Source organism: Lacerta agilis, chromosome 15 (assembly GCF_009819535.1).
Source record: "Lacerta agilis isolate rLacAgi1 chromosome 15, rLacAgi1.pri, whole genome shotgun sequence".
NCBI lineage: Eukaryota > Metazoa > Chordata > Lepidosauria > Squamata > Lacertidae > Lacerta > Lacerta agilis.
In genome coordinates this window covers 17,764,743-17,908,921 of record NC_046326.1, presented here as the reverse complement: position 1 = coordinate 17,908,921, position 144,179 = coordinate 17,764,743, and the positions used below count along the sequence as shown (strand labels likewise).

At 44.1% G+C, this 144,179-nt stretch overlaps 2 protein-coding genes across 4 annotated transcripts; one reads left to right on the top strand and one right to left on the bottom strand.

Annotated features, from left to right (window-relative positions):
• The first annotated feature begins 5,316 nt into the window (after positions 1-5,316).
• On the top strand, positions 5,317-20,950 carry ANKK1 (ankyrin repeat and kinase domain containing 1). Of its 2 annotated transcripts, none has more exons than XM_033172468.1 (8): positions 5,317-5,572; positions 12,218-12,512; positions 13,388-13,539; positions 14,378-14,427; positions 15,831-15,986; positions 16,758-16,876; positions 17,368-17,416; positions 18,576-20,950. In XM_033172468.1, exons 1-8 carry the CDS (start codon positions 5,397-5,399, stop codon positions 19,859-19,861), a joined length of 2,283 nt encoding a protein of 760 aa, XP_033028359.1. In that variant the 5' UTR covers positions 5,317-5,396; the 3' UTR covers positions 19,862-20,950. The 2 variants fall into 2 exon arrangements, with proteins under 2 accessions (XP_033028359.1, XP_033028358.1); XM_033172467.1 differs by having other exon boundaries at positions 18,573-20,950.
• A 37,032-nt stretch (positions 20,951-57,982) lies between these two features.
• DRD2 (dopamine receptor D2) lies at positions 57,983-129,562 on the bottom strand. Of its 2 annotated transcripts, XM_033172395.1 has the most exons (8): positions 128,710-129,562; positions 70,944-71,242; positions 66,738-66,847; positions 66,404-66,540; positions 64,586-64,785; positions 62,614-62,700; positions 60,399-60,732; positions 57,983-58,889 (listed from the first exon to the last, which is right to left on the bottom strand). In XM_033172395.1, the coding sequence occupies exons 2-8, from the start codon at positions 71,214-71,216 to the stop codon at positions 58,696-58,698; spliced, it is 1,335 nt and encodes a 444-aa protein (XP_033028286.1). In that variant the 5' UTR covers positions 71,217-71,242; positions 128,710-129,562; the 3' UTR covers positions 57,983-58,695. The 2 variants fall into 2 exon arrangements, with proteins under 2 accessions (XP_033028286.1, XP_033028287.1); XM_033172396.1 differs by lacking the exon at positions 62,614-62,700.
• Positions 129,563-144,179: the final 14,617 nt, after the last annotated feature.

The following is a 144,179-nucleotide window of genomic DNA, read 5'->3' as shown; positions in this document are numbered from 1 at the left end:
TGGGTCCCCACAAAATTTTATTCAAGTTGGCACCCCTGCTGCAGGGGAAGTCACAACTATTACGTATTTAGAATGGAGTTTGAGAGGTGGGGTGTGTGTGTATGCTGAATTATGGCATTGCACAGGGCACTGCTGAAATATGAGGCCCCAAGAGGTTCCCCCACTGCGCTCTGAGCCTTAATGGTGGTTCTTTCCCCTTTCTAATTTGTGTGGGTGTTTAATGTTGTGCTTTCAATGGATAAATAATGTGATAATAATAAACTGAGCTGCAGCCTCCACATTGAATAATCCTTCCATTTCCTTCCCAGAGCTGCTTAAGTACCGTCTCCAAGCCAAGCAGTAGGGACAGTTACCAAACTCTCCACAACATAATCTCCTTTGGACCGGTTCCAAAGACCCAGGTAGAGTTTACACCTGGACCAGTTACAGGTGTGTGTGTGTGTGTGTGTGTGTGTGTTCTTCATTCTTCCCCTTGCCTCGAGGTTTCCAGGTAGCAACTAGATAGCCGCACAAGTCTAGCAGCTAGAGCCTTCTGCTGCCAAGGTGTTTTGGACCACAACTTCCATCAGCCCTAGTCAGCACATCCCTTTGCTGCTGGGACACATCATAGAATTACAGAGTTGGAAGGGACCACGAGGATCATTTAGTCCAACCCTCTGCAATGCAGGAATCTTTTGCCCAACGTGGGGCTTGAACCCACAACCCTGAGATTGTGAGTCTTATGCTCTACCGACTGAGCTATCCAACTGGTGGTCTGATGGGAGTTGCAGTCCAACATATCTGGTGAGCACCAAGTTGAGGAAGGCTGAAATTGCTCGTTGGATCTAGGTAATGGATTTAAGTCTAACTTCTGCCATGAATTTGGTGGATAACTTTGGGCAAATAATTCTCCCGCAGCTGTCTACCTGTGAAACTCTTGCAGGATTGCTGGGATGTGCAGAGAGATGTGCAATGCATTGTGAAGCATTCTTGAAGCAGGAGAGAGAAAAGACATTCCCTATAAATGATAAATATGAGCAGTATACTAGCTGCTGGCTTTTCCTAGAGTTGCCACAAGGTCATCAGAAAAGGAGTGCTTGAAGGGACATCATCACAGATTGAGAAGCAGGGATTAAAATTAGGTTTGCTTATCCAGCTAATCCCCTCACCTTTGCACCCCTGCTGTGGGTGAGAGCAAAGGACACGGCTGGGTTCTTTTGTTCCAGCTTCACATTTCTTATGGCTTGATCCCATGCATATTTCAGCAAAAGTGAGCCCTGCAGGATTTGATTTCTAGTATCTTAGGGATGATGGGCCTGATTTCTAAACATGACCTTCTCTTCTGCCACCATTCAAGGATTGGCACGCACACAAATGAGTGAATGTCATGGGTTTGGGGGTGTGTGGAGGACATGCATTCACAAACACATACACACAAACCCCACACACTATGGGGTGGCTCGTGCCCATTAGGAGTGGTGGGGTAGAGATCAATGTAGCCCTCTTGACCCTTTCCTGCTGCAGAATATTTTTTACAATGCACCACAATTTCTGAGTGGCGAGAGACTCCAAGGGTTCCAAGCACTGACTCAGAGTTTGGTTTCCTTGGAATGAAGGTCAGCAGAGAATATGGTGTCTTTGGGATACAGTTGTACCCCAGAAGTTGAACGGAATCCATTCTGGAAGTCTGTTTGACTGCCAAAATGTTCAGAAACCAAGGCACGGCTTCCGATTGGCTGCAGGAAGCTCCCGCAGCCAATTGGAAGTCGCGGAAGCCACGTCGGACTTCGGCTTCCAAAAGAACATTCACAAACCGGAATGCTCACTTTTGGGTTTGCGGCATTCGGGAGCCAAAACGTTCAAGTCACAAGGTGTTTGTCAACCAAGGTATGGCTGTATATGGTTTGATTTACATATGCCACCTGAGCATAGGATGGAGGTGCTCACAGCAACAACACCCCAACAGATCTTGCTTGCCCCCAGGTTCCCAGGGGAGCCCCTGCACAGAGCAAAACATGCCTCAGTGTCTCCAGCTTCCAACCTGCTCACACTCATGAACTCTGTTGTTTTCCTATGTTGCAGCTCAGTGAGGGCGGTGGGGGAAAGCCAACCCATTAGGCTGGAGAGCACCATTGCTATTGTTGCAGCTATTGCAACATCTTTGAGATGCTGATGAGGGCAAAATGGCCATTGCCTTAACACAGGGACTGATTGGGCAGGTTCTGCAGCCTCTTCAGCTAGATTCTACCTCTTACTGGATGCAGGATTGCAGGCCTGGAATGTATTCAAAGATCTCATCCAGGCTCACCCCACAAAACCCATAACAGCACCTGTCTCCTTATGCTGGCCAAGTGTTCAGGATTTCAGCTTCTTCATCGCATGGGCTCCTGGATTGCCGCTGCCAGTCCTGCATCTTGGGTTGGACCTTTGCGCAGTGCCGGTTGCATTTTGTTCTCACCTGCAGGGAATTTTAAATTTACATGTCTGCAATACTGGGGACACCTAGGAAAGAATTACTACCACGTTGCAACATTGGCCAATCCCACCCGGTGCTTGCCCCAACTCTCGTTCCATTTATCGTTCCAGGATCTGAGGTGACCATGATGCTCCCTGCTCTTCTAGGCTTATTGACCGGCATTGTTGTCTTAACGTCTGTCGTCGTACTTCTCTGGTTATATCGGAAGCGCCAAATCAAAATGGCAGCAGCCTTGGAGCCCCAAAGAATGGAAGCCCCTTGAAGCCCTCGGAGCCAGCTGCTGCCAGTAGCTATGCCATGATTCGATGCTGCTGCTGCTGCCAGTGTAAATTGGGAACACACTGCTGCTTGCTTTTTAAGTCTCTGCTTCTCTCTCTCCCTTCCTTCTTCATGAGAGAACCTAAGAACTGCAGAGGTGTCACTGGAGTGGGCGGCACATTCGGAAAGAGAGGAAAGGCTTGGCTTGAAAGGGTTTTGATGGGCTAATGGAGATTGGAGGCTTAGAAGGCAAGGATGCAAAGAAAGAGGGGCTCTTCTTTAGAGGCTAGTTGGCAGCATTGATCCTAAATAATTTAGGAGTAGAAATTCCCAGAGTTGACATGGGTCAGGAATCTTCCTCCTGAAAGGAGATTGTTAGGTTTCACGGTTACCATCTCCTGGGATTTAGCTGCCGTATCCCTGTTATTTCCATGCTCCACTGTGTTAGCAATATTTGCTGCAGCATTACAACTACTGGCTTACGTTCAGACGATACTGGTCAGGCACCTTGGCTTGTATTCGTCAGGAAGGAATTTGTCCAAGTCAAGAAAGAGGTCACAGGTCTGAAGGGAGGGGGAGGGAAATGAAAGGATAAGCAAACAGGTCCTTTACGATCCATGGAAGTTGGAAGAGCTGAACTGAAACTTCTCCCTGGATAGTTCCCTGTTTATCAGCAGTGGTGCTGTCTAGACAGGACTTGGGGGGCAGTAGTCCAGGGCTGGTGGGTCCCCCAACTGCAGCTGGACTGACGTGCCTAATTTTAAAGGAAGTAAAGTATTGCATATCGACCAGGGGCAGGCATAAGACCACTCAAGTTCAGAGTTTAAAGTGTCTTAACTACACCTCTGCTGTTTATTCCTTAGAAATCCTTTAGCTGCTGTAAAAATTACTAGTGCATCTCCTTGCATCTCTCCCGCTACCCTGCCTCCCCAGTCATTTGCTTTCTGAATGTGATTAATCATAGTGCCTTGATAGCTTGTGCATTGATTTTTAGGTTCCGTTTGTCCTTTGCCTCATCCACTTAGCCAGGCTGCTTAATCTGTTGACATAGAGAAAACTATGATTCCCAACTGATTTGGAGATTAGTGCTCCTTTGGCACTGACATTACAATGCCTGTTGATTCATTTTCCAGTTTGGTAATTCTGCTCTCTAACATCATTTTGGGCTTTTTCTCTGCCTCGAAGGTGCAAGGAGTATGATATTGTGAAGTGGGATTTGGGGCCAAGTTTGGGCAGATGGTTACTTCAAGCTGAAGTTCTAGTCACTAGACTTGACTGACTTGATTCATAGAAACTGCTTTCTGTACTAGGCCCTGGAAACATGTGAAATAATAAAGGATGCCTCTGTTCTTGTGCACAGTTCTCTTCCTTGCCGACAAAAAACTTTTTAAACTTACCTACAACTGGGGGTGGGGAGGAATTTTCAGGACAAAAAATAAAATTCCAGATGTTGGAATTTGGCAGCTCAGTTCTGCAATTAAGCTCTGTGTCTGGTAGATCATCATGAGAGAGAAGGGGGTGGGAAGTGTGCAATTAAGTGAAATCAATTCCCTTTCTCACTGCTGGTCAGATTATGAAGCAACTTGAGCCACTGACCAGCAGGACTCATAAAAGTTTAATTACTTGTTGGGGTGCTTCTGCAGGGTTGAGCTGTTTGGGATGGGTTGGGGATTTCCCCTTCTTATGTAACTTCATAAACCACAGCATTCCATTCCTGAGTGAAGGAGCTAAGCAGGAGACATTTGAGAATCAGAAGTGTGCCATGTGATCACCCCGGGGACTTCCGAGACACTGCACACACTAGTAGTGGCATCGGTTTCTATGCATTTGTGGAGTTTCTGCCTAACAAAGCTCCCTCAGGCAAGGTTTCCTCCTGAGAAAATGTGCACCAGATGATCATACCCTTTCGTAGTTATTTGCATATATGTAACACATTACCACCCAGCTCTTCTACAAAGCAGGCAAACACAAGGCATCAAAATCAGTAACATCGCTATTAAAGCACACATAACAACACATACAGTGTATTCATTCGTTTATTTAAAAACTTACAGTGTCAACAGAATGAAACAGTCAGGGACCTACTGAAATAGGATAAATGCAGAAAGAGAAGCCCCCTGCCCCACACTCAACGTTTTATATTTATACGTCGCCATCAAAGTGCCGTACATGAATAAATAAACGGGACAGATCTCTGCCCCAAGAAACATACAATTTAATTTCCGACTGTGAGGCGTAGAACAGGCAAGAGAGGGTGAGAGAAGGATGGGTAAGAAGAGCTTCTTGCAATGGCCTTGAGCACTTGTGGGTCTTCAGATGGGCCAACATAGCTCACTTGAAGGCAGAAAAATCTCCCCACCCAGACAGGATTATCACATTGGAGAGGCCTCTCTGTGTGTATATCTCTCTCTCCTCCTTGCTGTCTTACTTGTATAAGAGCTGGTCTGCTTTGGAGGGTGCTGCTGCTTGCTTGCTGCAAACTGTGGATCTTGTGACTTCATTCAGAGTCATGCCAAACAAATGCAATCAAGAGCAACACGCACACCTCTCTCTGCCCGCCCTTGGCAAGCCAGAACCAGGAAGTCATTCCTCCCTGGGCTTTCCTTGTCTCATCAGATGCAGAGGAGGAAGAGGCGGAGGCTGCTCTCCAGAGGAAGGCTCCTCCTGGCTTGTTCTTCTGGAAATGGACCGGCACTCGGGCAGTTTAACCATGTTCACCAAAGAAGATTTCGAAGACGATTGGCTCAAGGTGGCCAGTGGGGTTTTTGGGGAGGTCTTCTGTGTGAGGCACAAGCGATGGAGAACCACCTTTGCAGTGAAGTGCTCCTCTCGCCTTCCCCAGGATTCCAGACGTGACAGGTAATCTGCTTGGCTGCGCTAGGTGCTTTCTTTGGAGAGGGCTCCCTTGGCAGATTTCTGTTGGAAAGGCTCCATGGATGTGCTTGGCTCACACCTTGGCACTAGACTGATCATTGCGCTTGGCCAAAACAAAAAAAACAGCATTCAGTGGGAGGCAAGTTGAGACTGGCCTGCTTTGCTTCAGGCCCACCTTGTCAAGTGCCTGAAGCTAATTCTCTTGGCAGACTTCAACGTGTGTAGAGCTGCACCAACTGGTCAGGCAAGTTGAAAGATACTCGGAGTCGAGTGTGAATTTCATGCTCTTTATTCAGCTCATAGTAGTGAGGAATGCAGTTCCCCCAAAATGTTTGCTTTATATACACTATTTACACAATGGGCCCCACGTGATTGGCTAATTCCGGGATACTCCTGTATGCCAATCGGAATGCGGATTCACTTCCACCTGGAGCTGGATTGGGTGGCTCCTGCAGACCAATCAGACTGCTGCAATCTCAATCCTATTGTTCTGGGACCAGTCAGACTGCTGCAATCTCAATCCTATTGTTCTGGGACCAGTCAGACTGCTGCAATCTCAATCCTATTGTTCTGGGACCAGTCAGACTGCTGCAATCTCAATCCTATTGTTCTAGGACCAATCAGCCTGCTGCAGTTTGGATCCTATTCAACTCAGTACATAACACCCCTCCCCTCTAAGTTCCAGTAGTGCCTGGGAGGTTGCATCCATAGTCCTCAAGGTACGCTGGCCGCCTACGTGTGCGTTGCGTCCTGGGCTGTTCCCTGGTCAGGGGTTCTGGTTCTGGCTCGTGTTCCGAGGCTGCTGGTTGTGATGGGGCTGTTTGGTCTGGCGCAACCAGCTCGCTCTGTCGTGGCTCTGGTTCCGGTGCCCTTTCGGCCTCGCAGGTCCTCTCAGTATTTACTGATTCTGCCTCCCCTGCCAGCCCCTCCTGCTCTACGGGTCTCAATGCCCCACTGTTCCCTTGGGACTCCTCTGACCTGTTCTCCTCCTGGTTTTCTCCTGGGAATCGTCGCCGTAGCTGGTCGCAGTGGCGGCGCCAGCATTGCCCCCCCTCTGTCAGCACCTCGTATGACACGGGGCCAGTCACCCTGGTGACTGTGGCGGGTACCCATGCCGGGCCTGCCCCAAAATTCTTTGCATACACTGGATCCTGGGCCACAAAGGTCCGGGGGTTCCTGCCTTCACCCACCACTACCTCATCCTGAGCTCTGTCGGGGTGGAGACGGTCCAGTCTGATTGCGAGGCGCCGGCCCATTAGTAGTTCCGCGGGGCTCCGGCCAGTCGTTGAGCTAGGGGTGCTGTGCTGTGCTAGAAGGAATGTGGCAAGGCGGTACTCCCAGTCCCCTTGCGTCATGCGGCGTAGGGTGTCCTTGGTGGTCCGCACCATGCGCTCTGCTTGGCCATTGGTGGCAGGGTGGAATGGTGCTGAGCGGATGTGGCGGATGGCATTCTGCGCTGTGAAGGTCTGGAATTCTTCTGACGTAAATGCGGTTCCATTGTCTGAGACGAGAGTGTCAGGGAGTCCATGGGTTGCAAACAGCCTGCGTAGTACCCGGATGGCTGCAGACGTAGAAGTGGATGGTACTAGTGCGACTTCCAGCCATTTGGTGTAGGAGTCCACCACTATGAAGAATGTTTTCCCCTGGAAGGGGCCCGCGAAGTCCATGTGCAGGCGTGACCATGGTGCTCGGGCAGACTCCCAGGACTGCACTGGGGACCTTGGGGGATCTGGGCGGGATTCTTGGCAGGCCTGGCAGTGTTTGACCCAGGTCTCTATCTCTCCGTCAATTCCTGGCCACCATACATAACTCCTGGCGAGGGCCTTCATTCTCACTACCCCTGGGTGTGTCTCGTGTAGGGCTATAAGGACCCTTTTGCGAAGGGGCTCAGGAACGACGACCCTGCTTCCCCATAACAGGCACCCCTTGTGGGCCGACAGTTCGTGTTTACGGGTTCTGTAGCCAGCAAATTCTGGCCCGGGGCTGCTGCTGGGCCATCCCCTCCACACCCAGTCCAGGACCCGGGAGATGACCCTATCTTTCTTGGAATGGTGTGCAACTTCTTGTGCCTGAATAGGGCGGTCAGGAAGCAGCTCCAGGCTCATAACCTCTTGTGCGGGTGCTGGGTCGGGGCCTGTTTCTGGTAGTGGTAGCCTGCTGAGGGCGTCTGCGTGGCCCATCGCCTTCCCAGGGCGGTGAATCAGTGCATACTGGTAGCCGGCAAGGAAAATTGACCACCTGAGAACGCGAGGAGACAGCACTTGGGGGGTCTGCTTTTCGGGGGCAAACAAACCAAGCAATGGTTTGTGATCAGTCACCACGGTAAAGGGCCGCCCGTACAAGAAATCATGGAATTTTTTTACTCCCTTCACGATTGCCAGGCCTTCCTTGTCGATTTGCGAGTAGTTCCGCTCGGCTGCGGTGAGTGTCTGGGAAAAGTATGCCACTGGCACCTCTCTTCCATCTGGGAGTTGGTGTCCAAGGACAGCGCCGATGCCATAGGGTGAGGCGTCGCATGCTAGCACCACCGGCAGCCTCTCATCGAAGTGTGCCAAGACAGAGTTTGAGACGAGCAAGTCCTTGACTGCCTGGAATGCGGCCTCCTGGCGCTGGCCCCACACCCAAGGGGCCCGCTTGTCTAGGAGTCTGTGTAGGGGCTCTGCTACTGCTGCCTTATGGGGAAGGAAGGCATGGTAAAAGTTCAATAGCCCCAAGAAGGCCTGAAGTTCAGTCTTGCCCTTGGGCACTGGGGCATCACAAATGGCCCGTACCTTGTCCCCAGTTGGGTGGACCCCTTCTGCATCCACCATAAATCCCACCTTCGTCGCCAGTGAAAGATACTCGGAGTCGAGTGTGAATTTCATGCTCTTTATTCAGCTCATAGTAGTGAGGAATGCAGTTCCCCCAAAATGTTTGCTTTATATACACTATTTACACAATGGGCCCCACGTGATTGGCTAATTCCGGGATACTCCTGTATGCCAATCGGAATGCGGATTCACTTCCACCTGGAGCTGGATTGGGTGGCTCCTGCAGACCAATCAGACTGCTGCAATCTCAATCCTATTGTTCTGGGACCAGTCAGACTGCTGCAATCTCAATCCTATTGTTCTGGGACCAGTCAGACTGCTGCAATCTCAATCCTATTGTTCTGGGACCAGTCAGACTGCTGCAATCTCAATCCTATTGTTCTAGGACCAATCAGCCTGCTGCAGTTTGGATCCTATTCAACTCAGTACATAACACAAGTTATCAAGCAGAATGTGAAGCCAGCTGAGAAGCAATATATATATATATATAAACTGTTGCATTGCACCCAGGCAAAACAAGACTAGATACTGCAAGGGTTGCCTGTTCTTGTAGGGAACTTCCAAACCAACCAACTGTCTTTCAAATATCCATTATGTAGACGGGCTCTGTCATTCACTGCTGAATTTACCCCAAAGTTTCCATTTAATCCTTGTACGTAATTAAGATTTCTTTTCTTCATTTTTTTTTGGGGGGGGGGGAAGGACCACCCATAAAGCACATCAACTTTTAAAAGGCATTTGAACACCCCTCACTCTTGTGACCCTTTGCACTTTTGAAACCATTACTCAGTCGTACTTTAGCCAGAGATTTTCTGCTCTCTGCTTTCTCCCCTCTTGACACATGGTATACTCTATAGGAGGGTTTCCCAAACTTGGTTCTCCCTTGGCTTTTGGACTACAATTCCCATAATCTCTGACCACTGGTTCTTCTGGTTAGGGATGATGGGAGTTGTAGTCCAAAAACAGCTGGAGACCCAAGTTTGGGAAACTCTGCCCTATAGGAAAAGAAACCTTAAAGGCTAAAAAAAATTAATGAAACAGGTTTTTGTGAACAACGGTCTACTTCATTAAGTGCATGGAGTGTTATTCTGAGGCAGGCATCCCCAAACTTGGCCCTGCAGATGTTTTGGGACTACAACTCCCATCATCCCTAGCTAACAGGACCAGTGGTCAGGGATGATGGGAATTGTAGTCCCAAAACATCTGGAGGGCCGAGTTTGGGGATACCTGTTCTGAGGACAGTTACAGGTAGGTAGCCGTGTTGGTCTGCCATAGTCAAAACAAAAAATAAAAATAAAAAATAAAAAAATACTTCCAGTAGCACCTTAGAGACCAACTAAGTTTGTTCTTGGTATGAGCTTTCATGTGCATGCACACTTCTTCAGATACTGAGGGCTCAACATACTTCCATTGGTCTGTGACTTCTAGGTGGTCCAAGACGTTTTTCTTTTTCCTGCTGCTTTCCTTGGGAAAAACCCGCTGTTTGCTGATGAATTGGAACAAACGCCAGTCTTGTTTTCTCTGGTTTTTTCCGATTCAGAAGCAAACAGTGGGTTTTCCCAGGGAAGGTAGCAGGAAAACAGAGCCCATGTTTAGAAATCACAGAACGAGCGGAAGTGTGGTTGAGCCCTGAGTTGCAGCCATGTATATATGATTGGAGGAACTATAAGCATTGAGGTCAGAAGGAAAGGCAATGCAACTGAACCAAGCACAGCCAGAGGTGCAGTACTGCCTCAGACTGCCTCAAGGCTCTCTAATCATAGCTGTCAACTTTTCCTTTTTTTGCGGGAAATTCCCTTATTCCAGCGCCATTTCCCACTGCAAAAGAAGGGAAGGTTGACGGCTATGGCCGTTTCCCAATGCAAGAAAAAGGAAGGTTGACAGCTATGTCTCTGATGTCACAGAGGGGCTTGCAAGGCCATGGACAGGCAGGTAGTGAACTTGCTTGTAGGAGTACCACTGCTATTCATGTGGTGAACACAATGCATATTGGTCAGGTTCTTAGTGCAGTCCAGGTGTTCTCGCTGCGATGATGACTAAGCTGCGATGCGCTGTTCACACACTTCTAAATCATCTTGATTCTACACTTGAGAAGGGCTGGACATAGATTGCATATGTAACTCCAAACTAGGAATGGAGTTTCTCCAGAATTTCAATGTTGGGTGTATCTACATAGAATTTCAATCTTTTCCATGATGCCAGTTATTTTTTTATTGGTCTTTAAATACCTTGGCCTTATTCTCCAGTCAACAGGGTCATGGGGAGCCCATCAGATATATGCAAAGCAAAAAGCGTCCAAAAAGTGCCAAAATTCTGACGTGCTTTTTCCATACCAAAGGTGCCAATCACATACCCTCAGCCCTTGAAGTGTTTAAAGCTAAACCCCTAGCACAGTTATTATATGGGGCTCAGATTTGGACCTTGGATCTACAGAAGCTGTTCAATCTAAGTTCCTAAGGCATTCCCCCTCCCCATTCCATCCTGTGTTCCAAAAGCTTCATTGTGGTTAGAGGCTAACCTCCCCTCTGTTGAATTATGGATTTGGCGCAGGACATTTAATTATTGGCTTCACCTAAATTTAAAGCCCACTGGTCTACTCCCCTTAGTATTGCAAGATTGTCATGAGAGCTCTTGGACTAAAATTGTTAACCAAAAGCTTTACTTTTCTGGTTTATCTTATCTATAGAATTTCAATCATTTCCATCTCACTCATTGAGCTAGATGAGATGCCAGTTATTTTTTTATTGGTCCTTCTAAAAATATGAACACTTCTCATATATACATTTTTTTTACATATACTATTTTACTCCAGGTTTCCAGGTTTCCAGTGCATAAGCATATACATGCAACAATGCATATAACTGTATAAAATTATAAAAAAAATTAAAAAAATTATAAGTATAAAATTATAAAATAATTATAAAAGCATTATTTTATAATTTTAACTGCTTAACTGTAGTATAGCATGGGACCTGACACACTCTCTCTCTCTCTCTCTCTCTCTCTCTCTCTCTCTCTCTCTCTCTCTCTCTCTCTCTATATATATATATATATATATATATATATATATATATATCAGTCATACCGGTATATTGTGTGCGTATACACACACAATATATGACTTTTGTGCAAATAGTTCTGTATATAATTAGGATTTAAAAAAACAAACAAAAAAACCCCAAACCCAAATCCTGATACAAGAAGAGTCCTGAATCAGGCCAATGGCCAATGGCCCACCTCATCCAACACCTATTCTTCCCATCACCACCTCTTGTGGGAGTGATTTCTAACTGTGTGACGAAGTCCTTTCTTTTGTCTGTCCTGAGCCTTCCAACATTCAGTTTCATTGGATGTCTCCAAGTCCTACTATTATGAGAGAGGAAGAAAATTTTTCCACTCATGAGTATCTTGGACATATGTAGGCACTTGATGCCAGAGGTGATCCAATGAAGGCAAAGCTCAATAGGGTCAGAACCACAAAATTTCATGTATGCATCTCTTTAAACTGGATTCTTCCTCAGTTTCTAATCCAGACTACAGAAATCATTCATTGAAATGCTCACTGGGACACCATCACCATCCTGTCTAGGATTCATCGCTTGGTACCATCTCAGCCGATCTTTTGCACTGACCTGCATCTACCACTGAAGTGAAAGTAGAGTGATGTGTTGTGCTGTTGTTGTAATACTGAAGCAACTGAGCTTGACAACATGGATCTGGCCCAGAAGCAGCCTCACCTTGTGTTCTTATTTGTGTCTTTCACTGTTTTGAGACCAAAACTTAGCAGTAATGCTCCTCATTACCCCCCCCCCCCCCGTAGAAGCAGCACAAAGCATCTCCTTGAAGAGGCAGCCAAGAAAGAGAAAATCAAGTTCCAGCACATTGTGTCCATCTATGGTACCTGTTACAGCCCTTTGGGGATTGTGATGGAATATATGGCCAATGGGTCCCTGGAGAAGATTCTCCCCACCCACCAAATGTCTTGGCAACTCAAGTTCCGGATCATCCATGAGACGAGCTTGGCTGTGAACTTCTTGCACAGCCTCAAGCCTCCTTTGCTTCACCTGAACCTAAAGCCAGGAAACATCCTACTGGATGCCAACATGCATGTGAAGGTGAGGTCAAACTGGGGGGTTCAGGTAAAAATAAAAGGTAAAGGACCCCTGGACGGTTACGTCCAGTCAAAGGTGACTATAGGGTGCAGCGCTCATCTCACTTCAGGCCAAGAGAGCCGGCATTTATCACAGACAGCTTTCCGGGTCATGTGGCCAGCATGACTAAACCGCTTCTGGTGCAATGGGACACTGTGACAGAAACCAGAGTGCACGGAAATGCCATTTACCTTCCCACCGCAGCAGTACCTATTTATCTACTTGCACTGGTGTGCTTTTGAACTGCTAGGTTGGCAGAAGCTGGGACAGAGCAATAGGAGCTCACCCCGCTGCAGGGAATCGAACTGCTGACCTGATTGGCAAGCCCAAGAGGCTCAGTGGTTTAGACCACAGTGCTACCCGTGTCCCTAGGGAGCAGGGTGTGTGTGTGTGTGTGTGTGTGTGTGTGTGTGTGTGTGTGTGTGTAATATATACTGCATGTATGATGCATGTTTGTTTGCATAAAGTCCCAGGTTCTGTCTCTAACATATCCAGTTACAAGTTTCAAGGATGTGAAAGATGCCAAAGGTTGGCATGATTGGGCACCTACTGAGGGCAGTCCAGTGACAAGAGCCCCCAGGACCTGCTTCTCTTATTCACTGCAGCCCTGCTTATTCATATGCCTCTTGTTCTGGCCAGAGGATTTTGAAAAATTGAAATATCCATGAATCTGTGGTTTATAATTAAAGTAAATTCTATATAACACCCATCACTTACACCAACAGACTCTCACACAAGTACAAAAAGGAGCCCATGCCCAGAAATAAGGAGGCAAATGAAGTCACATCAGTGGTAGGCATGGAAGTGAAAAATGTACTTTTATTTCACCTTGACTTCAGATTTCAGATTTTGGACTCTGCAAGTGGATGGAGGAATCAAGCCTAATGGAATACATTGAGAGGTCAGCCCAGAGGGGTAGCTTGAGCTATATCCCCCCTGAGATACTTCTGCAGAGCACCAGCCCACCAGGAACTAAATTTGATGTCTACAGGTGAGGACCAACCTGCTGTCCCTTTGAGTTGCTGGCTATCCATTATCTGGTTGACTTACCTTCTGCCCACTGTTGAGTCTTCCTTCCCACTTCTCGGCTTGCAGTCTGGGCCCAATCCAATCATTAGGCGGAATGAGGAGGAAACTTAAGGTAGTAGGTGCTGAGGCACTTGGAGCAGGAAAAGTTAAGTGTGTTTCCGAGTGCCCCCCTCCCAAGCTAGCCTAATGCCAGGGCCGGCTTGCTCATGAGGCAGCATGAGGCATCTGCCTCGGGTGGCAGAAGTGCAAGAGGCAGTGCCCCTGTGGGCACTCTGCCACCAGCGGAGAAGCAATGCTGGCAGCAGTGTTGGCTTCTGATGAGATCTCACCAAAATGTTGTGGGATCTCCTGAGATTTCGGTGAGGTCTCATTGGAGCCCACTGCCACTTCATGGGTGCCACCACACAACCCAGGTAAGGGAGCTGGTGGCTTGCTGGCATGGCAGTACAGCGGCATGGCACATTTCTGTTTCACCTCAGGCTGTAAAATGGGATGTGCCACCTCTGCCTACTACATTCAGGTATGATGGGATAGTTCCCCTCATTACCTGTGTTGAAGTAACAACATCCAACTGCAGTTTTGTTGGTTTCCATACATGGAAAGGGGGAAGGAGCCATTTTGTCTTTTCTTTCAGGCCGCAAAATACCTCTGGGCCCACCCTGTTGCTCCACATGACCACATTCCATAGTTTTCAAATCCCTGTTTTGTTGAAGCTCCATGTGTAGCTGTTTCCTCCTAATAATGCTTTGTGTTTGTGTTTTTATTTGTTTTCATCTTCATTTCTTTCTTTCTTTTTCAAGCTTTGGGATTGTCATCTGGGAGATTCTTACCCAGAAGAAGGCATATTCAGGTAATTCTGATGGGGTGAGGAGACGGAAATCACCTATTCTCCCAGGGTTCTCCTTTGCAGAATGCAGGTGAGGGATTGGAACAGAAGTTTCAGTACAGGCTTCCAACAACTCCTTCTAGGACAGGGATGGCAAACCTGTGACTCCTTCCATATGTTATTGTCCAGCCATGATGGACAACGGTCAAGGATGATGGGAGCTGGAGTCCCAACAGCATCATGATGGTCACAGGTTTCTCACCTGTGCAAGAACAGTTACATATCCAGAGATCACTTCTTCATAACCCTATGAGCACCACTCCATCAGAGTGAATGGCAAATGTGTTGTTAATGGAGGAAATGCCTTTGCTTTTATTTATTTAGAACAAGTGGGAAAGTGCCCGATGTTGCTCAAGAATTCTAAGAACTACCCCCCCCAAAAAACCAGTGCAGTTTAGAAAGCTTCAGCCTGCCATCTTGATTCAAAATGGCATCCAATTTTATCCAAGCATAGGTGAAAACCTGCTCCTTGATCTCAGGAACCCAAAATTTGATTATATATTAAGGGCTGTGGAAATGCATAGAGAACAAACAACTTTCCAAAACATCTGGTAAATGCCTGGCTTTTTTTATCTGCTGAAATTTATATTGCTCTTGGTTTATTTATTTTAAGCAGTCTATGTTTTTTAAATAACATTGGCGCTGCTTTCATATAAACCGCCTAGCTGCTTCTTTTGAAATCTCCTGTGTTTTTATGACAGGGAAGCCACCCTGTGCGAGTCTTTCCATACATTAACAAAAATTAAAAACAACTAGCTAACTATCTCTTCCATCCCACCCACCCCCAACCCCAGATTTAAAGCCTCCTTTTCAGCTTGGGAAAAGCAAACTCCCAAAGTGAGTAACAACCAAATAAAGAGAAGTTGCACAAAGGGAAATTAAAATGAAAACAATAAAAACAACAGGAAGAAAACCGCAGCAAAGAAGCAGATGTTAAATGAAGTTAACACTTATAAACAGCGGGGTAAAAATCCTTTTGAATCAACCCAGCTTAAGCACCACTCTGTAAAGCCAGTTCAGATGTCTTGGTGGGAGGGCAGGGTATATCTTGACTGGCTCAAGCTGAGGGATTCAACTTGATCTTTCTGGAGAGGATGTTTCTGAAGTGGGCTACCACCAGAAAGGAGGCCCTTTTTGCCACTCACCACAAGAGATGGACAAATCTGCCCGTTTGGGTTTCTCTCAGTTTCTCATTTTTGCCAGCCTTGAATCCAGTGTGTCACAGTGTCACATCAGCTGCTGATTTTTTTAAAGTCCTCACAGAAACCTGTCAGCAATTTAGTGCTCATTTCTCCTAACATACATACACAGTTTTCCCACAGAGGAAAAATATGTGACAGAAGGTGCTCCTTTTTCCTTTTCAACAGGGGTCAAGACAATGGCTGTCATTATCACCGTGGCAACAGGCCAGCGCCCCTCCATGGAGCCCATCCGTAATGACTGGCCAGCGGAATGCCAACAGATGGTTGACTTGATGAAGAGATGTTGGGACCAAGAGCCCCAGAGGAGGCCAAGCTTCACAGGTCTGGTAGCTGAAAAGATTCCTCCTGAGAGCTATTTCACATATGGGATCCAAGTTGGGCTTTTGACCTCATTCAGAGATCGCAGACCATTGATCCATACAGCCCAAGGGTAGGCAACCTGTGGGGCTACTACAACTCCCATCGTTCCTGGCCATTAGTCATGCTGGCTGTTGGGGCTGCTGGGAATTGGAGTCCAAAAATATCTAGAGGACCACAGGGATTCCAAACCTTGAACTGAGAAGAGGTGTTCTATGGTCTCAGGGTGGAATGCCTCACACAGTAGAGAATGCTACTTCTTAGATCAGGGATGGGAACCTGTGGAACTCCAGATGTTGCTGGACTTCAACTTTCATCATCCCTAGCCATTGGCTTTGCTGGCTTCTGGGGCTGCTGAGAGTTGGAGTCCAACAATATACAGAGGGCTACATGCTCCTCATCCCTGAGCTACTCAGATGATGCCCAGTCTGAGAGGCAGCTCCTCCTCAGGGTCTCAGGCAAGGGTCTTTCCCATTACGTCCTACCTGAGATCCTTTGCCTCTTGATGCCAGAGCTTGAACCTGAGACTTTCTGCATGAAAAGCAGGTTTTCTGCCATGCTGCCACAGAGAAGGCCCCATCTACCATATCTCTGGAACATGGACCACAGCCTCCCCAGAACATGTAGGATCTGGTCCCCACAACTAATTGGCATTTCAACATTCTTCAGCTGCATGGGAAATGGAACTGCAAGTCCTTGAAATCAGCTCATTCCCAATCTTTTCCACTTCCTTAGATGTTGTGGTGGAGACGGACATGCTATTGTCCCTAACCCAATGCCCCGTGGTGGACCTGGAGAATGAGCGCTTCTCCAGGAAGATGTCGGTGAAGCCTCCTTTCTCTAGAAGAGAACAGGTAAGGGGAAAGGTTTCCTGCTACCTTATTCATTTTAGGCAGAGCATTTGCCCTAAATAGGAAGGGAATTTTCTGTGGGTTGCATCTTAAGAAGGATACAGAAGTAGGATCTGAAATGATGCAAAACATCTCAAGGTCAGTTGTGGGACTTGCTGTTCTGATGGGCTCTGCATATTTGTAGTTCTCCAGTAGACACGATTCCTGGATAGATAGATAGATGATGGAAAGAAAGAAAGAAAGAAAGAAAGAAAGAAAGAAAGAAGATAGATAGATTTTTTTCCTTTATTTTCAAAAAGGACATACAAGGTGAACAAAGAAAGGAATGCCTTCGTGTAACAAGTGTGTAGCACACAAAGTGAAAATGAATATAAAACACAGCACAATCCAGTAAAGAGGCCTTTTAAAAGAGATATCATGACAGAAAACCACATGGCTCATGTTATTACATTGCTAACTGTCTCCATGCTCTTTCCCATGTCTTCAATACAAAGAGAAAAGGTATAAATGGATCCGGTCCCTTTCAGGAAGCACACAACAGTGGTGAGTACCTGCTTTTGTAGGCTCTGAAACACATTTTGGAGTTCTGCAAAGTCCTACTGCTCAACATGTTCTGTTCCAAGCTGGATAAGGGAATCTGACCTTAGTGCATTGTCCTGAATCTTGAGATAGCATTTGCCCATTATTCCCCACTGCCCTGTTCTTGGTTTTGAGAGGTGTGGTGGCTAGCAGCAACTTTCAAGTCATTTTGAGAGTTCTCGGTCTGAATGGAGGTTGGAAGTTAGGCTTACAAACATAATTAATTGGATCAGTTAAAGAAATTATCTCAATGACCTGTTAGCAACTAGAATGTAAGTAGCTGAAAACCTATTGAAATATACTGAGGTAATGATATAAGAAACAGTTGTGTCTTGAGCAAATCAAGTCCCAATCAATGGGTGTTTGTGTCTAATTCCAGCATCAATTTGGGGTCAGACAGAAAACCACAGTTCACAAACCTATTTGGCGTGAAAGTTCAGGCTGGTGACCCATATGGAAAGGGAATAGAAGTAGGGACAGGGGGTAATCTCAAACTGAGCAGGCAGAATGCATTGCTTCTTGTTGCAACCTGCAGTATAATTTGGGTGGGAGCAGGAAATAAGCTTGGTGTAAGATATGAAGTGACTACTCAGGGCACAAGGAAAACATTACCACCAGTTGTATTGGACTTCTTATTGCTGACCAATCCAGTAGGACAGCTCTGTCTGCTTGAGAATGTAGAGAATGGCACAAGCAAATATTTACAGACCCTAGAATGCAAATTTAGCACCATATATGACAGAGATGGATCATGCAGTATATCAGAGCCAGTGTGGTACATTAATTAATTAGAGTGTTGAACCTGGGAGACCAGGATTCAAATCCCCACTCTGCCATGAAACTCAATCTTGGGTGAACTTGGGCCAGTCACCATCTTTTCAGCCTATCTCACTAGGTTGTTGTGAGGATAAAATGGAGAGAGGAAGAAACATCTATGAAATTTTGAGCTCCTTGGATGAAAGGTGGGATGTAAATTAATTAAATTAATAAATAGCTTGGCCACAGCAGTTGAGAGTAGCACTTCATAGATGGCATTGGGCCACATTTCAGCAGAACCAAAGCACATGATATCACCTGATCTCATTGGTTATGTTCTCAGCACCTTTTACTTTTGTTTCAGCAGAGAATGAGAAGGATCAATCCCACTGTTTCCCTCAGAATGAGGTTGAAAGCTTGGAAGCTCTGATAATTTCAGAAGAAGTTAGCAAGAGCCATGAAGACACCCTTCACCTCATGGTTGCTTCAGGAAACCTGGAGAAGGTGAAATTCCTGCTGAAGCAGGGAGCTGATGTCAACGAGAGGATAGCCTGTGGCTACACACCCCTCATCCTGGCTGTCCAAAAGAGGTCTCTGGAGACCATCGTGCTCCTTATCCAAAATGGTGCAGATGTCAACATGGCCGATGAGGACAACTGGTCACCTCTCCATTTTGTGGCTCAGAATGGAGACGACAGGATTGCACGTCTCCTACTCGATCACAAGGCCAACGTCGATACCCGAGAACTTGATGGGTGGACGCCCCTCCACTTGGCCTCTCAGAACAACTTTGAGAATGTGGTGCGGGTTCTCCTCTCACGCCAGGCTGATCCCAATGCTCAGGAGAATGAGGGACGGACTGCCTTGCACATGGCAGCCTGTTATGGGCACATCAAGCTTGTTAAAATGCTGGCCAGCCAAGGAGCAGACCTGGAAAAGAAGCAGAGAAACCTCCGGACCCCTCTGCACCTTGCTGTGGAGAAAGGCAAATTCAGGGTGGTCCAGTACCTTCTGAAGAATGGCGTTGAAGTCAACAGTCTGGACCAGAATCACTACAGCGCTCTGCATATGGCTGTAGTGAAAGGGAAATACCTTATCTGTGAGAAGCTGATAAAATATGGAGCCATTGTGGACCTGAGGACAGATAAAGGATGGACGCCTTTGCACCTGGCTTCCATCGAAGGCTACGTGGACATTATCCACCTCCTGGTAGACAACCATGGCAAAGTGAATGCCAGAGGAAGCCTGGACTGGACTCCCCTCCACTTGGCAGCACGTTACAGTGAGGCGGGTGCAGTTTCCGAGTTGCTAAGGAGTGGAGCAGACCCCAATGCTGCTGAGAATTTGGGCTGGACTCCACTCCACCTGTCAGTACAGCGGGGGGCTTTTCTCAGCATCCTCAACCTCCTTGAGCACAAGGCAGATGTCAACATCAGGAACAAGGTGGGTTGGACGCCCACGCACCTTGCGGTGCTCAAAGACAATGTGGCCATCGTAAAAACTTTGCTGGATGCTGGGGCACTGCTGGAGCTGGAGGACAATGCAGGGTGCACACCGCTCCAACTCGCCATCAGGAATGAAAAGCAAAGCATTGTGGATTTGTTGCAAGGCGCGGAGTCCTCAAAAGCCAGCCCAAGGAGTCAGGAGGGATGAAGGGAAGGCTTCAAGAAGACATCCAAACAAATCCGAGGTGGAACTGGATTGGCCTCAGAGTTTGGGAGAGGGTCAGTACTAGCATGAGGAATTCAAGTGGGCAATAATTTCTCTGCTTCTGTGTATGTTCCCTCATAGGACATGTTTGAGTTTGTGCCATTGTCCTATTAGGCACTTTCAGGAAAGTTGGTTTGAGATGTGGCAAAAAAATAATGATGAGTCCATTCCATGGGAAATTTATAGGTGGTATCTAACTCCTCTTAAATGTTCACATCTGCCAGGCAGCTCAAAGTGCTGAAGAAGATGGATCATATCCAACCAACTTCTGCTAAGGGTAGACTCGCTGAAATTAATGGACCTAAATTAAATAAACCTATAAATTTCAGTGGGTCTGCGCAGAGTAAGGCTAGAATTGGTACAAGCTAATATAAAGAGTTGGAAACAAAAGGTTCACCCAGACTTCCACTTGCCCACTGCTTTCTCCCAGGAAAACCTGATCTCTACTGCTGAAAGGAGCAAACGTCAACTGGGGTTTTCTGTGGATTGGTGTTTGTTCCGAATCAGCAGTAAAGAGTGAGTTTTCCTGGGGAAAGTAGTGGGACAAATGCAAAACTGCTCAGATCCCTGTTTTCTAGGCACAGGGCAAGCATAAGTGTGGATGAGCCCTAACAGTGAAATCTTAGAAATGGGGTCACCCAACTGTAATTCTATTTACGATCTTGAACAGTCTCCTGCCAGATGTGTGGGTGCTGCAGATGATAAAAACAATGTACTACTTTTGAGAAGGCTCTCTTCACACACATTATTTCAGTGATCCACATAATGAGAATAAGTCATTGTTATCCCCATCTTGCAAAGGAACAGATGTCTCTGCTGTACCCGGAGTCAGATCATTGCTCCCACTAGTCCAGCACTGTACAGACTGAAGATCAATGGCTCTCCAAAGTGGGATTTAATTGGCTCCAGTATGCAGCCAGGAAGATTATGTGCGACGGAAATTTAATTGTAGGTGTTTTGTGTGTGTGTGTGAAGTTAGGCAATATGAAGTTTAATAGGGTGTTCGCTTGCTAACTTAAATAAAATAGAAAATGAAGACAATTAGTTTCCTTTCAGTCTAACTAACTTTATTAATGTGACCTTGTTCAGCCCAAGGACCAAAGCTGGGGATGGGGGGAACGTGCCAGTGGTGGGAGAGGCAAGAAGTGGGCAGAGATACAGAGGGGAAAGTGGACAGAGTAATGGAAAGGACTTTTACCTTTGCACAACAGGCTGAAGTTCAGCCACACAAAGTTCAGAGGTTTCTACAACCACAGACTCACTTGAAGCTGTCCATTCAGACAAGCAAGAGGCATCACCGCAGTACCAGGAAACATTTCTACCAAGGAAAAGCACCAAAGAAGGTGCCAAGTATGATCAATAAGAGGGGTGGCTTGGAAAACTGCAATTGGAAAAATAAAGCCCCAGAAGGATTAAAAGCCTCACTCCCTTCACTCGCCTCAGAGGGAACATGGGCCTCATAAATATTAAAAGAGGAGGAGGGGCCAGGCTGGGAATCAGGCTGCCTCCCAAACTACAGAGCCAATTAAACCTAGTCAAGGCCGCAGGATCTGAACCAATATTGGCCATGGTAGCACCCAAGCGATCCAGCGTTTGCTGAGGAACTGCTGGGTCCAGTGCTGAACATAGTAACTGCGATGGGCCTCTAAACACCCTTTTTGAAGGGAGAGCAGGACTAGGATTCCTTTTAACAGGCATCCTAATCTCCTCTCTTATAAATGGGATACCAAAAGGACACAATTAAAGCACTTAGGCTGTTAAATTGGCGCTCCCGACAAAACAAATAGGCGCTCCTGCCCTCTAAACTGTGCCAAAATGGCTGACTTCCCAGGGAAACCCCACCACCAGCCTTAACACAAAAGGGGGATAGCAAATATTTGCCGAGCTAACATAGAGGGCACTCCCAGTAGCAATCGGCTAGCTAAACAATTAACAATCACTCCAACATTTGCCCCACACAATGCAAAATTTATGCTGCAGCCGCAATTATACCGCTCAAAAGCCTCAGCCCCAAGAGCCCGAGGGGAAGCGGGAAGCTCCGCAACTGAGAGTGCTTGAAGGCACAAGCCCACAGAGCAAAAAAAGCCCCTCTAAGAAAGCAATATAAAAACGCTGGGCTAAGATTTTTTTAAAGCAGCGGCAAACTCCACCGGGAGAGCTCTAGGAGCAACCACCTCGTGAGCAAGGCCCTTTAGGGGACTGGCTTAAGAAGCCGCTGCGCAAAGCCACAAATACAATTTAGCAAGCAATGGGGAGCGAACGCCTTTTTACCAGCTGCTGCCAAAATTACAAAGAAAACCAACAGCAGCGATAAGCTCCAAAACCCTAAGGGGCGCTAAGGGGCTGCAGACCCCGTGGAGCGAAAGCCCCTCTAAATGAAGGGCAGGGAAGGGAAGGGCAAGGTCGGGCAGGGCTCAGTATAATAAAACAAAAGAAGGAAAAAGGTAAAGGAATTTGGGAAAAGAAGGGATAATGGAAAGAAATCACCAGGCGATCTGTCGAAGGTAAGTCGCTCTCTTGGCTGCACAGAGAACATGCTGTTGCTGTTCCAAATGCACGCGCTGAAAGAAGAAGCCCTGGGTCATGTTTGGAATAGAGTAGTTGCTTTGTATTGTATTAAACACAGCTGGAAGTTGGTTTGGTTCAGTAAACCATAGGTAGCATACTAGCCACAAGTTATCCAGGTTTGGACACAAGAAACTATGTTTAGTTGAAAACAGATACGAACCCTTCCAGTCTGCAATTCAGGGAGATGGGAGGGGAAAGCACATGAAGCTCATGCATGGAAGGCTAAACTATGCTACAGCTCAACGTTACAGGAGAACACAACCAGCAGTTTGTCAAGGGCTAACTACAACTTTATGGCAGAGACAAGTTTTGAACTAGTCAAGGACTTCCTGGTTCAGGGTTTGTTCACAACATCTAGAGAGTACCACACTGGGAACCCCGATGCAGACATTATTGAGATAGATGAACCAACCTTCTGATTGGTTGTACAAATGCAAGGTGCCATTTTTTTCAGTGCTCTACTGTACAGTGGACACTCGGGTTGCAAACGCGATCCGTGTGGGAGGCGCATTTGCAACCTGCGCCGCTGTGTCTGCACACGCCGTGATGCAATTTGGCGCTTCTGTGCATGCACAAAGCATGATTTAGTGCTTCTGCGCATGCGCGAGCACCAAAACCCAGAAGTAACCCGTTCCATTACTTCCTGGTTCGGTGCAGTGTGCAACCCAAAATCGCGCAACCTGAAGCGGCCATAACCCGAGGTATGACTGTATGCATCTAACTACTTGGCAAATTGGTTGTAGTAATTGCCCTGCCAAGTAGTGTGTGTAGAATTCCCATTTTCCCAGAAGAGTGATACAATTCTTTTGCCCTCTTGGCGATGATATGGATCACTGTCTTGCCCAGCAAGGCATGACTGTAATTCACAGCTTCTGCATCCCAATTTCAACCGAGGAGGAAAGAGTGAACCTTTCCTCTAATTGTCTTAATTTTCAAACCCAAACTGTTCCAACACTCCTGCTAGGCCTTAAACTGTTTTGATGATGGTTAAGCTTTCAAAATAAAAACATTAAGCGAGGATTTAATTGCCGATAGATAGCCCACTCCCGTTGTGACTTGTGTGTGTGTATCTGCTGGGGATATGAATTTTAAGAGTATTACTCTCGAACCATCCCCTTCCCCGTTAAGCTTCTGCAAGCAAGCAGATGTACATATTTTAAAACCTGCAAGCTGCGCCTCAGATTTAGCCCACAGCTCAATCTGCTGTGATCAGTCCTCTTTCCTTGAGGGGTCTGCATTTCCCACTGGGTGGGGGAATTTGCAGTGCTTTTCTTCTCTTTAATCTCATTGGAACAGAACTCAGGAACTCAGAAAAGCTGGATTAGGATAATTTTCATGTTTTGGCTACAATGGAGGGCTCCAGCACTGATCCATCAGAGCTCCCTGAGGCATGCTTAGTTGGGAACAAGCACCGATGAACCCAGCAAATGTGTGTAGAATTAAGCAGAAGGTGCTTGGATGAAGTTTGTTGTGCAGAAATGCTACAGCTACTTTTTGGAATGGGGAAGGGGGACTGGGCAGTAGCTGGGTGAGAGGGATAAGCTAGGCAAGGCATTCACGAAGGAGAAGTCTTCTGCTGGCTGTTAGTCAAGATGGCTCTATGGAACTTCCACTAGCAGAAGAAGTCTACCATTGAATACCAGTTGCTGGGCTGGAGGCAACAACAGGAGACAGCTCTCATCTGCGTGCCCAACTTGTGGGCCTCTCATAATCATTTGCTGAGCTCTTGTGATGTTCTTAAGTATTATATGAGGACTTAAGTTCTCCTTCTCCTTGTCAGAAAGGGTGCATTCCCAAGTAGAGCCTGGCATTCTTATGCAAGAGAAGACTGTGTGACTCCTGTTGAAGTTGGGGTGCAATTCAGCTTACAGAAAGGGGTTTGCATAGGGTGAAAACATAGAGCAAAGGATCTCCAGATCCCCAGACTAACCCTGTACATTTGATGTTGCAAAGGAGGGCAACCAAGATGATTAAGGGTCTGGAAACTAAGCTTTACGATAAATGTTTGAAGGAGCTGGGTATGTTTACCCTCGAAAATATGGGTATGTACTGAGAGGATCCATTGAAAAGCAACTGTACCAAGAGGAATTATTGTGAAAATAAGAAATATTGGTGGAGGAGGTGATTTCATCCTCGCTCAGGAACCATATTACCAAAGTCCACCCCTGCCCCTTTCCAGAAGTTCTCTGAAGCAGGGGTCTTCAACTGGTCCAGACCCAAGGTGCACCTCTGACCCACTTCCATGTGATTTATGCTGTAATGCTAATGAGGCACATTAGTAATCTTAATATATACCTAGTGTTGCCTGAAGGTTACTACTAAAACAACAACAACAACAACCCAGTTATTTTTACAGTTGTTCTTAGCCAAAAGGCTTAGAAGCTATTAATGACCATTAGTACTTTTTATTAGGAAAAGACTCATGGTTGCAGCTGAGCTAAGCAATGCAGTGGAGACTTCTGCTTTCTAGTCCCCAGCAGAGCAGTTCTGGATGAAGTCTAGAAAGCCAGAGAAACAGACTTGAAAGTGAACAGAGGGTCCCTGCTCCATAGAGAGCTCCCTTAGCCCTCTATCTTCTTTCTTGAGAGAGAGAAAAGGGGCTCCTGCCTTTCTCCAGCCACTCAAGGAAACTGAAGGAACGAGAGTGTCATCAGAAGAATGTGTTTTAGCCCAGAGAAACTGTATCCAACTGTATTCTTTGGTTTGGTGAGCCTTAGCTGCAATCCAACACAGCAGCAATGGCTTTGCTGTGACTCACCATGGCCTTCTAACCCAACATCGGCATCCTGACCCACTGGTTGAACACCTGTGCTCTAAGGCACCCAGCAAGTTGGCCAGGTACCAACCCTGTCCGTGGGAACTGCTGCCTCTTTGGAGACTCCCATCACCTTACAGGTTCTGAAAAAACAGCCAAACATCTCATGTTCTCATTTTTGCCTTCAAGATAACAAGAGCCTTGTCAAGCTCTGGAAGTCTTAACCCGGCTGCTGAAGCGTTTTGCTCTAATCCGCTTCTTACATTCCTTAATTCTCTGATTTGCTGGAATTACCAGCCTTTAATACGGTGCACAATCGTGACTGCATTGTAAGCAGAGTACAGGTGAAGTCTTGCCTCTTTACTGATTGAGAAATTGGATATATGTTAACATACTTTTCAAATATAAGGTCACCTCCCCTGGGGTGGGGGCTGGGGGAGAGACATCCCTCTTTGTAATGCCAGATTTTCATCAGCCTGGATTTTGGTTCCAGTGGAAAAAGTTAGAATTTCATATCACTCTTTGCTGGGCAGGCTTCAGAGGCAACATTTTTATTGTAGAAAATGCAGGTATGAGAAATGATGCTTTGTTTTTTTATAGTATTTCTTTCTGTTAAAGTTCAACACAATGGCTCCATGATATATTTAAAGCAGCAGCATACCATTTTGGATTGTCATGGCTTCCTCCAAAGAACCATGGGAGCTGTAGTTTATTAAGGGTGGTGACAGGTGAGAGCTGCTAGGTAAAGGTAAAGGGACCCCTGACCATCAGGTCCAGACGTGTCCTACTCTGGGGTTGCGGCGCTCATCTTGCTCTATAGGCTGAGGGAGCCGGCATTTGTCCGCAGACAGCTTCCGGCTCATGTGGCCAGGATGACAATGCCGCTTCTGGTGAACCAAAGCAGCACATGGAAACGACGTTTACCTTCCCGCTGGAGCGGTCCCTATTTATCTACTTGCACTTTGACGTGCTTTCGAACTGCTAGGTGGGCAGGAGTTGGGACTGATAAACGGGAGCTCACCCCGTGGCAGGGATTCAAACCGCCGACCTTCTGATCAGCAAGCCCTAGACTCTGTGGTTTAACCCACAGTGCTACCTGGGTCCCTTAAGAGAGCTCAGAGAGCTGCAATTCCCAGAGTGGTTTAACAATCAATCCCTCTTCCTGGGAAACTCTGGGAATTGTAGCTCTGTGAGGAGAATAGGGGTTTCCTAACAACTCTCAGCACACTAAACACTAAAGGCCATCTCTGGCAGAATCATAGAATTGTAGAGTTGGAGGGGACCACGAGGGACATCTAGTCCAACCCCCTGCAATGCAGGAATATTTTGCCCAACATGGGGCTCAAAGCCACGACTTTGAGTTTAAGAGTCTCATGCTCTACCGACCCAGCTGGCTATGTGAAAATCATTTAGTTATCCTAGTCCCAAGCTGCACACCAGAACCAGCACTTTGAATTTTGCCTGGTAGTTTAATGACAACCAGGCCAAGGAAGCTTCCTGCACCCTCGCTCCCATGGGTCCTGGCCACTATTTCCCATTGGTAGAAATGGAACGGGACTTAGTTACGTATGTGAGTAACAGGTGCCCACCTGTTTTCAAACTTGGCATGTGCAACCTGCCCATGTTCTTTCCCCCCTTTCTTTTCTCTCTCCAAAGTAAATCTCCCTTTGCTAACAAGGCTTATTGCTGGTATGAGATGGCAGCCTTCACATGCAATCCTAGCCATGTTTGCTTGGAAAGAAGTCCCACTGCATTCAAAGTACTTGCTCCTGTGTGAGCATCTATCAGATGGCAACTTTGGTCACAAATAACATTTTTCCAATTTTGTGTTCTCGAGGGCTGCTGAGCATTAAAGCCCTGCTAAGTCACACTGAAATCCTTCTGCAGCCTCACACACAGCCAGGGTGTATCCAGGATAACACAGTACCGCGTTTAATTAAAGTCACACAGCATTCTGTTAGATCACAGCCTCCAAAGCTATGACCAGAGAAGGAGAAGTGGTGGGGGTGGGGTCACCGCAAAGCAACAGTGGTGGGTGGCGAAAAAACTTTTAGTTTTGAATCCAGGATTCATGCTGCAAGTTGTCCTTCAGTGCTGGAAGCGGGGATAAATATTGCACTTCAAGAAGTAATGGAGGTCTTTAATTAACAGGGAGATGAAATGCCGGGTCAAAGTGACTTTTGCTGCCACTTGACATCTGAGCGCTGGCAGCAGATTCCTTTGATGGGTGATGCTCAGGAGGATGTGATGGCCTGAGTGGATCAAAGAGAGAGACGGAGACCACTTGTCCAAACTGGAAAAAGGGCACAGTGCTTTCTGCTTTTTTAGATAGTGGTTAGAAATTAAGCTTGTCAAAAGAGCTGCATTCCCCTTAAAAGCACAATTACGGTATATTCTCAGAGATTTGCCTGCTTATGTCTTGCCAAGGTCAAAGGAACTTTTTCACACAGCTTTCTGCGGGGAAATATGGGGAGACCTTGAAAGCTTTTGGTTTCACGCGGCTGAGTCCAGTTCCTATCCTCAAACACTTGAAATGCTACAAGCCTGTCGAAAACAAGAGAAAAGAGGATGGAAGCTTCAACCCCCCCCCCCCCAACCCTTTGGAAATCTTTGATTAAAAAAAAATCTTAAGAAAACAGAAATTGCTGTTAAGAGCAGATTCTTTTTTTCTTTCTTTTTACAGTGCTCTCTGTTGGTTTCATTAGATATTACAAGTATTCCATTCATCTTCAAAACAACATAGAATACAGAAAGTAAAAAGAAAAAAGTCCTGGAAAGTCACCCATACTTAATAAAGATGTTCAACACCTTATGTCTTCGGAGCCTTAAATCATGGTTAAATAATCTTCTATTTTTTGAAAGTGACTTCCGTCTACCTCACTACAGGTCCTTTCTCCCTGCCCACCTTTTTCTTACTGCGTCCTTTATCACCTTCACAATCATCAATATTATACAAAATACATAATCCATCCATCATGCAATTTGCAAAAATTAGTCAAATCCCAATATTTTAATTGGGAACAATGTGTTTTATATATATATATACCCTCTGTAACACTCCCACTCCTTTATAAACTTTTGTTTTGTTAGATTCCTGATTTTTTCCATCATTTTTCCAAGTTCCAAACAGTCAAACAGTTTAATCTGCCATTCCTCTTTCGTTTGAATTTTCTCTACCTTCTGTTAAGAGCAGATCCTTTCTTCCTCTTGGCTTGACTTTGCTTAGGTTGAGTATGGAGTTCAGACTAGATTCAACTGATCCCAGGATTTACTGCACACCAAGAGTCTGAGGCCTCCAACTTAAGGCATACTGCTACAACTGCATCACCATCCCAGGTCTGCTGCAAAGCTGCAGATTTAACTTTCTGGATGCCTTGGAAAGTCATCTGTTTATTCTATAGTTTTTGGGTGCTCCACTCAATGCTACACCAAACAAAATCAGGTGATTGGGACATCGTCCCTATGAGGAGAAGCTGAAGCCTGTGAAGCTTAGGGCAAAAGGTGACTGCATCGCAGAGGGTTATAAAATGGCACATAATGTGGAGAAAGGAGAGAGAGACTCAGAACTGCCTCTCCCATTCTCATAATGCTATAACCTAGTCCTAGACCTAGGGGGTCACCCAACAAGGCCAACTAGCTGCAGATTCAGGAAAGACAAAATGAAGTACTCTTCACACAGCTCATTGTTATGGAAATCCTTGCCATAAGTTGCAGTGGTAGTCATTAGCTTAAAGGGTAAAGGTAAAGGGACTCCTGATCGTTAGGTCCAGCCACGGACAAGTCTGGGGTTGCGGCGCACATCTTGCTTTACTGGCCAAGGGAGCTGGTGTACAGCTTCCAGGTCATGTGGCCAGCATGACTAAGCTGCTTCTGGCGAACCAGAGTAGCACATGGAAACACTGTTTACCTTCCCGCCAGAGTGGTACCTATTTATCTACTTGCACTTTTGACGTGTTTTCGAACTGTAGGTGGGCAGGAGCTGGGACCGAGCAACGGGAGCTCACCCCATCGTGTGGATTCGAACTGCTGACCTGATCGGCAAGCCCTAGGCTCTGTGGTTTAACCCACAGCGCCACCTGCGTCCCATTCATTAGCTTAGATGGCTACAAAAGGGGATTAGGCAAATTCATGGAGAGAGCTGAAGAAGTCTATGAATAGCTGTTAGCCCTCATGATGCCTAAATTGTCTCTCTCCCTGCAGAGGAAGTCTGTGTCTGAAGGGCCAGTTGCTGGGGATCAACACCAGCATGGGCCAATTGCCCGTGTGTCCTGTTTGTGGACTTCCCAGAGGCTAGCCACTTTGAGAAACAAGATTCTAATCCATCTTGGCCCTTTTTATGTTCTTGTATTCTGCAGGAGACCCGCTTTATCCAGCCAGTCTTTCATTTCCACCAAGAGCACACCCACCACACAGCCCTGCTTGTGGGAAGCTTTGTCCCCCAGCCAAACTGACAGGTCGCTTCCTTCACAACAGCAACACTTGTTTGACCAACGTTCAAAACCCGAAGACTTTACTCCTCGGCAATGAAAATGTTCCGTGACAGCAGAGCAAGTCAGCAAAAGATTAGTTACAGTTTATTGATGTTGTTTACCAACTAACACCAGCTTTCCGGAATGCTGGTGGAAAAAGAACTCTGAGGCAGATTTGAACATGAATATGAATTGCTAAGAAGGAAGATAAAGACAGAAAATGGTTGCATTAGCAACCTCTACCTCCCACCCCACTGTCCTCTTTACAAAAAGTGATAGATCATTCCCCAGTTACAGGTGGGTAGCCGTGTTGGTCTGCCATAGTCAAAACAAAATCGAAAATTCTTTCTAGTAGCACCTTAGAGACCAACTGAGTTTGTTCCTGGTATGAGCTTTCGTGTGCATGCACACGAAAGCTCATACCAGGAACAAACTCAGTTGGTCTCTAAGGTGCTACTAGAAAGAATTTTCGAGATCATTCCCCAGTTTTTCTTTGTCCTTCATGACTCTCCAGACACCCATAATCAGGCAGCCTCCTGCAGTTCTATAATTTATCACACACTTGCCTCTTTCACACATGGACTGTGACTGTCCCAGAGATAAAGAGAGCAAGGACTGCAGAGAACTGTAAAACAATGACTTCTTTATAAAGGAAGATTTTCTGGAGCAGCCCATTTAATCAGGCATCAAGAGCTGTTTGCTTTTCTGTCAGCTTCTGCATTTTCTTTTATTTCCGTGGTTCCTGCTTTTGCAAAAGCTTATTCTTAGCTAGAGCACAGACTGGCCTGGCTGACGTAAAAAGGGAGAAGGCTTCTATCTGTGCAGCCTCTGCTTCTGAAAAAATGTTTCTCTGTGTGATGGGGAGGGGGACAAGGAAGATGAAAAGAAGTCAGCAGCAAGGACACACTCCCATCTCCGTTCAAATTCCAACATTGCAAAACATGATATTCTTTCCAGTGCTTTGTCCTGAAGATAGGGATGGATGAATGCACCCATTTTTGGTTCCACCCCATTCCTCATTTTTCCAATCTTCTATTCAGTTCTCCACATTTCCGCATCAGTTAACGAAGTTTCTTTTTTCAAAGAAATTTGTGAAAATTCACTAGCATTTTAGTGCACTCCTAACCTAAACACATATGTATGCCTTTTTGCCAAATAGAATGCACTTTTGCATGTTATGTTCACTAATCACTAATGCACATGTCTTTAAATGTAGACTTTCCCCTAAAATGTGCACTTTTTTGCACATTATTTGGTTTACAGAACCACATCACCACATTCAGAGCAGTGGGAGTTTCAGAGGTTAGTTTCATTTCAGTTGGTATATTGTTTCAGGAAGGGCCAGTTACACCCCTTTACCCTGACCTTTGGCACCTGAGATACATATTTTTTTTTTTTAAGATGGCCCTTTTAACTTTTATTTATAATTTTCATTATTACCATTTCCAAAGTCACATTCACGTTCAAATATAGATTTCCACCGTTGATATATTTCTTTTAATAAAAAACATTCAGTGACTTCCCTTCTTCCCCTTTACTGGTTCCTTGAATTTTCCCACTGCGACGAACCTCCCCTTCACACTCTCCCCTGTTACTAAGTGAATTTCTAATCAGGTGTTCCGGGTCAAATTTCAATCCCCCCACCTCTCTCTCTGAGGTCCGTCTGTGATGTCAATCCCCTTTTATTTATAATCTGGGAATATCTTAGTAACAGGAGTTTTCTTGTCCAGCTGCCGTGACCGGTTATATTCTCTGCTCTGGGCTTCAGGGGTTAAACTCTTCTTTGCCTACAGTTCAGGGTCTCTCTTTCATTAGATCCCTCACTATATCAGTTAGCTAAGCCCTCTTAGCAACTCTGTGGCAATACCAGGTTTCTGCCAGTTTGCCCCTCCTGAGTGAAACTCCAAGACACAAACTATCACCCTGCAGGTCAGTTTTGTCTTTTCCCTGAGTTCACTTCCTCATGAGCATACATAACTTGCTGGACCACATAAACGACGATACCTTCTTAGTGCAACAATAACAAGTCTTTATTTCTTTCAGAACATAACGGTTTCAGTAATTCAATCGTTTATAAGCTTAGTTTCCTAACATTGTAAACTCTTTCTTTCAGCATCATATACACATCTTCAACCTATCCTAACCTACCCACCACTATCCTGGCCCCACACCCTCCTTCTTCCAGTCACCACTCCCTCCCTCCCTCTTCTCCCCTTGACCAACGGCCGCTCCCTCCTTTTAAAGTGCGGAATGTCCCGCCTCCCGCGAGCGAGCTGCCATTCAAACAGAGTGAATGCTAACTCTTAACACACTGGGGTTTCTGAAAATCCACTGACTTAGGGCTGATTCGTTACACTCACCATTTCTGCATATTCTTATATATCCATGAGATGCATATTCTTAGGACCCATCCGGTTCTTTGTGACTGCATTTTTTCATTGTAAGGTTTTTTTTGTATATAATTTTTATTAGATTTTCTGTTTTACAATTTAAAACACTCATTTTTACATCCTTAAAATATCAATGACTTCCCTTCTTCTCTCTCCACGATCCATTTTACCTATCATAAGTCCCTGCATATTTTACAGAAACTATACCATTCAGTATTCCATTATTACATCCATCGCAACTTATTGACACTGTTGAATTTATCTTAATGCTGCCAGTGTTTTCAGCTGTACACAGTTATTTCCCACATATTCATGTCAACATTTTCCAATCTTTTCTAAACGTACCGGTATGTGCTTCTTGTTCTCCTGTTCTATATGTTAAGTCTGCGAGCTGCGCATATTCTGTCAACTTAAGTTGCCATTCTTCTTTGGTTGGGACTTCACTCGTTTTCCATTTTGGGGCTAACAAAACATGGGCCCCAGTAGTGGCATACATAAATAACCTTTTTGAACACCTGGAAATTTCAGTCTGAATTATCCCCAGCAGAAAGGACTCTTGGGAAAAGTACTTTTAAACACCCCCCAGTTCATTATGGATCATTTCCCAATACTCCATTGTGTGTTTAGACCTTTTAACCATTCCCTAGAAATAAATTCACACATGACTCAGATTTTTGGTTTGGTTTTTGGCAGAATTTAGGCCACAACTTTATTGATTACAATCAAGTGAGCATAGGCTCTGGTTCGACTACCTCCCTGCACCCTTGCAGGCAGCGCTGACCCAGAGCTCTATCGTAGGTCAGTCAAGGATGAACACCAGGGACAGCTGAAAGCAGGAGCACCAGTCAGCCACCCTGATGTCCCCTGGACTCGGGCAAGGGCACAACCCCTCTCAGCACTGACCAAACCATTGAGTCCCTGGATTCCTTTACTGGAACACCCTTCGCATAGGGATGGCCAGACCCTTCTGCCACCCCTATCATTTGAACCAGAGCCTATCTGCAACCTTACAAGTTGTGACGATTTGCTATGCGGCAGGCGAGACCCAAGTGGCAACAGCCAATCAGCCAAGTGGGGAAAATTCCTGCAATGCCCCTGTCCCAATGACAGGCGACACATGACGGCATAGCAAGGTCAAGCGCAAACCCTAAATATAGGGAGAGGTGGGTGGGTGTTCCGATACACTAGCCCCAAGAGGAAGCTCAGATGTACATGCATGGGCTTAAATAGGTCCCTCGATCCATTTTGCTAGTGTCCCATTGGTCTGATTACACCCAGCATCGAGGGACCTGCTAATAGGGTGTTGTGGCTATCCAAATGGTCCCACCCACAACACAGGGTCTGGTTTCCAGGTCGCACGACTCACACCGCACGACTCACTCCCTCTGTGAGGGAGGACCCAATTTACCCTTTTACAAGTCCATCACATGTGAATTCATTGAAAGTTTTTTAAACTGTTCAAACTCTTGTGCTTGAGTCCTGCTTGTAGGTTTCTCCCGGCCATCAGTTTGGGCTTTGTGACTAGCAAGCTGCTCTTGTGCATTTTAGGTTGTTGCAACCTATCCTGGAGCCTTAAGGTGAAAGGCAGGTAATAAATTAAGGCAACAACAACAGTAAGAAGAATATGTGAACTGAACTCAATTTCTTCACCAATCTCTGCTTGTAGAGTCCAGTAAGAAAAATTCAGTTGTTTCCCAGCCAAGATGGTCGCAAACTCTTGCAAAGTTCACGAGAGACTAAATTGCTGGAAGGGATTCTCTGTGCAGGCCAGGAACAGTGAGCAACCTTTTGTCTGCCTGTTGTTGTTGTTGTTGTTGTTGTACTACTAGTAGTAATTATTATATTAAATTTAAAACTTCTAAAACAGATTGTAGTCACAGGAATAGGGTAGGTCCGGAAAACACACAAGTGTCAAAGACCAGAGTAAAAATTGAGGGTTTCTCTCTGTCTATTCCCCACCCCCTTTCCCTGTAGGGGCAGATTACTCTTGCCAGGTTTAAAGATATGCCCAGGTGCTGCCTGTTACTTGCAGATTGCTTGCGCAGGAGGTTCCACTGCATTCATTTTAATCTATTATTTAGCTATGTACTGCTTAATTGCACAAATATCCCTAAGCAGTTTACACGAAATGTCGTGAAATATCCATTTGAAAACTCCAATTGAAAACAGACTTTAAAAACAAGTAGGGATAATAAGACCACCACAATATAGATAAAACCAACAGGTTTTTTTCTTCTTCCGATGCACATAATAAAATTACATGCTTATTTAGACATGCCTAAATGGGGGAAAATTTGTTTAGGGAGCATTGAAAACTGTATAATGAATGTGCCCATCTAATAATAATAGGCAGGGAGCTCCAGAGAGTAAGTGTACTAAGAGATCTATTTCTTCAAAAGTGTGAACCAAAAAAAAAAAAAAAAAAAAAAAATCCTTCCAGTAGCACCTTAGAGATGAACTAAGTTTGTTCTTGGTATGAGCTTTCATGTGCATGCACACTTCTTCAGAAGTGTGCATGCACACGAAAGCTCATACCAAGAGCAAACTTAGTTCATCTCTAAAGTGCTACTGGAAGGATTTTTTTTATTTTTTATTTTGTTTTGACTATGGCAGACCAACATGGCTACCTACCTGTAACTTCAAAAGTGTGGTTAGAGCATGGTGCTGATAATGCCGAGGTTGCAGGTTCGATCCCCGTTTGGGACAGCTGCATTGTCTGGCATTGCAAGGGGTGGGACTATTAGATGATGCTCAGGGTCGCTTCCAGCTCTACAATTCTATGTATTTATGTTTTTTATTGCATTTATATCCCACCTTATTTCAAAGGAGCTCAGTGTTGTGTACATGGTTATCTCTGCTCCTCATTTAATTCCTAAAACAACCCTGGGAGGAAGGTTAGGCTGAGAGGCAGTGACTGGCCCAAAGTCACCCAGGGAGCATCATGGCCAAGAAGGCATTTGGACCCTGGTCTACCCATGTCCTGGTCCAACACTTTAACCACACTGGATCTGTCCAGTGTATCCAAATAGCATGATTGACTCTTTATGCTATTTCCCCTTCACTCCCATCCCTATCACTTTCAAGGGAGCGCAGTGTGCATTCTTCAGGTCCCAGGGCAGCTTTGAAGCTCCCTAATTGCCATTTACGGATTTGGGAAAGGCAAGTACAAAGAACCAGAGGCTCCGGTCAGCGTCCCTTCTCTTCTGTGTGTTCTAGCATGAAGGGCAGCCTCCTAAGTACTTCCCCTCTCTCCCATTTTGCCTTCTCTTTTCATCTCTTCCCTCTGATGTAAAATATTCATGATTAGCTTGAAACAGCTGAGATGTGTGGTGGAGAATAACAAGCACAAGGAGGTTCCAAAACAGATTTCTGTGTTTATAGAATCATAGAATCGTAGAGCTGGAAGGGACTGCAAGGGTCATCAAGTCCAACCCCTTGCAATGCAGAAATCTCAACTAAAGCATCTATAACAGATGGCCATCCAACCTCTGCTCAAAAGCCTCCAATGAAGGAGAGTCCATAACCTCCCGTGGGAGACCATTCCACTGTTGAACAGCTCTTACTGTCAGAAAGTTCTTCCTGATGTTCAGTTGGAATCTCTGACTATTCTTCTTGAGATAGATAAACCAAACAGGCAACTAGTTTCCCCAGCCACATTTGCCTGGGCACAATGGTGGCACAGGGCAGCCTCAGCCCAGTATACCTGAAGGAGCATCTCCACCCCCATCATTCTCTCTGGACACTGATGTCCAGCTCCAAGGGCCTTCTGGCGGTTCCCTCACTGCAAGAAGTGGGGTTACAGGCAGAGGGTCTTCTCAGTGGTGGCGCCCGCCCTGTGGAACGCCCTCCTATCAGATGTCAAGGAAATAAACAACTATCTGACTTTTAGAAGACATCTAAAGGCAGCCCTGTTTAGGGAAGTTTTTAATGTTTGACATTTTATCATGTTTTTAATACTCTATTGGGAGTATTAAGAGTGGCTGGGGAGGCCTGGCCAGATGGGCGGGGTATAAATAATAAATTGTTGTTGTTGTTGTTGTTGTTGTTACTGCTAAGGTCCCCTAGAGACCTTAGGGAATTCAAGATAAAGGGAAATCCAGATAAAAAACACTGGAAGAACCCAACTGACTGGTCAGATTAAAGGCCAATTGAATCCATCATCCTGTTCTCACAGTGGCCAACCAGATGCCTCTTCTGGGAAGCCCGCAAGCAGGACTCAAGGACAGCAGCATTATCCCCACTTGCGATTCCTAGCAAAAGGTGCTCAGATGCACACTGCCTTAACAGTGGAGGTAGAATATAGTCATTGTGGCTGGTAGCCATTGATAGCTTTCTCCTCCATGAATTTGTCTGATGCCTTTTTAAAGCTGTTCAAGTTGGTGGCCATCACTGCTTCTTGTGGGAGCAGATTCCATAGTCCAACTATACACAGTGTGAAGTACTTCATTTTTATTTGTCTTGAACCTTCCCACATTCAGTATTATTAGGTTGTCCCAGTGGGTTCTGGTACCATCCTTGAGTCTATCAAGGCTTTGGGTATGGTGGCTGAACCATTTTTGGTCCCAACACCCCTTGGCATTGCAGGTGTGTGTGTGTGTGTGTGTGTGTGTGTGTGTGTGTGTGTGTCTAAAATTATCACTATACTGGGGTGGGGAAACTAAAGGGCTGGCGGAAATTAGAGCAAGCTTTTAGAACCCCAGCTCTGCCCCTTGATGTGAATCGACGCGACACCTTGGCATGCATCTGTGCACTTGCATGGTGTCTGCTTCGTTTTCTGGTCTTTGACAGTAATAAAGATATTTGATATTTGATTTGGTGTCTGCTACGTCCTGGGATAGGTGCAAAGCCATCACCTTGCACTTCTTTGTCTGACCTTCGGGGGTAAAGAAGGACATACGCTTACATTCAGCACAACAACCCCAAATCACACCCCTCAAATGGGGGATTAGGCACTCCTGGGTTAAAGGATCTAAGGCACGAACCCTCCCTCGAGGAGCCACTGCCAATCAGGGTAGACAATATTGGTATCAATGGACCAATGGGCTCATTTGGTTCCTTGGTGATTTAAAACTGTTTCACTGCCCTTTTTGCTTGCCTCACTTCAATGCTGGCTCTCCACACCTAACCCATTTCTTAGAGCGGCAGGAGAGAGCAACTCTTTCCATTTCTCTAGCTAGCAAAGTTCTTCTTAATTGAAAAATAAGCACTTAATTATCACCATATTTTCCTGATTAAAGAGCAAATCTGTGCTGTTGGTGAGCGAATTTTAATCTCACTCTGCTTTTGATTCGTTTTTCCCCTCCTCCCTCTCCCAACGCACTTTCTGAGGTTGAAAAAAATGAAGGGTATTCATTAAATGAATGGTAGTTCATTAGAGCTGCTCGTTAATTACATGATTCATAAAATTGCCTGTGTTAACTAAGATGGATTCCTTGCAGCCTAGTGGAGCGGCATCAGACATCTGTGTCTCAGGTTTGAAATGGGGAAAGTGACACCCAGCCAGGGACCAAAACTGCCTTGAGCAATCTCCCCCACCTTCAATTATGTTTTTTAAAAATGCTACAGAGAGGGAGGCAGAAAACTTCCTGGCAGCATTAGACATGTCACTCAGTTATCTCCATTATCAAAAAGGGTCAGGGGCCAAAATGGAGATACTCCTTGTCTTCACTCGGCAATGAAGGGAAAATGTTGCTGAAGTGCCAACAGAGGTATGGAATATGGCAGTAGGTGGCAGTCAAGTGGGAAAGGCTAGCGATGGGGCTGGCAATGTGGGGGAGGGCTGGCAATGGGGGACTCCAGGTGTTGTTGGACTCCAAGTTCCATCAGCTCCAGCTAGCCTGGCTAATATTTAGGGATAATGGAAATTGTAGTCCAGTAACATTTGGAGGACCGCCAGTTCCTCACTGCTGCTTCATGCCTTCTTTGTGCACTTCTCAGTGGCTTTGGGTTTTCTGCTCTTGGATGTAGGACAGGGGTGGGAACCTCCAGCTCTCTAGCTGTTGCTGGACCTCCACTCCCATCAGATCTGATGACTGGTCATGCTGGCTGGGGCTGATGGAAGTTGGAGCCACAGGGGTCCCCATCTCTGCTATTAGAGGAGGGATTCCATGCTCTACAGAGAGAATGCCTCTTCTAAGTAGAGACACAATTCTTGCATGCAGTGGAGAATGCTACTTCTTAGATCAGGGACAGAGAAACATGCGATCCTCCAGATGTTGCTAGACTCTAAGTCCCATCATACCTGACTATTTGCCATGCTGGCTGGGGCTGAAGGGAGTTGGAGTCCAACAGCATCTGTAGTCTTTGCTGTAGAAGATTATTCATGGAGTGGGCAAAGTGAACAGAGATCAGTTTGAATCCCTCTCTCCTTAAGCTAGAACCCAATGAGGACCACCCAATGAAGCTGAATGTTGGAAGATTCCACATATACAAAAGAAGGGACTTCTTCCCATAGCACATACCATAGGATGCGCTATCACATGTTGTAGTGATGGCCATAAACTTGGAGCGCTTTAAAATGCTGGGGGGGGGCACCAGTGTGGAGAAGAGATGTCCTTCTGGTGGACTTCCAAGAGGCAGCTGGTTAGCCACTGTGGAAGCAGGATGTTGGCTTCACTAGGCCTTTGGCCTGATTCAGCAGGGTTCTTCTGATGTTCTTAGGACCATGACAAAAATGATGTTTCCCCATGGTTTAAAATGTGCTTCCAATCTCCTGTCTGCTGCTTTTGGAAATGGTCCTGGCTATGTGATGCAGGCTTGGGTTTGGCATTTCAGCTGATGAGGATGTTTGTCTTACACCGAGAAGCTTAGGACACAGAGAACTCATTGGAGCTTCATGGTGCATTGCAGTAGCTGGGCCCAGCTGCCTTGCAGATGGTGCTCACCACTCAGGGGCTGGATGTTCTTTCTGTAACTTGGTTAATAAGTCTGTTTTGTGCCCTCTGCAGGCACTGATTTACAGGGAATCTCTTTGATGGGGGCAGGGGTTTCTTAATTTTCCCCAACCCCCTTTTTAGCAACTTGAATTTGGGCACCTTCTGCTTTAAAAAAACATTCCAAGTCACTAACACAGTTTTAAAGTATTGATTAATTGGAAATTCGACGAGTGGAACCTCCAGGTTTACAAGTATTCTATCTCCAGTTTCCAGAAGTTTGGGACTAATTATAGAAAATAAATCTCTTTACTATGTGCTGTTTGCAAGCTTTCTAAAGGCATTTGTTGGAAACCGCTGGAGATAGAGCCCTAGGTTGGACCATCTGTGTATTTCGGAGAACTTTGCACTGTAACTAAAAAAACAACAGCCCCCCTTTTAAAGTGTGCAGTTAAAAATACAAAGAGTGGATGAGACAAGCATTTGTTTGAATAGACCTGTGTGCTGCACAGGAGAACTCACTGAGGTCTTCTGCTGCCAGCAAAATTGTTGTCACATGTTGTGGCAAAATTGCCTTTTCATGGTGTTATGGTGCTTTTTCACAGAGTAGCATTTTCAAGTCTTGACATGGACAGCAATAATACACAGCTAGAATCTGGACTATTGAGTCTTCCGGCGAGGACGCCATCGTGGGCGGTCGTGGGTCGCTTCGGCAGCGAAGCGACTCAGGCCGGCCCGGGGGTAGGAGCCCCGCTACCGCAAAGCGGGGCTCCGCTAAACCGCGGGTCGAGCGTCCCGCGGCATGGGCTCTCCGGTGAGCCCGCTATGGCGCCGAACCCTTCTCCCGTTCCCCCTGTAAAAACCCTTCTCCCGTTCCCCCTGTAAAAATCGTTCTACCTGTCAGAAGGAAAACAGAAGAAGCCCGTTGGCCGTGAGTACGCTAACAACTGGGTCTAATTTTGACATTTGGTGCTTCGGGAGCTACGTTGAAAAGGAAGCCCGTTTTTTTCCCTCCTTTGTGTGAAGAGAAAGTAACTGCCTTGGATGGTGACTGCTGCTGCAGTGGTGGATATAATGTTACTAAATTTGACGAGTGAGACTGGTTTAACCCCCTTCAGGGGAGCGAAATTGATGGAAATATTTCTTCCTGAAGTGGATAGAATGTAATCTTTTCACCCTGGCTCCAGGGAAAATGGCTGCGGAGAGTACTGTGACTAAGATGGAAAAATACTGAAATCTGATACCCTATGCCCACTTCTACCATGTTGGGTTTCGCTTTCAAGCTGGTTTTAGACTCTGGACTGACTCACGAACAAAGGATTGTTTTTTTGAACTTAGAATTGCTAAACCAGAAATTAATTTTGCTGAATCAGGATGCCAAGTTATATCCCACAGGAAAGACTATTCAGAACATTGTTAAAATGGAAGAAAACCTTGGCAGGGAACTTAAGGGAATTATCGAAGTACAAAGTAAAATGCTTCTGCAACTCCGAGAAGATGAAAAATCCTGTTGGGGTGAGAGGCCCAGGATTAGAAGACGACTTATATCCAATTTCTGGGGTGAGAGCCCAGGAATGATGGGGAAAAGATTTGTATATCTACGATTAGAAGATGAACGGAATTTTGAAGCGGAGATGCTGGAAGGCAATGATTTGTGTACCCTGATGCTCCCTGCAAGGACTGTTATAGATTGCGTCTGGAACTGTGGACTTATAAGAAAAGAGGACATTCTGAAAAATGGTTTTGGTGTAAGATGGAGGAATGTCTGGGGGGAGACCCCGAGATGGCGAAAGAAAATGGTTAGAAAAGGGATAGGGTGAAATACTTTAAATATAATTAGGATGGTTTATTATGGTACTCTGAAGCCGGTGTGTTAAGATTTTAAGTTTTTGAACTAGAGAAGGGATATCTGAATTTCTTTATTAGCAGCAGTCTAAGTGAAAGAAGATCTATGATTTGATACAAGAAGTAATATGTTGTGTTATGTAGTTATATTATTAATTATTATGAAGCTATATTTGGAATAGACTTGATTCAAGCTAAGAAGTGATAGATTATTGAAATAAAAATTAGATTTTAAGAAGTATGTTCAGTTTTTATTTTTGAATGATTTAATTTTAGAGATGAGAAGTTATTAAAGTAAAATTAGAATTAGAACCAAAGGAGAGAAAACGGGGGAAGTCACCTGGTAAAGATTCGAACAAGAAAAGTTTTTTTTTGTGTGTAAACAAGAAAAAGAATTATTGGTGTGATTTGTATTTGTTTTTATTATGGTTTGATTGTTGTGATTGTGTTTGTGTTGGTGTATGTTTTTGTTGTTCTTTGTTTTGCAAAAACCAATAAATTCCTTAAAAAAAAAATAGAATCTTGACTATTGAACGACTTGCAGTCTGATTTCAAATGCTCTTAAGACTTAACAATACCTTATGTAGGCAACACAGTCACATAGAATCAACATTTTGGGGGTTTGGGGGTTGGGGAGGGGATCACGCCTGCCAGATTTGCCCTGACTTGGCTGTGTCAAGGCCATGGTAGCAGTACTGCAAAGGCTCGTATTTCTTGGCTCTGAAGTAGGGAAAGTGAAGACAAACCTAGCCAATGGGTAAGTTTATACTTCCTCTATTTTTGAGAAGCGTTGTCTCCTTCTGGCTGTGTTGCAGAGAGAACTTTTAAGTACAATAAAATAAAACAATAATTGGTTGGTATGTTAGTTAGTTAGTTTTAAAAAAATATGGAATAGAAACATAAAGGTAAAGGTAAAGGGACCCCTGACAGTTAACTCCAGTTGCGAATGACTCTGGGGTTGCGGCACTCATCTTGCTTAACTGGCCGAGGGAGCCGCCGTTTGTCCTCAGACAACTTCCGATCGGCAAGCCCTAGGCTCAGTGGTTTAGACCACAGTGCCACCCCGTCCCTTGGCATAGAAACATAGAATAATAGAATTGCCAATTTGGAAATGACCCCAAGGTTCATCTAGTTCATCCCTCTGCAATGCAGATAAAGAAGCCATGACACATGGCTATCAAACCTCTGCTTTAAAAACCTCAAATGAAGGAGTGCCCACAACTTTCCAAAAGAGACTGTTCCAGTGTTGAACAGCTCTTACCACCAGAAAGCTCTTCCTAATGTTTGGTCAGAAGCTTTCTTGCAGTTTCATGAAATCATGGAAGAGTTGGCAGGGACCACAGTGATCATCTTCTTGTCCGATCCCCTGAAAATGCAATAATTTTTTGCTCCACATGGGGCTCAAATCCATGATCCTGAGATTAAGAGTCTCATGCTCTACCAAATGAGCTATCCATTGTCCTACCCTCCAGAGCAGCAGAAGCTTGCTCCATCTTCCATGTGACAACCCTTCAGGTATTTCAAGATGCCTCTCATTTCCCTCTCTCAGTCTTCTCTTCTCCAGGCTAAACATACCCAACTCCCTCAACCCTTCCTTGTAACGCTTGGTTTTCAGACCCTTGCTAATCTTGGTCACCCTTGGTCACCACACGTTCCAACTTGTCAACATCCTTCTTCAACGGTTGTGCCCAGAAGTGGACACAGTACTCCAGGTGGTGTCTGACCAAGGCAAATCAAGTAGGACCCTTACTTCCCTTGATCCCTTGATATGGCACCCATGGAGAAACTTGACTATAAAATTAGATTTATACATAAAACCACAGAAACTGACAATGCTTTTGCTACTTGTCACTGTTTTGCACAATGTACAAATACATCAGTATGTGCAGTAACTCAACTAGGGTCAATTTTAGAAGGATGATCTCAGCTGAAATTTGGAATCTTCCAGTAAAAATATGTAGAATGAGAATTTGTCGAACTGATTTCATCTTATGCTTTTGTAATCTTTAATCCTTTTGTCATTGCCACTGTACGCTTAATGTTATTGTGTTTATAAACTGCATAATAAAGAATAATTAAAAATAAATGATCCTCATAACAAACACAACAGGTTTTTTGTGGGTTTTTTTGCCATCTCTGCACTACAAAATTGAGACATAGAGGCAGTTAGCTTCTTTTCCAATTTGAATGAAATTTATTTAGAATAAATTGAATTAAATGGAAGTTCTTCTCAGTTTACTCAGCTCGAACTGAACAGACCTCCAGCACAAATCAATTCTCTCAACACCCCCTTCTCAGGAGCTGTGAATGCAAGCCTTATGCAGACAAATAGTGAGGTGCTAACCCTTGATTTGTTGCAATAATTAAAAAGCTGTTTCTATTGCGGTAGACTCTGCAGTTCTGCATTAAAAAAAAAAATCCCAGAGTGTTCCCACAAATGAAAACACCCCCAAAACAAGTCTTCTGGTGGGTTGGATAAATTAATTACAGTGTTGTCAGAAATATTTATCATTTGCATGGGGGGGGGGAACCCCCTTGCAAATAAATAATAATAAAATCCAACCCAAAGCTATAAAATGCTTGTAGTATTATTTGTGAGCAGAGTTTTTTTGCTTGGCAAAGGATTCTGTGGCTGAAATATGAGACAGACATCATTCAGAAGGCTGGCCCAGGTATGATTTGTCAGCGGTGAAATGTTTGCTTTGCTGACCTTGGAGATTTGCTGAGTGGCAAAACAACAATTTCTTAATGTTCACTGGGTGCATAAAGCTTTCAGCACAGTGGCGAGCCCACCTCTCCTCTGCTTCCCCATTTGTGATAGGGGCAATTGTCAGCTGTGTTGCAGTTTGGAGCATGAAACGGAATTGAAAAAGGATTCAGAGTAGTATTTCCCAACACGGTGCCCTCCAGCTGAAATCCTGGAGAGTCCAAATGCCTGTTGGTGTGTAGACAGTATAGAGCTAGGTGGACAAATAGTCTGGCTCAGGATAAGGCAAGCTTCCTTTAACACTTCTCCAGCCAGGGGAGGGAAAAACCAAATGTCCCATGGAGAGGCATTTCCGTAACAACAGCCGGGGGCTTGATCATGCTGCCATTTTTTCATATTTTGTAAAAATTGTGCAACAATTTCTTTTTAACGTATTGTTGACACTAACCGGCTGTGGCTCTGCAGGACTACAGGTGCAGGCCATTCCAAATCCTACCTGAAAATGCAAGAGACTGAAGCTCTGAACTTCTACCTGCAAAGCAGGTGCTAAACTATACTGAGCTGTGGTCCTTTTCAGACCAGATCCGTCCTCTTTCTCCAATTTGAGAAAAGGTTTGTTATGTACTGAGTTGAATAGCAGTCTGACTGGTCCCAGAACAATAGGATTGAGATTGCAGCAGTCTGACTGGTCCCAGAACAATAGGATTGAGATTGCAGCAGTCTGACTGGTCCCAGAACAATAGGATTGAGATTGCAGCTGTCTGATTGGTCTGCAGGAGCCACCCAATCCAGCTCCAGGTGGAAGTGAATCCGCATTCCGATTGGCATACAGGAGTATCCCGGAATTAGCCAATCACGTGGGGCCCATTGTGTAAATAGTGTATATAAAGCAAACATTTTGGGGGAACTGCATTCCTCACTACTATGAGCTGAATAAAGAGCATGAAAATCACACTGGACTCCGAGTATCTTTCAAGGTTCTTACGCATATATCTGCAAGAAAAAGAAGGAAGGAAGGCTCCCTCTGTGTGTCAGATCTCCCTCCTCCCCTGTGTGTCAGATCTATGGATGATGGTTTTTTTCTGCACAGCAGTTAGTGTTTGTGAACATTCCATGACATCACAGAAATGCAACTAATAGCAATGAGTGGGGTCAAAGCTTAGGCAATATTGAAGCATTTTTTTTTTAAAGCTAGTAGTCCATATATTTAAATTATGAGCCAGAGTTGAAAATTCTTTTCCCAACAGAAGATTTCTTTAATGTCAGACATTTAAGGGTTGAACTTATTTCCTTCCTATGCTTTTCTCTTTTTAAGAGTTTTTTTTATTTACTTATTTATTTGGCCTTTCATTTACAGCCTTCATTTTTCTGTGTTTAATATTAATATTTAATATTAGGATAGCTTCAAGCTGAGAAGTACTGAGTCTATGCTTTTTCAATAATGCATTGCTTTATTACCAAACCTCTATTTTTTCTAACAGACCACTAATATGATTTTATAATGTTTGCATGCATCAATGATTGCATTGTACACCACTATGATATTTACCATTATAAATAGATTTAAAAAAAACAAAAACAACCCACCACACAGTCTGGCCTTCAATCACATTCTTAGGAACAGAATGGTCTGATTACACACATCTGGCCAGACAAACTGCGTTTTGCAAGCATTCTGTGCCAAAGAGCTTTGTCAGTTGAGATGGAAGGATCTGCCGGTATCGTTTCTCTGATTTTTCATTCTTCCAGTCTTAAAATTTAGTTTGACACATTTTGCAGCTTCTCTTCTTCTTCTTCTTTTGCTTCATGCTCATGAAAATTCACCAGCTTTTTAGGGCAATTTTCTCCCAATCAAAGCATTTTATGTGGATTTTTGACAAACATACATTTTTGCAAGTTATTTCCATTTTTTTATGCTATCTTTGATACTGTCTTCATTTTTGTGAACACTTTCCCTTAATATATGCATTTTTGGAAACATTGGTTAGAGAACCGTATCACAAATTTTTGGATAAATGTGAATTTTGAAGGATGGCTGTATTTTAGTTCTACTCTGAGTAGAATTTAGCGGGCAACAACCCCAAAAGTCCATTACTTTTCTGAAAGTTGATTTGTTGTACAAGGGCAACACATCCCTCTAACTTTATTTGTGCAAAGCTACATTGCACAGTGGGTGGTGCTGTGGGTTAAACCACAGAGCCTAGGGCTTGCTGATCAGAAGGTCGGCGGTTCGAATCCCCACGACGGGGTGAGCTCCCGTTGTTCGGTCCCAGCTCTTGCCAACCTAGCAGTTTGAAAGCACGTCAAAGTGCAAGTAGATAAATAGGTACCGCTCCAGCGGGAAGGTAAATGGTGTTTCCGTGCGCTACTGTGGTTCGCCAGAAGTGGCTTAGTCATTGTCTGCGGACAAATGCTGGCTCCCTTGGCCTATAGAGCGAGATGAGCGCCGCAACCCCAAAGTCGTCTGCGACTGGACCTAACAGTCAGGGGTACCTTTACCTTTGCCTCTACATTGATAATATCTGCTTGGATGTTTTGTGATATGCCAGTTCCCCTGAACTGTCAGAAGGTATAGAAATAAGCTTTTTCCACTTTCCACATGAGATGAGTTTACTATTTTCAGATAGCTTATCAAATATTTCATTAGTTTGTGTTTATGTCTTTTAAATTTGCAAGTGTTTTGCTTATTTGGAGCTACATTCAGAACTGCCAAACTGCTTCCCTTGAATCTGAGTCAAGGCAGTGGCGAACCTTGGAGTCTCAAATTTCAGTGGCACCTTGTGGGATGCAAAAATTCGGCAACCCTCTGCATCTTGCGCTCCATTCTAAACAATAATTGCAACATCTCCTATGGAGCCCCTGAGGCTGCTTGCCCAGTGTGACCGAACTGGTCATGCTCCCCTGGTCCAGCAGCCATCCCTGCTCCCCAAGTAATCATCTCCAGCAAGCAAAATGCTACAGAATCCTTGCGAGAGAACATCATATTGCAGAGCCAAAACGTCTGCTTGCCTTTGAAAAGACAAAGGGCAGAGTTGAGAATCTTATCGCTTAATAATTTAACATCACTTAGCAGTCAGATCGCTTTGCTAACAGCAGTACTGTGAAAGGGTGCACAGCTTTCCCCATGAACTTTAGAAGTTTTTATTGCCTGTGGAACTCCCCTGGGGCCAATTCTGATTTTCTTCCATCACACTTTTTAGAGCATCGATTCCCTCCCCGACACCCGTTTTTGTAATCCAGCCACAGAGGAGAACACTCGGTTTATCGGGTAGGCAGCAATGTATGTGATACCCAGCACTTGTTTTCTTGCCTCTCCAGAGGGTTACACACTCCCTCCCCGGTACAATTAATAGAAGCTGCTTGCAATCAAAGGAATAAAAACAAAAAGCAATTGATTTTAATTCAATGAACTGACATGTTTTGTTCTATGCCTCAGCTCCTTTTGTTTCCAGGCCCAGCGGTTTTCAAAGTTGGTTTTGATGAAGTGCAATGAGCTCACCCAATATTTGTAGAGAGAGAGATGTGTATGAATTGTCTTTTGTTTTCTTTCAAGCAGAATTATATTGAACAACAGCTTCTGGAGTGGTGGAGGATGAATTGATACACCCATACATTACTTGTTTTCTTTTACGTGTCTTTGTTCGGTTTTTAAATAATCATGGTTCCCTACCAAGGAAGGATATATCTGTTTTGGTTCTGTCAGTTTCTCATTTTTTTCCAGTTTTAAATTTTACACCATTTTTGCGCAAAGGTCTCAAATATAGAATAAATATTCATAAATGCACACATATCTAAATATATGACCCATGTGTCTGAAATAGTATGGGAGAGCAATCCTGAAGCCATTTTGACTCTCCTAATGACCTCAAATACTCCTCTGCAGTAAGGGAGGCAAATGGGGAAAGTCTTCCCATTTTCTTTTTGCTTACAAATCCAGTTTTAAGGGTGTATTTGTGTATGAATAGGGTGAGCCCGTGACCTGAATTCAGGAACCAAGTATTAACCATCACAAAAGTATGGCCAGGCTGCCCATGTAATGCTATCAGTGACCATTATCAGGTATCCTGGCAGGCAAGATTTCTGATGTAGACCGCCTCCTTCTATGATGCATGTATGATGTTTTTTTTTTTTGGGGGGGGGGGTGTTCTTGGGCTACAGGGTGGGCAATTTCAAAAGTCTATATAAGGGCTTGCACACAATTATTCAGGGCTATCCTCCCTCCTGTGTGTGGTGAGTGGGGACCCAGTTGCAACAATTTATTTCCATTAATAAAGATCAGGCTTACTAGCCACTTTGCTTCTCATACTCTGGTTGGCCTCTGTTTTCTCCTACTGATAGGGAATCCATTTAATGACTCTATACGGGCTGCAGAATACGCCATAAGAGAAAGGGAGCAGTTTTTCTTATAACACCCCTAATAAACACATTTTTTGTATGCAGCTCTGACTAACGTACACATTTTTGCAAGTAGTTAGGAGACCCCTGCCTGAGTGCTCACTGGAAGGGCAGATCCTGAAGTTGAAGCTCATGAGAAGAGAAGACTCCCTGGAAAAGACCCTGATGTTGGGAAAGATGGAAGGCACAAGGAGAAAGGGACGACAGAGGACGAGATGGTTGGACAGTGTTCTTGAAGCTACTAACATGAGTTTGGCCAAACTGCGGGAGGCAGTGAAAGATAGGGGTGCCTGGCGTGCTCTGGTCCATGGGGTCACGAAGAGTCAGACACGACTGAACGACTGAACAACAACAGGAGACCCCTGCAATTCCCAGAGTTGCCTGGGAAGAGGGACTGCATGTTAAACCACTCAGGGAATTGTGAAGTGAACAGGGGGTCTCCTAACCATTCTCAGCACCTTTAAGAAACTACAGTACCCAGGATTCTTTGCAGGGGAAGCCATGACTGTTTTAAGTGGTATGGTGCTACTTTAAATGTATGCTGTTGTAGTGGCCTTAGATCTTAGCCAGCGAACAACTTCAGTTTTGGACACTCCATTTCCACATGGTGTCTTAAATCTTGGATCAATGCCTGAACTCCCAGGTAGAGTTGGCCATCAGTTTTGAAGATACCAATGTTTGGATTTGACCTGGCTGCATAGAGTTTGGTACTGAAAGGCAGGAAGCAAAGTGTCTGAAAGCCAACTGTGTTGTTCACGTATAGTTCCTACTTTCATCTACGGCCCCCCCCCCCGTTTCTTGCTCATGTTTTGAAATAGACAATGCCTGCCTCTTGAGAAGGTTAGGGCATAATGATCTCTCACTGTGGGCTGCCCTTTCTCCTTTTAGATAAATCTCTTTGTCTGCTAAATTGAACATCAAGGGTGAACTAGACCTCTCCAAGTGGCACACAGGCTTCAGAAAAGAGTTTCTTTTTGTTCCCTTTCGGCTCTGTGATTAAACGAACAATCAACAAGAAGCTCGGAGCATCCCAGCGCTTCAGCTGCTGACACAATCTTGCATTAAATTTTGGGCTATCCACTGATTGGTTTGAGTGTTTACCTGAGATGCACTGATCTCCTTGGAGTCAATATTTGAGAGGCAGCAGCTGCTGCTGGGCTTGTCCTTTCAGTTAAACAGCGAGAGATTTCAAAATGCGCTTTAGTGTTGGGTTTTACTGTGAAAACTCCGGCATTTCCAGCCATCAGCTGCATATTACAGATGCAGGTTGTGTCATGGAAGTGCAAATCACTCGCAAGACGTTATCTCATCCAGTTATCCTTTCTGTTGATATGGATGTCTCCAAATCCAAGAGACCAACTGAGTTTGTTCTTGGTATGAGCTTTCGTGTGCATGCACACTTGTTCAGATACACTGAAACAGAAGAAGTGTGCATGCACACGAAAGCTCATACCGAGAACAAACTCTGTTGGTCTCTAAGGTGCTACTGGAAAGAATTTTCTATTTTGTTTCGACTATGGCAGACCAACACGGCTACCCACCTGTATCCAAATCTAAGTTATGTGGGGAAACAAGAGAGCAAGGAAAAATGAGTGTGCGCATTAAAGCTCTCAGTATTGGCCTACATATATATATGCACATACATGCTTGATTCATTCAAGGTCAGGGAGAAGGAACCCCTTCTGAGAGAAAAGTGAGTGGAACAATGAATGATAATTTTACCTATGAACAATAGGATGTGAAGCAAGGCTGGGTGTGTGTGTGTATGGTAGACAGAGAGGCCTGGAGGACTGCGCTTGATTCCCAGGTCCAAGGTGATGCAGATGAAGTCACAGACCCTCCAAGTGTTCCTATTTTCCAGGGACGTCCCTGATTTAGAGAAGGCGTCTCAGTTTCTGATTTGAACTCGGAATGTCCCACTTTTCCTTAGGATATTTTCATTGGAGAAATGTTGGAGGGTATGGAGTTATCCGAACACCGCACCGTTGCAAGGAAATCCTGTATAGGGAAGGAGTTTAAAAAAAATAAATGTTTCATGTTTTATTATGTTTTTATATATGTTGGAACCTGTCCAGAGTGTCTGGGGCAACCCAGCAAGATGTATGGGGTATAATATCAAAAATATCATTATGGAATGGGACGTCCCCATTATCATCGGAGAAAAGTTGGAGGGTATGAGTCATACAAAAGGCTAGCAAAAACATTGCTATTGGTGATGATCAAGCCTGTGCCCCATCTCCCCCCTGGAATGACACATTTGATGGATTTGATAAGCAGTTTAGGTAAAGGTAAAGGGACCCCGGACCATTAGGTCCAGTCACGGACGACTCTGGGGTTGCAGCGCTCATCTCGCTTTATTGGCCGAGGGAGCCGGCGTACAACTTCCGGGTCATGGGGCCTGCATTACTAAGCCGCTTCTGCCGAACCAGAGCAGCGCACAATAACGCTTTTTTTTTTTTTACCTTCCCGCCAGAATGGTACCTATTTATCTACTTGCACTTTGACATGCTTTCAAACTGCTAGGTTGGCAGGAGCTGGGACTGAACAACGGGAGCTCACCCCATTGCGGGGATTTGAACCACCGACCTTCTGATCAGCAAGCCCTAGGCTCCGTGGTTTAACCCACAGTGCCACCCGCGTCCCTGATAAGCAGTTGATTATAATGCAAAATGCACAATGCAATGGAATGGGATTGTATTGATGCCAATTGCAGTTTAAACTTAGTGTTGCAGTTTTTATAATGGCTGTTTTATCTTTTATTCAACTTGGTTTTATCTTTTGTACTGCTGCTTATACTGTATGCTGTGCTCTGATCTGGAGGCAACTGATAAAATGTGTGAACTAAATTCAAAAAGGTGCAACCATACAAATGTATTCATCATTTAGGCTGTAACTCTAACCCATAGGATTTACTTCTAAGTAGGCATGGTAGGGACGTGGGTGGCACTGTGGGTTAAACCACAGAGCCTAGGGCTTGCCAATCAGAAGGTTGGTGGTTCGAATCCCCACGACGGGGTGAGCTCCCTCGGCCAGTAAAGCAAGATGAGTGCCGCAACCCCAGAGTCGTCTGCGATATGAAAGATTGTGGCCATTTTAATCTCTAAATATCTGGTCTGAAACAGGGTCCATCTTTTCCACTGGTTGTTTTGCCATAGAATTAAGGGATTACTATTTTTTATGTTAAAAAGAAAAAAAACACCCTGGGTAAGAAGTGAGTGTGGCAGGAAGAAAATGAGCACGCATTTGATAGTCTTTTGTACCTTCTGCTGCTTTGAGTCAAGCAGCTTCTGCTAAGAACTGATGAAGGCTCAGTAGCACACCCACAAATTTAGATCCCCCATTCTCCGAGGGAGGAAAATTCAAGCTGTCAGGGCACTCTGACACTGGAGACAATTTGCACGCTAAACATACTGTATTTTTAGCAGCAGCTAGATTTCTCAGAATTTAACAAACCTGAAGACTTAATTATGGACTTTGGGCTTCTCGGGGCATCTGAAGCGTAGTTCTCGCATTGTTGCAACTCATTCTTCTGTCTACATTTTGCTCACTTTATTTAAACAGTGCTCTGGAGCTGGCAAGAAGATTGTTTTGTTCACTGCAGAACAACACAGGAAGCACAAAGACCTTGACTTGTAGCTGCAGAACTTGTGTTATATGGGACTGGCTTTATCCCGCATTTTTCAACTCTATGCTATTCTGCTCACGCAAGGAAAGTGCAGGCCTTGTATTGCCACACCTCAACAAGGTTATTGTAGAGCTGGAAAAGAGCAACCAAAATGATCTAGAGCTGCAGCCCAAGATAGAAAAAGAGGTAGTAAGGGAACACCTAGCTACTTTAAATGAATTCAGATCTCCAGGACCTGATGAGCTGCTTCCAAGGATACTAAAGGAGCTTGCAGATGTGTTTTCAGAGATGTGTTTGTCTATTATCTTTGAGAGTTCTTGGAGAACAGGTGAGGTCCCTAGAGACTGGAGGCAGGCAAATGTTTTCCCCATGTTCAAAAAAGGGGAAAAGTAAGAACCAGGTAACTAATGACCAGTGAGCTTGACATCAATACCAGGGAAGTTCTTTGAAGAGATACTTCATCAGTCAATCATTTTGGATCATGTGAAGAAAGGACATTGGGTTAATGAAAAGGTGAGACAGAGGTGTGAAAAATAATGCATTAGGTATGTTGAGAAAGGGAAGAAAGTTTTTCTATCTCTCTCATAAAAACACTACAATTCTGGGACATCCAATAAAGAAGAAAGTTGGGAGATTCAGGACAAAAGAAAATACATTTTCACATAGCAGCGAGTTAAACTGTGGAATTTGCTCCTACAAGAGAAAGTGATGACCACTGACTTGGAGGTCTTCCAATATGTATTTGAATTTGTCCACCACACAGGCTACATTTGTTCTATAATCAGTTGGGGAGGGTGTTGTGGAGAGCAAGAAACACCAAGCTGGAGCCCCAGGCAAGAAGAAATTCCAGAAATTGCCTCAATCACATTTGCGATTCTTGTCAGATCAGGACGACTAAAATTACCAACAAGCACTCGAAACACAGGCAGATAAAGGTAGACTGATTAGTCTATATTCGTGCACATAGAGAGAGAACAGGGCATGCTTGCCTTTGCTCAGCTCTTTAAGAAAGCAAAAAGTTTGGGTTGAGATGCCGATCCATAAAACGAACATCTAACCTGAGGCAGGAACTTCAGAAAGACAGCAGTTAATTTCCTCTTGAAGTTTCCTAGACCTAGACCAAGGTGGAGAAGCTAGCTTTTTGTAGTCCTCTTGAGGGTATTATTAACTTAGGGGAAAGGGTCAAGGAGGACAGTGGAGATGAATGCTGTAGCCCAGGCATCCCCAAACTTAGCCCTCCAGCTGTTTTGGGGACTACAACTCCCATCATCTCTAGCTAACAGGACCAGTGGTCAGGGATGATGGGAATTGTAGTCCCAAAACAGCTGGAGGGCCGAGTTTGGGGATGCCTGCTCTAGCCCCATATCACTACCCCAACACCTTGCCATACTTATCACCCTTCAGGAATTGAAGGGGTGTGTGTGTCTCACCACATTTTAGTACCCTGGTCACTCAATTACAATACTGTAATGCATGCATACTAATAAGTTACTCTGAAAGCCAACTTACTCACACAGGAAGTTGTCTTATATCATTGGCCTGCCATTGTCTCCACTGACTGGCAGTGCCTCTCTGGGTTCATGGACAACATCCTAGACTTGGGTGAGGAGAGGTGGGAGAGAAAGTCATTTCATTTGCCTTTGAATGGGAACCTATCCTAGTTCCACTTCCTGAATCAATATGTGGACCAAAACACAACTAGCTTTGGAAATTCTCCCCATTTCTGAGGTGCAGTTCTCCAACAACAACAAAATGCATATGTTTGGGAAGATCATGCAGAAAATTGCATATAATGGTGAAAATACTGTACAAAAATGCCTTGTATTATGGATGAGTAGCCACATGCCTTGTGCCACCTGGGCTTTTGATTATTTCTTCAGAGCAAAACTGTTTGCACAATGGGCACAGGGCTAATCATCCCACAGTAAAGAAAAGGACCATGGCAATTAGACCATCTTTTGTAGAGTGCGAGCTTAACAGGATTACATGTAAGCACAAGATTATTTTCCTCCGTAAACACAGGAAAGCAGCAAATCCCTTCCTGATCAGGAAACTGGAAATGCCAAACTTGTTAAGAGCACCCGTGTTTCCAACTGGACGACTGTTTGTGTCTTAATCCAACTGAATCGACTCAATCCTGCAAATCAATTCTCCACCCTCTTAATTAAAAGGCTAAAACACCTTAAATGTCAGCACACTTTGTGCCATTAAAATTAAAAAGCGAGCGGCAATTTCCCCAGCTTCACTTGAGTGAGATCAAAACAGAGAAATGCCATTCAAGTTGACAAAATTCAGGTCATGGCACCAAATCAATAAGGAAGAAGCCAGGAAATCTCAGTCGCAGGGTTGTGGTAAGGTTGCCAGGTCAGGAGCATCCCATTCCCTGAGATTTCAAGGCCCAAGACCTGGAGAGGCCCCTGGTGATGTCATGGAATGGGGTTTGGAGACAGAAGCTAATTGGGAGAGGGGGCAGAGGAGGGCGGATCCCCTTCCCAAGGGTCTATGCTATAATTTGCATCAAGTTCCTGCCTGCCTGAAGCTTGCAAGCTGCATGCACAGTATTCTTAATATATTGTTGCGTGCCACCCCAATCTTTCAGCGGTGTGAGATTCCAGGGGTTCCAGCTGCTTATCCAGGGTTTGGTTTCCTCAGAATGAGGGACAGTGGAGACTATGATGTCTTCAGGATACATGGTTTATATACAACCTGAGCCTACAATGGAGGGGCTCGCAGCATCAGTACCTCAGGAAGGGCTTGCTTCTCCCATGGTCACAGCCTTGGATCCCACCAGAAATCAGGCATGGCTCTGTCTCTCAGCTATCCAGCCTGCTTCTTGCTTCTAGCTCACACACCTGTCCTTTGTATTTCTAACTAACAGGCTGTTGAGGGAGGCGGGTCCCACTCATTTGTCTTATGGCACAGAGCCACTTCCTTTGTTCCCTTAATGTTCCATATTTAGGGAGCCATATTTAGGGATGCGGGTGGCACTGTGGTCTAAACCACTGAGCCTCTTGGGCTTGCTGGTCGGCGGTTCGAATCCCCGCAACGGGGTGAGCACCCGTTGTTTGGTCCCAGCTCCTGCCAACCTAGCAGTTCGAAAGCACCTCAAAGTGCAAGTAGATAAATAGGTATCACTCTGGTGGGAAGGTAAACGGTGTTTCCGTGCACTGCTCTGGTTTGCCAGAAGCAGCTTAGTCATGCTGGCCACATGACCTGGAAGCTGTATGCCGGCTCCCTCGGCCAGTAAAGTGAGATGAGCACCACAACCCCAGTTGTCCGCGACTGGACCTAATGGTCAGGGGTCCCTTTACCTTTACCTTTATTTAGGAAGAAACTTTGGTTAGCCCAGCAATCAGATCCTTGTTGGATCCAGGAATTAGAATGGACTCTGGTATACAGCCTACCCCACCCCAAAATTCACAACAGTACATTTTTATAAAAGCAGTCTCACCCACCTGGAGAGTCAAGTGCCTTACCTGTCACCTGGAGGGGGCCAGGGAAACCTGAAGACTTCAGGTCAGACCTGGAGGTCTGGCATCCTTAGTTGTGGTTGATAATCCCTGACAGTTAACCTTTTTTCCTACCCTAGAGGTTCAAAGACTCTCTCAAGTCAAATCTAAAAAAATGTAGTATAAGCACTAACAACTGGGAAACACTGGCCTGTGAGCGCTTCAGTTGGAGAACAGCCTTTACCAAAGGTGACATGGGTTTTGAAGATGCTCAAACTTAGGATGAAAGGGAGAAACATGCTAAGAGGAAGGCACTCTTGGCAGGCCCTCACCATGATCAACTCCCACCCGGAAACCTATGTCCCCACTGTGGAAGCACAAAAGTGATTCACTTACTGGATCCCTTCACTGAGGAGAGGGACTCAACTTGTAAGTTTCAGTCCTGCTGTGAATTCTGTGGACTTTGTGTAAAGCACACTTAGGTAATGAGAGCTCAACGTTCCCAAAACATGATCATCAACAATTGTTAGGCTTGAACCTTAAAGGTGCTGCCTTGTTCACCAGATGCATTAGTGAATTAAATTCCAGGGAGATCCATTTCCACGCCATTTTATTAACCGACTGTATAACATCGGCAAAGGTCTTACAAAAGGTACTGTGAACTTGGTACAGCTAGCAGTTACAGGGGTGGCAAATGGTGCTGTCAATTCAATGTGATGGCTGTGGGTGACAGTGACAGCTTCCTGATGGTGAACCACAAATACCTTGATGGTGACGTGGAAACATTTAGTCAGAAAAATGCCCCCCCCCCCCCCCGCATCTTACCAGAGACCAACTATGCATCCCCAGTGATCCCTAACAAAAAATTTTTTATAGCGAATCTAAGTAAACCTGTATTGGCAATGTCTGTTTAATTAGATTTCTAACATTTAAATGTTATATTTTTACCCCTTTAAAAATTGCTAGAGGAGAGTACTGAAGAGCTCACAGCAAGATGTCAAAGCATGAGATATGACAGGAGACCTAGAAACAAATGATCTCAATCCCGGAACTAAATCTGGATATTGAGGGTGGTGTTTTTGTCTCCTCTCAGTTAGACTGTTTGATGCCTTTTATTTGGCCCACACTGTGTCCTTCCTTGAAAACACAAAGGCCCAGGTCTGTGTCCAGGAAAGGATGCCATCTGGCACAGCCCTTGAGAAAAGGCTCCTCAATCTACTCTTGCCCAATCACTGCATTGCAAACAGAAATGGGCAAATCCATCCATTTTAATTTCTCATTATTCCCTTTCTCATTATTTTATTCTTCAGTTCTCCACATTCCCACATCAGTTTGCATTTTAAAAAAAATCCTCATCAAAATTCATCAGTGATTTTAGCACAAATTTCTCCCAATGCACATTTTTGTTCCCTAACAAATACAATGCATTTTTGTATGTTATTTTCACCAACACACGCATTTTAATGCACATTTTGCCTGAGTAAATGCTTCTTCTTCTTCTTCTTCTTCTTCTTCTTCTTCTTCTTCTTCTTCTTCTTCTTCTTCTTCTTCTTCTTTTCTTATACCTTACTTGGCCAGGTAACTCCATTTCTAAATTCAGAGAAGTATTTCGGACAGCTGTGTTTCTGTTTGCACATTGTTTCAGTGGGTATGAATTAAGTAGGCCCACTTTCAGATGTGAACTAAATCAAATTTCTTCCCCACCCCAATTTGCAAGTGCTTAGGGGAACACTCCCCTGAGTCCCAAATGAGCAATCCTGTATGGAACTTCATAGAAAGAACAATTCATGTCCCTGCCCTAATGTGTTAGCTTTTTAAAGTTCCCGTAGACTGGGACCCAAGCAGAACCAATCTGCCTGAAGTGCTCCATTGCAAGATGGGCTTCCCATGCAACAACATGCTCTCCACAGATGTGGGGCATGCTAGATTTTTGCAGCTTGGATATAGTTCCCATCATGCCAGAATAATGATGTCTCAGATAAAACCTTGAAAATAAACCCTGTTCATATGCCATCCTGGCTATTGTTCTACCTCCACTGGTGTAGGCAGCATGGACCTGAATTGCAGTTGCTGGAAATGACAGGTTGGCATGATGTTGGCAACAGCTAATCTAAACCAACACAGCAATCTCTGACTGTGGCTCCCCAGAGTCTCTGAGAGAGTCTTTCATCACTACCTGTTTGATCCTTTAAAAAATTTCCTGGAGATACCAGGAATTAATTCTGGGGCCCACCATGAACAATGCAGGGCCTCCGGGTATAGGGCAGTATATAAATAGTAGTAGTAGTGGTAGTAGTAATATAGTCATACCTCAGGTTGTGAACACTGTGGGTTACTTTTTTCGGGTTGCGTTCACGCCGAACCCGGATGTACCAGAATGGGTTACTTCAAGGTTTCGGTGCTCGCGCATGCGAAGAAGCGCTAAATCACGCTTCGCACATGCGCAGAAGTACTGAATCGTGACCCACGCATGGATCACGTTCGCAACCCGAGTATCTGCTGTAATGATAATAATAATGCGTACGCTCTCCTACCGAGCGGTCTTTTCCTAACAATTTATGCTTCATTGAGCATTCCTTGGAGGTTTCTTCAATTTGAATGCTTGATTTCGGAACCTAGGAAACTGCCTTAAACCATACCATTAATCTGTCTGTCTTGACATGGTCTACACTGATTGGCATGAGCTCTGCAGGATTTGAGGCAGGGTTCTCTCCCAGCCCGGCCATCAGAGATTTAACTTGGGGCCTCCTGCATGCAAAGCAGAACCTCTGCCACCGAGCTACAGCCCTTCCTTGTCTTCCACCTATCCCTCCTTGCCTGTTAGTTCTCTTTCATCCCCAGCTCCATTAGATTCCCTTCTGGACAATGGCATGTAATCAGAGAAGATCCTGGAGAAGGCAAGGGATGCCGGTGGATGCTGGTGGAGATGGCTATTGTTTTTGAGCATCATGGGCAGACACTTTTTAATTATAATGCATACCATGCAAGACAAGATTTTGTATATTTTAATTTATTATTCTTATTTTTTTTGGCTTGGGCTTCTGCTCAGTTCATTCAATTATATATATATATATACACACACACTCACACACTCACACATCATTGTTATACAGTGTCCTCCATACTGAGGTTCCATTTTCTTACATTCTCCTCCTGGCAATAGTGTTTTGAGGCTACTGAACACCTTTATGCAGCCTGCCCAACCAGACCTTGAAGTCTGAAGGCAAGGCCAATGGACACAATCCTCAGAAGTCCTGGCTGGTTTGGGGGGCAGTGGCAGAGAGAGGTTCTCCTATTGCAAAGCAGACAGGATGGTGGTGTCTTTGGTGAGAAATGTATCCATCAGAGCTACACACGAGCAAGTCAATGCATTTGACTGTTAGGCTCGGCTAATCACTGTGATGAATGCACTGGAGACCACAAGTGTTATTTGGGACATTTTCCCTAACTGCTGTTGTTTCTAGCACAGTGCAAAGGTTGCAGTTGAAATGAACTCTTCTTCATCAGTCTCCCAGAGTCTGAATGCCACCTTGGTCATGAATGAGACAACCTTCAACCAATACAGTGGTTTCAACCCAGCTGACAAATGTATGTAGGCATGACACCCATAACACGGCGTGCTTTGTTGTCCAGGCAGAACACATGGTGTCTTCACGGTCCCCAGGAGGACCATGCTAATCATGCACCCAGTCCTTGGGAGAGTTAGCAGTGAAGGATCTTCATAAAGGCCTTCCGGAACTCAATATTGAAGGTGGTGTAGATAATGGGGTTGACAGCACTGTTGACATAGCCAAGCCACGTGAAGGCATTGTACAGGGCCGGGGGGATGCCACAGTTGCAGTGCATGTTCAGGATGTGGGTGATGAAGAATGGGAGCCAACAGATGATGAAGACGCCTGCAGGAGGACAAATGAAAGGAGCCAGGTTAGCATTGCAGCAGCCAGCCAGTACTTTTTCACAACAGAATACAGTTAACTTATGCAATGTGCTACCACTAGATGTGGGGAATGTCAGAGAAGCAAATGATATTCCTTGCCATTTGCAGCACGATATGCAGTCATACCTTGGTTTTCAAACAGATTAGTTCTCAAACGTTTTGGCTCCCAAAGATCGCAAACCCTGGAAGTGACTGTTCCGGTTTGTGAACTAATTTTGGAAGCTGAATGTCTGGCGGGCCTTCTGTGGCTTCTGACTGGCTGCAGGTGCTTCCTGCAGCCAATCAGAACCTGCGCTTTGGTTTTCGAACGTTTTGGAAGTCGAATGGACTTTCAGAATTGATTCCATTTGACTTCCAAGGTACGACAGTACAGTTGTTTTTCCCTGCAGAAGGTGTGTTTTGAGCCCCACAATCAAGAGGCTTTCTTTTGTCAAAGACCTTTCCAAAGTACCTCTGCCCTTTTTCAATTTCTACTGCATCTTTGGTGTTAGATTTCCCTGTTTGTTCTGGCAGCTGCAGTTGTTATAATTTAATTCCTCACATGGTAATGCAGGGATGGGTAACCTGTGGCCCTTCAGATATGGTTGGACTCTAAACTCTTATCATCTCTGATGATTGACCATGTTGGCTGCAGCTGATGGGAATTGTCGTCCAACAACATGTATTGTGTTGGTATCAGCCTAGGCCAACCTGGTGCTCTCTGGATGTTGTTGAACTGAAACTCTCATCAGCTCTAGCTGGATTTGATGGGAATTGTTGTTCAGCAAATTTCCACAAGAAATTCTGTAGGGAAACTTGCCGTTTAGGCGTGCTGACACAAGGCCACGGGCTGCCCTTATCAGGAAGACCATACACCAATGTGCACAATGCCTACTGGGGTACTGCCCTAATCAGGAAGAACATACACCACACCTACTAGGCGCAGTAAACATCGCATACACACAGGCCTGTTGATTTACGTAGACATAGCATGTTAAACCACGTAAGCAAAAATAAGTCCACCCTACCCATATATGGCACTTCCATATCCTGGCTGATGCAATAATGTAGTCCAAATATGGTGAAATGTTCCTGTATGCTTTTGTGTTGCTGCCCCATAAATAAAGGCTCCTGAAGCCCTAAATTCATCAGACTCTTTCAACCCACACTGATGTGAGACTGATCATTTTCGCACATGACGAGCTGGATCTCGTCAAAATTCCTGCGGCATTTGCCCTTCTCTTTTATGATTCCTAGTAAGCAGCTGCCTCAGACAGTGGAGGAACCATTGATCGCCTTATATTCAATGGAGGGTATCATGTTAACAGAGGCTGCTGCAGAAATTATTATCATTCATAACGATTGATATAAATACATAGAACAAATGCATCACAAGCCTCCAATTTGCTATCAAACTCAGTGGAAGATGGTTCTTGGATGGATGGAGAACTTCTGTAAACTAGAGGTGGAAGTGACATGGAACCCTTACCAAGCACTATGGCCAGCATCTGTGTGGCTTTCTTTTCCTTCTGCTGTGAAAACTTCCTCCTGCTCATCGTCTTGAGGGAGGTCCTCGTCTTGCCATTGGGCATTGTTTGGATCTCAAATATCTTGGCTGCTTTGGGGTTATCCATAGTATGCCCGTTCTTCTCTACTTTTGGTGGGCCGTCCGTGGGCGACCGCAGAGTGGAATTGGCACAGAGGTTGGAAGCAGCTGGCATGGCCACTTCGTCGTTACTTGGCACAGGTGGCTTGTGTTTGGTTTTCTCTGCAGGGCTGGTGCTGGTTGCCATCTCCATCTCTTCCATGTGATTTACTGCATCCTGGACAAAGATCAGATTTCCCCCCATTTTAAATTATTTTTTTTACAAAAAGGATTTAAGAAAACCTACCTAAATTACATCGTTCAAAGAGTGACTCAAGGGGGAGGGGGAGGGTGTAGGTTGCAGTTTTAAGCTCTGGTTGGCAGCAGCAGGGTTTGACGGAGCCAGCATTGTATCTGTAGCTCTGGTGCTCATGCCATCCAAGACCAAACATTAAGAAGGGGGAAAGTGCATTTTGACCCTGTTCAACACATTCATCTTTTTAATACCAGATTTTAACAATTGCATTTGTAATCCAATTCATGGGTTCCATATACCATTGATATGCTGCTATTATTATTATTATTATTATTATTATTATTATTATTATTATTATTCACTACATTTATATATCACCTTTCTTCCAGCATAAAGGGTTCTCTACCCTCTGTTTCATCCTCACAACAACCCTGTGAGGTAGGTTAGACACAGAGACAATGACTGGCCCAAAGACACTCAGTGATCTTCGTGGCTGAGTGGGGATTTGAATCCTGTTCTCCCAGACACTCAACACCCAAGTGGCTCTGATTTAATGCACAATCTATCTCTAAGATGATACATTTTCATTCTGGAATATGAAAATATGTTATCTGTTCATGCCAAATGAACTGATGTATTAATTGTTCAAACAGTTATGTGGATAGATAGCCTCCTTTGAAAGAGGTTGGGGCGAGCTGTGAAGGGATGGGCAAAAGGATGGGTGAGGTGTAAAGGGAAGGGAGTTTGGTCAGGTGCAGAGGGAGGAGCAGCTGGCCAGGTGTGTGGGGAGAGGGTTGGCAAAGGGGCTGGCGAGCGGGTCGAGCAGGAGCTGTAGCCTCGTGTCATTTATACTTGTTACTTGCTCTTCTTAGAAAGTAACATACATTAAGGCCATGTCAGAAAAGCCAATAAAAATCTGAAAACACAGCCACGTAAATATATGGCAGGACTTACAGATCCTACCCCACTGAAAGAGGCCACATTGCTACCCCAAATTAAGGGCCAAAATGCTGGTAAAGAAAAAAAGTATTTGCCTGGCACCTAAAAGGAGATAAAGATGGCACCAGGCATGCCTCCTCGGAGAGAGCATTCCACAAGTTGGGGGCCACCACTGAAAAGACATGAACTCTTCTTGCCACTCTCTGAACAGGGACAGGGCACACAAAGAAATGCCTCGGATGATGGATGTGGGGTTCAGGTCAATTAATGTTAGCAGTGCTGGTCCTTGAGATACTGGGGTCCTGAGCTGTATAATGCTATACAGGTAACCTGTAGCAACATTATTAGGCATTTCCCCATTTTAAATCAGGTTCAGGGCCGGCACCAAAGGGTGGCATAGTTGGGCATCTGCCAGGGCCAAACATTACACCAGTGAGCCCCACTGACAAGAGCGCTCCCCGAATTTGCTCCTCCTTTTCAGCACTGCAGCCCACTAACTTGTTCATCCACCAGTTACTTTGGCACAGGCTGTGGTGGTGATGAGGAGGAGCAGGAGACGTCCTTGCCCACATGCTCAGAAGTACGTGTGATGAGGAAGAGGAGCACAGCAGCAGCTTATGGTGGCGAGGAGGCAGCCTCACCGGGGAAATGGACTCTGGGAGAGTGTCTTGCCCTCTGTACAAAACCTGGAGCCTGCATGGAGTGGACTTGCTGAAATGGAGAAAGCTTGGGAGAAATCCCAGGATGGACTTTCTCTGGGGAGGAAACTGAGGCTTCCTGAGCTGAGCAAGTGCTCAGAGGAATCCTCTCTAAGTGTACGTCTGTTTCCCTGGAGCTGAGTTCCTGGCTCCAGCTGGAGGGACTCTAGGAAATGAAAGAGATCCTGCAAGCCTGAAGCCTGCTGCTGCTTGTAGTACAACTCACCACTTTCCGTTTGTGAAGCTGGAAGCTCCCATTGGTCTTCATGATGAGTGTGCAGAGCCTGACGTCTTCTAGATGAGTGCATTTGCTCTACGGGTGGGGAGGGAGGGAGTGCAAGGAGGGGGGGGAAGCAAGGAAGGACAAACAGGGAGTGTAAGAAGAGATAAGTCTGGCCTGTGAGCTAGAGAGAAGGATTTGGAGTTCCAAAGGGGGAGAGGGAGATGGAGGATATAGATGTGAGGGCCACGACTGTGTGTGTCTCCCTTGGCAAAGTCTACAGCTCATCCTGGGTGAAGCAGGTGGGTGAAAAACTAAGTAAGAGATGTATTTCAAAAAGTTTTCTATATTACCTCTATAGCCTTTCCTTACAGGGGAATTGCTCCGATCAAAATTATCAAGGGGCTGGAGCAACTCCTGTTTAGAGAAAGGGTAAGGGGTGGTGGTGGTGGTGGGCAGGGCTGGCCCACCCTTGCAGCAAGGTGAGGTAACTGCCTCAGGTGGGCAGCAGATTACAATGTAGATCTTTATTCCACCTTGTTCCTGATGAAGATCTTCATTTTCACTTCTTCTTCCCTGGAGTGGAGGAGGATGCCATTTTGTGGTTCACCTCAGGTGCCAAAATGTCTTGGGCCAGTTCTGGTGGTGGGAAATGATAGAGTAGTACACAAGTGTGCGTGGTGTGGAGAGGTGTTTTTTCTTCCTTTCTCATAATACTAGAACTCAGAGTCACCCAATGAAGCTGAATGTTGAAAAATTCAGGATTGAACAAAGCAAATCTTCACAAGGTGCTTGGCTGCATTGTGGAATTTGCTTCCACAAGAGTCAGGGATGGCCACCAATTTGGAAGGCTTTAAAAGAGGATCGGGCAAATTCATGGAGGAGAAGGCTACTAGCCATGGTGGTCCTACCTTCATGCCAGAGGCAGTATGCCTCTGAATACGAACTGCTGCAAATCACAAGTAGGGAGAAGGCTCTTCTGCTTGGGTCCTGCTAGTGGACTTTCCAGAGGCATCTGATTGGCCACTGTGAGAGAACAGGATGCTGGACAAGATGGGGGCCCTTGGGCCTTATCTAGCAAGGTTATTCCTATGTTGTTACGCCTGCAATTCTTGTGAATACCCCTCTTCAAAAAAATAAACAAAGATAGAGCAACAGTCATATACTGTGGCTTCCCAGGTGCTTGATAAACTCTATAATTTCCATCCTTTGGACAGGCAGCAAAACTAGAACATTTATTGAGAGCCTGAATGCATGGATCGAGAAGCTTTGAGGGCCAAAATCTGTATAGACCCTGGTCTTATTTTCCACTTTGATCTCAAGCTTGCACTTACAGGACTGGGATGCCTCCAGGTTTTCTTGGGAGGTGTGTAGGGTGAACTGCTCTCCCCAGTGTCACCAGCAACATGCTTTTAACTGTTGCCCCAACTCCTGGTGTGCCTATTAAGGGCAAGGGCAGTCAACCACGTTAGGAAGATGAAGTCCCTCTATATTGGGGGTAGAATAATATAAGAAGAGCTTGCTGGATTCTCGTCTCGCAGTGGCCAAACTGATGCTTGTGGGAAACTCTCAAGTAGGACCCAAGCCCAAGTGCACTCTCGCCTCCTGTGGTTTCCAGCAACTGGTATTGAGGAACATTACTGCCTCTGACCATGGCAGTACATCATGGCCACCACGACTAGCAGCCATGGATAGCCTTCTCCTCCATGAATTTGTCCAATCCTCATTTAAAGCCATCCAAGTTGGTAGCCATTGCCGTCTCCTATGGAGGTGAGTTCCATGGCTTAACTATGCTGCTTTTGCCTAGGAGCCCTACCTGAGTCAGAGAACCAAACAGCCATCTCGGGTTCACTTACGCTGAACAGCAAAGATTGGGGAAGGAAAAGGAGGTGACGGGAAATCCTTGGGGATAAATAAAGATCAGGGAGGAAAGAGGAGACGGAGATTGGTGTGTGGATGTTGCTTGGGTTCTGATTACCTTCAGTGGGGCCTCGGTGTCAGGGTCCAGGCCCATGTTGGTGGCGGCGACGCGCTTGGTGTTGACCCGCTTCCTGCGTTTCCGCAGCACTATGTATATCTGCACGTACACCAGCAGGGTGACAATGAAGGGGACGTAGAAGGAGACGATAGAGGAATACACAACAAAGGCAGGATTGGCAATGAAACACTCATTCTTCTCTGGAAGACACAAGAGATTGCAGGAGCGTTGTCCCAGCCATTAGGAGCTACTGCCAGCTTGCATGTGGGTTTGTGCTACTACAGGAAGGTGCAAAAGATGTTGTTTCTGGGGGAGAACCTCATCACACTTGGTCCCAATGTAATAAACTCCAATGCAAGCTTGAGATCTTCAGCAGTGGAGACTGCATGGCTGTTATGGAATCTATCCAGCCTCACATACATGACACTGTTCGTGGGGGAGCAGCCCGGTCCCAAGACACTGCTAATTTCGGGGGGGGGGCATGCTGTCTCCCTGCCTTACTAGTCTTTCTGACTTGCAGTTCCATAAAGTTATTTAAGAGACAAGGGGAGGAGGAGGAAAGTGAGTGTCAAGGCAGGAGCCGGGAGCCAGTCAGCAATAACTCCCTAAGTGTCAGTGAAGTTAAGTATTTATTCAAAGAAACAAAATAGCTCAGGCCTAGTGAGCACAGCAACTCTTCCCAGTAGGTCTTGCCCCAGTGAGGCAGTTGCAAGGACTGAAGACCCCCCACCTTCTCCCAGATCTCTAAGTCTCCTCCTCCCTTGGTTACTTCCCAAACAATCTGAGGCTCCTTTGTTTTGCCTGTTTCTGTTTTGCTCTTGTCATACCACTACGGGTTCTGGGTGTCCAGCAGGGTAGGGAACTGGTTGCAGGAGGAAGGGGAAAACCCACAGGCTTCACTCCAATCTCTGCTTCTGCCTCTGACTCTGGACTGCTTTCTGCCACAGCCTCTTTCTGCTCACTAAACCCTGTTACCTCTGCAGTTTCTGACACCTCCTCCAGTCTTCTTCCTCTGACAACTCATTATCATCCCACCACCACCTCCCTGACTCTGAGCCATCTTCCCTTGGGGCAGGCATGTCCAAAGTCCGTTTCGGGGGCCTAATCCGGCCTGCTGGTTGATTTAATTCAGCCCCCGTGGCAGTATATGTCCCAGGGCAAAATCCTAAAAATAGCTTAACAACTTTGGTCGGCCCTCATGCATGTTCACTTCATCAAATCTGGCCCTCTTTGAAAAGAGTTTGGGCATCCCTGCAGTTTACCCAGCTGGTGCCTCCCACCACACCTCTGTATCCAGCCAGTCCATGACAGTGAGTGGTGGAAGTTTGCACCCCCTCAGGAGATCAGATGTTGCTGTGGCAGAAATACAGCATGACCAAGAGACACACAGTGGGCTATTTTTCTAGATGGACCTTTGCCAGTCTTTCTGAATGAGCCATTGCTGATTCATAAAAATAATATGAAATTATAATTGGGGCAGAGGAATAAAGAGTATCTACACCAGCTTTTGACACAATGGTCCACTCCAGTTGTTATTGGACCACAACACCCATCAGCCTCTGCCAGCACTGTTAGTAAAGGCTGTTCTTCCCAGTTGCTGTGCTGAAGGTAGGCCTATTTCACTCTTTCTTGTGTTTGTGCGCACATGTGTGCATTTGCTTGCTTTCTGCACAAACTACCCTATAGGGTTACAAGAAGAGGAAGGCTGAGTTGTGACCAGGACAGAGAGAGATAATGGTGACTCAGTTTACAGCCTACCCCCCCCCAGACTTGAACCCAGTACAGAATGCACCCCCTATTTTATTTTATCATGCTTACTTGTGTTGTTCAGCCCAAAAAGCAGTGGGCAGGAGACGGCAAAGGAGAGGACCCAGACCACGGCAATCATGACAGTGACTCTGCGCTTGGAGCTGTAGCGTGTGTTATAAAGCATCGGCATGGCCACGGCAGTATACCTGTTTGGAAGGGAGACACAAGAGTGGGAGCTCAGTGTGGCATTGGAGCTCACCTGCACTACTGAAAAACAAACAAGGAGGGGGAGGATGGCAGAGGAAAGTTCAGGTCCAGAGACAGCAAGGATTCAACATGCTGTGCTGGGATGAGCATGCAATCCCTTGCAAGCTGGGAGGGAAATCAGAGATGGATTCTCTACCTGTCGATGCTGATGGCACAAAGGTTGAGGATGCTAGCTGTGCACATCATAACGTCCAGGGTGACGAAGATGTCACAGTGGATGCGGCTGAAACGCCACTCACCAACCACCTGAGAAGAAAACGGCATCAGTGTCAAGGATGGGAAAGTCCAAGACTCTGTACAACAATAATAAAGAGTTGGGTGGAATCTACACACATATAAAAACGCTGTGAAATTGTTTTAAAAAAAAGTTTTGAAAAATATAGTGAATTCGCCATAGCTCACCATCGCCATCTAGTGTCACATTTGTATATCACACTTTACAACACACTTGAAATGTTTTATTTTCAGCTGTATAGCTGAGTCCCTGGGGAGACTTGTTCATCCAGGTATATCTGTTCCATTTTCCAGCCAGTTGGCCTTTACATCAGCCTCCCCTAGCCTCACACTCTGCTTATGTTTTGGGCTATGATTCCCATCAACGCTAGTCAACCTGATCATGCTGGGTGGTGATTATGGGAATTGCAATCCAAACATCTGGAAGGCACCAGGTTGGGAGCCGGCTGCCCTAGAGGAACTTAGAGATAGTTTTGTTATGGAATAATTCAAGATGCGTAGAAACAATGCTGGCATGGACTGCATCTGAGCTTCTTTGGTGCACTCTTCAATCAATCAATTTATTTCTCAAATGCCCAGAGCAAGACAGCTCCAGCATAACCACATAAGCGCTCTCTCCTTTCCAATCTCTGTCCTGCACAAATCACACCTTTGATCAGGTTTCCAGATGTTCATCGCTTGCCGCTTTTGGCTGTTGCAGTCTAGCTTATCTGAATGTAAAAATCTAGATGTGCCTGTCCGGAGAGATCAGCACTGATCCTGTCAGCTGGGGAGAATTTGGAAACAGACAACATGCTCCTGAATATACATCCAGCAAGCTGCCAACAGACTCCCCCCCACTTGCCCCCCAGCTCTCCCTGGCCTCTGTAATTCTTGGAATCTACATCAATCTCTCTCAGCATCATTCACTTTACAGGAGAGGATGTGAGACTTCAGAAGGAATTAGAAGACAAACTAATGAAGTGTTACACATAATGCTGGTGGGGAGTGCACTCTTTGTGTTGGTTGTGGAACGCAGCTTAAGAAGAGACCTGTCACATCAGGCCAGTAGACTCCCTGCCCCTGGCATCTGGCACCCAGAATGACACTGTCTGTGGGATGTTTTATTTATTAATTAAATCACTCTATAGCGAAACTTTATGAGTGGTTCATAGCAAAATAGAAAAGGTTGCATTCCCCCCCCCCTATTGTGTCTTACAGCTGCATGGCAGAGAAGCCTTCTGGGGACAAACAATGTGCATTTGCAACAGCATCCTTTTCAGCAGTAAAGCATTTTTGGGTGCAGGTGATAGACAACGCACCCCCAAAAATGTTTTGACTGTCATGTGGAGCACTCAGCAACAGGGCTGTTTTTGATTTGGAGATGTAGGAAATGCAAGACCCAAACACCATGTGTCCAAAATGGTTTGAGAATTGCTTTTTTAATGTATTTAAAAATCTAACCCACCCCCCACCCACCAATCACATACACTCCAAAGGGGAAAGAGCACACCTGTGCAAATATGGTTTGGTAAACGCAGTTTTAGAAATGGGCAAAAGTTGTGTGTTTGAGTGGAATTTGATTTCTTGGCGGTCAAAAACTTGTTGGGAACGCTTTTCTTGCAGTGCATTCGTACAAATGAGTTTCATGCGTCACATTAAAAATATGCATGCAATATTTCAACCAGAACAAGGCAAAACCATCAAAATCCAAATGACACTGTCTATTGTCTGATAAACAATCAGCCATTATTTGTTTTTATTCTCTTGGAAGGGATAAACTGATATTCCATTTGAAAGCATTTTTTTGTTTACTTTGGAATGGAGCACAGAAGTAAGAGCAAGAGAGGCATTCCTGTGCTGTGATCACACTTAAATGTATGTCCAGCAGCAGGTAAATAGCATCCCATTGGGGAATCCATAAGATTCTCCATTATTATGGGATTAATGTGGACTCCCTACCAAATTTTGCCTCTAACAGAGTCAAACAACTCATCAAAGAAAAAATTTATTTGGACTCTAAATGGAGGGACCTTCCTTCACTTTCCCAGAGGCACACGCATCCTGGTATCCAATATATAAAACATCTTTTGGGCTGGAACAATACTTCATTAATCTCACGCTGGCACCCCTTAGAAAAGCATTTACAGCTTTGCATCTTCAGTGTATGCTCTCCGCATATCGAATGGGAAGATTCTATAACACCCCTGTGTACCAAAGACTCTGCACCTGTGAGTCGGGAGACATGGAGGACATTCAACACTATTTGTTACAATGCCCCTTATATACATCCCCTAGACAAAAGTTCCTTGATTACAGTACATCCTTTGCCCCCTTTCCAACCGACCTCCCCTTGAACAATTCTCTATTTTGCTTGCTGGCAATAACAAATTTATTACTGCACTGGTTGCAAAACTTGCCTTGGCTGCAAGTAAGTTGAGAGCTAGGCACCAAGACAAGTATCATAAGGGGGAGTGTGAGATGTGGAGTGCTTAACTTATGCAGGTGTGATTTTTGCATTTTTGCATGTTTGCTTTGCTATTGTTGTTGTTCAGTTTTAAATCAATTATTTGTATTCTACGCATTGTGACCAATTGTGATGGCTTATAGCAGGCATCCCCAACCTGCACCCCTCCAAATGTTTTGGCCTACAACTCCCATGATCCCTAGCTAACAGGACCAGCGGTCAGGGATAATGGGAATTGTAGTCCAAAACATCTGGAGGGCCGAAGGTTGGGGATGCCTGGCTTATAGCTTTTGGCAATAAAAGATCCATCCATTGGCAATCCATTCACCCATTGGGGAAATTGTGCAAAATAACAGCTACTAAGGTAGATTTCCTGGAAGACTTGCTGGTGCTTTCTTGAGCCAACCAGCTTCTTGAGCCAACCAGGATTTAACTAACTCAATGGCTTGCCTAGTTCCTGCCCACAGGAACACCACAGACAAATCAACACCCTAATGAGGTGGAAGAGTGATAGGAAGGGGGGCATGTGTGAAGTGGACAGGTCTTTCCTCAGCTTGGCAGTTTTTTAGTGGAAGTGTTAAGTAAGTGGGAGTGCTAAAATCTTGTGCAATGTTCTTGGGCGGGTGGGACTTTAGCAGGGTGTAAGACATGGAAGGAAGGATTTTTAAAAACAAAACAAAGTGAAATCCGTACAGTACAACAGGTGGCTCTTTGAACACTGCATGCATTAAAGAGTGCAATGCCCTGAGCCAAAATTCCTGCTCCGGGATATACATGTCATGACAGCCTAGGAACCAAATGCAACCTTCTAGGCCTCACTGTCTGGTCTCTCTTTCCAATTATTTTCAATGCATTTGCCTACACATTTTGCATGCATCTTTTACATAAGATACATACATTTTCTGCACTGCATCACAAAAGCAAGAAACAGCATCACAAAAGCAAGAAAAGTGCATAATCTGGTTGGGTTCTGATTTGCGGTCAAGTTTGGGAGTGTCAGGTTGGAATGGTGCACTGTGAAAACCAGGTGGGAAAAGTTCCTATCCCCTCCCTTTCTTAGGCCGCATTCGCACAGTAGTTAATTCAGTTTCGCTCTGTTAATTTCCATATTCTATTTGAGCTTTTGCATGACATAAAACCCACTTCTAGCAGAAACTAGTGGAAGTTTAGTGCTCCCTTCTGTGATAATTGGTTCCAAAACAATCTGTTTGCAACCCCATCGATCCAGAATATCACAGAAGTAAAGTGACAACCTTTAGGGTGTTATACCAGCATACAGTCATTTCCTGCCATTTTCATGGGGAAAACACAGTGGAACAGAAGCATGCATGTGTGGAAAGGGTGGGGGAATGGCAACACTATCTAATAACATTTGCTGTTGTGTTATACCATGTCCACTGGTGTGAATGGAATTTATTGTGGGATGCCAATATATCGATCAAAAAGCCACAGTTCCACAATACAATAGGTATGCCATGTGAAAGGAACATCAGAAAATGGGACAGTAGCAGTAGCATTATAATAAGAAAAATGAACACAATATTCCCCACATCTGAACACCTCCCAAGTGTTTGGGTCACCTCTTCCTGACCCTAAATGGATGAGCTTCGAGGCTTCTTAACCAGGGCAAGTTGCAATAGACTATTCCTAGAGTCTGCCTACCTCCAAGTAGACCCCCCATGGCATCACCAGAGTAGCCACGAGCAGGTCTGCCACGGCGAGGCTGACAATCAGGTAGTTGGTGGTCGTCTGAAGAGCCTTCTCCCTCGACACAGCCATGCACACCAGCACATTTCCAAAGACGATGACGAAGATGAGGAGAGTGAGGAGCATGGCATAGAAATTATACTGAGGGGGCTCCTGTCCTGGGCCAGACCCATTGAGGGTTTGGTTATCGTAGCTGTCATCATACGAGGACATGTTCTGGAAATCCATGAGGAAGAAGCAGCTGGTTTGGGGATCTGCCTCACCACAAAAGGGGAACACAAAAGAGTTGGTCATTAACTGGTAACCAGCAGTGAGGAACATTTAGTCACAGATCCTAAGGCCACCATATTTGAACAACAATGTTTCAGAGAGAGGCTCCAGCATGAAACTGATGCTTAACTGAAATTTAATACAATGCAGGCAGAAACCAACATAAACTGGGGGTGGGGGTGGGGGTTGTCTCACTACAAACAAACAATTGCCCTACTTTAGGTGTTTATCATTTTCAATCATGCTATGCTAATTTATCACCAATGGTTGGTTGGGAATGGTGTGCCCATTCTAACTGGATCTTGTATTCATTTCTGCTCTGCAAAGCGATGGGAGTTTCCTGCTACTGTTTGTACACTGCGCAGTCTTTTGGTCTCACTTTGCCATGCCTCCCTTCCCTTTGTACATAAGTATGTATCTGCCTAGGGCACCTAATATGATTTTATCCATTCATTCTCAGGATTTTTAGAACCTTCCTGTCTGACGATATGTTGACAACTTGCAATAAGTCTGCATAGAAAGCTTAAAACAGCAACACTGCAACAGAAAATATATATATAAAAATCTGTATTTAACAAAGTAGAATAGGGCTTGCAAAAATTGCCCTCCTTGAAATGATATCTTATTAACCGAGTGTATCTTAAGGGCTAAGCTCAAATGACCCATTTTTTGTGCTATACAGGATGATTTTTATTTATTGGATGGATATTGTGGCACACGGTTGCTCAGCATTACAAGTCTGTGCAAACGCCTGGCTCATCTAAGACTTTATAGAGCTTTTATTGTCAATAACGATGGAGCTTACAGGTGGAGACTACTTTCATTTTTACCTATCTTTGATATTTGTAAAAGGAATCCTTGTATGAGTCAATACTTTATTATTCCTTTAGAGATGTGCTGTACCTCCTGTCCTTCCAGACTATGAGGCTTTGTGGTTTACACCTTGATTCTTTGCTTTCTTTCATTTTGTTATATTTGCACTTCTTATCAAATCAATAAAAATATATTAAAAATAAAAATAAAAATAAATTCTAGGAATTTAAGAACAGCCTTCTGGATCAGCTCAATGGCACATCCAGTTCAACACCCTGTTCTCACTGTGGCCAACCACAGTGTGGGGGTGTGCTGGGGGAGGAACAGTGGAAAACTTAGATCTAGAGTGTGGCGTTTCTGCTTAAGCCACAACGCGTGAGTTCAAAGGACAGACAAGGTATTGACCTGCAAGCTTGTCTGGCAGAGAAGAGGGAAGAAAGACCTTTTTTCCTCTCTCTACCCAGGCACTTTTATTCACCAAGAAAAACCCGCCTTACAAGATTCAAACTAGCCAATGACAATCTTCCAGCGCAGCCCCCCAAAATAACCCACGAGGGCATGAGGAGAACAAAGACTCTTTGAACTTTGCAGAACCAGTTTAAACTAGTAACTAACTTCCTAGCTACAGGTCTATTAGCATTCCAAAGATCAAGTAGAAGAAAACACATAAGATTGATAGTAGGAAATGAAGGACGAGCATCCTTGCCATATTGACACCACCCAGGCCTCCAGGATGTTAGCATATCTACTTCAGAGGGACAGATGCTCTGAGGTTATCAAAGGGACACATCCTTTACCAGCCAGATGTAAATTAAACAGCAAACTTAACTAAAGAAGAGACGTGACTCGCTCTAAAGGCAGCCAATAGGAACAGCCAATTTCAGGTCATGTAGAATTGGTCATAAGAAATCATATCTTGAACATAGACCAGCAGGGAACGTTACACTCATCACAACCGCATATGGGTATTGGAATGTTTTTATGCTCACCCGCACAATGTCTAAAACAATGTATCACTTCTTATTTAATCCTGCATGAATACCACACTAGAGGGAACAACTCCTTCCCCAGCTCCCTGACACACACACAGACCCAGGAGAAATTTGTCAACTCAGGAGCTGGTGCAAATCAATGCCTTTTCGATTTCCTTTCCACTATTCCTAATGACAGTAGTGGATCTTGTGGTCTCAAATTTCAACGGCGCAATGGATATAAAATTTACAGCATGTAATGGTTTAAGAGAAAATTATATGAAAATGATATATCGTTGATATCTAACACCGAGTAAACTGACAAAAATGTATAAATCTAAATCAAACAAGTGTTGGAAATGTAAAGAGAAAGAAGGTTCTTTTTATCACGTGGTGGTCTTCTGGTCAGGTTAAAGCTTACTGGGAAATGATATACATTGAATTGAAAAGGATGTTCAAAATAACTTTTGTAAAAAACACACACACAGAGAGAGAAGCTTTTCTTTTGGGAATTATAGGGATAGAACTACCTAAATTGCATAGAAATTTATTTATGTATGCTACTACAGCAGCAAGAATGCTACTAGCCCCCAAATGGAAAGAAGCAGAAGTCCCAGCAAAGGAAGAATGGATACAAAAACATATGGAGTATGCAGAAATGGCAAAACTTACTGGAAGAGTAAGAAATCAAGATAGCAATTTTTTATTAAAGAATGGAAATGGTTTATTTGAATATTTACAGATAAATTGCAAACAGATAAGAACATTGGCAGGATTATTGTAATAACCCACAGTTTCATAAGAGTTTGTATTTAAAGCAGATAATTAAACAAGCAAATTAAATAAATTTCGATATGCAGAAGATAATTTAAAAATAAATTTAAGGAACCTCAGAAAGAGGAGGAAGGAAGTCAAACTTTGAAATGTTTAAATGATAGTAAAATTAATTAAATGTATACATTTGAAAAGTATAAATAAAAACTTTTTATTTAAAAGTTTCAACGCCGCCCTGTGTGACAACAAAATTTGGTGCCCTCCACTTCTCACCTTCCATTCTACATCCTAGTTGCTGTGCCCTCTGCAGCACCCCTGAGGCTTCACGCCCCATACAACCAAACTAGTTATGCTCCCCTAAATCTGTCTCTGAGGTTAGTTTGACACCTGAGATAAAGGGACTTGTAGAACTTTAAACTTTGCATATCGCTCAGTATGCGCAGTGGGGAGGGAACGCCCCTCCAAATGATCCATCTATAGCTTATTCAAGTTTCACTTGAACTGAAAGGCTGGCTGGTCTGAGACATTTAGTATTCCTTCCTAGAGGCCTCCCCTTGACTCAATGGCCATTCTCGGCGGGAGATAACAAGAAGGTTAACCATATTAATTGAAGAGGAAGTTGGATACAAGACTATAATAATCCCCGCTATATTGCACTTGATGAGCTAAGGCATCTTCTTGGCCAAGTACACACCGATTTAAAGCTCCTTCCTTGCTGTTCCTGCTCCCTCCCCTCTGAGATGTCCTTTCAGCAAATTATAGTCTACTCTTGGTGGCATTTCCTTCCACCTGTGGGCTGGAGAGAAAAGCAGTTAAGTAGCACTTTCAAAAGCAAGGTAGGGCATCCCCTTGGGAGGCAAGACCACTAACTCACTTCTCCCAGTTTTGTGAACTTCTGTCAGATAACTTCACACAGAGAGTTAAAAAAAACTACTGAAATTTTCTTTTTCAGGGTGACCTTGCTATATGTACAAATGGAAGTGTAAGAGTTCATTGACTAGACTAAGGTCAACATCCTTTGGATACTCAATAACTCAATGTTATTGTGAATCTGTTCCTTGGTTGCTTGCAGATTCATCAATAATTAAAAAAGAAATCCCAGCTATACTCCTATACACTGTTGCTCTTCTGTTTAGGTTGGCTTTGAGAGCATCCATGATAGTTAGTTGATCAACATGGGAAATATCAGGGGTTGAATCGGCTGATAAACTAAAATAACCTGCCTATTGGATGTGCTCAGTATTGTTGCTATTCTGATGGACCTTTCTTAATGCAGAGTATTTCCTTGTTATTCGGTGTGATCCATAAGCCTACGTCATTATTGTCTCTGAAATCACTAGTAGCATGGACAGCTGGTATTTATGTGTGTGCAATGCTGAGTTTTCGCTGAGATAATTTGCTTTGTTTTCCGATTCTTTGAGGCAGCAATGAGCTTGAACTGCTTCTTTTGGTGCAACCATCTCCTAGCATGTTCCTTCAGTGCCTGTTGTTAATTCTTTGGTCATGCCATTTCATTGTCACTTTCTTCAGAAATCTCCGTACTTGTAGTGGTATTTACTGACAACAGTCGTCCTTGAAGTTCTTGGGAGGCTGTGTTCTGTGTATAAACTGGTTGTTCTTCATTTTGTTCAGACTGCTCAGTATAGTCTACTTGATTGTCTTATGCTTGTAAACAAGAACATTCTGCATCTTAGGGATTATGCAAGGTTGTTTCTGTCTGCTGTACAAAGCCATATGACGTGACTGACTTTAAAGCTTTGAGTATTTCCTTCTGTTCTTTTTGTATCTTGTTTACTAGCACCGCTTTCATATTGCTTACTCATTATCATTTTCACAACAAGTCAAAATTAAGTCTGATTGTGATTCCCAAAGAATCCTCACTTGTTCTCAAAACGCACACTATAATGATAGGCAGTGATATGAACACTTGTATTGCTTCATAGCTGACTTTATAATTTGATTCTGAATAAAACCTCCATGCATTTTGCTAAACTGTTAGTATGCACTTGTGTGCCTGTCATAGATTCATATGCCACATGCCTATTGTTAATAAGCAACTGGGTCTAGATTGGGGGTGCCATCTCCCATGGGGCAAGCCCATTTTTTGGGGGGACCCAATACTGTGGAGGGAGCCAGCCCCCCCCCCCCATGTTCTGGTGGCAACAGGAGAAGGAGAAGCTGCCGCCATGTTTGGCTCCACCCCGGCTCCTCTGTCATCCTGACGTCACACACCGTGCAACATTGACACCCTCATTCTCCTTCAGAAGTTGGCGCCTCTGGGCTAGATAGTAAAATCTGCCTGGTGTTTAAAAAAAAATAAAAAATTGGCAAGATGCAGAGGCCCCCTTAGATTATGAGGCACTTAGATTATATGTAAATCCAACATGCCTTATTGAGCAGTCATGAAGCGGGGCAGGGGGGGGGGGGGGACGGGGCAGAATGCATATTAAAATTTGAAGTGTTGCTCCATAAGTTTAAATTGCTCTATAAATGGTGGTATTTATGGTACGGTTTACGTTTTGCTGTTTAATTAAAATATGGCTCCCGACAGTTCCGAACACACTTTGGCAGGGGTGGAAGAGTATTAATTATTTCCCCCTAGAGATCTGTTTTAGTTATGCAAGGAAAATGCTGCCAAAGTGGTCGCCCCCCCCCCCAAATCCCAGCAGCTTCTAAAGCTTCTGTAACTGCATCACTTTTTTGCCATCTCTGTTTGATTATGCCTTTATCTAGGTCGGCTCAAAGAAAGATTAAACACTGATTAGAACACTTCAGTAAACAAAATGATTTTGCAAAGGTTTATGCTAATTGGATATTGCTATGGTGCTCATTGTCAAAGGCTGCATATAATTGTATGACATAATTGAAAAAGGCACATTTTTCAAAACACTGCGCTGCAGAAAAGCACATAATGACAAGAGATTGGAGATTTACAATTCCACGGCTTTCGATGGAGGATTTTGAGAAACATTTGAGAAACGTTATCCTGACTTTGATTGAGTGTGCGGCCGTGGCGACAAAAGGCAAATTCCATGCTAAGGGTTATTAGGGGAGTGATAGGAAATCTAAGTGCCAATATAGTAATGCCCTTTTGCCAATCTCTGGTTCAGCCACACTTGGAATACTTTCAAAGAGGATATTGTAGAACTGGGGAAAGGTGCAGAAAAGGTCAACTGAAATAATCAGGAGGGAGCGCTATGCCTTTTATAGGGGGGAAAGCAGACTAAACCCCAATAATGTCACATTAGTAAGGGAGGCTTTGTAAAAAAATATGGCTGTTTGTACTTCCAGCCTGCAGTTTCTGTTTGCGATAAGAAAGAGAGCCACTTCTAGAAGAGTCCGAAAATTGTAGTTAAATGGAAAAGCAAGAATCTGCCTTCACTTTTGAATCGGTATGGGCAGTGGTTTAGTGGTCCAGGCTCATGGAGGTGGGGTGGGGGCAAAGACCCATTGCTATTTCTGCAGCAGGGTGCCTGCAAGGTCCCTGTCTCCAGCATCCTAGAGTTACCTAATCGCCAGGAAAGAGGAACTTTTTAGCCACTGTATGTTCTGAAGCTAAGCATTTGGGAACATGGAAAAGAAATGGTGCTTCAGTTTCAAGGAAACGGTGTGCAAGTTGTGCTACGTACAATGGAGCTTCAAGGGAAACACACCTTAAGTCATTCAGAAAGAAGATATTGGAGCATTCCACATCATTTGCCCATGTACATGTACAGAAAACATTAGATATAGGTGAACGCCAACACATGGAGATCTGCATTGATGGTTGCAACGCATCCCTGAATATTATCCCTGAATACTATTGTATAATTTTAAGATTGTTGTGTAAAGTTGTTGTTGTTGTTAAAATTTGTATACTGCCATGTAAGGTCAAAGGCGACTATGGGGTTGCAGCACTCATCTCACTTTCAGGCCAAGGGAGCTGGTATTTGTCGACAGACAGCTTTCTGGGTTATGTGGCCAGCATGACTAAACTGCTTCTGGCACAACGGAACACTGTGATGGAAAGCAGAGTGCACAGAAATACTGTTTATCTTCCTGCCACAGCAGTACCTATTTATCTACTTGCACTGGTGTGCTTTCAAACTGGTAGGTTGGCAGGAGCTGGGACAGAGCAATGGGAGCTCACCCTGTCACGGGGATTCAAACTGCTAACCTTCTGATCAGCAAGCCCAAGAGGCTCAGTGGTTTAGACCACAGGTCCCAGGGTGGTTAACAGGAAGGTTGTTTAGAAGGTTGTATAATCTAAGAAAGGGTGAGGCTATGACTTATATGAAGGGACCTTTCATGTCTGATTTTGCCACCACATTTACTGGGTGTAATGAAGTATGGAAAGTATTTACCATGAACAAGATAAGCAACTCAGCTTTGAGTTTGTTATTTTTAAAAAAGGTGTTTTCTCCGGAATAATTGGATTTGTGAAGGATAATGCATTAAAAGACAAGTTGTGCCAACCACGTCTGCTTTAGATGCACAGTTTAAGATTATTGATGAATGACAGCACTCTGGAAATACCAGACACAATATTGACTGATTAGCTATTTTATGCAATTTGCACCCATCACTATGAAGTGGCAGCAGGTGGGGGAAAGGAGAGCGAATCCTGCAAATAAAGAGGCAACAATGGGGCAAGGCTGGAAGTGAAAGTGGGGAAAGGAAGAAGATAACTTAAGTGACATCAAAGGTGTCAACAGTATGGCCGATCTGGATCAGCATAGGGTTAAGGCATGTGTGCTGAAACAGTCATATGGTTCTTTGAGCAAACCAATGCTCAGGTAAGATCCAGTAGCCAGTCTGGTTGGCTTCTGTACATGGAGCCGGGGGCACTGTAATTTGGACATGTGGCAGAACCATCACACAAAGCCTTCATTAGGCACCAACTTATTCATCCTTGGATCTCCTCGACTCATTTTCCAAAGACACCATTTTGGCTGTGCTTGCTAGCCCAGTTTTGCATCCCAGTTCTGCTGCATCTGCACCCAGGAATCAGATCTCTGTTCAGTATAATTAATTTAATTGACACAGAAATGGGAAATGTATGTGTATTTCATGAAGTTTTAAAATGGAAAAATGGCTGGATGTGTATTGCTAATGTTGGGGCTTATCCACAGTACTTTTCTAAGTGGGCTCTGATAATTAACTCACTCTTGTTTTCCGCTAGCTAACATGTGAGTGTTGTAACCTTAGATCAGATGACCAAGGTCTTGAGTTGCAAATTCACCATCTTGAAAGGCTGGTGGTTGTTAGCCTTTCTCTGAATGCAACAGAGAACAAACAGATGTGATAAATGGCTCTCTCAAAGCTGCATAGCCTTAAGCAGGCTAAGGCAGGATGGAATGGGGGAGAGACACACCATTTTTTATTTTTGGAGTTACCTTTTATTTCTAAGATGCTGAGCCTGTGCTGGACAGCACAATACATTGCATAGCTGTATTGGATGTATCATTTGATGTTTCTGTTTTGTTTTGAAAAGTTCTGCCGGTAAAACTTTGAATAATACTTTTTTGGGTCTGGACAACGATTCCTTTCAAAAGAAGTCAGTTCTTATGCTTCTAGTGCACAATATTAATATCTGCAATAATCACCACCCAGTTTAAAGTGCTCTCCCCAGTTATGATTCGAACTGTGGTGCATGAAGTGGCTAATTAGACAGCTTAATTAACCAACAACTTCATGTGTACCATTAAAAGAAGGTTTTAAAAAGAAGAAAAACACTTTATCCTATTTTTGTTTTCCTCCAACCAATTACTGTTGACACAGTTTGATTGATCTGAGCCACCCTTCTCAACCTGACGCAGTGTGTGTGTGGGATCTGGGGTTCTTCAGCAAGGCAAATCCAGAAGAAACCAGTTCTGAAAGCTTCTCCAAGCTGAGCCCCAGGAGCTGCCAAGTCTCACCCTGTGATTTTCTGTTTCCCAGTAACGAATGACTTCTTGGCTTTGGTGGCTCTACAGCTGAGTACACAGCAGGGAAACATGAAAAAGACATATTTCATTTGAACTAGCCACCCTCTCCCCATCCCACCATGGATTTAAAATTACTCGGAGCACTTTTCAGTTTTTGGAACATAACAGCAGCCCTGCAGCATAAAATCAAAGTCTCATCTTCCCCCAGCACACTCTCCTTTCCACTGTGACCAACCAGATTCTCTGGAAAGCCTACAAGGGGGGGGGGGTGTCTCAATGTAGTAGCCCCCTCCCACTTGGTACCCAGCAACTAGTATCCAGAGGCATGTTGGGTGGATGTGTTGGACATTTACTGGTGAAAGAAGACATATGGCTACTGTTGTGCTGAGAAATGAATACCTGAGACCTTTTCTCCTTTTCTCCTTTTGCATGTGGCCAAATGCCCTCTTCAAACGAGTTTGCAAATGAGCTCACTCTGAAATATAGATGGATGGATGGGAAGATAATCTTGCATTTCACAGAGTGGTAGGAAGTTTAAGCGGCTTCCTTTTTTACAAAGCAAGTTCTCTCCTGAATAGTTGGTGTTTTTCAAACATACAAGTTCAGCAGAGTGGCAACCTGGTGGGCACTGGTAGCCTACAGAGTATTGACATTTCCCCATAAGGGCCATTCCGTGAAAAATGAGCCTGATAAGAATGTTAGATGAGCACTGGACTTTGGTGAGGAAGATTCCAAACGTGCAGTCTAACCATTTTTTTAAAAGCTAAAGACAAAAGAAGTTTATTTTATGGACCTTCTTTTCAAAAGTCCACCCACGTAGTCTTCACAGAAGTGTTCAAATTAAAAGTTTTCTGATGATTGTCCCACCCGTGACAGCATTTTTCCCTTAATTTTGTATCATTAAATTTCTTAAACTTAATTCCTGATTACATAGTTGTAACCAATAAACATTGATTTAAACAGATATGCTGAGTTTATCATTGAGTCACCTCCCAACTCAAAGAGTTTTTCCATAAATCAAACTTATCTCAAGCTCCATGTCCTTTTTTTGTCCCACCCATGACAAAACTTTTAACATTTAATAAAATTGTCAAAAATATCCATAAAAATAATAAAACATTAGTAAAATGTTCAGTATCTTATTAAGAACATAGTTTAAATTTTGGTTGTTAGTTTTTATGTATATTTACATTGTTACACATGTGTGAATACCAAAAAACATGGTCAAAATGTCCCACCCGTGACAATGGAATGGCCCATAATTACAGCTTGGAATACATCCACCCCCCTGCCACCAACTGCCCCCACCCCACAAGGCTCCTTCTGTGACAGTCAGTGTGGTGTAATGGTTAGAGTGCTGGACTGGGACCTGGGAGTACAGGGTTTGTTTGTATCCCCACTCAGCCATGAAGCTCACTGGGTGACCTTGGGCCAGTTACTGCCTCTCAGCCTAACCTACCTCACAGGCTTGTTGTGGGGAGAAAATGGGGAGGGGAGAACAATGTACAGCGATTCCAGCTCCTTGGGGGTGGGGGAAGGTGGTATCAACATGTAAGAGAGAGGGGGGGGGGAGAGAGAGAGAGAGCGCCAGTGACCTGCAAAAACACCAGACTTCTTTCTCATTTGCTTGGCTGCATTGTAGCTCTTTTTCTCCCCTAAGCAGGTAAGAAGTGTTAAATAGGTAGTTACAACCAACCATCAATGTTCAAGGAATGAAGCATCTTCCAGCAGCCATTAAATTCTGGAGAAGAGGAACTTTGTATGACTATAATCGTTCTATTTCCCAGCAAACCCTTTCAACTGGAACCAATAAGAAATGGCTATGCTTTTTGGTTTGCTGTGAAATTCTGCACTGTGCATGACGCAAAGCACACAAATGGCACCTTCTGGTGGATTGTTATGGATAGTTTTAAACTACAAACGTTTCAGAGCAGCTTTAGGCATCTGAAAATCTCTGCCAGACAATGGGCAATTAATTATTCCCTGTTTAACAAGTTTCACGCTGGGGAGAAGAAAACATATTTGATGACAAAGCAAGCAACAGGAATCATAAAATGACAACAGAGTGGAAAGCAAAAGGGAACCTGCCGCTCGTGGTGCGAGATTTGTTTGTCCAAACACTTCAGCTGAATCACTTCAAATAACAAATTCGTTTAGAGGGAAGAACGAATTTACCAATGAAGCAGGGAGATGGCCAACTGGTGCTCACGAATGCAGGGTAATCATTCCACAAGAACAAACCAGATTATAAATGCTTTGTAAACATGTTTTATTTTGGGGGTCACACCCATTCCCTTTTTAGAGGATTCATGTCCTGAGAAGACCACCACATTCCATTCCTCCAAAACGTCTGTGTCATTAATATGTACGGTACAACTGCCTCACCTCCATGGGAGATGGACACAATATTGAATGGTGGAGGAAATGTTCAAAGCATTTCAACCCCCAAATGAAGAACTATAAGCTCTCAGGAAGTGCTAAATGATACGAGGCACTGTTGTTTGGCCCTTACTCAAAGGTTTTTTTAAGTGGGAAATGAAACACAGCCTTTTTGGAGGGGTGGGGTTGGGAATTGTGTTAGGAGTGATGGGAATAGCAAGGGAAAGGGGCTGATAATTAGCTCATTCTCCATAGACTGTCTGCCCACTCAGGGCTTTCCCACACCTCTGTTTGCTGCACTGCTTCCCCTCCAGAAAATCATTGGTTTACTGCTGAATCATACCAAATGGTAATTTTGTTTTCCATGGAACAGATCTCTGTTTGTTCTGATTTTGAGGAAGATGTTGTGAGGCTCCAGAGGTCTCTTCATCAAATGAAACTGACCACAAATGATGGGAGGACAGGACATTCTCCCTGTGCTCAAAATACTGGTTAGAAACAGTTTCCAACGTGCCTGCATTAGTGTTAAGTCATTCCATTGGCCTTTTCAAAATACTGCATAAGTAATAGATGGTGACACACAACCAGCTCCTTGAGGTTCTCTCAGTTATCAAGACAACCATTGACCTCTCCTTGAATTAATAAATTGTTCTGCTTTGCACATCTCTTTGGCAATTTAATCCCAATTTGCAGAGGAATTTTTTTTTATTGTCCAGAAATTATTTTTGTGAGGACACCTCTCTAGCTCCCTCCATTTTCAGAAGCAGTATGCTAACAATCATAGCAGGTCTGAGAGATATTCCAGCATTCAGATATTAGACTCCTGCAAGGAAGATACTCAAAAGGGTCTCTAAGGATCGACCAGGAAACTGCCATTTAAGGGAGTAAATTATGCATTCTCCAAATTGCTTGACAGAACCTACAGTTAACACACACACACACACACACACACACACACTCAAAAGCAAGTAAGAATACACACCACTCTGCCATCTCTTAGTTACTTGAAGGTAATAACAAGCAAGGGACAACCCCCCACCACCAGCAAAATAAGACCCTAATATTGTGTTCAGAGTTTTAGGTGGCATAATAAATATATCATCCTTATATGGGTTATAGAGGAAAGTAAATTCATTTAACCCCCCCCCCCCAAAAGCCCCTGGATCGAGTTGTCTGCAATTTGGCAGTCTTCGTCCACCCTGGCTGGGCTTCTGTGGCTTCAAAGTTTACCCACTTCTGCCAAATGTCAAAAAAGTGATAGCTGTTTTTGTATTTTGAGAAAGTTCATTTTACACAGAGCAGTCAGAATAGAACCACAGATCAAGGCAGACAGGGGGGCTCAGAATCAAATCAGAATTTCAAAAAATGTGCAGGTATAAAGTGGTTCTTGGAGCTGGCACACACCCCTAGAAGTAAATATTTATCTACAAAACTTTATATTCAGTGTCATTTAACATTTGGCCACCAACAGTTTATGAGAGTTCATATTTGATGCCCGTGAAAAATCAAAGTAAACAAAAAGACTCCAAGTAGAATTTCCTAGTTAATGGACAAAGAAATCTGAAGTTTTGACCACAGTGTCAACAATGATTTAAGGAACAATATAAACCTACTACAACGCACTTTGCCTACTCTGACCTCAAAACCCTACCTTTCTCTTTTGAGGAATGTTGGTGTGAGTTTTAGGATATGCCCTTACCTAGGATGGCCATGTGGCCTGTGTTACAGAGGACAGTCCTCTATTGAAGCACCATGTGAAGAGATTAAGTTGCTCATCGACCTGGACATCAGAATATACAGGGCACCTGGTCACAGTCTTAAACTCTTTCTAAATTTGCCTTTATCAATCTGTATTTGCTTATTCACATTTTAAGCCAATGTTTCTCCTCTTTTTTGGGGTGTTGTGCAAGTAGACCACCCTACCTTGAGCAGACCTTAAAAGCAGCAGAACTCCAAGAGATGGACTCAGCAATCCCACACAGACATTGGGGACTTTCAGTTTAGAAAACAACTGCAAGTCTCCTGCAAGGCCAGAGGGAATCTCTTAGGCATTCTTAAAATCCAGTAACAGCACAAAAAGAAAATGGACTTGTGATCATTTGAGGAGAATAGCTAGGGTTGCTGAATAATTTAGTTACAAGCAGGTTTTCTCAGCAATTCCATCCCCTTTACACTAATGTGGGTTGTTTATAAAGAATGAAGCAAACACCGATAATTTCCTACCAGGCTTAAAAGCTGGGGAAATGTTTCCTTTGGAAGAACATAACAACAGCTTTGCTGAGTCAGGCCAAAGACTCATCTAGTCCAGCATCTTGTTTTCACTGTGACCAACCAGATACTCTTAAGCAGGGCATGAGTACAACAACATACTCCTCACTTTTGCCCCCTGGCAGCTGGCATTCAGAGTTTGCCCCTCTCTTTTACCTTCCCTGCTCTGAATTTTAGATTCTAATCATCTTGGGACAGCAACCTGTTCTCTCGTACTTTGCAAAGTGCCATGCACGTTGATATAGCGCAGGTAATTCTCACAATATCATTTTTAGCACAACACTTTGCAATCAAGTTGGCTCACACATACCAACTGGGTTATCAAGTAGTGAGAAGAAACCGAGCTATGTGTGAACGTGTGCGTGTGTGAACTGGAACACGTCTACCCAGATTGAGAGTGGAAGCTTAAGACAGACGTCCCTGCAGACACACACAACTAGGTGCAAGACAGAACCATCCTTGTTAAATGCATCGGCAAGTGATTAAGGAAAGAGGACATCTAATTTCATTTATCTTTCTAAAAGACAAAGGGGGGGGAATGAGGCTGAGGTGTGCGCGCTTTTTTCCCTTTAAAGGGTGGTGATGGGGAGAGAATTACTAAGATAGCAAAACATTTGCAAATATCAAACTCTCCCGTGAATAAAGAGAGGCCTTTGGAGCGCTTTTGTGTGGTACTTGATTCTGTCAAAGAACAAAATGTGTGGCACACCTTGGCAATGTGTGGCATATAAGTTTAAGAGCTGATAACTCCCAAAGGGCCCTGCTTGACAGTATTATCAATTCAGATTGACAGAACTACTAATGTCGCCTTGCAAACTGTCAAAGTGTCACAAATTAATTAAATGTTAGCTCCGATGATTCAGTTTGCAGGGGGCGGGAAAGGGGAGAAGACGGGGATCAGGATGCTAAGCGAAGCAGCAGCACTAAAGAATGTTGTTCCCTTGTTGCCCTTGGAGAAGGCACTCTAGAAAGGGCCACACAACATCCTGTGCTGACCCCGGAAAGATCTGAAATTGCACGAAATTGTGAGAAGGAGGCAGTGATTGCCACCAGCTTGGAAGGGCTTTAAAAGAGGATTTGGACACATTCATGGAGGACAGTGTCAGTGGCTACTAGCCACAGCGGCTCTGCCCTGCTTCCATGGTTGAAGGCAGTAATGCTTCTGAATACCAGTTGCGTGTAGAGGTCCTCAAGCCCACCCCTAAGTGATTCACACCGGACACAGAAATTTTGTTTAAAGTTATTGGCATAATTTTTGGCCACAACTTTTTTATTAAATTACAACATGTGAGTGGTTGCTTAGGCATTGGTTTGACTATAAGTCCCATCTAGGGGACAGGCTGACTTCCAACCGCTTGGTGGAAGACAGCAAAGGGGAAAACACTTAGAGGAGAGGATTTGGGGACGGGGCGGCCAGGACCCTCCCTCTCCCTTAATGTTCCCAGGGGCTCTAGCGTGGCCCTAACCCATGACCAAGGGACGGACAAGCATGGAGAGCCCCTGGATTCCTTTAACGGAATTCCCTGCGCAGCAGCAGCATTGGAGGGGCAGGCATGGCCAACCACTTCCCCTCCACCAACCAAATTGAATAACCAATGCCTAACCGCCAACCTTACAAGTTGTGACTAATTGCTACATAGTAGGCAAAACCCAATGGTCACAGCCAATCAGCCAATTGGGAAAATTCCTACCAGGCCCCTGCCACAAAGCAGATGACCCCATGACAGGCATAGCAAGGTCAAAGCACACCTATACCGAGGGGGGGACGGGTGGGAGATCCGGTGCACGCAGCAAAGAGGGGCTAGTGCTGCGAGCGCCCAGAATATATAACCCCTGAGCTGTCTATCAAACTTTGCAACATGCAATTCTCCCCAACAACCCCAAAAGCCCCTATCAGCATCCTAGCTGGCTAATTAAATCCCGCCCCACAACTCCAGCAGGGTGTCTTGCTAGGCCCCAACCGCAACACGTGCTCTCTAGGAAGGAGAACACGCTTTGCTAGAAGCCATGGGAAGGGGAGAGGACTCTTGTGCTTCATGTCAGGGACTGGGCAGAAGAGGAAAGGTGGAGACCGCCTCCCTGGCCTGAACCTTCCAGAGAAGAGGAAGACAGTATAGATCAGGGTCGGCAACCTGCGGCCCATGGCACAGGGGCAGTTTAACTGGCCCATGAAGAGCCCCTGAACTGAGCTGACCGCTCAGTGTGTCCCCGCACACGGCGCCAAACCGGCACAGTGTGGCGTGGGGCCGCACTTCCGCAGCACCAGAAATTGTGTCTGTGCATGCCCAAACGCCAGAAATCATGTGTGTTTGTGTGTGTGTGTGTGTGTGTGTGTGTGCGCGATCCAGCCCATGGAGAGATCTCTGTGGGACTTGACTGGCCCAGGCAGGTAAAACCTTGCTGACCCCTGGTATAGATTTACAACAGTGGTTTGCAGGAGGTCATAGCTCAGAGGCTGATGAGGGGGAAAGTTGGGAAATAATGGGACAGGAGGAGGAGGCAGAGCCGGAGCAGCTGGCTGACACCTTATCACTAGAAAGCATTCCAGACCCCCCCTTCTCCCAGAACCTGGCAAGCATTGAAAGTAGGAGAGCAAAGGGCTCAGAGACAGGTGGCCCTAAGCGGCAACCATAAGGTAAAAAGTGAACCATAAGGTAAAGGGACCCCTGACAATTAAGTCAAGTCACGAACAACTCTGGGGTTCTGGCACTCATCTTGCTTTACAGGCAAAGGGAGCTGGCATTTGTCTGCTTCCGCAGACAGTTTTTCCGGGCCATGTGGTCAGCATGACTAAGCCGCTTCTGGCAAAACCAGAGCAGCACACGGAAATGCCATTTACCTTCCTGCCAGAGTGGTACCTATTTATCTACTTGCACTGTGTGCTTTTGAACTGCTAGGCTGGCAGGAGCTGGGACCAAGCAAAGGGAGCTCACCCCATCACGGGGATTTGAACTGCTGATCTTCTGATCGGCAAGCCCTAAGCTCTGTGGTTTAGACCACAGCGCCACCTGTGTCCGTAACCATAAGGTAGGTGGTGCCATTGATGAATGAGGAAGTAGGAAATAAGAGGGGTGGAGATTTACCATACTCAGAGCAACACCATTACTACAAGAGGCTGCATTTATATGCTTCTCTCTGTGATTATTGAATAAACAACATTGGTAAGAACTTTCCTTGTCTTACCTATTATTGGCAATCTATTGTGGGGGGTTGGATCCTCTGATGCCTGACACTTAGGTTCCACTTGTGAGTTTCCTACAGGCATCTGGTTGGCCATGGTGTGTAGGATGCTGAACTAGATGGGTCACTGGTCCAACATATTCTCCTTATGTTCTTATCTTCTTAACACAATCAATAGTCAGGAAGGATGGGAGTGGGAGTCCAACAGAATGGCTACACGTTCCCTCCTACCCATGCCAAACAACCACTGCTGACCAGAGTAGAATTATAGAACTTTCTGCCACCAAGTCCCACTTGAGAGGGCAGCAGATGTGAGAGGTATAGTGACATAGCTTTCCCATTTTAGGTAGAATTTGTGGTACCGAAGAGTAGAGATCCGCTGGGGAACATGCTGCAAAGTGGCAACCTATTTGCAGGAATGAAAGGAAGAAAAAAGGGGAAATCACATATTTCCCCCCCCCCCTCAGAATTCTGTCCTCTGAGAAATTTTAGCTCTAGCTAAATTCCACTTTGTCCTCCTTAGCATGATGAGAAGGATCCTTTATGACCTGGAGCACTACACCTCTGTATAAATGAATATTTAGAAATAGCCACTTTACAAAATAGATCACATCTCATTTTAGTGGGGACAGCTGTAGCTGAGTGACCTGTGTTCCTGCTGGTGCTGCGAACTGTTGTGGCCAACTTAAAGGACCTTGCATCTCTGCCTTCTTATGGTTCTTCTTCTTTAAACCAGATTTGGACCAGACAGCCTTTCAAATGGGGTGTGTGTGTGTGTGTGTTTGTGTGTGTGTGTGTGTGAGAGAGAGAGAGAGAGAGAGAGAGAGAGAGAGAGAGAGAGAGAGAGAGAGAGAGAGAGAGAGAACTGGCTATCTATCCCAGGCCCTCAGCTAATTTCTGCAAGTCAAATGCCAACCTTGCTAGAGTGTTCTAAATTGCAGGACCGGCCCTATGGCAATTCTGCACTGTCCAGACTTAGAAGAAGAAAAGAAGAGGGAGAAGGAGAAGTTAACTTGCAACCATTCCCACAACACCTCCTGCTGAGGCAGACCTCACTTCACATTTATTCTTCATTGCCGACACCAAGATAGATGTCGAAAGTGTTTAATTACTGTCGGCTTTTTGGAGATGGGGGTGGTGAGAGCTATTTCAAAGTGGTTATACCTTGAAGGTTTTTTGGCAGCATGCAGAATTAATTTTTCTACTAGTGGCAGGACCTAAGTCACAAAAACTGCTCCCTCTCATTCTGAAATAGCAACACCAGCAAAACCCAGAGGCTGCATGTCTCTCCCTGGGGAGACAGGCTTTCTCTACAAATGCCCATGACTGTGATTTTTGGGAAAGGATGTTCTTTGAGGGGTATAAACTGCCTGTCATCAAACACAAAACTAATCTCTCACCCACCCCCAATATTTTCCCTGAAGGCTTGGGTGAAACATAAAACAGTACAGTGGTACCTCGGTTTAAGAACATTCCTGTTTATGAACGATTCGCTTTACAAGCTCTGCGAAACTGGAAGTAGTGTCCCGGTGTGTGAACTTTACCTCGGTCTACGAACGGAATCTGAATGGTGGAAGGGCACCAGTGGCAGGAAGCCTCTTTAGGGAAAGTGCACCTCGGTTTAAGAACGGTTTCGGTTTAAGAACGGACTTCCGGAACGGATTAAGTTCGTAAACCCAGGTACCACTGTATAAGATATGAGTGGTGGGGACACAAGTATTTCCCCTCTCCTGTTCTTTTAAATGGTTGCAGAGAATTTGCAGGAGAGGTCCAATCTCCCCTCTGCTTATGCGTCACACACATCCATATGTTGCTGACCACAGTTATGAAACTTCCTTCCTTACTGTAAGCCATTTGAATCAAAGCCCCTTTTAATTAGATCGAACCAGAGGCAATCCTTGGCAGGATCTTGACATTTATACATTCTCGGCACATAAATAATAAAACATTTGCCATCAAATGCCAGCTGTGTTCCTCCTGCTTTCTTACTACCACCAGTGTTTTCCAAGCCCAGCTCGGTTCTTCATGGCACAGTGAGCCAGACTGGGTCTCAAGGTATGGGGAAATGCCACCTTAGGCTGTGGGGAAAGGTGCATGCATGCATGCATGCCACAGGAAAAGATGGCTCCCAAGGTACAGGGCTGGTCCCATCATGTCAGAGACCAGGCTGAGGAAGAATGGTGGGAGCCTCCCCCTCCCCCTGCTCCTGGCCAGGATACTGAAACTGCACAGGAGCAGGAGAGCAGTATTGATTTGGAACAATGGTTTGCGGAGGGACACAGTTGGCAAGAGGAGGGCGGGGGAAACAGTCAGAAGAAGACGACAAGGAACTGGCAGAGAGAGAACAAACTGGCTCTCCCTCTCTGGAAAGCATCCAGTCCAAGGTCACGGAGATTAGATAAGGCAGTTGAATGAAAAGCTAGGTGGTGGAGAGGTCATGTTTTCAGGCACGGAAGTGATGGGAGTAACTAGGAGGGAAGTGGGTGTAACCTTTAATTGGGAACACCGCCATTTCAAGATGGTTGCTTTGTTCTTTTGTTGTCAGCATTAAAAGCTCTTTCACGGGTAAGAAACTCATTTTGCTTTGTCCTGCTTATCTTCTAGCCAAAGGGGGGGGGAGCCACATCCCCTAAGCCTGACACATCATTGGGTAGAGTGAGACAAGTACCTCAAGTGGCAAGTGCTGTTGTGCAGCAACAGCAGACGCCCAGCTCTTCCTCCTTAGTCACCCAACCAACTCTCACATGGCCTTTCCTGGGCCCCCTTAACTGGTGAGCTAGCTCAGGGGCCACAGGTGAGTGTGCGTGCTTTTCCAGCACTATGGTTCAAGTCAATTCCTGATGCAGAATGAGACAGGCACACCATCATGTATTGTAGCCAGTGCTGCTTCTTTTCTGGGGGTACACAGGGGTATGCATATCCCTAAACATTTTGTGAATCTAACGGGAGAAGAAACTAATTTTTTTTTAAATAAAAAAATTACTTTCTTCTCAAGCATGGTGAACTGATTTGAACTATAAAATGGTGATTTGCTTGGGGAAAAAAACCCTGATTGTACCAGTGCATTAAGGCAGGCCAGTCTTCTTTTCCATGAACATCAATGATCTGTTATGGTAAAAAGCACTGCCTCTAAGAAAGAAAAAGGACCAATCTGCCATGGGGGAAGAGGGAAGGGGGAACCACTGCCTTTGTGCTTTTGAGAATATCATGCCAAAGCTATGGCCTATATCAAACGTGGGAAACCTCCAGCCCGTGAGTCTAATTCAGCAAATGGCCCAGCTGCCTTATACCTGCCTTATCACGTGTGGGGCAGGTAACATCCTGACTCAGCCCAAAGGGGGGTTGTAAGCACTGGGAATCAGCTGATCAGTGGCACCTGCAAACCTCCTGTGCAAATCACTCTGCAAGCCCCAACTATCAGCGGATTATCAGAGCTCGCGGAGAGCTTTGAGAGGCATCTGGCTGGCCCCTGTTGGAAGCAGAGGTTGATAAGCCTTTGGCACGATCCGGCAGGGTTGCTCTAATGTTCTACTAATCACAGAAAGACATATCATCTATTAAAATGTCTGGTTCGCTTTCTCTTTTCTTTTAAAAGGCATCTAAGCTGGTGGCCATCACCATTTCTAGACTGCTTATGGGAATGCAGAAATGAAACAGCTCCCTGCTCTTTGCCCACAGCATTTGTCCTCAAGAGACCCCAGGCAGGAGATCTGGGTCCTTTTTGGTGGTGGCTCCATCTCTGCAGAACTTCCTCCTGTGCGGTGTGCAGTTGGCGGCTTCCTCCTTTGTTGTTTTAGAAAATGTATTCCAATTTGCTTCTAATTGAACAAGGTTGTTAGTGGACTTTTTAAACTGCTACTGTCTTTTATGGACTTCATTTTATTGGTTCATTCACGTTTCATGAATTTTATTTACGGCATTTGATTGCTTGTCATGATTTTAAGGGTGATTCGCCTCCAGCCCTGAAAAACAGTCTAAAAATACTTAAATAAAATGAATGCAGAAATAAATAATAGCTATTCTAGCAAAAAAATACTCCTTTGCCGTTTTGCTTTGGCACTTTCCCCCCACCAGGTGGGGTTCTGGCTGCAGTGCACGACTCCAGACTCGCTGATTGGTTCATTTGCCCTGGTTAAGTGCAAAGAAACGCTGTTAAGTCAGGCTCCTAGTAGGAAATGCTCTAAAAGAAAGGAAAATAAAACCCCATTTTACCTCTCCACTTCTGGCTGCCACAATATTTAACCAGCGCTCGCGGTTCATTTCTGGATAATTGCATCATTTGCAGCACTTGGCTCTCATTCCATAACATGAATCAGATCCCTTGAACTGAACTATTAAAAGGGTTATAGGAAAGAGGGAAATGAAGAGAGGGAAGAGATCGTCAAGGGAGCTTGATCAAATCCTCTCCTGTCCCATCTTGGGGCTTCCTGGGAAATGTGGGATGGGGAGAGACAGAGGGTGGGTTTCGCCATCCATGGTAGGGTGGACTGCTTCCACCTGCCATGACTCAGCCTCCTGTCCTACGAGTGGCCGATAGGGTTGCCATGTGTCCTCTTTTTCCAGGATACATCTTCTTTTTCGGGGGTAAAATTTCTGTCTGGGTGGATTTTTAAAATTTCTCTGGCTATACTTTCTGGATGAGACATAGACATAACTGGTGGCTGAAGACTTGCTTCTTCTCTTCTCCTGCCCCCCTCTCAGCACAGCTTCTATAGCTTACGTATAGTAGGGGGCTTTTAAAATGAGAGTCTTCATAGCATCCTCTTTTTTGATCTTCAAACTATGGCAACGCTAGCAGGTGGATTCTGAGTCTAGGTATAAAAATGTGGAGTGGGTCTGCTAGATACTAATGCCATGACTTTGGGAGGCCAATTCACCTTTTGGTAAGCTTTAAGCTTGCTTAAGTTTTCTTAGATGGGGAATGTCAGATCCAGACAGTTAATTGTGGCCCTCCAGGCCTCTTTACCTGGCCCTTGGGACTCTCCCCATGCTTCACCCCTCCCCAGCAACACCATTCCCTGGCTCTACTTTACTCCTTCGTTTGCCTGGTCAGAAGGTATCCTTAAACTCTGATCATTCTGTCAGTTTGCATCTCTTAGTGCAGAAAGAACTGATCTGATGTGTAGAGATATTTCCTATTCTACTTAATTCAAAAGGGTTCTGGAAGCTTCTGGAAGCTTCTCTGTGTGAAAGAAATTTCATGGTGTTTGGGTTATTCCTTCATAGAAGCTGAGTACAGCTGGCTTAAACTGGTTCTCTTATCTTTTTCTGTCAAGGTCATGCTAATTAGAGAAGTAGGGCCAGAAGGAGCCTGGGTTTCACGTTCTCTTTCTATCTTTTTCCTTTCTGGTGTGCTGTTCTGTACATAGTATGCTTAGCATTAAGGTTTAGACTTATCTTAAGTTAGTGTAAGTTTAAGTTAAGTCTGCTGCAACTGGATTTCTTATGGATTTCCTGAACGTATTGGATTTGTGACCATTATGCTCATTTGCCTTCAGTAATAAAGCTCTGCTGGAAGAAGTACAATTGCCTCTGGTCTATTTTGAGGGCAATGTGTTTAAGTTTTCCCTCTGCATGACTCACTCTTCTGTAGAAACAAACTTACTCCACAAAGATAAATTAACATGACTTGCTCCACCCACTCTTGCTTCCAGTCCCACCCACCACTGGGCTGAAAGGAGGTTTTCAGCTCCTGGTCTAAAAAGAGATTCCCCCATGCCTGTTTCGAATCATTTATTGATGATTGAATTGTTACTGTAGAGATACAATTTTTATTACCTGTCACTGTTATTCAGATTTTACTATTGGAGCTTTACCCTTTAATTTGTGTAAAGTGTTTTGAGCACAGATGTATCTGTGGAACATGTGGTATATTAATAACGTGCCTCTGACTGAATGTATTCAGCTGGAATCCAAAGAGCCTCATCAGGGCACATATACAAGTACTTCTGTTCAGAGTTTCTTCTCTCCGCACTCCCTGGGACCACTGGGATGCCAGTAGCACAGCATCTTTTAATAGACCATTTTAGGACCAATGAAGGCCTGGCATTCATTTCAGACCCTGGGGATTTGAGTGACAGATTCTTCTCTTTTGCACAAAAAAGCCTGCCTTGTGTGCAGTGGTTTGGGATGAGCAGAAATATTAACCAGCCCAGAGGAGACTGAGCATTCATTAGATCAATGCGAGCCACAAGGCAAAAGCAGGGTTTTGTCACAGGTTGTCTAAGAGAAGTCCTTCCATGCCCAAACTAAGCCATGTGCTGAAGGGCTACATTTTTTTTTTTTTACAAGGAGGAGGCAGAGAAGGAGGAAAGAGTGAAACTGTTCTAGTGAGTACTAAGCCAAAATTTCTCTTGTCTCTGTGTTGTTTTTTTTTAACACTCTCCATCAATAAATGGGAAAAGAAATTGCCACTGAAAATGGTCAAAGGGGACATAAGACTTTAGAAAATTTTTCATGAGTTGGGTGCTTGCTGAGTTTTTGTAACGTTCATCATATGTTAAGGCAGCAGAGGGGAATCTGCAAGTTCCCTTTCCTTTGTTCTGCAACACATTTCTCCGAGGTTCTGCATCATGCAGCCTGCCTGGGTGCCTGGGCTTCAAACAATGCCCAAAGGAAGACATCACGAGGTTCACTCCTTGGGGCTTTTTCAGATCAGGAAACGTGGGAAGCCAGAGTGGTGGAGAATTGTTTATTGGGAAGAAACACACACAGTCTTTGGCCACCACGCAGCAATAGGGTAATCTCCAAAAATCCACACACACTGAAATTCTAAAGGAATTCTCAAGTTCTCTGAGAATGAGGTGGGAAAAATGGAAGCTTTTTGCAGAAAACTTTTGAGAAACCAGGGGCAAGATTTTGGCATAGCACTAGCTCTAGCATCAAATTCTATCATCCCAACATTGTGTGTGTTTGTGGTCTATCTGGGGATTACACTTAACAAACTGCATTATCCCGAATCACACCATTCTTCCATGTAACCTAGTACTGTTTGCTCTAAGAGACAGTGGCTCTCTGAAGTTCTCCTATTGGAGATTCTTTCAATAGCAATGCCAAGGATTGAAACGGGAACTTTTTGCATCTAAAGCAGCTGTTCTACTACTAAGCTATGGCTCTTCCTAAAGTCTGAATATGCCTCTGGAAGCTTGCCCAGACTTTCACACATCTGAATTGGGGCCATTACAGCCTCCTCAGCCAATGTTGTGGAAGGCTGGAAGGCTATGGAAGAGCCCAGAGATGGAAAGAAGACAAAGTCCCTACCAGAGAAGAGTGGCAAACTAAGCTGGTGGACTATGCCAAAGTGGCAAAACTGTCTGGAAAGCTCAGGAACAAAGAAGTCCAAAACTTTAACAAAGAATGGGATTTTTTTATATAATATATCTGGGAGATCACTGTTAGCAGATGAACACATTAGCAGGATTGCAATAACGCTTGTAATGTAGCAGATACTATGGACAAAATGGAGTGACAAAAAAAAATATGGATTATGGAATACTATTGAGTTGAAAAGGGTGACAATTTGACCCATGGAGGGGAAGGTGGGAAGTCCAGAGATTCAGAGCAATATCTAAATATGGATATATATTTTGTATTGTTACAATCTTACACTTGTAAAATCAAATAACAATTTTTTTCAAGGAAGACTATGGAAGTAATGAAATTTGGACAATAGGGGGAAATACCATAAAATCAAAAGTGGTGGTTGTATTGGGGAGAAAGTTTGTTTTATTATAGTAGTGGGGAAGCATATAAAATATGCTGGTGCTTTAATAAAATGGGGTAGCTATAACTCTGCACAAGATAGTGTCCTTCCCCCTTTGCATTTATATACCACCTCTCTTCCACAAAGGAACCCAGGACAGCATCCATGTGATTCCTGGGTGGTCTCCCATCCAGGCACTGACCAGAGCCAGACCACTTAGCTTCAGCAAGGTGGTAGGCTCATGTGCCTTCAGACCATACACTGTGATAGATTGGGTGTTATAAACAAATAAGTATACCAAGTTATCTCATGTCATTTGTATATCACAAAAAGAGCATAATACATGTGGGGAAAATATCTACAACATATATTTCATTATTAGTGGTCAATGTGTGAGTTCTTGGTTTATGAATTGGTTTAAACAATTAGGAAGAAGAAGAAGAAGAAGAGAGGTTGGGTGTGGCTTAGGGTGTGGTTGGTTGTCTTTGGGTGGCTGTAGTGAGAATTGTTTTGTGTGAGAGCGGGGTATGAATGTGTACAGTATTTTTGAATCCGGTTAGCCAGATTGATTCATATGCTGTCGGGGGATTCTTGTTGTTGTCTTGTTGGGCTGTGTATGTGATAAAGGGGAACCAAACTAGGGTGAAGATGTCTTTTTCTATTTGTCCCTGTGTCAGTGTCTATTTGATACCATTGGTCCATGCTTACTCCTGACAGGTCTCTCCAGTGTCTGGCTATGATGCTTCTGGCTGTTGAGAGTAGGTGGGTTATGAGCTCTTTATGATGTGAGTGGACATTATTATCTTGGAAGTTGTTTAGCAGGGCCAGTTCTGGGGTGACTTCTAATACTTTCTTAGTTAATTTGCATATTTCTTGTATGATTGATGTCCAGAAGAGTTGGATTTTGGAACATCCCCACCACATGTGGAGGTATGTGCCTGTGGAGGTGCATCCTCTCCAGCATTTTGGTGAGGTTCCTGTGCATATTAGCGCTAGTTTCTGTGGTGTTAGGTACCATCTGTAAGTGAGTTTCAAAGTGAGTTCTTTATACCCTGTGATATATGTAGGTAACCCCATCCTTCATTTGGAGAAGGCTGTTTTTTGAGAAAGTCACAACACAAAAGTTCAGCACTCTCCTCATTCTCAAGGGGGCACTCTCTTTGCTACAAAGGATTACATTTATGCCACTGAAAAGGAAGCCCAGTCTCCTGCAATCTGCTTTATTCTTAGAGACACATGTATGTATGTATGTATGTATGTATATATATGTATAATTTAAAATCAATGTTGGGTATCCAGGGATGACCCCTGAGTAGTATTATGCAATTTCTGAAGAGTAATCATAAATGTATGGATGGGGTGGGGGTGGGGAGGGAAATTCAGCTCAGCTTGCAAACCTGCCTAATTTTCACTTTACAAAACAATACAAAATCTGAAACACAGCCGGCATTAGAAATTTGCATTTCTCTGAATTTTGCAGTGCAGTTCTCCAGCCAAGTAATATGCACAAAAATGCATCATAGCAGAGAAAATTGCTTTGCAAAAATGGTTGATTAGTCACACAAAAATCTGCATATTAGGAAAAATTGTCTTAAAATGCTGATGGATTTACTGATGCAGAAGAATGGAGAACTTGAGCTTAAGACTGGGGAAAGGAGAAAATGAGAGGAACTGAGGTCAGATTTGCCTTCACCTACTCCCATGGACTGCAAGAAAATCAAACTTATCCTTTCTTAAGGAAATCAGCCTTGAGTGCTCACTGGAAGGACAGATCCTGAAGCTGAAGGTCCAATACTTTGGTCACCTCATGAGAAGAGAAGACTCCATGGAAAAGACCCTGATGTTGGGAAAGATTGAGGGCACAAGGAGAAGGGGACAACAGAGGACGAGATGGTTGGTTAGTGTTCTTGAAGCTACCAACATGAGTCTGACCAAACTACAGGAGGCAGTGGAAGACAGGAGTGCCTGGCATCCTCTGGTCCATGGGGTCACGAAGAGTCGGACACGACTAAAGAACTAAACAACAACAACAACAACAACACTTTGATGGCTAAATCCATAGCCAGAATTCAAATGAGAGGTGGGATTAAGAGTAGCTGCAACTTTCCCATTATTTCATTTGGTGACTTTCTCTTTCTGTTGCATTAATATTTGATGGAAGGGACAGTTTTCCTCCACATTCGTTCTTAGCGCAGGTATTTTGGTACCTTGGATATTTTTCAAAAGAGTTATCTGTGGAAGAATTGTGATCTAGCAGGCTATATGTTAAATCCTCTTAGACTCAGCTTCTTCCAAAAATAAAGGTGTGCGTTGGGGGGGGGGGGCTATCCATTTGTTCCCAATCCTATGATCCCAAAATGTTCCCAGCTGAACCAAAGTCTCAGCTGTCACTGTAATCAATAACATCCTTGAGGATTTGCAGGAGGTGGGAGAAGGAGCTCAGATTATACATCTTTGATCTTTAAATAGAAAAGAAGAAAGTCTTGGCAGTTGAGAGGAGAAAGTTTATTTCAAGGCAAGCTCACAGGCTGCAGAGGCAGACATCTCTTGAATCAAGACATCAGAGTTCTCTTATCGGGATCACCACTTTGATGCTTTCCAAAAGAGGGAAAAGATCAACAGGGAGTGGGGAAAGGCGATGAAGGAGAGGCTCTCATGCCTTTAACTGTATGCCTTCCCTCCCAAGGCTATTTGTGTTGGAAGCATAGTGTAGATGAAAGGTCTCGATTATTATTTCTGCATTCACAGCTAGCCTTTTTTATTAAAAAAAAAAGCCACTGTAAAGGTGATCATCACCTTTAATGTAACATGTTACCCTGGTATAGCTCATCCCCACCCACCTGACTGCATTCCCTTTGTCACACAACTCTCAATAGTACAAGAGTTCTTTGCCCTAGACCACCTGAAGTGCCTATAATCCTATATTCATTCTCCAGCAATGGACAGGCAAGAAGCTTCCAGGGAAAGTGCCAGGGGTCAAGACTGCTTGTTCCCAGTGATTAGTAATTCGCTGGATGGAAAACCATTTATTTCTAGATGTCTGTCCATCTCCTAATTCCCTGCAACACAGGTGCCTCTTGGGAAATTCTCATTAAGAATTGAAGAAGGCAGGATGTCAACTTCCACTGTTTCACCTTCCAAATAAACCTATCAGTGGGATTCACAGCTACATCCTAAAGGGCTGGTAATTGTAACAGAGCTCTGTAGGAAGGACGTGGTGTGAGTGTGTGTGTGTGTTGGAACACCCCGAAGGGACAGAGGAAATAATCCAGGGTGCAAATATTTTAAGGAATATCCCCCACCACCAAACAAGCAATCAACCAACCAACATTCTGCCCTGCTTCTTGATGCAAATCTTCAGACTCCTCTCTCTCTCTCCCTCTTTCCTGGTTGTATTCCCATTTCAAGCAGCTTCTCTACAGCCTCTACCCAAGCAAGTAAGGAAATGTTAAATAGATAGTAGCCACCAACTATCAGAAGTCATCAGATAACCCTCTCAATGGAAGAAGCTAGAGTTGGTTCTCTCTTTGACACAGTGATATTCTTTTTGTCATGGTATGCGTTGGATCATCATAACATATAATATCTTGAGGATATTATACCACCAGAAAGTATGCATTTGTAAGCGACTAAGCCAGTTTTATATAGATATATTTTTACCCTCTGAATAGCTTTAGGCACAAAGAACTTCACAGCTGGGGGATCTAAGCTACTGCCATCATCTCAAATGAGACATGAATATTGTAGAGAATCCCAGCAGGCTTTCCTCCACAGTAATGATGATCAGAATCACAAATTCAATGTGTGAATGCAATGCCCTATGGAGTGCAGACCTTAGAAGAGGTTCTCTTTGGTATAACCTTCCATTGACCTGCTAGTGCTACCTCAATATTTTGCATTTCTATTAGCAGAAAGTGGTTGTATCTAGGGATAGGGAGGGGAGAAATCAGTTTGATTAATATTTTAATATGCACCTATCTAATCTGTATTTCATGAACCAATATGTAAATCTAAATACAGTACAGCTATCATTTGAAATTTTCACTTCTCTGAATTTTGCAAAGCAGATCTCCATCCAGTATCTATATCTGCCTGCTTACCTGCCTATCTATCTGTCTGTCTATCTTTATGGAAACCCCTAGATAGATAATCTATCTAGGGGTTTGCATAAAGATGCATATATTCATGGAAATAACAAAACAGCAACAACCCCATAATGTATTATTCAAGATAAAATCCATTGCAAAAGAATGTTATATTAGGAAAATCTGCATACAAAGTTGTATTTATTATTAGGAACGCACATTAAAATTCAAGTGACTTTTCTTGAGGATTGAACCCTCAAACTGATGCAGAAATTTGGGGGATCTAATTTAAGACAGGGGGAAACGAAAAACTGAAATAGACACATTTGTTCACTCTCAGTTCTATCCAACCAAGTTCTACCAGTAGGCTCACTGAAATAATGAAACTACACTAGTTACGTTCATTCATTCAACTTTCCAGTGGATCTGGAGGAGGAGGAGGAGGAGGAGGAGGAGGAGGAGGATTAATGAGAACCACAACCAGCCTGGCCTTCTCTTGTGCCTTGAGCAGGAGCTGAAAGTGTAGGAACTAGTAGCTGAAGCTTTTCACGACACAGAGATGAATGCAGTCCCCCTGTTAAATGGCTGCTGATCAGAGGGCTGTTAAGGACCAGCTATAGAGACCAATGCAAAAGTTGGCAATCTGATTTCAAAAAGCAAATTCAGTCTCTTTGCAAATATTTTATAAATGTGGAGGTTCAAATTTCATTAGAGGAGGGATGGGGAGCCTTAGAGCCTCCAGATATCAATGGACTCCATCAACTCCAACCAGCATGACCACATACTGATGGCCACCAATGCACAGAGCTCTTTAATGGGATTATACAAATTTGTGGAGAATAAGACCATTAATACCTTGGCTACTAGTCACAATGTCCATTTACTACCTCTACGATCAGGCATTGGATGCTGCTGAACATCAGCCACTGGAATGTATGAGTTGAGTTGTTGCACTTCTTGTAGGCATCTGGTTGGTTACCGAGAGAAGTGGAGGCTGAACTAGATTGGACTGTGACCTGATGTGGCAAGACTATGGACTATGGACTACCTACAATACATTCTATGCAGGGCTGTTCCAGAGGTTGGCCAAGAAGCTGCAAGTAGTATAAAATACAGCAGCTTAACTGCACCTTCTCCTATGCCACTTCTGAAAGAATGGCACTGCCTGAATTAGTTCAGGGGGCTGATATTGGTGTACAAAGCTCTATATAGGGGGGCAATAGGAGACCAAAAAGCATAATCTAAGTCCTTATATACCCGAGTGATCATTGTGGTCTCAAGAGGTCAATTTCATATGATGTCGGAATTAGACTTTTATGGTGGTGGCCTCTACCTTTGGATCTCCTACGAATTACACATCAGACAGGTATCAGTTGTATTGCCTTCAGGGCCTACTGGTAACCTGACTTTTCCACTAAGCCTTTTAAGAGCATAAGAAAAGCCTGCTGGATCAGGCCAGTATCCCATCTAGTCCAAGATTCTGTTCTCACAGTGACCACCCAGAAAGCAGGGCATGCACACAAGAGCTTCCATCATCCTGTGACTTCCAGCAACTGATATTCAGAAGCATTACTGCCTCCCAGCTGTGGAGGCAGAGTGAAGCCATGGCAACCAGTAGTCTTTGATAGCCTTGTCCTCCATGAATTTGCCCAATCCTCTTTTAAAACCATCCCAGTTGGTGGCCATCACTGCCTCCTGTGGCAGTGACTTCCACAGTTTAGCTTTGCGCTGCATGAAGAAGTCCTTTCTTTTATCTGTCCTGAATCTTCCCCCATTCTGTATCTGCATTTGGATTTGAAATTCTTTTTATGCATGAAATTGGTTTTGTTTTTATATATGAAATTGTTTCAGAGATATTTTTATTGCTGGTGTGTTTCTTGTTCTATTGTTTCAAGATGCCTCATAGGAAGCAATCTGTAAATAAAAGGAAATAGAGAGATGCCCTTATCCTATGACCCTGCAGGTGTTGCTGGACTGCAGCTCACAGACCCTCCAAGTGTCCCTATTTTCCAGGGACAGTACCGGATTTACAAAAGCTGTATTGGTTTCTGATTTTCTCTTGGAATGTCCCGCTTTTCCTTAGGACATCCCTATTTTCATTGGAGAAATGTTAGAGGGTATGGAGTTATGTGACCCCTAAGCCAAGGTGGTAACTAACTATACAGTTGTACCTTGGTTCTCGAACATAATCCAACCTGGAAGTCCATTCGACTTCCGAAAACATTTGAAAACCAAGGTGTGGCTTCTGATTGGCTGCAAGAGCTTTCTGCACTCAATCGGAAGCAACGGAAGCTGCGTCGGACATTTGGCTTCCAAAAAACATCCATAAACCAGAACACTCACTTCCAGGTTTGTAATGTTCGGGAACCAAAATGTTCAAGAAACAAGGTGTTCGAGAACCAAGGTATGACTGTACAACCTATAGAAGACATCTGAAGGCAGCCCTGTATAGGGGAGGTTTTTTAAAAATATATTTAACATTTTAATATGTTTTCATGTATGTTGGAAGCCACCCAGAGTAGCTGGGGCAACCCAGTCAGATGGGCAGGGTATACATAATAATTATTATTATGGAATAGGATGTCCCTATTTTCATCAGAGAATTGTTGGAAGGGTTGCAGCCCCCTGATGGAATCTAACAGCAGCTGGAGGGGGCCTACAAGTTTTCCATCTCTTCATTAAAGCTACCATTTCCAAGTGCTGGGGATTTAGCAGCATCTCCATAGAATTAAATGTGCCCATCTCAAAATATTCAGTTTCAAATCCAACATAAATGTTAAAAAAGCAAAACATTGCATTCACTCGCATCTCAGTTATCTCAGAGAGCCAGTGTGGTGTAGTGGTTAAGAGCGGTAGGCTCGTAATCTGGTGAACCGGGTTCGCGTCTCCGCTCCTCCACATGCAGCTGCTGGGTGACTTTGGGCTAGTCACACTTCTCTGAAGTCTCTCAGCCCCACTCACCTCACAGAGTGTTTGTTGTGGGGGAGGAAGGGAAAGGAGAATGTTAGCCGCTTTGAGACTCCTTCGGGGAGTGATAAAGCGGGATATCAAATCCAAACTCCTCCTCCTCCTCCTCCTCCTCTTCTTCTTCTTCTTCTTCTTCTTCTTCTTCTTCTTCTTCTTCTTCTTCTTCTTCTTCTTCTCCCCACCTTCTCCCCCCCTCTCTTTCTTTCTCTCCCCATCCTGCCTGTTATAATTTCCAATCCGTAAATACATCTTGGCTTGGCGTGAACCCTAGGGAATATGGATATTGGCTCAGTTTTTGTATTTGTTTACCTCATTAGGACTAGGAAGTGCAATTAAGATTCATGGGCTGGTTGTATCCTAACAACCATTTCCCAGGCCTCCAATATGATGGCATAATTCAACCATTAAAATGATGTAAACAGGACTAGAATTACTCATTCGTAACACTGACAAAGACCTTTTCATTCTTTCACAGCAATTGCTTCCTTGACCTGTCTCATAAAGGAGAGGTCATCAAGGGAGCACACAACCAATCTAGGACAAAGAACATTTTCAGCAACTTTCACTTAAAATAAATTGGGATCATTTTTTTTTAACAGCATCATAGGTGACATTGGGCAGAAGTTGCCAACATCTCCTCTGACAGATTATTTTCCGTGTTGCAGAGTAAGTTTTGTCTCACCATGTTGAAGACAGACACAGCTCTGTACTTTAAACTGAATCTTTTACTGCATCTGGATACAAAAGAAAGAAAGAAAGAAGAAAGAAAGAAAGAAAGAAAGAAAGAAAGAAAGAAAGAAAGAAAGAAAGAAAGAAAGAAACTGAACAGGCAACTCAGAAAAGCCACAAAGCTTTCTCTTCCTAGGTACATTAACAATTTGGTTTTTCTCTCAGCACATTGGGATTAATTAAAGGTTGTTGCTTATTCCAACACCTCTTTCGATCTCAGCAAATTAATTACCCCGGCTAGGCTCATTTTACTTAATAGTTTTACAATGATGCTGACCTGATAAAGGTTTTGTTAGGCCATCTGCTATTGTACCTTTCGTAGGACAATGCTGCAGCGCTATAACCCCACCAATCTCTTAACAAACGATATTTCACACCTGTATGTTTGATTCTGGGGTTGATTCTCTCCATTTGTGAAAGTGAAATACATCCTAGGCTGTCTTCCAGAATTTGTGTAGGTCTATTCAGCTCTTGATCCAAACCAGCGAGTCAGTCACCCTATTTGCATGCCAGCAAACCTACCCTAGCTCCATTACAGTAAGTGGCAATCAGTTCCCTCTCCACCAACATTTCACAGGCAAAAATGGGGATATTTGGGCGGCACTTGCAACATCCTGTTGTGGCACATCAGGGCACATTGCTTTGAGCTGCCACCCACCAACCCTTGAATCATTCCACATGTCTGATGCCTTTCTTCCACACATTCCATATTCTGCAATGACCTGACACCACTGACTTCAGATGCCAGAGGAGTTCCAAGTGACTAAAGCAGTACAGAATGCTTAATCCTACAAAGTAACTGGTTGTACATAATGCAGAACAGTTGTGTTATAAGAATTTTAAGGTCTCAAATATTGAATAAGTATTCATAAATACACACATATCTAAATATATGACCCATGTGTCTGAAATAGTATGGGAGAGCAATCCTGAAGCCATTTTGACTCTCCCAATGACCTAAAATATTCCTCTGCAGTAAGGGAGGCAAATAGGGAAAGCCTCCCCATTGTCTTTTTGCTTGCAAATCCTGTCTTAAAGGCATATTTGTGTGTCAATAGGGTGAGTCTGTGACCTGGATTCAGGAACTAAAGTATTAACCATCACAAAAGAATGGCCAGGCTGTCCATGTAGTGCAATCATTGACCATTATCAGGTATCCTGGCAGGCAGGATTTCTGCCCTAGACTGCCTCCTTCTGTGATGTATGTATGATGTTTTTTGGGGGGTGTTCTTGGGCTACAGTGTGGGCAATTTCAAAAGTCTATATAAGGGCTTGCACACTATTGTCCAGGGTTTTCCTCCCTCTTGCTTGTGGTGAATGGGGACCCTGTTGCAACAGTTTATTTCATTTAATAAAGATCAGGCTTACTAGCCACTTTGCTTCTCAATATACTCTGGTTGGCCTCTGTTATTTTCTCCTACTGATAGGGAATCCCCTTAAGGGCTGTATACGGGTACCGGAATACCCCATAAGGGAAAGGGAGCAGTTTTTCTTATAACAGTTGCAAGATATTTACTGTCTGAGGAGGTGTGTGTGTGTGTGTGTGTGTGTGTATGGATTGTGGCTACTGTAGGAAAACTGCATCAGTGTATTTAGATGCCCACACAACTATGCTCCCTTCCAAGCTATTCTATCTCCGCTGTTGGAGGCACTGTGCCTCTGAATGCTCACTGCTGTGACTCACAAGAGCGGAGACACCACTTTTGCATTCAGATAATGCTTGGAGAATCTGGTTGGTCACTGCGAGAACAGGATGGTGGAACAGATGAGCTATTGGCTTGATCCATCAGGCTCTTCTTATGTTCTAATGGTTAATTGGTGCATATTAGCATAAATCTTAAGGTAATACAATGAAAGGGATTTATTCACTGTGGCATTAATATCCCACCTTTCCTTTAAGAAGCTCATGGTGGCCAACGTGGTCCTCCATCTCTTCATAGTATGCTCCTGGCAACCCTGTGAGTTAGGTTAGGTTGAAAGGCAATGATTGGTCCAACAATAACCAGTTAGTTTCATAGTCGAGTGGGAATTAGAACTCCCAGATCCTAGAGCAGGCATGTTCAAAGTCTGTTTCAGGGGCCTAACTTGGCCTGCCGGTCAGTTTAATCTGGCCCCTGAGGCAGTTTATTTCCTGTGGTAAAATCCTAAGAAAAACCTCAACAACTTCAATCCTAAGAAAAGGTCAGCAACTTTGGTTCTCAAGGCCCTTCGCTTCATCAAAATCTGGCCCCTCTTTGAAAAAAGTTTGGACACCACTGTCCTAGAGTAGCCACATCACCCCACTTCTAGTAGAAAACAGGGTGACTTGATTTTGTCCTTACTGCAGCATTATAAACACCTAAATGTTTCCTGAAATAAACTTTTTTTAAAAAAGAAAAATGCCATTTCAAAGTGTTTTGCATCAGCATCTACTTGTCCTTGGAAGCTGGGAAGGAGGGGGAGAAGTAAGATCCATTACACAGCTTATTCCAAAACAATACTCTGTGAGCTCTAAGGGGAAATTTCATGAGCATCAAAAGAATTGGATAGCACCCTTCCCCCATCCCTCAAGCTTGTCCTTTCCAAAGTTTAAACCATACTCAAGGCGACTGACAACATCTAAAAAATTACATACTACAAAACATAACAAAAGCCGTCATAAACAATGAACAAAACATAAAAAGTACCCAACTAAACTGAACAATTTCCACATAAACGCGCTGGTGTCGTCCCCAACTAATTCCTAAAAGTCATTAATGGGTCTCCATGTATTCATTAAAAGTTTCCATCTCATTATTTGAAGAGTCTACTATTTCAGATACGGACGTCAGATGGAACACTAATGTTTTTAATTATGGAAGGCCGAAGCTGTGGGTAATTGTGGAACTGAGGGCTTGCGGGGGAAAGGGCGGGCCGTTACGGCTCAAGTGAAACCCAATGGATTGAACATGTCAACTTCATTATTGGCGTAGCATTAATGTGCGCAGGAAAAAGAGAACTTGGGCAAAGGAAAGCAGTAGGGAAATTTGTAACAGAGTTTATAACCTGTGTAGAGAGAAAACCTCACATAATCTACACAGTGAATTCCATTGCAGGATGGGAATAACTACTATCTCCCTGAAATATATATATATATATATTAATATATATTTTTATTAAAGATTTTCTTGATTTACAGCAGCAATGCAATGTCTCTCTCGTATTTTTCCACATAACATTTTTACAAATTGGTTGTTGTTGTTGAGACATTAGGGAGAGAAGGGGAAGAGAGGTGGGTGGGATGGGTGGGGTAGGGTGACGATGTTTCTGTTTTACTTAATATATTTCAGGGTTTGGCACAGACAACACTGACACCAAACCCTGAAATATATTTTATTTGTTGTTTCAGCCCCACTTTTCTGTTGCAAAATGCACACAAAGTGGCTCACATAGATTAAGGGAACTCATTTTACTATATTGCAGGGGGTAAACGTCCCCATGGAACTCTCCCCAGGCCACACCCCCTCTCTAGAGGCCACACCCCCTCTCTAGATGCCACACCCCTTCACTGGCCTGCTTTGCACCCTGAGTGTTTTTGCCTCTTTGGAATCTCTGTGAATTCTTATAAGGCTTCCTGCTTCTTTAGATGAATGGGTGTGAGTGGCTGTACAAACTAGTCCACTGTGCAAAGGTAAAAATCCACAATAGATGCTCCACCCGCTTTTTTCTTTGGTCTCACCCACTACAAGCACACCCAGTGCTATAGAGGTTTTGTGCACAATGGAAATTGCTGTACAAAACATATCCACAAAGAAGGATTATTCTGAAATGAGTTGGGCACAGAATAAATCTTACTTCAAGCATCTACAGTATCTTCCTTCTCTCTCTCTCCCGCCCATACCCAGTCAGTAGTACTTTGCCCAGTATTCTGGTGATTTTTCTGCAAATGTTAAAAACCACAAAACAGTAAATAAAAGAAAGAACCTAAAATGCCAAGCATTTTTTCTGAAAAGACCAGCAGGTAACAAACTGCAAGTAAGTAGGCAGAGTGGAACCCCAAACTAAAAACCAAAATGCATTCAACAAATGTCAAAAAGCACGGTTGTTTGGCTGATTTCCAGAGGGAAGGTTTTGACAAACTGGGTGCTACCACCGAAAATGCTTCGTCTGTTATCAGTGTGTCCCATATGAGGATCACTTGTGTCCCTGTGGAAGATGAAGTAGCCAAAACTTTGGATCATGCCTTTTTTTAATGCAATCTTCACATAGGTAAAGGTAAAGGGACCCCTGACTGTTAGGTCCAGTCGCGGATGACAATGGGGTTGTGGCGCTCATCTCGCTTTACTGGCTGAGGGAGCTGGCGTACAGCCGTTTACATAATCTTCACATAGAGGAATGTAATGGAATACCGGTACTTTGCTCCCTTATACAGAAACACCTTAGAAGGACACTGGAATGGTATCTTGAAATTTTTTTGGCTGATGCAAAGAAATTAATAACAGAGTTAGTGGTGAAGTTCCTATTCTCTACTCAAAGGCCTCTTAAGAGGATACTATCATTTTAACTGCAGTATGTATCTCATGTTTAAATTCTTTTGTCATATTGCATATCTCATATTGCATTTACTGTAGGTAAAGGTAAAGGACCCCTGACAGTTAAGTCCTGTCGTGAACAACTCTGGGGTTGCGGCGCTCATCTTGCTTTACTGGCCAAGGGAGCCAGCATTTGTCCACAGACAGTTTTTCTGGGTCATGTGGCCAGCATGACTAAGCCACTTCTGGCGAAACCAGAGCAGCACATGGAAATGCCGTTTACCTTCCCGCTGGAGCGGTACCTATTTATCTACTTGCACTTTGACATGCTTTCAAACTGCTAGGTGGGCAGGAGCTGGGACCGAGCAATGGGAGCTCACTCCATTGCGGGGATTTGAACCGCCGACTTTCCAATTGGCAAGCCCTAGGCTCTGTGGTTTAGACCACAGCACCACCCACGTCCCCATATTGCATTTAAGGGTACTTTAATGATAACACTTTTATTCTTTGTTCTATTTTAATGGTTCTGTGACTGTATAATAAATTGATTGATTGATTGCTCCATCTGTCTTGGAATACAACTCCCATCAGCCCCCGCTAGCATGACTGGAGGGCATCAGCTTGGGGAACAATGGTCTAATCTTACAGAAAGGCAGAGTTGGCAGAAAAAGCAATACATTAGCTCCATATCTGTGCCCTTAAGTGCTGGGTTGGTGGTTTGTTTGTTTGTTTGATTGATTTTTAACACAAAGTGCCCACACCTGGAGTCAGATCCAGACTGGGACCTGGTGCATAGGGATCTTTAACTGTGCCCTTGTTCTGGATCTGATTTGGGGTAGCTTTTGCCACCTCAATCTCAGCAATTTAAATGGGCGAGCTGCAGTAGGGTTGGGGCAGAATTGCCTTTCATTTGCTTAAACAACATTCCCTTTAACCTCCACCCTGCATACAGATTTCTGGCATGGGATGAGGCACACCACCCTACTTGGAACCAGAGTGGGGGACAAAGGGTTAGATTTTCTCCTACCCCACACCATGGGCCCAATCAGAATCAGGCTCCCATCCTGTCTAAAAACACTTTACACTTAGGGGCACACAGTGCTTTTTTCTAAAGAAATATATATGTTTAGGGGTACTCTCATATTGACTCAATAAAACCACCATTTTATAGTTCGAATCGGGAAAAATAAATACAGTAAATGGACAAAAGTACAAAGATTCACAAAATGTTTAGGGGTATGCGTACCCCTGCGTCTCCCCCCCCCCCCGAAAAAAGAACTGGGGGCACATATACGGAGCTAACATAAGCCTCAGGTGCCAGTAAGCAGGCTTGTGTTCATCAATATCCTGTTATTATCAGGATTATTATTTCATCTCATTTCATTTATGATGTCACAGTTGTGGCGCTCAGCTTGTTGTTTGTTTCGTTAAAGCAAGTTTTTTTGAAAAATATAAAATAAATAAATAAATAAATACTGCCCTTCAATTAAAACTTTCCCGAGGAGTTTACGTCAGCTCATAAAACAGCAATAAAACAACAATGATCAATAAAAACAGCAGTTGAAAACAATATAAAGGCAGACCTGAAAACAAATCCCAGCAGAAATAAAAAACAAACAAACAAACAAGCCAGAGCTTAAATGCCTGAGTCAGTTAAAAAAAGAAGAGGAAGAAAGGTATTTGCCTGAGGTGACTGCTACATTCTCTGTGCTGGAGAGGGTTGCAGTTCCTCCTGTGCTATTGAGGAAGTGAATTAAACTGGGTGTCCTTTCATTGAAACCTCCTTTGATTTTGCACTGCAATAGACCTGGTTCCTTGAATCTTCCTAATTCACAGTTGTCTTGTGAAAATGCCAGGTGAAAACCCCCAGAGAAATGTATTGGATTGGCAGTTGCCATAGAAACTACACTCTCTGACCCTGCTCCAAACACCTGTATATCCCATCGAGTTGAGGAAAAGAGCAGAGGTTGGTGACAGCTCCCCTTCCTTGATAACCTGAGAGCTGCCATTTCCCATGAGGCTTTGTAGGCAAAGGCAATGGTGTCACTCTGCCTGCCCAGTGGGGGCTCTCGGTGGTAGAAAAGCCCCCTCAAATCAAGGGTGGCACGTTTTGGCGCCATTGTAAACTCAACATGGCATATACGCCTTGTTTTACATGGTCATAGTGAAAGGCAGTTCCTTCATTTTTACCACTGATGGGGGTTAATTAGAACCAAACTTGGCCCAGCCTGCATAATCCTACTCTTTCCTTTGCATCCTCCAGCCCCTCCACCGCACAGCTCCTTCTTGGGTCTGTCTCTTGACGGCATCTTGAGAAGTGGTTCTTATCATTGTACATAAATCTCTGCCAAGATGCTATTTGTAAATTGTTTGCATGTATCAAATATTCCTCCATTCTGAAGTGAAGTCCTTGATGTTCAGTCCTATGAATATACATGACATATTTTTTTTGGATGGGTAAATAGAATAGTGTGCCACGAATTGTAAGTAATCTCCGTGTACATCAAGAACACAAAAGTTCACTCTGTACAGCTCCTGCCTATCACACACCTAGCTCAATTTGAATAATATACTTCAGCTACTCCACATTGTCTTGGGCTATTCATTGGCTTTGTTAGCTTACTTTCCAGATCTACAGCAGCTGAACAGCTAGCTTGTTCCATATTATCAAATCTCCATGAAACTTAAATCCATAGGGCCTGAATGGTGTGTAAATGGGGAAATTGATACTAGCATACTTGCATGCTTTGAATTTTCAATGCCTGGTTTATGTAGGTTTATATAATTAAGAATCTGGTGAACAAATTCACAGGAGGTAAACAACAGTTTGTATAGATTGTGCAACTAAGGACCTATCCGAACATCCTTTTTATCATGCATTCATGGTGATTTCTGTACATCCAGTCTCTAGGGTGGTTATACACTACACCTTTTAAAATATAGCTTGCACCTGCAAAAGTTGCATGGCAGAAATATGCCACTTCACTTCCAGTTGGTGAATGTCCTATAACCTCATACAGAAGAAATGCTTTCACCTTTTGTGCTATGAATGTTCCAGGGTGCTTTTTAATCCTGCACAAGTGCCCCTCCAGTGCGGAAACATAGGTGAAGCAGCACAGACATCTAACAAAGCCAAATGCCATGTGGACAATCCAGAATACACCTACCACTCACACACTGATATTGTATCAGTGACGGAATACACCAACCCTCCCACAAAAAAACAAAAACAAAAAACCCTCACTGGTCTGGAAGAAGAAGAAGAAGAAGAAGAAGAAGAAGAAGAAGAAGAAGAAGAAAAAAGAAGAAGAAGAATTTGGACTTGATATCCCGCCTTTCACTCCCCTTGAGGAGTCTCAAAGCGGCTAATAATCTCCTTTCCCTTCCTCCCCCACAACAAACACTCTGTGAGGTGAGTGGGGCTGAGAGACTTCAAAGAAGTGTGACTAGCCCAAGGTCACCCAGCAGCTGCATGTGGAGGAGCGGAGACGCAAACCTGGTTCCCCAGATTACGAGTCTACCACTCTTAACCACTACACCACACTGACCATGAGGCTGTGGAAAGAAGAATTGGAGAGGACAGGTTCTAGCCCAATGCCTCCCAGTTCATAAGACTGCAATCACACAGTCATTCCCCATTGAGGACATGTTCTGAGTAAACAGGTATAAAAGAGCTAAGCGCAGAAGACAATAAGTGATTCTACAAATAAGAAGAGGTGGGAGGTAAAGTTGAAGGAGAGACCAGCTAAGATGCAACAGAGATGCTTTAAAGTGCTTTCAACAGTGAAGAATGAACAGGAGAATCTGGTTACTGGAGAGATCAAGAGAACCATAAAGAGAGACAAGAACCAGAAAAACAAATATCAAACTAACTAAGCACAGTCTATGCCTGCTAAACAGATTATTGTGCCGAGCAGATTCTTAAGGTTACATGATTGCACTTTTCACACACCAGCAGGATGTAGCTTCACGAGCCAAAATCAGCTGTGTCAATCTGCTGATCAGTCTTTTCCATCCTTACCATTCAAGTTCTGTGTCTCTTGTCAAAGTTCCATGTCACTGTCGAGCTTTTCTGAAACTAGGTACTGAGAGAGCATTTCCATTCCATTTCCCTGCAGCCTCTGTACTGTTATGGGCCCAAAGCTGGGAGTGGGGAGGAGAGAAAGGGATGTTTGGAGAGTTTATCTAGACAGAGCCCTACCCATTGTGTGTGTTATGTGTATTGGGGAGGGGCAGGGCTTTGTGAGAATAAAGTTGCATCTCTTCCATTCAATGGTGGTCACACAGGCATATAGTGATTATATTCTGGGTAGAACTGAATAGCTTTGTCTGAAGCCAGTTCAACCATCAGGGCCACAGAAAACCACTGTGATAATGTTGGCAGTTTGCATATCCTGATTCTCCAGCAGTATGGGATTCTGGTCGCCAACAGAATCGCAGTGTTGTAAGGGAACCAAAGTGAATTTGTTCCAGCTGTCAAACAACTAAAAGCAACAATGAGCTAACAACCAGTTTAAAACACATGCCAGCATTTTACATATCTGGGTAGGCTTGCCGAAACAAAAAACTTTTGAGCAGGCACCAAAAAGAGTACAATGAGGGCCTAATGTAACTAGAGTACTAGAATATGAAATATTAGTTGTACAATTGTAGAAATGGCCTTACTGATTTTAGAATCTGTATTGTATTTATGTCCTGTTATCTTATTGTAAATCACCTTTATAGCCTCAGCTATGGTTTATGGTTTAACAACAACAACAACAACAAAAACAATTCTGCCTTGGCAGTTTGAGAGCCATACTCCAGAGTTCCTGCTTCTATGCATGCTATTTTGAATATATTCATCCTTTCATTGTGTGTTCCTCCCAGTTACTGCAAATAGCAAGAATCACAGGGCAGCCAAATTCGTTCCCAGAGAAATTATCATTGCTTTTCTCCTCTGTTCAGAATGGAAGGGCTAGTGGGTGCCCAGTCCTGGCATTGAGGGAAATCTTTGATTAAATGTGAGTTTAAGGAGGGCATGTTCAGTGTGGGAGAGAGTGAGTCAGACACAATCTGAACAGCAACAGCAAACAGTTGCTCACACATTGAGGATTGCATGTGTGTATGTGTTACTGAGAGCTTTTGTGGGTGCTCTGGGAAACCCAGCCAGATGGCAGGGTATAAATAATAAATTATTATTATTAATAATAATATTATTGTTATTATATTATCTATGAAATATTGGCAGGCACCCTAGCTGAGCTGGTGACCTCTCAGAGTTATTGTTTCACCTCGATTGCATTCTCAGACAAAGCTCATGGCTTGTCTTTAAGTTACATGGAATTGCTGCAGACAGTTAAGGAATTATCATAACATGAAGAGGCCAGAGTAGGTCATTCAACACTTATTGAGCTCTAGGAAAAGTATCCTGGGTGCCACTGATCTGAGCCACCAAGGTGGCTCTGACTCTGCTGCTGTGCTTAACCTCTTCACCAGACTACCTTCGAATGTGGTGGACTCTCCTTCGTGGGAGGTTTGTTAACAGAGTTTGGATGGACATCTGTTGGGTTTTGTTTTTGTTTTTAGTTGTGATTGTTGCATTGCAGAGCATTGATGACCTTTGGGGTCCCTTCCAACTCTGCAATTCTATGATTCTCCTTCGCCCCCTTTCCAGAAGGAGCTGAGTCCAGCAATACTTCACATTCTGCAACATACCAGGGGCTGCACCACTCAGTGTCAATAGAATTATACTACCCTAAACCCACTGTGCCTTCACATGTGGGCAGGCCAGCTCTGGAGGAGAATGTGATGTGTCAGAAAAAACCACCAAACTTTTAGGAAGTTTCTCTTTATCATTCAATCCATGGTAACCACCGTCAATTCCACACCATCAGAGTGCTCGTAATCTTTTAATGGAGTTCTTTATCCTCCCAACACTTTTGTGAGGCAGGGAAGTGATGCTATCTGTGTTTTATAGACAGGAAAACAGAATACAGGTTTAAATTTTTAAGAGTCCCTTTGGCTCAGCATTCAGGTTTCTTAATCAGATACTGGTGATCTTCTTGCCTATCAACATATCTTGTGCTGGTTCACTCATGTATACACAGCAGTGAATTACTGGACCACTGATGGCTATCAGCAGAATCTGTGGCTATAGATGCCAACTGAGTTTGCAATGGGTTGGCTTATAATGACATGCTCATAAAGCTTATCAGTATTCTGAACTGAGCTATCATCCCTTATCATTCTTTTGGCTCAGATCGTAATCTAGGCCCCATGTAAGATGGCAGAGATGGTGATAGGAAGGTGTGAAGTATCTTTCTCCTCCTCCCTAGTATTTAAAACACAGTTATAAGCTTACAAGCACCAGGGGTGCTAGGATATGCCATTTCCCCAACTCCTTAAACTGTTCCCCATAAGGCATGTCTGAATGCATCGCAGCACATCCAGAAAACATGTTATCCCATCTTTTTATACCCATATACCAAAGCAATGGTGTCTGTATAACCTAGCAATTCCAAAATATAGATGGCTTTTAGCCTCGCAAGATTGAATGCATTGCCCTCGGCTGTACTTGAGGGACGATTCCAACAGATTCCACACGAAAAACGCTTATGTCCCTGCGGAGATGGCAGCACCGATCAGTGGCGCATGCTCTTCTGGCTTGCACTCTTTATAAAGACCTGAGGAATGAGATTATCCCCTCTTTTATTGTCCATTCCAGGCAGCCCAACCACTGCCACAGTGTCTTTCCTCCTGGCAGATCAAGAATACCAGATGACAGCAAAGGTTGCAAGGTTTTTAGCTGGGGCAATCAGAATAAGGTCCACTATTTGATTGCTGATTCAGGACCCTAAGCTGTGTTTTATATAATTGATTTTTATTTTATATTGCAATGTTCTTTTGTTGCTATGGCCAATGGCTAATGCAAATAAAGTTTCATTCATTCAAAGCAATGGTGTCACACAAAGCCAGACCAAATGTTGTGTGATGCACCTGCCAAGTGAACCCAGCTGTACTATCTGCATGGCAGATATATGCCCTATGAAAACTAAATGCTAGGTTAGTTTCCAGGCTTGCTGCTTTTCTAGTGCTTGAAGGAGGAAACCCTTGGTAGGTGGTTCTTTAAGAATCCTGTGCACAACTCATTTGCTTATACATTCAGCCTCCCCTCCATTTTAAAGCAAGCATTTTAAAAGTGATTGCAAATTTACTTCAGGTATTGGAGACGGGCATGGCATGGTCATTGGCCAATCAGCACTGTTCACAGAACTGTCCATTGCTTAGCTTATGTCAAAGATGATTTTTACAAAATATTCAGTCCTAGAGAGGAATATACATTTGATCAGGACACCTCAAAACTGGCTCCCCCAGCTCTACAAATATCTCACATTTCTTTACCCAGAAGAATTTTGGAAAAGTTTACTTTTCTGTTGTGCTCATTAAATTGTTTGCACAGTGGAACTACTGAGTTACCAGAAAGAACCAGTTTTTATGCTGCTTTTAGTGCTTTGTATGGTATTGTTAATATTATACTGTATTTTGTTCCTTAATTTTTTTGTGAGCTGCCCAGAAAACATGTGTCATTGGGGAGCCAATCCAATGTAGTAACTAAGTGAATGAATAAATAAATAAATAAATGATTTTGTTATTCCTTTTTGGTACTGCGAACCCAGCAGAATGGAAGACATAAAGTTTAGCTACAGGCTGCAGCTGTAAATCATCACCATCATATTCATTTGCAGAACTCTTCATTTGCATAGAAAAGAACATGTTGACTTTTGGTTTGCCCCCATGAGAACTAAGTTAATTGAAAAAGCTTTAATTGTTATTACAAGCCGTATGGAGTTCACAGGGAAAAAATGAAGCAGCTTTAAGCAGTCAATTTGATTTTATTGTGAGCTAAAGAGCTACCAGCCAACTGCAAAGGCATTTCCTGCATCTTCCCTAACTGTAGGGAGATGAGAAATGTATCTGCTCCTTACTTGCAGGGTGAAAAATGAGGAATATTCCTCTGATTGCCAGATGCTGGGACAAAAAAACAGCAGGGGGCTGACTAAGTGAGGCCCTGCTTAGAAATTAGAAATCTTTGGGGCTGTTTGGAAAGAACAGCTAGTGCAGAATGTGGCAGCTAGACTGTTAAGTGGAACATGAAGACATGAACATGTAACACCAGTTCAGGCCTGACTCTACAGGCTACTGGTTTGTCCTTGAGCCCAATTCAAAGTGCTTTTTTGACCTTCAAAGCCCATTTGCTTCCTCCCCAGCCCCTTTCCATGCTGGGATTTGGCTCAAATCAAGGTCCCACTAAGCCCTCTCCACCCCACCCATTCCCTTCCTGCTCCCTCAATTATACTCTGGAGTCTCACTGTCAACACCTGAGTCTCTCCCCAGATGTTCCTTATCTAGCTTATCTCCAACCATTCTCCAGCAGGGACTTGATCCTGCATCCAGGGGCTGTGGGGAGGTCCCTGGTGGTCCTTCACACCTTGTATGGCTTAGGACCCCTATACAATATGAACCTCTTTGGACCCTGAGATCACAAGCTGAGGCCCTTACCTGCAGATGACCTCCAAGGGTGGCAATGAGAGAATGGGACTTCTCTGTAGTAGCCCCTCATTTATGGAAGGGAGGTCCACCTGCTGCCAACTTGGTCATTGTTTCAGCACCAGGCAAAGACATTATTGTTTTCCCCAGATGTTTGGGTAATGTCAATGTTGTACGTTAAATCTATTTTTTAAAATAACAATGCTTAGGCGATTTTATTATTGCATTTATTATTATTATTATTATTATTATTATTTTTTATTAAAAAATCTGGTTGTAAATTGCTTTGAGACTTTCTAGTGGAAAGTGATGTACAAATGTAATAAACCTAAACTCAAAGGCATCTGGCTGAGCACTGTTAACACCAGATTGAGAATCCAGCAAGCAGCGTTTGGGCATGCGGAACAGCACCTATTCCATGCCAGTTTCAGCAAAGCACATCAATAATACCAGCACAGATCAATGACCTTTCTAGGATTAAATCTTAGATAACATGTATTAGCAGCATTTTGAATGCACTTGTCCTGTCCTGAACTGTTCTGATTGCAGGATGTAGTGGATGCCTGCAGCACCTGGTAGGATTTTCAGGACCTTGGATAGCTCAAGTGCAAAAGGATTCCTGGGTAGGGAACATGGAGTTCCTTTTCAGATGTGCATACCCAGCGCATGGATTTGATCAACACATTTGTATCCAAACAGAGTTTTAATATTAGCTCTGCTGCTGCTTTTAAGGGTTTGAATGACTATTGCTTTTAATAACTGTTTTAAAGTGGTGCCTTTAAATACCGTTATTATTTATTTTTATTTCATTTTGTTTGCTAATCTTTGAGTCAAAGAGTGGGATAATAGATTTTAAAAATACTACAGCAATAGCAAACAAACAACAGAACAAGTAAGGGCTATTCACAGATGCAACACATTTCACTTTTGCTGCAATAATTTTTGGTGGAGTCAGTATGCACCTTCAGATGAAACCTAAGAAGAGACCTCTGTCAAGAAATAGAGTATCTGTTGCAGCAGCTTGCTCCCACAGTGGTCAATCAGATTCCTCCAGGAAAACACCAACAGAATGAGAAAGTGACAGCCCTCTATGACGGTGTCTCATCAGCAAATGGTATTCAGAGGTAAACTGCCTCTGAATTTGGATGTTCCATGTTCCCATCTTCACTAATAGCCACCCATTTCCTCCTGCTGCTTCATGAATCCATCTTGTCCTCTTTTAAAGTGATCAAAACAAGAGGCTGAGTTGGACAGCACTGAGTTCTAGCCTTATGAGAGATGGAGTAATACTTCTCTCTATGCGGTTTCTGCACACTGGTTATAGTTATAGACTTCCACTATGTCCCATCCTCCCCCAGCTGTCTTATTTTCTAACCCCAAAGATGCTTCAGCCTCTCCTTGGAGAAAAAGGTATCCTACTCTCTGACCATTTCAGCTGTCTATTTCTGCAGCTGTATCCTGCCATTCAGAGTCATGAGGTTTCCCCAGATCAAGTGGTGTGACATGCCTGTGCAGACTGCTCCAAAGAGTCAAGAGAAATGCCGAAATGCCCCCTTCACAAGATGTTGGTTCCCCACCTTATAGGCCAATGCAGTGTCCTCCAGTTGTTGCAAGGGATCCCACCACTCACCAGCCCCAGCCAGTATGGTCAATGGTCAGGGATAATGGGAGTTGTAGTCCACAACATCTAGAAGGCCTTAGGGTATCCATCCCTGTTTTAGATCAACACAAGAGTAACCCCAAGCAGAAAGTGCAACTCTTTGAAACTCCCTTTCACTACAGTGGTACCTTGGGTTACATATGCTTCAGGTTACATACTCCGCTAACCCAGAAATAACGCTTCAGGTTAAGAACTTTGCTTCAGGATGAGAACAGAAATTGTGCTCTGGTGGTGCAGTGGCAGCAGGAGGTCCCATTAGCTAAAGTGGTGCTTCAGGTTAAGAACAGTTTCAGGTTAAGAACGGACCTCCGGAACGAATTAAGTACATAACCAGAGGTACCACTGTAAGGAGGTTCCTTACCCAGAGATTCAGCACTTCCATCATCCCAGCCAATGTTCTACAAATAGTTGGGTCTGCATATGCAACCAGACTTTGAACCAATTAGGCTATCTGAAATAATCACTAACAGTTCTGCTATACAAAAAAAAGCAATCTGATGCTCCCAACAGATTCTTTCAGGAAGTGAAGTGTCTCGGTGGTTGACCTGGGAGTGGATTCAAGATAAATGGAGGAATGCACACAGAGGCAGATAAGGCTGGTGAGACACAAAATTCATATTGACTACACACACACACAAGCAAAATTAGCATGCTGCCTGCATGGAGAAGTCATTGGTAGCAGCTTATCAGCTTGAAAGCCAGGACGGGGCAACTGGAGCAATATGTTGTCTCCCGTTGTGTGTGTGTGTGTGTGTAGTTTCAAGCTGATAAGCTGCTACCAATGACTTCTCCATGCAGGCAGCATGCTAATTTTGCTTGTTTGGTGCTTGAAAAACATGGTAACCCAACCAATGTTTGCTCCAGACAATGAACAACATTTAAATGTGGCATCTTGATGCTGCTTTGGCTTTGCAAGCTGGTTCTCTCTCTCACACACCTTCCCTTCCCCACCTCCACCATGTGTGCTGCACAGCATAGAAGATGAAGATAGCAACATTTACATTTTCTGAATGGGCTAATCACAGATTTGTACTTTCCACATGCTTGCCTCCTCCAGAGCTGCGTGGAAGGAGCAGGAGGAGAGGGCTGAAGAAGAAAAAAACCACACAAAAAACCACACTCTTTATGAGGAGAGGAGGAGGAGGAGATAATTAGGAAGATGTACAAGGGAATAAGCAACAGCACATATGCAGTTGTGATGCTTTCTTTAGTGAACAAGAACCACAAGGTTAAAAATAGACACTTGAGGGACAGCTGAAGGAAATGTGATGGGAGAAGGAACAATTGGGAAAGGAGGTGGTACTTATTATTAAGAATAGTTTAAGGCAGACAATATGCTGCTTTTAGAATGTTTCGAGGAGTGATTTTGCTTTGACAGCAAAGCCTTCCTGCTTTTCAGAGCACAGTGTAAGGACCAGTTTGCGTGCTCAGTGTGGCCAAGTGGCAAAACTCCCCCTGAATGCATGTTCCACAAGCTTAATTCTCTGTCTTATACACACATGCCCCCTGGACAAAGAAATACAGCATGTCAGGGGGAAACCTAATCTAAACCCCTCTCCCTGACATGCTTGGTTTATAAATGCAGGGAGCATATATTTGGGAACTTAGAAACATTTGTTCTCTTCCATCTGCAGCCTGAAGTAGCGCAGCTTTCCCACTTGGTTGTGCTAAATGCATGAATTAGATCTTAACCCCCACCCCCCTACGGGTGTCAAAAATGACAGGTAGATGAATTGAATACAGCCAGTTAAACATATGGTTGCTACTTTTTAGTGGCTCAAACCACACGGGCAGCTGATCAGCAGCAGCCTCCACCAATCTGTGAGCTGCGTGCTGCCACTTCATGCCTCCTCCCCCGCAATTGTGAGAGCGCTGTCATATTTACTTGCTGCGATGCCAATGTTAACACAAATAAAAACAAAAAACGACGGACAGAAAAAAGCCCCGTGTCCACCCTTGTTTGAGAAATTACCACTAGAGATTGAGCAAAAATGCATTGGGCACCCAGCGTGACTGGGATGATGTGGAACGGTTTCAAAATACAAGTGTGATATAGCCTGGTGAGAGGAAATTTGAAGGGGAGGCACAGCATTGGTTGCAAAGACTTGCCCAAGAAGCTCTAAAATTAGAGGTGGCAGTGAACAAAGGAAAAGCTTTTTCTCCCTCTCTCTCAACCTAGAACTCGGAGACATCCCATGAAACTGAACATTGAAAGATTCGGGACCGACAAAGCATAGTTAAACTGTGGAATTTAACCTCCCCCCCCAGGAGACTGTGATGGCCCCCAATTTGGAGGCCTTTAAAAGGATTAGGCAAATTCATGGAGGAGAAAGCTATCAAAGACTGCTGGCCATGATGAAGTGTTGGATGTTGGATATTGCAGAGTTGGAAAAGGTCCAGAAAAGGTCAACCAAGTGGAGGGAGCAATGACCCTATGAAGAAAGGTTGCAGTGCCTGGAGCTTTTTAGTTTAGAGAAAAGATGAGTAAGAGGTGATATGACAGAAGTTTATAAATTATGCATGGCATTACACATGGTGTGAGAAGTGAACATAGAAAAGCTTGTCTTCCTCTCACTGATCTAGAGCTCGGGGACTATCAATGAAACTGAGCTTTGTAAGAATATAGACAGACTTTTTCGAAAACGTCTAAAAAAGAAAAAAGTTTATGTTGGAAGTGCAATGAACTGAGGGTTCTTTTATTCACATGCGTGGTCCTGTAAAATAGTTAAGGATATTGGGAACTATATACAGTATATATATATATAATATCTATATATATATATATATAATATATATATATATACTATACTCTCTCTCTATATATATATATACTTTAAAAAACTTTTCCCCAAACACCTGAGATTTTCCCTCTTAGGGATGGGGGGAAGAAGAGAAGAAGAAGAAGAAGAAAAGAAGAAGAAGAAGAAGAGGAGAGGAGGAGGAGAGGAGGAGGAGGAGGAGGAGGAGGAGGAGGATTTGGATTTGATATCCCGCTTTATCACTACCCGAAGTGGCTCAAAGTGACTAACATTCTCTTTCCCTTCCTCCCCCACAACAAACACTCTGTGAGGTGAGTGGGGCTGAGAGACTTCAGAGAAGTGTGACTAGCCCAAGTTCACCCAGCCAGCTGCATGTGGAGGAGCGGAGAAGCGAACCCGGTTCACCAGATTACGAGTCTACCGCTCTTAACCACTACAACCACAAAGAGGCCCTCAAAAACAGAAGAGTTTACTACTATTGCCATCCCGCAGCTAGAACTTATTGGTACAAAGGTGAAGAACAATTATAGTAACCCACTAAGGAAGATGGCAGTGTAAAATGTTCGAATATGCTGAACTGGCAGGTCAGGATATGAGAAAACAAAGATAAGGAATATAAGGAGGAATGATTAATGTTTATTGACTATTTCAAGAACCAGTATAGACAATACGTAAGCTTAGCTGGTGTCCTGTAAATCCAGCAGAGTTGAAATAGAGTATTTAATAGATAAAAAATTGCATGATTAAAAAAGATGTGGAGCAGTAGAAAAGCAAAAGGAACCAGGAAAAGTATGGATGGGAAGTCATATAGTATATGTATACATGCTGTATTTGGTATGAAGTTGTAAGTGGGACAGGGGGAGGGGAGTTAACATGCTTTCTGTTCCTGTTTTTGAAAATGCAATTATTATTTTTAAAAGAGAGTATCAGACAGACAATGCACAGCAAAGCTATAGAATTTGTTCCCACAGGAGGCAGCGATGGCCACCAATTTGGATGACTTCTTTTTTTAAAAAAATTAGGCAAATTTACAGAGGTGAAGGCTATCAATGGCTACAACCATGATGGAGGCTGTGCTCTGCTTCCATGGTTGGAGTCAGTAATGCTTCCAAATACCACTTGCTGGAAACTGCAGGAAGGGAGAATGCTCTTGTGCTTGGGTCCTTGCTTGTGGGCTTCCCCTTGGGGAATCTGGCTGGCATCTGACTGTGAAAGCAGAGTCCTGGACTTGCTGGGCCACTTGTGTGTGATCCAGCATTCTCATTCTTGTTTTCCTATCTCATGCCTCTGCATGCCAGTTGCTGGAATTGTAGAAGAGAAAGTTGCTGTTGCACTCGGGTCCTACTTGCAGGCTTCCCACAGCCTGTGAGAACAGTTGTCGGCCTGATCCAGCAGGTTCTTTTTGTGTTATTCCCTCTGATGTGCCAGAGAGATGGACTAGAACCAACAGGTGGAAACGGCAAGGAAGTGGGAAGACTTTGTAGCAGTAAGAGCCAAACAACCATGAAAGAGGCTGCCTCTGACAGCCGTGAGCCAGCCTTCACTGGAAGTATGCAGAGGCTGGTTGGACACCTGCCAGGCATGCTGTAGGATGCTGCTATTTCATCCTGCATTGCAGATCCTGATTAAGCAATGGGTTGGACTAGATGACCTATAAGCTACCTTCTGATTTGATGATTCTAGCTGCACTCAGTACATAAGATGGTATGAGTAGCCCTTCTGGATCAGTACAAGTCAGGTCCATCTAGCCTGGCATTCCGTTCCCAGCAACGATATACTAGAAGAAAGGGCAATCATGGAGGCTTCATTCAGTTAAAAGTTGCTACTTGGCTTAAGAATCTTTAATTTGCAGCACCCTTTTCCCACAAGCTGTTTAAAAAGCTGCTTGGCAGGGGGTTGGACTGGATGGCCCTTGTGGTCTCTTCCAACTCTATGATTCTATGATTCTATGCCTATTGCAAGCAATGCTAATCCTACTCAGAGCAGACCGACTGAAGTGAATGGGCATGACTAACTTGGTCCATTCACTTCAATGGGGTCTACCCAGAGAGGGACTAGCCTTGGAGACAAGCTAGTGAAAGCTACCCAGAGGTCCATAAGGCTCAAAGAGAGGAGCAAATGCCATTTGATAGCAACCAGCTTCCATTGAAATAAATGCAAGCAGCATAAAAATACAGCATAGAACATAACTGAGCAGGAAATTGAATGGGTCCACAGGGAAGACCACATGAAACCACATGGATTGCACAAAATGATATGGGAGAGATGTGAGATGATCCTGGAGAGCAGTCAGCCCTGGGAAGCTCACAAACAGAGCGGGGAGGTGATAGACTCCCTCTACTATTTGTCCCTCAGCATCTTGCCGTCAAATATATACTGCCACAAAACATGGAGGCTTCCTTCAGTTAAAAGTTGCTACTTGGCTTAAGAATGTTTAATTGCAGCACCCTATTCCCACAAGCTGTTTAAAAAAGCCAACGGCATCTTCCCCCAGTTTGCAGCTGGGGGAAGACTTGGGTCGGAACTGTAGCACAGGGAGCAGAATAGATTGAAACCCCTTCTGTGCAATATGATCCCCATCCTGTAACCCACCCATTGCTGCTGTTTTAAAAAAGAAAACACAGAGAGATAAAGAAGCACATCGTGCCTTTAATATAATGCATTGTATGGCCACAAATATGTGACGCTTGACTGGTGACTGACAGCTGAGTGCACAGGACACGGAGAAGCTCCGTTCATGTTGATTAACACACTATTAAGTAGTCATGAAGCCATATTAAATCCCTGCTTTTTTCACGGTGCTGTGTGATCCCTGCTGACCAGCAGGACTCTCCAGCATGCAGTATAATAGTTCACTCTGGAAGTTTTAAGGCTGTTTTGGGAAAGAATACATGGTGTCATACAGAATTCGCACTGGAGTCTTATAGCTTAGTGGCTCCGACTTTGAATTCCTAGTAGCAGATGATGGATCAGGCAGCAAAGTAAGAGGAATGAAAGACCTCTCTCCCTCTGAGACTCTGGAGAGCTGCTGCTCATCGGAGGGCTGTATATGCACAAATGATCTAATTTCTGGTAGCTTCCTAGGTTCACCTCTTTCAAAGCATTGAGCTGTACTCAGAGGAGACTCAGGGAATCATTGAACTTAATGCACTTGACTAACTTGAGTCCATTAATTTCTATTCTAAGTAGAACTTAGGTCACATCTACACCTAATATTAAAAGCACTTTAACAGTCATGGCTCCCCCCCCCCAAAGAAACCTGGGAACTGTAGTTTACCCTCCACAGAGTTACAGTTCACCACACCCCAAAGAAACACAGTTCCCATTATTTGTTTGGGTTAGGCATGTGTTTTAAACATGCTTTAGGTCAGTGTTTTTCAACCACTGTTCCGCGGCACACTAGTGTGCCGCGAGATGTTGCCTGGTGTGCCGTGGGGAAAATTGAAAAATTACTTTATATATAGTCAATATAGGCACAGAGTTATTTTTTTTTAACATTTTCTAATGGTGGTGTGCCTCGTGATTTTTTTCATGAAACAAGTGTGCCTTTGCCCAAAAAAGGTTGAAAAACACTGCTTTAGGTGTATGGTGTGATTGTGACCCATTGTGTTGGAGAGGCTGTGATAAATTTCTATCTTCAGTGTTAGATCTGTCATGTGCCCCATTCATTTTTATTGTGTGTTGTATTTATCTTGCTGTTTTCAATGTGCTGTAAGTTGCTCAGATACCTTCAGGTTCCAAGCAAGTCTAATAAGAATAATGATGATGATTCACACATCCATGTTGACACCCAATGGCGCTATGGTAAAGTGAAGAGCATGCACACAGGAACCCTTCCTTAATCAACCTCGTTTTCTTGTGCCAGGATTGTCCACAAAATATCTCCCAGAAAAACAACCACCAGGAATAAAAGAGAGACAACTCTTCTCCATTCTGTTAGTACATGATCTATGAGGACTACATAGTCTAAATCTTTACTAGATGCTAACTGGAGTCCCTTTGCTTTGATGGCGGCTCATTTGGCTGCCCTAAGAACTCCACAACAGCATTATTTGCAGTTATTAGAGGAGGTAATCAGTTGGCAAATGGAAATCATTTTAATATCGTGCAAGGTCTTGAACCAACTGCTGTTGCATGCAGAAAACTTGCTGCGTACAGCAACCCTTGTGTTCTGTGTTTAATTAGTAACATATTAGGATTATTGCTGAGCAATAGGCAGGCTATTGAAATAATTATTATGGTAATATGGGGTTTGCTGATGCTAAGTGCACAAGCGTGGCATTTGGATAACATGGCATTCAAAGTCCTGTAGCGCATACAAAGAACAAACCCCTGTCTGTGAAAAGGAAGCAGCTCCCGGCATCAGAGGCATTTGTCAAATGGGGGCAGGGCATCCTGGCATGTCCAATACATGTTTTGTTTTTCAGTTAGCATGGAGTGAAGGTGCTCATGCAATGCATTACACAGGGTTTAGAGGACATAAGAATTCTTATGTGCAGTCAGGCAGTGGCCAGTATAGGATTTTTCTGGTTCCCACCAGGGGTGGCCAGTCAGAAGTAGCATGTCTAGAAAAAATATATATATTGTGGAGGAGGGAGGATGAAGGAGAGGGTTCGGGGAGGGGGGTACCCAGCTCTGTCTTTCATGCACAAGGGCAATGGAAGTGGTGGGGAGGGGAAAACAATTTGGGAGGGTGAAATGCTGGTCACCTGCTGTGGTACCTATATGGGAACCAGCATGGTATAATTTCGGACTATGATCTGGGAGACCAGGATTCAAATCCCCACTTGGCCATGAAACTCACTGGGTGACCTTGGGGCAATCACTATCTCTTTCAGCTTAGTCTACCTCACAGGGTTGCTGTGTGGGGGGGGGGGACCATACATGCCATGTTGGAAGAAAAAGTGGGATATAAATGCAGTTAATAGAAGTGCTTGGTGCATCATTTTTACTTGATTGGTAACTGACAGGTAGTCAGAGGTATGCCATGTCTGATGCTTTTCTGGCTATCTAAAAGTGGCTGGGACAGCAGCCAAAAAGTCTGGCTTTTGGACCTTCATCCTTTTTCAGCCTCTGTGTCATAAAGGTACCATAAACTCCATCCACTAGATGCATGTTCACTTAAAGGCTTCCCCAACGCACACACACCTTATGCCAGCTGATCCTCCCTTTTTAGTGTGTTATCCCAATTTTTGGTATTTTGAGAGAAGGAATAACTTTCATCCTCCTTTTCAACCTCCTTACACCATTTATGTGCTTATCAAGAGGACCGTGCCTGGTTCTCTCTCTCTTTTCCCTTAAGCTAATATGCTTACTTTATATCTTTCCTCAAATGGATGGGAGCAACAGTCAAGTCACACTGACATTCTCAGCCTGTGCCAAGAGAACAGTGGACTTATCTGTTACACAAGGAGCTGTTAATTTATATGGTCAGCACATTCTACAGCAGTAGTTCTCAAACATTTTTCTCCCCTGTGGACCACTCGGTAAACTTTTTTTATTATTATTATTCTGCAAATCAAAGTGCATACATAACATTATTTTCACTACTGTAGCCCTTTCTTTAACTGGTAGTTTTTAAATGGAGAATTTAGTAGACTGCTCCACCTTCGTATTCTGAAAATCATGGGCACTAAGCTCAGATCTTATTAGCGTGTTCAGTAACCAGGCCTTGGTTAAAATTAGCCTCTGTCTCAACTGTTAGAGAAGGCAAATGAAATGTGTACGAGGTCATTACAGATATTCTGGATTATCCCAAAAGCCTTTTGCAGACTATGCAAAAAGAAGTCATGGACAACCAGTCTGTGAACCTCTGCACTAGAGGAATATTTCAATGACACCCCTGTCCAAATGGGAGATTCTGAGTGAGACCATCACTTTTTCCATCAGCATCTCTGCTTGTAGACTCACTGAAACAGTTTTTTCTGTTTAACTTTTCCAGCTCAACACTGTTGATTTACCAACTTGCTTCTTGTTGCTCTCTTCCTTCAAAATTTTCACTTCAAGGATCATTTTGGATCTTCACTGCCCAAAACAAAAAAGCAATCAAGGTTTCTTGTTATTTAAGGGGAGGGGAATCCCTTGATGTGCCATTGGTAATTAATGTTAGATGGATTTTCCTATGTGCCAAAACAGCACACACTGTATGTATGTATGGCTTTTTTTTCAGTCAGAACCTCTCTTTTTTTTACCAGCATCTCTCATGTGGGTACCATTTCAATTCTAAGACTACAAGGGAGGTGTTCATGGTGAGTTCTGGCACCTCTTTTTCTATATAAAAAAATAGCACTATATGTATGTATAGGAAACTCACATTCCTCTCGGGAAATAATGGAACCAGACCGTGTGTGTGTGTGTGTGTGTGTGTGTGTGTTTGTGTGTGTGTAACAACTCCTTCTTTTATGGACAAAGGGGAAAAAGCAGCCAGCTCCTTCGGGGTTGCCAGTAGCAACCCACAGAGAGTTGTTTGGTAAGACAAAAAATAATAATACATAAACAGGAGATTGCACCATGTCAGGGCCCTTGAGTGATTAATCATATTTGCACAAAATAAATGAGCAATGTTTTTTAAGTGTACCCAGATCTTTTCAGCGTGGAGAGTGCAGCTCTTCTGAAATGAGAACTGCAGTGTCTCTCAGCTCCTTTGTATCACTAACTTTTTCCTGCCCTTGCTAGTGATCACAAACTTTGAGTTAGCCACTGTGATTCCTGAACTGCAGCCCTTCATTCTGTTAAGAATTTGTTGGTCAGCATCTTATATTGGACTAGGAAAGAGCTAATTTAACACAAAACTTTATTCTCTCTGCTTCCTAAACACGACACCCATGCAATCTTGACCACACATTTGTGTGGATAATGGAATGTGAAGTGGGATGAAGAGGTAATGGCAGTTCCCCCCAAAGCGTGGGTCTGGAGCCCTTCCGCTACCCAATGAAACCTCAGATTTTCCATGGGCTGTATCCATGGCCACCTAAATCACAGCAGAAGCAAAGGGGCACTAAGTTTTGATGCCGCAAAAGGAGCCGCTGAAATTTGAGACCCCTCCAAGATTCACCACTGATCACAAGTTACAATATCTATGCAAATAGGTGCCTGAAGATGGATGAGGTCACTAGTGTAGAAAAAATAACAATTGTGTAAAGTAACACTCAAAAGGTTTTTTTTAAAAAGATGGCTCAAAGTAACTTATTCATTTAAATGATGGATGTATGCATGCAATGGATGAAGAAGGACCCAGAACCAACTCCCATCTAACATTTGCCACTGATTTCTTGAAAAAATTAGATAGATTTAAAGCTGAGAAACAGTGGAGGGTAGAATTGCCATAGTCTCAGTCTCACATCTGCAAAATGGGAATAGAGGTGACTGACTTCTCGGAGTTGTGAGAGCAAGAAATATCAACAAGAAACACTCTTTGCACATTCAACAATGTTATATGAATGGTTGCTTTGGCATAAAAAGATTAATGCCAAAAAGCATACATCTATAATAAAGCCGCAGTGATTATGGGGTGAGTTTGCCTGCTGATGTGCAGAAGAGAAGAGGAAGAACTGTAGTGGAAGCAGTACTATATCCAGATGTCTGTCTACATTATTGCATTGGGAGCCGGAGCTCATAAAAAAGCTCTGTCTAGGCAGATGGTGTTTCCTCCTCTTCCCCCACCTTTCTAAACTTTGCTTTTCATCCTGGGGCAATGCAAAAGGCCTCTGCAAATGCTTCTTGCTCCACAATCACTTCTCATTTCTTTATTCATTTCTTGCAGCCTGGACTTGTTCTGCCTACAGACCTCTGGAGTTGCTCTGATTACTTTGTTATCTGATTAATGGGAGTAAAACAGATTCACTATGACAGATTCTAAGAATTTTTTTTTAAAAAGAAATATAAATATTTAATAAACATTACAAGCATTAAAATTTCACACACACACACACACAAGTATCTTCACAGTTTTAACATCTGAAAACCTTTCATACTTGCATCTCTTCCAATCTTCATTCTGGGGAAAAATGTGTCTTCTAAGTGAAATATATTCAGTTGTTCTCTCAAGTCATGCTTATACAATACATATTTCTTTGTATTTTGATACCCCTAATCTTTTTGTACCCCTTACAAATACAGGTGTATATGTAATATATTACCATTTATTGAGCCATCGCTACCACTGAACCTTTTACACCCTTAGAAGACAGTTTCTGCTATCCTTGAAGAGAAAGTGAAATACTGATGATTTAGCCCTTACCTTCAAGCCATAAGATAAGACAGCAAGAACCACAAACCACAGTGCCGCCTTCACGTCTTGACCTGTATATCCAAAAGTTTCCACGTTTTTGCTCCTCTCTTCTTCCTCTTCTCACTTCTCCCTGCTTCCTGCCAGACTTCCCATCTCCATGGGATCTCTGGAGATACCCAGAGAGAAGGCAAGGCTAATAGGGTCTTGCCAAACCAGCATGGAGTGCCCCAGTGGAGAAGAGGCACTCTCCCGGAATCTCCTCCCACCAGGAAAGACTATTTCTGTTCTCAGACAGAATCTCCTGAGGCTAAGGAGGGTCAGCCTCTTGGAAAAAGGGACATTGACTGGGTAGGAGCTCCCACCCTATGGATTTAGCCTTTGCCTCCTCGGAGAGAATGTCCCCCAACTTCTCAGGAGAGCAGCTTGAGTTGGGCAAAGCTCTTATGTCGCTCCGTTTTGGGGAGACAGGGGTTCTTGAAGTGGGGTTCATGCGAACAGGGCGCTCCTCCCTTTCATTCTCTTGTAGAGTTTATAAAGCAATAGGAGGAGGAGATAAGGGAAAGGGAATCTTGAAAGATGAGCCAAAGCTTTGTGATGCTGTTCCGAGCAGCAAAAGCTCTGGAGATTCTTCCCCGCCTCCCACTCCCGTCGGCTTCCCAGGGGATAGCGGCCGCTGGCTGGAGAGGAACTTGCTGAGCGCACCTCAGCCGGAGTTGACCTGCCTCTTCTCAGAACCAAAACGGAACACCCGGGAGACGCGGAGGTGGGAAGAGAATTCAGCACCAAGAGGACGGACAGCTCCGACGGAGCCGGCGAAAGGGAAGGAAAAGAAGAGGGAGGAGGCGGTGGCTCAGGTGGGGGCGGAGACTCAGTGTGTGTGTGTGTGTGTGTGTGTGTGTGTGGTATAGTGTTGACGGGTAAGAAACAGACCGTGACCCGCCTGGCACTGCTACAAGCCCTAGGCAGTCAGTGGCACACGATTCCCTTACGCTGAAGGGAGCAGCTGCTTTGCACACGCAGGCGCACCCCGTCGGCACGGACCTCCGATGCAACTGAGTCTGGTGTCAGGCACACGAGGAGTGTGTGTGTGTGTGGTGGGGGGGGAGCGCTCTAAAGGCACAAGCAAAGATCGAGAGACAAAATGATGTTGAGATAGAGGTGAGAAAGAGATTGAGAACAGATTAGAGAGCTGCGGGACAGATCGATAGACGAAGCTTTGATAGGACCTCGGAGAGCTCCCAAAGGGATACGCGGAAAGCCGCCATTCATCCTAATGAAGAGAAGTATCTGGCAATAGCAAAGTGTATTGATACACATGTAGAAATGGATAGATTTCAGCTGAAACGGGGGGGGGGGGTGTCAAAGCGCTGTTTGCGTGAACGGAAGAAGGGGTGTAGAGAGACGACTTAGATGGATGCAGGGGGAAATCTAAACAGACACTAATGAGTCAGGGTTGAGAGGGGCGACAGAATGGTGCTGAGGAGCTGTTCAGATGCACACAGACAACCCTGGGTTGCTTTCAGCACACAGTGTCGTTAGACTGTTGCACTATTGCGTCCATTTATCCTGGAACATGACTGAACGTCAGAGAGCCCTCAAACTGATGATGCATCTAGCCTAGCTTTATGTTCCCAACAGCTGGAAGCTCACAAAAGGTCATGGAGGTGACAGCCACCACAACCTTATTGCCTTCCCTCAGCACCTGGGCCTTGGAGGTTGGTTGCCTTTAAATATGAACGTTTCGTTATCATGAGGAAGTTGGTATTAGCCTGGTAAAGAGGAGACTGAGAGGAGATGTGATAGCCACCTTCAAATATCTAAAGGGCTGTCACATGGAAGATGGAGCAAGCTTGTTTTGTCCTGCTCTGGAGAGTAGGATTCGAACCAATGGCTTCAAGTTACAATAAAGGAGAGTCAGACTCAACATCAGGAAGAACTTTCTGACAGTAAGAGCTGTTCAACAGTGGAACAGATTCTCTTGGAAGGTGGTGAACTCTCCTTCACTGGAAGTTTTTAAGCAGAGGTTGGGTGGCCATCTGCCATGGATGTTTTAGTTGAGACTTCTGCATTGCAGGGGGATGGGCTAGATGACTCTCAGGTTCCCTTCCAACTCTACAATTCTATGATTCTATGATCATGGCTAGAAGCCGCTCACAGGCATTTCCCCAAGAATCCTTAAAAATTAAATCCTTTAAAACCTGTCTGATCTAGTGACAATTAAGACATCTTGGAACAGTGAGTCCCACATGAATTATGTACAGAAATGTCTGTCCAGAATTGACCAATCAACTTTTGTTGATGACTCCTGAGGAAAATACCTCTTTATCCACACTTATCATAATTGTATCAATCCATCTCCTTTATTTGCTTTCTAACATCTCTTTAGTCACTGCTTCCAAACTAAACAAGTCCCAAGTGCTCCAGATGTTACAGGAAAGATGTGTCAACCCCTTGGAACTACAGAATTGTTCAGTAGGAAGGGGACTTGGAGGCTATCCAGTCCTATGTGGTCTTCAACCTTGGATCCCCAGATGTTGCTGGACTACAGTCCCCATAATTCCCAGACAGCTTATCCAACTGTCAGGGTTGAAGAGAGTTGTAGTCTGACAGTATCTGGGGACCCAAGGTTGAAGAACACTGATCTAGCCCATAGTTCCTCCTCAATGTATGAATCTCTCAGTGACAGCATTTCTGACCACCATCTCCTGTAGCAAGCAGTTCCACTGTTGAGCATCTCTTCCCATTAGGAATCTTCTCCTAAGGTTTAGCAGAAATCTGCTTCCCTACCATTTCCTTCTCTGGGTTATAGTCCTGCCCTCTGGGATCTTCTCTATATTCTTGCTTGGCAGTTGCTCATATATCTGAAAATGGCTATTGGGTTTCCCTTCATCCTCTCTCTTCCCCAGGGTAACCACCCCCATCCCCCACCCCCTCACCTTCAACCATACTTAATCAGGCTTGCACCATTGCAACGCTGCACCATTGCATTGTCCTACAGATTTCGCTGCCCTAGCTCATCTCTGTGAATCACAATGTTGCACTAGTACAAAGCCCCCTGCAGTTGATCATCTCCACTTTTTCCTTGCCCAGCAGACCAAGGCATGGAATTGTCAGTGTTTTGCCCTCACTACCCCTACTGTATACTTTACAATGACCTTTATTCATTCATTCATTCATTCATTCATTTACTAGTAGTCTCATACCCAGTGTTGGTTGAGGATTCTAAGGAACCAAAAAGATTGGTGCAGATCCCCAGAGAACAGATGGGCAAACAAATTTCCAGAATACATAGTAGATTATGATATACCTGTATTTATATCCCACCTGTACTCTGAGGAGCTGAAGATGACATGGCAGACATGGTTCTGCCACTCCCCATTTTATTCTCACAGCAACCTTTTGAGGTAGGTTAGGCTGAGACAGTGACTGGTCCAAGGCTGTCCAGTGAGCTTCATGGCTGAGTGGGGAGTTGAACCCTGGTCTCCCAGGTCCTAGTCCAGTGCTCCAAACACTACACCACACTGTCCCCAACCAACACACCAGGGCTGATGGAAGTTGTTGTCCACAGCATCTGCAGGGCAACAGGTTTTAAGGAAGACTGCTTTACAATATCTGCACCTTTAGCAAAATCTTCTTATGCTGAGTAGCAATGTCTTTTTCTTATGCTTCCCAAGTAAACTAGGGAGCATTTCTGTGTTGCCCTTTCCATCTGTCTAATATAATCTGCTTTCTGCTCAAACTGCAGTAGTTATAGGTCACTTCTTATTATATATTTATCCCTGGGTCTTAATATCCTTTTGTGCTCCATCACAGAGTCAATGCATTCACTTCCCGACGAACAACAGGCAGTGCGAGGCACAAATTATTGCTTTCAGATCTTCTCCTAAGCTCAGAAAGCCACTTGTAATTATTTTAGACCACTGTGCCTTTTAGCAAACCCCTCCCCCCCCCGTGATTCTGTTTTATATCCAGCCACTGGCGGGGAAGGGGGGGTGGAGGCAGGGTTAGACCAGAAAAATAGCAGTGCTGTTAATATAAAATTGCAAGTGCCACAGCAGAGCTGGGAACAGGAGACAGTACAGATTAGGACTTTGCTTTCCATTGATTCTTTACCACGTGTTGAGGCTGTATGTGCCAATCAATACAGCCATTTTTATTTACAGGCTTCAATAATGCAGTGGGGAGTGTTGTGCAGCTGTCCCTAATAATCTTATTTATATTGGCTGTCACCTCATTTTTCCTCTCTCATTAAGAACGGTTCCGTGCCTGCCTGCCCATGTGATGGAATGAATGACAAGAGAACAGGGAGCCTGTGTCCCTCCTGATGTTTCTGGACCACAACTACCATCATCCCTGGCCATTGGCCGTGCTGGCTGCTAGGAGCTGGAGTCCAACAACATCTCCCCAGGCTCCCCACCCCTGAATTAGAATACACAAAGAGGCCAGCTGGATCAAACTTGTGTGTATGTGTGTTCCCATGTTACCCAGCATCCTCTTTTTGAGAGCTCCAAGCCAGATGCTTCTGAGGCAACCACAGATAGTGTATGAAGACAACAGACTTATTCTGCCATTTCCCCTGTATCCTTTGAGAAGTAGACTACACCCAAGCCTGGAGGCTGCATCTTAGTCATCCTATAATCACAGCAATCTCAAGAGAGTTCCCCCTGTTCAGTTATAACTGAAACAGCTACACTATATCCAACCTCCCTCAGTCCCTAGATCTCATGTTCCTCCTCCATTCTTACAATCAAGCTACTACAGTGGTAACTTGGGTTACAGACACTTCAGGTTACAGACGCTTCAGGTTACAGACTCTGCTAACCCAGAAATAGTACCTCGGGTTAAGAACTTTGCTTCAGGATGAGAACAGAAATTGTGCGGCGGCAGTGCAGCAGCAGTGGGAGACCCCTTTAGTTAAAGTGGTACCTCAGGTTAAGAACAGTTTCAGGTTAAGAACGGACCTCCAGAATGAATTAAGTTCTTAACCCGAGGTACCACTGTACTACACATACCCAATGTAGGAGACCAAGGCACCACACACACACACACACACACACACACACACACCGCACATTAGCTTCTGTTCTAACTGCTGAATGAACATCTGTAGAATGTGAACCTTTTTTTCTGAAGCTCATATTCTTGATACTAACAAGAGACAGAGAATGCATCAGATAGTGGACTTGTAAAAGGGTAAAAGAGTATTGGGAAATGATCCATAATGAATCGAGGGGGGAGGAATGTTTAAAAGTACTCCCCCCAGAAAAAAACACCAACCAGAGTAACTTCTGTTGGAGATAATTCAGACTGAAATCTCCAGGTGTCAAAAAAGATTATTTATGTATGCTACTACTGCAGTTTGTCTTTCGTTAGCCCCAAAATGGAAAATGAGTGAGGTCCTAACCAAAGAAGAATGGCAACTTAAGTTGACAAAATATGCACAGCTCGCAGACATATAGAATAAAAGAACAAGAAGAACATATGTTTAGAGAAGATTGTAAAACGTTTATTGAATATATGGGAAATAATTGTGTACAGCTGAAAATGCTGGCAGCATTAAGATAAATTCAACAGTGTAAATAAGTTGTGATGGATGTAATAATGGAATGCTGAATGGTATAGTTTCTGTAAAATATACTGTACAGGGATTTATGATATGTAAAATGAACCATGGTAAGAGAAGAAGAAAAGTCATTCATACCTTAAGGACGTAAAATGAGTATTTTAAATTGTAAATCAGAAAACATAATAAAATTATATACAAAAAAAGAGAATGTATCAGATGGTGGGTTCCCAAGTTACAAACCCCGATAGTTGAGGATTTTCCAGGTAACAAGCAGTCAGACATTTAGAGAGAGAGATAGATTGTGAATTAGATTATTATATAATTAAAATAAACTTGGGGAAAGCAGTACTAAGTCTTGTGCTTCAGGCATACAGCCTGTCATTACAAATTAGGGCAAGAACTGCAGGGGGGCGGAACCCCAAAGCATTATCCTGAAACTGGGGGAAGCTAACTCCCAGTTCAGGTTTTCATCTCTCCACCAGCAGCTCCCCCCCCCTTTACACAAGAACTCACAGATTTGGGTGGCAAATGCAAAACAACAACAACAACAACAACAACAACAACAACAACAACAACAACAAAGTAGAGACAGTGCTGGAGAAGGTAAAGCCTAACATTCTGCTAGAATGCAAAATACTTCTCCCCAGTAATTCAATAAAGCCCTGGCCGTGCAGTGAGGGGGTGAAAATCCTCCTCTGCAGTTGTGCACATATCAACTGAAGTGTGTGTGTGTGTTTACCTGTCTGCAGCCTGTGTGTGCATGTGGGGGGGGGCAGTAGCCACACCTACCTTTGCCCCTGCCCCCTACTGGTATGTGGTCTCTGAAGGCTGTGCAAGGGTGAATGAGGCCCTCATACTAAAAAGGACGAGCCACTCCTTGTCTAAAACGTCCTGTTGGAGCAATGCTTCTTTTAATATCCCATTGCTTATTTAAGCATCCTATTTGTTTGAAACTGCAGACATTGGTGAGCATGCAAAGGGCCTGGCAATGGAAGGCAATGTGCTTCCCAGAATCATTTTGCCAGCTTGTGTTCCCAAAATAGGCTGCTAGACCAGGAAGGCTTTAGATGAAGGTAGTAACAGTGGTGGAGACAATGATCAGGGTTTCTAAAATTCTGCAGCAAACTGATACAAAAACCAATGGAATCGGCACTTTCCTTTGTGGTGGCCCACACTAATGGAAGCAATCTCTCCACTGAGGTGTGTTATGCACTGATATTACTGCCATTTCACTCACAGCTGAAGATGCACCTATTTGCCCAGGCCTTTGGGAGGAAATGAGGTTTAGCGCCTGATGCTTTGTTCTCTGAATTTTCCATTCACCAGCCTCTCTGAAGGATGATTACCAATGGTTTTAAGTACTGATTTGCTCTGTTTCACGTATGTGGGATTTTAGAAATGCTATTGTTTTAATGATGTGTGTACCTCCACTTGGTGAACAGTGTGCTATAAATAGATGAATGAATGAATGAATGAATGAGTGAGTGAGTGAATGAAAAAATAAACAAGATTCAGGACAGAAGAGGGAAAGGACTTATTCACACCATGCCTTAATGGAACTCACTGCCACAAGGTGTAGCAAGGTCCACAAACTTAGAAAGTTTAGAAGGGAATGAGACAAACTGATACACCTTTTGGTCAGTGGTTCAGATCAATTAGCCATGAGGACTGTACAGAACATCCATGTTCAGTGGCAGTCTACCCTGAGTACCAGTAGCTAGAGAGAGCTGTCACCTTTATGAACCTGCTGTGACTTTCCTGGAAGTATTGAGCAAGATAATGCTGTCCTGGATGGGCCAATGGTCTGACTCATCCAAAGGGCAGCTTCACATATTCATATATTTGTCGGCTTCCTGGAAGAAATGGATTGACTGCAGTTGAAAGAAAAGGATGCTGGATTAGATGGGCTTTTCTCCTCTGGTGAATGCATGTTGGGTAGGCAAGGGTGGTGGTATTTGGGAGACACAAATCTAATTATGACAGTAATTCAGCTGGGAGGTGTGAAATTTTACTTATTAATGCTAAGTAAGTCAAATAGTGCTTCAGAATTAATTATACAATATGCTTTCTAGCTGGAAGGAATTCTCTGTAGTTTCAGAACGGAAATTAAATCGTGGGTAGGTTGCTCAGAAAGAAGCCTTTGTGGAAGGACTATGCTGGAATAACCCCAGCACCGGAGCCCGTTAACACTATCACTGTAACATCTGAAACAGATAACTAAAGCGGTAGGTGGTGGTGTAAGCTTTTTGGTCCTGAATGAAAGAGAGCAACCCACTGTAATGATAAGAGCTACTTTACTCAGTCAGGTCATATATGTGGTATAGATGTCCAATTAGAATGTAATCAGAGGATTCAGGGAGACAATTTTCTCCCAAGGAAATGAGCAGAAGACTCTTAAGCTGCCATGACCATGTGCCAATGGCCTGGCCCATCCAAAGGCAGTTTAAAGGCCAAGAAGTGGGTTGAACAAGAAAGTAGAAAGAGGATGGCAGAAAGAGAATCTTGATTAGGAAGGAGGGAAAAGACAGAATTTCCAGCTCTAGGAATTAGGAGGGTTCGAAATCTGAGAGGCAAAGGAATAATGCAGGGAACAAGGGCAGGGAAACTCGGCAGCCCTCCAGCCCTCTTAATCTGGCCGTTGGAAATCTCCCAGGCCACAGTCCTCCCCACCCCAGGACCCCCCTTCACTGTCTTGGCTTTCCAAACTCCTTGAGTGTTTCTGCCAGTCCTTGAACTCTGATCACTGTTGTTGCTTGCCTAGATGGAGGACATAGAGGTGTGTGGGTGTGTATAGAAACTAGTTTAAAACACAAAGGTGAAATTTACATGAATTGCTCTGCCCACTTTTCTCTCTGGCATCTAGAAGGTTTTCCAGAAGGGAATGATGCAACCCTCAGAATGAAAAAGGTCCTCCATTAATGACCTTGTCAGATGCTTCAGGCACCATGAAAGCTACAAGACCAGAAGAAAATTAAGCCCATTGTCTTGAGGTCCCCTGGAGCTGGCCCAACAGCTGGATCAGTCCAAAGGCTATCTTGTCCATCTTTCTGTTCCCACACTGGCCAGATAGCTCACATGCTCAATAATGCCCTCCCACGGCTGTTCTCCTAGCAACTTATATTCAGAGGCATGTCTCCTTTGATACTGGAGGTAATGCAGCCATCATACTAGCTGTTGATAACCTTAACCTTGGCAAATTTGCCATACCCTCTTTTAAAGATGTCCACGTTTACTCAGAATTAAGTGATAAAGTTCAGTAGGTCTTACTTTCATGGAAATGGGTGCACGATTGCAGCTGTAGCCACAATCCTATGTAACCTCTAGTTTCAGAAGAAGTATGTCCCCAAGGAACAGCTGCTGCAGAGCAACAGGAGAGAAAGGGTGCTGGCTTTATGTCCTGCTCCTGGGAGGCCACTATGGGATGCAGGAGGCTGGAACAGGTGATGGTACTTTCAGCCTTCTTAATATTCAGAAGTTGCACTTTCTGTTTGGTAGGCTACACGATGCATGAAAATTAGAATCTAGATTCTTACTGAGTACAAATCAGTACCGTGTTTCTCCTAAAATAAGACACCGTCCTATATTTTTTTCCGCTCAACAAAACACAGTATGGCTTATTTTCAGGGGATGTCTTATTTTAACCGCGTCGCATCGGTACGCTGCATAGCCACACCTATCCAGGCTGTTTTAATGGGAGGTACCACGTCACTATGGCTTATTTTCGGGGTATGGCTTATTTTTGGGGAATGGCTTATATTTCGCAAATGCATAGAAATCCTGCTATGGCTTATTTTATGGCTATGTCTTATTTTAGGAGAAACAGGGTAGTATATCCCACCAATCTCTGGAGGTTCAACCAGCAGGAGCCATGTTTGTTCCCCTCAAAAAGGGCACTGAAAATGTTAAAACATTTCTGATTAATAGTCACTTAAACACACTCACTCACAGCCCTCACACGCTATAGCTTTAAACTGCTGGGATTTTCTGGAAGTGGATATTAACTCCCCTGCTCTCCCCTGAAGGGCTGCTTGAAGATAAACGAAGTTGACATTATTATATGCAGAGACTTGAATATGAAAATAAATCCTGTACATTATACCTGTAACTCTTCGCTTTATCATAATCCATTATTCCTCGTGACTCCCTCCAGTTCCTCAAAGACCTCTCTTTTTGTAGCCCTTGTAAGTGAACTCTGTTAATTTAAAAAGAAATTGCTGCTGCTTTAGAAAACATTTTCTTTAAGGTTTCTTCCTCAAATGCAAATGAGCGTAAGGAAATAAACAGTAGTTTGTTAAATAGGCATATTTGCCTCCCCTTCTTTTGAAAGGTGGGGAACATCTCTTTGTGCCTTGAGTGGCCAGCAGTCTGGGTGGGCAAAGTGGGGAGGGGAAAAATTAATTTCCTTCTTGTGGATGAAGCCCGACCAGATGCTGCTAACAAGGGCTACAGATACCGGCATCGCCTTTTCTCCTTTTTGCCTTCATATCTGGATGATGGATGCTGGTCTTGCGGTACACAATATTTCCTAGCAGAGATAAGAGCTGAGTTTTCAGCCTCAGGAGTAATGAAGATGGCCAGATACCCAAAAGAGAGCAATTATTTTGGATTATGTGGGGATAGGGGAGGCGATGCAAAAGATGCTTCCTGGGCAACAGGAAGGAGATACTTTTCTTGAGCAGAGCTGTCCTTCCTACATCCTTTCACTACCTGGAAGGTGCAATAATGAATAAGATATGGGCAACAATGGCTGTGAGAGCCAGCAGTGGTCATTTGTGTGGGCAAAACAGTTCACTTGCTTGCAAATTATTTCATGTTTGGCTGAGAAACAGAGAGCCAAGGAAAGAGAAACTGAGGACTGAGTGAGTGGGGCAAGTTGCTGGCAGAGGGTCACTTTAAGCAAGTGGTCTAGCACAGTGGTAGACCATGCAGAAGGTCCCAGGGTGAACCCCTGGCACCTCCAGGTAGGGCTGGGAAGGCCTAGAGAACCACTGAGAGTCAGTGCAGAAAATACAGAGCTGGGTGTATCAATGGTTCAGCTCAGTACAACACAGCTTCCTAGGTTCCTAGAAATAGTGTGAGGCTAGAAATAGTTGGCAAGGGAGTGTGTCTGAATGGAACAGCATCTCCAAAGATACACAAGGGAACTGTAGCTCAGTGGCAATTCTTACTTTGAACTGCAGGCTCCTAAGCTCCAGTATACTCCCATTGTTCAGCCCGGACACTGAGGTCCAGCTCTGAGGGCTTCCGGTGTTTCCCTCACTGTGATAAGTGAAGCTACAGGGAACCAGGCAGAGGGCCTTCTTGGTACATGCTCCTGCCCTGTGGAACGCCCTCCCATCAGATGTGAAGGAAATAAACAACTATCTGACTTTTAGAAGACATCTGAAGGCAGCCCTGTTTAGGGAAGCTTTCAATGTTTGATGTTTTATTGTGTTTTTAATATCCAAAAACACCAAAAAGAGCAATTTTTTGATCGACTTGCCTAAGATCCAGGACAAAGTGCTGCCTTTTGGAAATCACCCCCGGACATCAATCCTGGTAATGTCTGGCAAAATCTGGACATATGACAGCCCTATATTAGTTTATATAGTGCTAGCAGTGCACACCATGTTGCATGGCTCCCGTGCTGGATTCAGCTTGCTGTCTCCCTGCAAATGGAGCCAGCCACAGCTTCCCAAAGACCATCTGCAGCCTCCGTAACCAGCAACTCCTTCTGGGCCTTTCTGCACTTGGGACCCTGTGATGATTTAAGTGGGAAGCCCACATATCCTGACACATCAAGTCTAGGAATCTAAAACCAGCTGCTGAGTTGCAAGAAAGAGAAGCAAAAGGGGAAAAATAACAGAGGGAGAGTTCTACAAGGAATTGATCTCTCAACAGATGGTGACTGGAAAGGTTAGGAAGCAGAGAAATGCATCTTCAGACTATTATTCACTGTCACTCTTAAAGACTGGCAAAAAAGTGAGAAATCAATACCCCAAAAAAGCACAAAAGCTGATATGGTGGCAGCCATCCAGCTTTTGAAAAGCCCTCATTTTTCGTAGCTGGAGTTGGGTTAAGTAAGAGTTGATCTTTTGGCCTGTGAGTCTCAGCTTGGCAAAGGAGCTTTTGGTGGTTTCCCTTAAGCCACTGGTGCTTAGAGGAACAGCTACTTTAGTTGGCTTAGCTGCTGATGCAATATATAATAGTTGGTTGGGGAGTTTGTGAAGCAGCATCTCCAAAGATACAGAAGCGGACTGTAGCTCAGTGGCAGGGCATGCAGGACAGCCTGCCCATTTCTTTCACTTCCACTGTGCTGCCTCCTCCTTCTCTTCCACAGCCCTGGCCACATGCTCCCCACCACCATGGCCACTCAGCCCACTCCCGAGGCCCACCCTGCCCCACCACTGTGCCAAGCTTCCTCAGGCTTCCTCTAGGCAGTGATGGCACAGGCCACAGTGGTGGGATTCCCCCCCCCCACCTCAAATAACAAAATGCCTTGGGGCAGGCCTGATGTGTAAGATCCCAGATTCAATCCCCAGCTTCTCCGCATAGGGATGAGGAGGTCTCCTGTTTGAAAGCATGGAGAGCCATTGCTGGTCTGTGCAGACAGTACTGGACTAAATGGACCAATGGTTTGTCTTGGGAGAAATGCCTGGTGGCCTGCCTTCTATTGCACAAATTCACTTCCTAACCCTTTGCTCTTCACCTCACACCTTCCTTCATATCCCCTGCGGTTGGGTGGGAGGGGGGCTCTCTGGGTTGTGGCACAGCAATGCTGGCTGGGGCTGATGGGAGTTGTAGTCAAATGCAACTTGAGGGTTCCAGGTAGGGGAAGGCTGTTCTGTGGAATGCCCTCCCCAGACATTTCATCTCCCAGCACCACCAACTCTGATGTCCTTTTGGCAGAAGCAAGGATTTGTGTGCTTTGGTGTGTTTAAACATTTTCCCAGGGCTTGCAGCATGCCTTATAGTTCATCAGTCATGATTATTTTTTAATGGATTCTGCTGGAGTTTATGGATTTACTCATTTTGCTTGTTCTTGACTGATGCTTCTACAGCATGTACTGATTTTTATAGGCTGGTTTATTGCATTGTTTATATTCTCTGCAGCCCTGGAAGGGTGGCTTATAAAATGAATAATTGACTGAATGACACATCATTTGGTGTGATATATACATAATGACTGGCATAAGAACATTAGAAGAGCTTTGGTGGATCAGATGGAAGGTCCATGTAGTTCAGCATCATCCCACTTTTTCAAAGTGGCTAGTCAGGTGCCACTAGGAAAATCACAAGCAGGACATCAAGGCAATTGACTGGTCCTGTTGTTGCCCCCAACAACTGGATTTTCAGTAGTGGCAGATTGACTCTGCACCCAGAGGGTTTTAAAAATGTTGATATTGTGTTTAGTGTCCATTCATAGAATTATGGAAGATACACAAATAGATATCTAATCCTGAGTGATGTAGGAATCACAACTCAAAAATCCTTGACAGATGGGCATCCAACCTCTGTTTAAAAACTTCAAACGAAGGAGAGTCCACCACCTTCCAAGGTAGTCTGCACTACAGTTGAGCAGCTCTTACCACCAGAAAGTTCATCCTAAGGTTCAATCAGAATCTTCTTTCTTGTCATTTGAATCCATAGATAGACAACCCTCTGGAGCAGCTGAAAGCAACCTTGCTCCATCTTCCATGTTGACAGCTCTTCAGATATCTGAAGATGGCTATCACATCACATCTCAAACTTTTCTTCTCCAAGCAGAATATACCAAGCTCCCTCAACTGTTCCTTATAAAAGCTTGATTTCCAGACAGATCCACCCTCCATATTTCTTATTTCCAACAACAACAACAACAACAACACTGACCCTACTCTCTTGAGATGGAAGAGTAGCACAGGAAGCCACTGATATGAACATTCAATTCAATGCATATGTTACAGTGGGGAGTCTGGGTGGGGTAAGGTGTCCTCCCCTCAGAGGAGGTCCCATTGGTCCATTTCATTGATCTATCCAAGAAACGGCTTATCTTGCCACTCATTCTGCTCTTATTTTTTTACTTCTGGTGCTAAGATTGCTTCTGTTCAGATGTTCTGAATATAATCACTCTGCTTTATCAAACCTTTCTATTCTGTTCTATATCAGAACTGTCATGCAATGACAAAACAAGCATTGTTGAATCATCATAAAATTGCAGAGTTGGAAGAAACCCAATGGGCCATCTAGTCTATGGTTGCCATATTTTAAAAAAAGTGAAAATCCAGACAGAAAAGTTGTTGAGCTTTCTTTGCCAAAGTTGTTGAGCAACAAAACTGGATATTTTTTACCTATTTCTGAGGAAGATCAGCAAAATCTACGCTGCTGACATGGGCTGCCATACGTCCAGATTTTACTGGACATTTAACCGATTTCCACCTGGACACTGCTTGCATCTGCAGTATTCTGGGAAATTCCAGACATATGACAATCCTAAACAGGAAACACTACTGTTCTGATCCGTAGCTCCTTGGGAACAAACAGGGAACACCCATTTCCAATAACTAAATTCTGCCATGTAAATGTTGGTTGAAGGAAGCGTTTACAGAAATTGGTCAAATACAAATTTTGTCCTTCACAAGGAAACATATTCATCACACCCCTAATTGTGCCATTTCATGTAATCCTTTCCTAGAAGCTACCATTCAGACTCTTTCTGCAGACACCCAACCTGGATTTTTATTATTTTTTTGCTCCTGGGTAAATAATTACTCCAAGCATAACAATTTGCTTAAAACTGTGGCAGGTTTAATGATCATCTGGGGCTAAATGACAACTCAGCGTGGCAGCTGGTGAAAAGCCAGCCTATAAATGACAACAGAAGCCACCTAAACAATCCCAACCCACTGGGAGAGTTCAACTTCATACAAATATCAAACCTTCTTGCATTGTTTGCAAGCATTCGGTGTTGAACGTTTTCTCCACTTCACAAAGATGTGCAGCACATGCCATGCTGGAGACTCCTTTTCTTTCAGTAATTAATTGTGCCCGAATACCAGAGACTCTCCAGCAAAAGGCCGCCCTTTCTTCTTTGTGGGAAGATAAAAAATCTGTTTGTCTTATCAGAGCATTTCTCATCACTCTGTGTAATTAGTTGCAGCCAGAAAGCAGAGTTTAATTAAATTCTAGAGTGCTCACTAGATCTTTTCTCTGGAAGATGGTGGACAATGTGGTTAATAACAATGCTTTTTGTCACATTTTCTGCTGTCCTTCGGCATGGGCAATATCTGAGCGAGGAATTGCTCCAGAGGCAAGGATATAATGAAGTACCACAAGTGAGCAGCTCTGGAAGTTATCTTGGCAATTATAAATGTACAACACAGCCCCCGAGTTGAGCTGTCAAGAGGCCAGGATTCTAGAAATGACAGGAGTTCAGCAAAAGAAGCTGATGGATCAAGCTCGGGGCACTAAGATGGCAGAGGTGTTGTGAAAGCTGCAGCTAATGGGTCTTGCAGACTGGATTGTAAGGAATATTAACAGGAGACCTCAGACTGAACTGATGGAGAGTCCTGCGGGATTAAAATTTAAATAGACATTTAAATAGGGATGCAGAGGCTTCCACCAGTGAGAAGGTGTGGAGGAGCTAAGAAAGGTTAAGCTTTCCTGGCTATTTTCGAAGCAGCATCAAACCCTAAATGGCTTTCCCACTTCTTTTTGGGAGGCATATGTAACCTGCCCCTATTTCAAGGGTGCATTGATGCTGACAGGATGCTGACAGTGGCCATCAAAGCATGTCTACATTCTACATTCTACATTCTACATTCTCATCTTGGTACAGTGCTGCTCCTTTGGTCAACAACCACTCTCCATCTCCCCTTCTCCAGGCTGCCGTGATTCAAGCTTGGTGCCAGCCTTTAGCAGAGCTGTTCTTTCATTCTTTCCACTGAGATAACAT

What these genes read in the sequence shown, in the direction of transcription:
- DRD2 (XM_033172395.1), bottom strand. Translation starts at nt 71,216, where the DNA reads ATGGATTTCCAGAACATGTCCTCGTATGATGACAGCTACGATAACCAA. An exon ending in TTTTGGGCTGAACAACACAA is followed by an intron (nt 64,786 to 66,403) that starts GTAAGCATGATA and finishes TGTGTCTTCCAG; the next exon opens with AGAAGAATGAGTGTTTCATT. An exon ending in ACACCGAGGCCCCACTGAAG is followed by an intron (nt 62,701 to 64,585) that starts GTAATCAGAACC and finishes CCCCACCCGTAG; the next exon opens with AGCAAATGCACTCATCTAGA.
- ANKK1 (XM_033172467.1), top strand. Translation starts at nt 5,397, where the DNA reads ATGGACCGGCACTCGGGCAGTTTAACCATGTTCACCAAAGAAGATTTC. An exon ending in CAGGATTCCAGACGTGACAG is followed by an intron (nt 5,573 to 12,217) that starts GTAATCTGCTTG and finishes CCCCCCCCGTAG; the next exon opens with AAGCAGCACAAAGCATCTCC. An exon ending in ACTAAATTTGATGTCTACAG is followed by an intron (nt 13,540 to 14,377) that starts GTGAGGACCAAC and finishes TTCTTTTTCAAG; the next exon opens with CTTTGGGATTGTCATCTGGG.